Source organism: Sarcophilus harrisii, chromosome 5, assembly GCF_902635505.1.
Source record: "Sarcophilus harrisii chromosome 5, mSarHar1.11, whole genome shotgun sequence".
NCBI lineage: Eukaryota > Metazoa > Chordata > Mammalia > Dasyuromorphia > Dasyuridae > Sarcophilus > Sarcophilus harrisii.
The window spans coordinates 274,717,040-274,846,137 of record NC_045430.1 but is presented as its reverse complement, the minus strand read 5'-3'; the positions used below and the strand labels follow the sequence as shown (position 1 = coordinate 274,846,137).

Here is a 129,098-nt window from a genome sequence, read left to right as displayed (position 1 = left end):
AACAACATTCAACTAATAGTCTAAATATTGATGACATTGAATAGTGATAAATGTCATCAATTCAGGTTAAGTAAATATATCTAAAGTTTTAGTAAATATTGGCTAATACACAACATACTTATGCAGGTCACAGAGACATAGAAATAATGAAAAATAAAAATATAGAAAAGGAATTTAAACATTTCTGGAAGTTCTTCACTTTACCTCCATTTCACACAGGAACAACATGTATTTTTGTCCTCATTTTTTTACCCTCTTGGAATTATAATTTCAATTATTGTTTTCTTTTTAGTCCTGTGCCTAAGTCTACAATTTCCTTCTTAAAATTTTTTTTAATTTTCAAAACATATGCAAGAATAATTTTCACCATTGACCCTTGCAAAATTTGTGTTCCAGTTTTCTCTCCCTTCCACCTATCCCCTTCCCTAGATAGCAAGTGATCCAATATATGTTAGACATGGTAAAATATATGTTAAATCAAATATATGCAGACATATTTATATAATTATCTTCCTGCACAAGAAAAATTAGATCAAAAAGGGGAAAAATGAGAAAGAAAATAAAATGCAAGCAAACAACAACAGAAAGAGTGAGGATGTTACATTGTGATCCACACTCAGTTCCCACAACCCTCCCTCTGGTTGTAGATGGCTCTCTTCATCACAAGATCACTGGAACTGGTCTAAATCATTTCATTATACAACTCCTTTCTTTAAATTTTAGTCACTGAACCTCTAAAATTGCTCCCTTCACTTGTGTCATGATATTAAGTGTGATTCAGAATCACAGAATTTCACATTAGGAAAGGACCTCTGGGCCACCTAGTCTGACCCATTAGGTTCAGATTCCATGGACTTGGGAATTTCAAAGGAAATTCTCTCCACTGATGTAGATCATTAACCATCAGCAACTGATAGTCTTCAAGGAGTGCCTGGATTACTGAGAGGTTAATTGACTCATTCAAGGTCATACAGCCAGTCTTGAAACCTGACTTCTCCTGTCCCTGAAGCCAGTTTTCTATTTAGCTTCCCATGTGATTCTCCTGCCATACTTGAATACAGAAACATCATTTCCCATAGGATAAATCCTTAACCTTTCCGTATGTCATGGATCCCTCTGACAGTCTGATAAAGCCCCTTCTCAGAACAATACAGAGGATTATGGAGACCAATTATATTGAAATACAATGACCAAAATATTTTCCCCATCCTTTGAAATGTAAGGGATCTGTGAACCCCAGATTAAGAAACTCTACAACAAGAATCCTTGATCCTTGACCTTGAGGTTCCATCACTTCATCCATGAAAGCCATGCAACTACTTCACTTAAATAGGGATTATGGGAAACCACAAGGATGGTGCTAGAACTGTGTTAGAACCTCCCAGAAAATACCAGGGCCTGGAGACTAATTATTCAATTACTTCTGTAGTGAGTCCCATGGAGACCTAGCAAGCAGTTTCCCTAAGGGCTGATCCATCTTTCAACTTTTGTATTTCCAGTAGTGGTATTTAGGAGGCACTTGACATCCTCTAGAGCAGGGCTGCTTAAACTTTTGCCATTGGCAACCTTTTTTCGCTTGAGAAATTTTTATGTGACTCTGGGTATATAGGTCTATAAAACTGCTAAATAAATCAAATATTTACTGATAATAAATCAGTTTCCCAACCCCCACATTCAGTTATGTGACCCCATCTGGGATCACAACCCACTGTTTAAAAAGCTTTGATGTAGAGGAGATAGTGAGAATCTATCATGTTAAGATAGGTATTACTCATTGTTTAAAGGTCTGGGAGGGACCAGATAACACTGGAATTAGGGGGTAATCCCTTTACAAGCCATACAGGGTATGGTGGGAAAAAGGGAGGGAAAAGGGAATGTGCCTCATATTGGAGCACCCCCACTTGGGACTATTCTCTTTTTTCCTTTATCTTAAAATGGTGCAAGTTTCTGTAGGGATATTATTTAAACAAGTCAGAGATAAAATAAATTTCTTTATTTTAAAGCCTTATCTAGAATCAACAATCACTTATTAAGCTCCTACTATGTGCCAGGCAAGATGCCGGAAATACAAAGACAGAATTAGAGGAGTTTCTACCCTTGGGAAACAACTTGTAAATGCTTCATCTCTTTGGGATGGCGATGGATATTGAATTTACAATAGTTGCAATTTACTGCCAACTTTGTGGATAACCAGGAGACAGTTACTGGCAGTCACAGATTTTGTTTTTTACCCCATTCCAGTACTGGGAAAGAATTTTTCCCAATACTTCTAGGGCATGCTCTTCCCTTCATTTCGGTGTCTGGGGGAGTTTGTACAAAACTTTAGTTCAGTTCTTGAATAATATCGATCCTATGTAGTTCATAGATGGCGGCCCTGTTCAGTGAGTCCTTATTTCAGCTTTTCTTGGTATGGGGCCAGAGATAGTTCCTGAAGATCACTTCTTGTTCCCTTTGTCAGCAACATAGGACTGACTGCAATATCCAGCCTGGATTCTACTTCCCAGATTCCCATGCCTTGCGTTCCTAAGTTGGAGATTCCATTCCCTACACTTAGAAAGGAAGTTGGACATTGAGGATACATGTGACCTTAATTGCCTCAGTTACCTGGGTGGAAACTAAAGGTTGGGTCTGCAGAGTTTTCAAAAACAAGGCAGTAGCTGCAGGATTCTCAGGTTACCAGTTCTGCTCAGAACCTCAGGCTCATTCTGAATAGCCCGCTCTGCTTCTTTTTGGTAAGATTTTTATACCAGGTAGACACAAGAAGCTGGTTCTTCCACAGGTGCCCCAGGCTAGAGCAAGCAGACCCCTGAATTGACAAAGCAGACTTTTGAATCGACCAATCAGGAATATTCTAAATAAATGGTCAGTAGAATTCTGGGGGTATCAAGAGCTGTACACAGGAACTCATCAATCATTTGAGTTATTTCCATCTCCTCATTAGTCCCCAAGGAAAATTGACCAGGCTGTATCAAATGGGGACCATGGAATGAAACTAAACCTCTCCTGCCCAACTTTGTAATGGTTCAGAAGCTGTTGCTCTATGTCTTTTCACTAATAAGGTTCTCATCAGACTGTCAGAAACATCAGGGTGCAATGAAAGTACATTGGCTTCAAGGCTGAAGGGTTTGCATTCAAATACATCTTTTTACTCATATGACCTAGGAAAGTCATTTAACTTCTTCCTCTGTACAAGCTGAGTTCTCCCCAGATCTGATCCCATGACCTATAGTCATAAAAAAAAGCAGCGGTGTTTTTTTATGCCCTAGTGATGCCCCGCTTCATTCAAAAGTCAGTTATGAGGCATGGACTCTTGTGAAAAACACTTTGTACATACCAGAAGGGGTCTGCCCAACTAATTAAGGCACTTTTGCTGCCCTCATGTGGTTGATGAGCCATTTACAAATATTCCTAATCAAGGACAAAATACAAATATTTTCCTTGTTTAAATTTATTTTGATCACTGCAAAGTCTAATTGATCTGCAAATCTTTTTTTCCTCCAAAATCCAACCCAAGAAGTGTGTATTAAATGTTTACAGACATGGAGAACATGTTTACATAATGATTTGAGAAGGAAGAGAAAATCAGCAGCCTTATGAACTTGAAAGGCTACCCAGAGGAGGCAGTCAACCCATCTCCTCCATGTTGGGGGGAAAGAGAGGAAGTATATGGAGAGGTTAAATTATTACTGTGGATTTCTGTCTGCATAGTCATTTCTTTGGGCTTCTTAAACAAGGTGACCATATTTAATAGCACATGATTTTTATTCTTTACCACAGAGCTCAGCTGTTCTTTGTTCTAAGAGTCAAATCTGAAGTGGGGCATGATGTTGATAATAAAACTTTTTATGATTTAAAATGAGTAATAAGTTCACATTGAAGACAAACCATGAAGACACAGAACAGTCATGATTTGCATCAATGAGGAAAGCATCCATATGGATGACATGACAGATCTTTCAAGTATTGAAGGAATGGGTCCAGATAGGGAATGACAAATATTGTCTGTCTACTAGAATATTTTCCCTTGTTGCTTTCTTTCATACATCAACCAGAGCATCTATTAAGCCCTGGCTAACTTTTGTTAACTTTAAACATTTTTTTTCTCTAGTGTCTATGCTTTAAGAGAGTTTAATTTCTTGACGTGAAAAGACACAAAGACTTTTTAAGAACTTTTAAAAAAGTAAAAATTCCTAGAACCCAATCAGAATTGCTCACTGGGTCTAAGGTCAGGAAGAATGAGGAAAAAAAATTTGCACCTATCCTTCAGCTCTGCAGCTAAATCCCTCTCCATCCAATGGAAGACCAGGTAACTGACTAGACTTGGAGATTGGACTTCCATTTTAAAAGATCCCCAATTAAGTGATAGAAAGCATTTTCAATGCAAAATTAGAATTCACCCAGTACTTCTCATCTCTAATAGATTAAGTGAATCACAGTACATTTACATTGACATGTGATGGTCCCCCGGGTAGAGTGAAGGAATGAGAGAACATACACTTTATTATTTCACTGAATCACGGCAGGAGCTCTATGAGGGGTCCAATCTATCCCCCTCAGTTATTATCAGTTACTCTACGGCATGTAAAGTGTCTAGCAAGAATTGATCAGTGCAACTTTAAATGACTCTAAGTGCCATCAATTTCCACACCAGATTTGCTTCTTTCTGCCATTAAACAAAAGCCTTCAGACACTATTGGTTTTTTTTTTGCATGTTATCTTTAGTTTGTCCTTGGCATTTATGTGTTTGTTCTCTATATCTACAGAAAAGGATGTGTCTGCTTAGCTTTCTCTACCAGGTGGGAGAATAAAAGACGTACATTCTATTTAGTTAAGTCATATATATCACAGTTTTACTTTCTGGGCTGCTTTTCCAGATATATGTGTACAGATGTGATAGAAAGTTTTTTAACGAGCAGGATGCTGAAGGACATTTTGTCTTAGGCAAAAGAGAAAGAGAAAACACGAGCATAATTAAAAATCAATTTTATTAACTAGGGAGAACAAATCAACTGGAGAGAACATTGTTTTCTTCCACTTCCTCTTCTATTGACTTCCTTGTTTTCAGTTTTGGAGAATGAACTGAGCTGTAGCCATATATGTATGTATATGTATATTCAGTCAACTTAATCAACAAACATTTATTAAGGACATAGTGGCCGCTGTGCCAGGGACTGGCGATTTAAAGTCAAAAAATGGTGCTGTTCTTGCTCCCAAAGAGCTTATATTCCACCTGGGGAGATAACATGTGCACATGAAAGCCTATGTAAAATAAGTCCGTTGTAATTGTGAGGTTACAGAGGTACTAATATTGAAAAAGTTCCCATGGAGAAGGCTCTTGAGCTCAACTTTGAAAGAAAAAGAGGCTTATAAAAGGCAAAAGTAAGAAGGGAAGAGCACGGCGGGCATGGGGAGCAGGCAGTCAGTGTGCAGGGAGACACGGTATAGTGTGGAAGGGCAAGCAGGCTAGTTGGGCTAGACTGTGAAGCCTTCAGAGGGAATACTGCCTTATAGGGTTGGGAAAGTAGTCAGAGCTTGGCTGAGAAGGTATTTAAAGCCAAACAGGGTTTTGTTCTTAATTCTATAGGCCTTGGAAAGTTTGTTGTTAATAGAAGTGTAAAGTAAGTCTTAAAAAATCCCAGTTAGAAGATATATTTTAACAGTAATTATTACTGAGCTGAAAAAAGACCTGGATATTGACCCTTCAAAATAAAACAAATGGCATTTCTCTTCTTTTTTTGTATTTTCTGGGAGATGATCGGGTTTAAGTGACTTGCCCAAGGTCACATAGCTAATAAGTGTCTGAAGCTGGATTTAAACTCAGAGCCGCCTTACTTCAGGGACAGGATTCTTTCCACTTGCACCTTGCTGTCCCTCCAACATTTCTTAATGTCTTGGCTTAGACTGAAGCTCTAGTGTAAATACTGCCATACTCTTGGGGAATGGTGACAATGACAGTTTACATATAGATGGAACAGAAAATATGGAGGGCCCATAGTCGCAGTGACCGCCAGATGCCACTGTTGGAGTCCCACCGAAGAGGGGGAGAGATGGTTACAAGTCACCAATGCGTTTCGGAAATTTTCATATAACTTTGGGATTTAGTAATTCCATATTCATAAGGCAGCTGGGTGGTGCAATGGATAGAGCCCCAGCTCTGAAGTCAGGAGGACCTGAATTCTAATCTGGTCTCAGACGCTTAACATTTCCTGGCTGTGTGAGCCTGGGCAAGTCACTTAACCCCAATTGCCTCAGCAAAAACAAAGAAAAAAAAAAGTAATTCTATATTCATTCAGGAGAAAACAAGCGATTTAAATGATATTTAACTTCTTCTGAAGGAATTGTTTTAGATTTTTAAGTTTTTTAATTTCTTAATGTTTTCATGTGTAATTAATCACTTCAACAGAATGTCTAAAAGTTACTGACACAGTAAACTTATGATTTCTTTTGAGGAAAAGAAGGGGATAGATTATAGCCACTTATTGATTTACTCCAGAGCAGTGTGGAGCAGTGGATTTGGAACCAGAAGACTTACAATTGAATCTTTTTTTTCAATCCATTACTTTAAAAAAAAATTTTATTAAAGTTTTTTATTTACAAAATATACACATGGGTAATTTTTTTTTTTTAACACTGACCCTTGCAAAACTTTCTGTTCCAAATTTTTCTCTCCTTCCCTCCACCTCCTCCTCTAGATGGCAGGTAGTCCAATACTTGTTAAATATGTTAAAATGTATGTGAAATCCAATATATGTATACATATTTATATAGTTTATATAATCTTGCTGCACAAGAAAAATCAGATCAAGAAAAAAAAAACCTAAGAAAGAAAACAAAATGCAAGCATTCATGAACAGAAAGAGTGAAAATGCTATGTTGTAGTCCACACTCAGCTCCCACAGTCCTCTCTCTGGTGTAGATAGATGACTCTCTTCATCACTGAACAAATGGAACTGGCCTGGATCATCTCATTGTTGACGAGAGCCCCAGCCATCACAATTGATCATCGTATAATCTTGTTGTTGCCTGTATAATGATCGCTTGGTTCTGCTCATTTCACTCAGCATCAGTTCCTCTAAGTCTCTCCAGGCCTCCCTGACACCATTCTGCTGGTCATTTCTTACAGAACAATAATAGCTCTATAACATTCATATTCCATCACTTATTCAGCCATTCTCCCACTGATGGGCATCCACTCAGTTTCCAGTTTCTAGCCACTACAAAAAGGGCTGCCACAAACATCTTTGCACATTACAATTGAATCTTAATTTGTGACTTTGGGTCATTTAATTTCCTTGGTCCTCAGTTTCCTCTTCAGTAAATTGAAAGGGAAGACTGGATGATTTTTCTGTAGCTGAATCTTTTGATGGAAATAAATAGTCTCCCCTGGGGCAGCTACCATGACCTTTTATAGGATAATTTAAGGGGCATAATAGAAAAGGGGAGGAGGTACTAGTCTTTTCTTTGATGGGTCTCATAGCTTGGCATTCTGCTGTGGGGGATGGACTCCCCTCACCAGAAGCTATGAACTGCCCCTGAATTCACGATTCCTAATTCTGATATTTACTTCTATATCTTGAAAGAAAAATGCCACAAGAAACCAAGGAGTTCAAGAAATGCTTTTTGATGTGAATTTAAAGGAAGACTTCTCACCCGGGTTTGGATCACTGCTTCCCTCAACTTAGGAGATGTAATAAGAGGGCCAGTTAAAGTAGAATGGTGACAGGTTACAGGAAAATCATCTTAACTCCATCTGATATTGGCATCCACAGCTGTGAAATTCTATCGGGAGAGAAAACTGTCAGATGAAAAACAAAATGTAATTTGGTGGTAATTATATAAAATTCCTCATATAATTTTATTTAAAAAAGTGAATGTTTTGTAAAATAGCTGATGCAGAATGACCATGTGAGTCCTTTAATCAGAACTATGTATGGCAGCAGAAATAATCTCTCTGCTTATCATTTTTTTTTGTCTAATGTTTTATTAAGGTCAAAAGAAAACACTAAAGGATGGGAGGATTTGAGAAACATTCATGAAGAACTCATGAGAGACAAATCAAAATCAGAATCGAGTTAATTTTAAACTTCTAAACAACCCTGATAATGATAATAACTTCCAAAGAACTATCCAAATTCCTATGCTATTCCTTACTTTTGTTTTATTAATACTGTTTCAGTAATTCAATTTAATTCGACACATGTGTGTTCATTGTTAATTAGATGCAAAGGGAAGAGACAACCTGAAATAGGAGAGAGGAGGGAAGGGGGGGAAGGGAAGGGAAGGGAAGGGAAGGGAAGAGAGGGGGAGAGAGGGAGAGGAGGCAGCAGGGAGGGAGAGGAGGCAGCAGGGAGGGAGAGATGTTCACCTCTGACACTACTTTGGGGACCACAGACAAGTTCCTTACTCTCTCTGGTCTTAGGCAATTCTCTTCACTATTAAATGAAGAAGGCTTGTGGTTTGAGCTGATCCAGGGAGTATCCATTTCAATGAAGGGACTTCATTTAAATAAAATTATATTCTAGAAACTGTCCAAAGTGCTTCACATACACTGACAAAACCAATGAAAGACAGAATGCAGTTTGACCTCAAGAACATCATGTTTTAATGCAGGTGGGGATGGATATAATAGGTACAAGTGTTCTATGCTTATAATATTAGAGTTAGAAGGGACTTTGGAAGCTATCCAATCCAACTCCTTCATTTTACAGGCCAGGAAATAGAGGCACAGTTTAAATGACTTGAGTAGGGTTATACAGCTAGAAACATTAAATTAATATAGAGTAATTTGAGAAGAGGGAGAACAAGCAATAAATGATCTTTATCTAGAGTTTGGGAATTGTTAGTTACATAATTTTTTTTTGTCATTCTGGTATTTGTAACAGGATTTGACTTATATGTAGAAGAACTTGTCATTGTTGACTGAAACAAAAGTCGTAACATAGGAATAGCTAACAAAAATTCACCTTTAACATATTTTGTTCTACAATATAGAATGACAAATTTTAAAATTAAGCAATTCAAATGCAAAAAAGATTCCCTTAAAGATATACTTTTTTATTATAGCTTTTTATCGACAGAACATATGCATGGGTAATTTTTCAACACTGACCTTTGCAAATACTTCTGTTCCAATTTTTCCCTTCCTCCCCTCCCTTAGATGGCAGGCAATCTTATATATGTTAAATATGTTAAAGTATAAAAGATATACTTTTAAACACATCTTTTCCTTGTCTTAATTTCAATGCCATGAGTGTCAGTATTTCATTTCAGCACAACAGAAATGAAATTATTTGGACAAATTTCATGGTCATGCTTTGGAACTGATCTCTCAGTTGTCAAGATTTATTAAATGACTGATGCAAACGAGATTTGAAATCTTCCCCATAAGGCTTTTTCATCTTAGGAACACAGATCTTTCCAGCGCTACAAGGGATGGTCGAGATTTTCTCGTTAAACCCTCTCATTTTATAGAGGAAGTAATTGAGGCCCAAAGAGGTTCACTGACTTACTTCACATTGTAGTATTGGCCAGTGAGCCAGGATTCGAAGGCCATCCCCTAATTCAGATACTGGTTTTTTGCTATAAGAAGCCATATTCTCCTCTATTCACCAAGACAAGTTTATTATCTAAATACTTGGGTTTAGGGCTACAGAGACTCCTCTCAGCATTAAGGGGCAACATCCTCCTGTGCTGATGCTACTTGGGTCTCTGTTAGGCCTCTCCTACTTGTCTTTCCACATTCCCACACTTTCTTCTTCTCTTTGACAAATAGAGAACTCTTATTCAGTTTACATGTTAGATTTTAAACTCTCATCTTTCACCTGAAAAGCAAAGGAATAATAAATGTGTAGCATTTAAAAAAATAGCTGGGATGATTCTTCACCTGGAGAATTCTCGTCCATCCTTTAGGAGCCAACTCAAAAATGCTGCCCTGTCCATCAAGCCTTGACCGGCTCCATGTCAGTAAAAAGATGAGGCCTTTCTTTGCCTCCTTGACTTGCAGCTCTCTAATGCAAAGGTGTCACATATACAGCCCGTGGCTTCAGGTCTGAACCAGCTGAGAATGTCAATGGGAAATATTTAATAAAATAAATAAAAACACAGTAGAACATATATGTGTTAATAAGTGATTTTCTGAGTCAATTTGTAGTCTTATGTATTTGGGATTGAATGCATTTTTGATACTTTAAAATTCCCACTTAAAAAATTATGATCCTTAACAATTTTCAAGAAAAACTATTCCTGTACATGATATGGAACAAAAAGAGGTTGGATATGATCTATGCTTAGTTATCACCTGCTTTTCTTTCTTTTAAAAAATTTTTAATAATATTTTATTTTTCCAATTACATATGAAGATAGCTTTTGACATTCAATTTTGCAAGACTTTTGAATTCCAAATTTTCTTATCTCCTCTCTCTTACTTCCTTTCTCCCCAAAACAGCAAAAAATCTGATATAGGTTATATATGGACAATCATTTTAAACATTTCCATGTTAATCATGATGTCAAAGAAAAATCAGAATGAGGAAAACCACAAGAAAGAAAAAGCAAACAAAGAAAAAAGGTGAAAATATGCTTCAATTTACCTTCAACCTCCATTGTGCAGGCAGATGGCATTTTTTCATTCCAAATCTATTGGAATTACCTTGAATCACCACATTGTTGAAAAGAGCCAAATCCACCACACTTGATCATCACACAATATTATTGTTACTGTGTACAACATTCTCCTGGTTCTGTTCACTTCACTCAGCATCAGTTCATGTAAATCTTTCCAGGCTTTTCTGAAATCAGCCTGCTCATCATTTCTTATGGAACAATAATATTCCATAACGTTCATACACCATAATTTATTGCCATTCTCCAACTGATGGGCATCTACTCAGTTTCCAGTTCCTTGCCACTACAAAAAGAGCTGCTACAAACATTTTTTGCACATGTGGGTCCTTTCCCCTTTTTTATGATATTTTTTGGAATACAGATCCAGTAGTGAACCTGCTGGATCAAAAGGTATGCACAGTTTTATAGCCTTTTGAACATAGTTCCAAAATGCTCTCCAGACTATTTGGATCATCTACCAACAATAAATTAGTATTCTGGTTTTCTCAGATTTTCTCCAACATTTATTATTATCATTTCCTATCATCTTAAATAATTTGAGAGGTGATTTTCTTTCCATCTGGCTTCCTGTCTTGCTTGAGCAAGTGGCCATAGACTTTTTCCTTTTCTCCTGCTTTACTTCCTGAAATCAGTACCCCAGGAGGGTCCAAAACAGAGAAAAGAGGGAAAATATTTAGACTGGCACAATGTGTGTTTGTATGTATGTACGTACATGACTGTATATACATATAAATGTGTGTGAACATTTTTTAAATTTAAAATTTGAACTTTTTATATTACAGAAAAAAATCTAATGTTAAAGATGACTTTTTGTTAGCCTTTCCTGTATTACAACTTGTGTTTCAGTCAGCAATGACAAATTCTTTCACATACAGGTCATATCCTGTTACAAATATCAGAGTGACCAAAAAAAAATTATGTAGCAGATGATTCCCACGTATCTCAGGTCTTCTTGACTTCAGGTCCAGTAATCTGTGCATTCAGGTTCTAGCTGCCCCTAAAAGCAGATCTTTCCTTTGTTCTGAAAAGTGGTGGACTGCAGTACAGAATAGAGCATATTGTCATATGTGGTCAAGGTGTAGTTTTGTTTTTACTAACTGTATTTCTGTGTTACAAGGAACCTTGAGGGGAAGGGGAACTGCTGTGTATATCAGACAGGTAACACTAGGAAGTAATAGTCAATTTTTTTTAAAGCAACAATAAATTTTTAAAAAATAGAACTTTCTAAAGGGAAATCAATGAATGCCAATGGAATGCCAAGCCTTGATGAAGACATCAAATCTATTCCCTACTTATCATGTGACTGACTGCTAGAGGGTCACCTGATGAGGAGGGAGAAGCACCTTGTATGGGTCCCACTTATCATACCTGGCATTGCAAGTCTTTTCTAACCTGACCCAACATAGACCTTTCCAGCCTTATTTTTATTTCTGCATGTATTTTTTATTTTAAATATTTTCCAATTTTATTTTCATCTTCTTCCTTTGCATTGGGGAGTGTTGCAGGCAACATGGGGTAGGTGATGCTCTATACTTAGATGATCGTTCTTTCTCTCTCTCTCTCTGTGTCTTTGTTTTACTCAATCTGCCTTTGTTTCCCTTTGTGTCTCTGTCTCTTCTCTGTCTCTGTCTCCTTCCTCTTTATTGCAGATTGCAATAAGGAATTATGAAATTTGGAGCTAGCTATGACTTTAGAGTTCAGCACCCATCTTTTTATCACACTCATTTTGTAATATGTAGTTATAATATACATTCTTTGCAAGTTGACAACTAACAAAAATATATCTCTTTACCACTACTTCCCCTGCCCCTGAATTTTCATTTCAAAATCTGAGAGAGAAAAAAAAAGGGAAAAGAATGGGGGGTATTGGCCCATGTCTAAATCTATAAAGCTGCTTCAAATGTGATGGATAATCCACATACCCAATGTGGATGTTAGTCAGTGGAATTCAAAAAGTGATTTTTAAAAACACCAAGAGGTGCTATCAAGAAGATAAGGAATTATGAAGACATGATATCTCAATTTCCGTACAGGCCAGAGAAGACAAAATCTGCTATGGGAGTCCCATAGGTTGAAAACTATAGGAAACTCTATCATGAAAATGCACATCTTTGAAATTATCAATAGTTTCTGCAGATTTGCTGGGACGCCGAAGCTCATGTTCAGTTTTTGTGTGACACAGATGAGATTTGAACCCAGGCCTTCTTGTCTCTAAGCACAGTCTTTTATCTATTATGGCACACTATTTCTTAGTATGAAAAATATTAATAAAATATAATTTCCTAGGAAAGGACCAGAAAAATTTTCTGTCCTTTGATATTTTTTTCTTTCATCTCCTTTCCATTTTCCTCTAAGTCCTGAAGCATTCATTTTCTCTATTTTTTCCCCCTGAGAAGGAGAAAAAAAGAGATGCCTTCTGTATAGGCCAAAACAGATGCCTTCTTCCTTTTTCATTTCCCTATATTGCCTCTCATTTTATGTATCTGTTCTTTCTTTTTAAATGGAGTGTGAGCCTCTTCAGGGTGGAAAGAGGCTGTTTTGCATCTCTTTGTATGCCTAATGATATGTATATCCTGTACATAAATAACATGAACTGAATGAATCTTTGGTGTGGATAATGATGATGATACCTAGAATTTACATGGATCAGTTTTTCTACAAAGGAAATGATTTAGGCGGTTAGTCCTCTGAGAAGGTAGATAATAGTAATAGATGTTATTCTTACTCTACTGTTGGAGAAACTGAGAAACAGAGATAAACTTGTAATTAAATATAAAAATCACTATTCAGGGCAATCCCTAGTCTCTGAAAGAAGAAGTAGGAGATGCACTGTAGAAAGATATGTTTTCTTTGATGTCCAAGACTGAATATTAAAAATATACATTTTTCTCTTTGAAATTCATTATGGTTCAATCATCTATACATTTATCAAAGTCCATGAACTAACACGCAATTATAAAAAACAAAATTATGGACTGACTCTGAGAATGCAAAGCCAAAAATGAAAAGAGATGCTCTGGTACATGGAGGCATATGTAAAATTTATACATTTTTTATAGTGCATAATTTTTGCCTGTGTCACTTTGGGGAGTTTTGTAAGTTTGTTTCCCTATGAAATTGTATTCCTTCTTGTTTGTTTCCGAGGTTTAAGGGGCTTTCTCTCTTTAGTGAATTGACTTGCACCAGTGGAGGACCCCAGGAATCTATCTTAGCCCTGTGACATTTAAAAATGTTTATCAATGACTTTGATGAAAACATAGGAGACAAATGGCATGAAGCTGTGAGAGATGGCTCCCTTTGGATGATGTAATCAGTATTCAAAAAGATCTTAACTGTGTAGAACAATGGATCAAAAGCAATAAGATAGAATTTAATAGGTAAATGTGAAGTCTAATACTTGGAGATACATTTCCTCTGTGTGTGTGTGTGTGTGTGTGTGTGTGTGTGTGTGTATGTATGTGTGTGTAAAACAATGGATTTTAAGTTCAAATGAGGCAGCCAGAAAAACAAATTCTATCTTAGGTTACACTGAGAATTATAGTGTCCAGGATCAGGGAATTAATAGTGCCCTTATATTTTATCCCATCTATGTTAGCACATCTAGAACATGGCAACATATTTCAGGAGTAACCTTGACAGCTTGGAGAGTATCCAGATGAGAATGATGAGGTTGCTAAGGAAACTCAAGATCATGTTATATGATGATTAATTGAAGGAATTGGGACTATTTAGTCTAAAAAACACCATCTTCCCAGCTCCCCAGACTGACAACTTAGACATCATCATCTATTTCTCACTATCTCTCACTCTCCATATAGAATTGTTGCTAAGGCCTGTCCATTTCACCTCTCCAACATCTCTCATCTATTTCACCTCTGCAACATCTCACCTCCATTTCACCTCTGCAACATCTCTCATCCATTTCACATCTACAGCATCTCTCATCTATTTCACCTCTACAACAGATCTCATCTATTTCACCTCTGAAACATCTCACCTCCATTTCACATCTGCAACATCACTCATCTATTTCACCTCTGAAACATCTCACCTCCATTTCACATCTGCAACATCTCTCATCCATTTCACCTCTGCAACATCTCTCATCCATTTCACATCTACAGCATCTCTCATCTATTTCACCTCTACAACAGATCTCATCTATTTCACCTCTGAAACATCTCACCTCCATTTCACCTCTGCAACATCTCTCATCCATTTCACTTTTGCAACATCTCATCCATTTCACCTTTGTAACATCTCTCATCTATTACACCTCTGTAGTATCTTTCATCCATTTCACGTTTGCAGCCTCACCTCCATTTCACCTCTGCAGCATCTCTTGAATATGTCCCCTTCTCCCTCTGATATTGTCTCCATTCTGGTGCAGACCCTCTTTACCTCACATCTGGACCGTAGCTGCTGGTGGATCTGCCTGCTGCGGCAAGCCTCTCCCTTCTACAAACCATTTTCTATTCCTCTACAAATGGGATTTTCCTAAAGTGCCTGTTTGTCCATGTCACCCCCTGTACTCAATAAACTCTAATGACTCCTAACACCCAAGATCAAATATAAAATTCTCTGTTTGGCCTTCAAAGCCAACCTTAATAATTTTCTTGAACTCCCAGCTCTATGCAAAGCTTATTACATCTCACTTTCTGACAAGCCCTCTTCATTCCAGTAGCATCGGGCTCCTTGCAGTTCCATGAACAAGACAGTCAATTCTGGGCATTTTCTCTGGCCATTTCCTATCCCTAGAATGTTCTCCCTCCTCACTTCTGCCTAGTGATTCCTTGACTTTCTTTAAATCCCAGATCAAATCCCGCTTTTTACTTCCCCAAACCCTTTTCATTCTAACGCTTTTCACTTCCCGTTTAGCTTCTTTGTGCACATTTGTTTATTGTCTCATTCCCTGGATCGGGAGCTGCCGGAAGGCAGGGGTTGGCTTTTGCCTCTTGGTATCCCCAGTACTCATGCCTGGCACACAGTAGGGACTTAATGAAGGTTTACTGACTGAGATGACTTAAGACCCGCAGGATCACGAGAGCCGTGTACATCCTTCGGGGCAGATCCCAGCAAGTGCCCTCGGCTCTACAGGCCCCGATGGGGACAGAAGCAAAGAAACCAGAGCCGGGGCAGGTGGGAGTTACTTCCGTTTAGGAAACAAGGATCAGACGCCACGTACGTTCTATACCGGGGAATTCCAGGAAAAGAAACAGTCCCAACGCTCACATTCCACCGGCTGCGGGGTAACCACAAGGAGGCAAAATTGGAAACCAAGTGAACACAAAGTTACCGCGGCTCCTGCTTCCTGGGGTGCCCCGGACCGCGGCCCCGTAGCCACGGGCAGGAGCGAGTTTCCACCGCGCATGGGCCTGGAGGCCGAGCCGGAGACCTGGCGGGGGAGAGTCCACGGGAGCGCGCGCACATGCGCGAGACCCAGGGCCGCGGCCGGCGGCCTAGGGCCGGTGGCCGCGCGAGGCGCCCGCGTCGCCGGGGTAACGGGCAGAAGGAGAGCTCGGTAGAGGCGAGCGGTACGGGGCGGCGGCGCCAAGAGGGCGGAAAGATCTCGGCCGCGGGGGGGGTCGCCATGGATCGGCTGACTGTGTCCCCCGGGGCCGCCGCCACCGTGGACGAGTATCTGGAGTACCAAAAGTGAGGGGCGGCTCGCCCGCTGCGCGGAACGGGAAACTGAGGCAGCGGGAGGCTGTCCGGAGCTGGGGGGGGCGGGGTTCTCAGAGGCCGCTCCTCCCGCTTTACAGCTGGGGAAACTGAGGCAGCGGGAGGCTGTCCGGAGCTGGGGGGGACGGGGTTCTCAGAGGCCGGCCCTCCCGCTTTACAGCTGGGGAAACTGAGGCAGCCAGAGCGTGTCCCGAATAACTCTAGGGAGGGAACTCGGAATCAGACCCCTCAAGCTGAAGCCGTCAATGGCACTTCTCCCCAATTTACAGCTGAGGAAACTGAGGCAGCCTAAGGCTGGGTCACAGCATGGTCCAAGTTACCCAAGGAAGAAGCACTATGTATGACCTGGCGCTCTCAGAGACCACCCACTCCCTATTTTATGATGGGGAAACTGAGGCAGCCTAGAGTAGAACCACAGCATATCCTAAGCTACTCTAGGAAGGAATCCCCAAATCTGACACCCCAAGCTTCTGAAGCCTCAGAGGTAATAGTGCTTCCCCCCTCTCAGTTTCCCAGATCTAGAAACTGAGTCCTAGCAAGAGGAAGCCACTTAGGGACTCCCAGGCTGCCACCTGTATTTTACAGAGAAGTGTAACAGGCTGAGAGAGAAGGGCATGGGGTCATGGAAGCCATTACTTGAATGTCCTCATTTTCCATGTGAGGAAACTGAGTCTTGGAGGGGAGAAATGGTCAATCCAAGGGCACCAAGGTAGTAAGAGAAGAGGTGGAATTGGAATCCACATTTCCTGGCCACAGAACAGTGATTCCTTTTACTGTCCTTTCTTGTGGGCAATTGTTTCACTTTTGCCTTTGTTTTTCCCAGGATAGTAAATGGTGTGTCCCCTCTCACCCCCCAAACTCTCTTCTGTTGGGAATCACAGACTCGGCAAACATTTTACAAAGCACCTACTATGTGTCAGGCTCTCTGCAAAAAACTTGACTGTGCCTGTCCTCAGGAGTTTACAGCATTACAGTGTAATGAGGGAAGATTATACCTTAACATGGCCCTGGAAGAGGGAAGCCACTGTCAGCCATATGTTCAGTACAGTCTCAGTTCTGGAACTGGGGCAGGATCCTCAGGGGCCTTTGACTCCAACATGCCTCAATTTGTAGAGGAAGGCCTGGAACCCTACCAGGGGAAAAGCCCCAGCTGGGATCACAACAGTCTAATAACCCAAAGTGGCACTTGAACTTGGGTCTTGCTTTTTCCAGGGGTAGTTTAGGTGACTGAGTGGTGAGGGCTCTGGGTCCTGGGGTCCCTCCTTCCCTCTTTCCTTTTTTCCTTCCTCTTTTCCTTCCTTCCTCCTTCCTTCCCTCCTTCCCTTCTTTTTTCCTTCCTCCTTTCCTCCCTCCCTTCTTCCTTCCCTCCCTCCCTCCTTCCCTTCCTTCCTCTTTCCCTCCCTCCCTCCCTCCCTTCCTTCCTTCCTTCCTTCCTTCCTTCCTTCCTTCCTTCCTTCCTTCCTTCCTCCCTTCCTCCCTTCCTCCCTTCCTCCCTTCCTCCCTCTCTTCCTCCCTCCTTTCCTTCCTTCCACTCATCTACTAGAGGAACAAATTCTTTGGTATAACAAGATGATTGTGATCACATTCATAACACTGAACTGAGACATTTTTAACAGTACAAAGCTATATCACTTTAAAGATGTTTTATATGTACATTTAAGAGGAGGGGCCTTAAGATGATTAATTGGTCTGTGCCTCTCTTTCACCCCAAAACTATTATCAGTTGATTTCAAAGACTAGAGACCAAAAACATAATACTTTGTAAGAGAGAAAATGGGACATAGAAAATTACGTAGCTGATTGCAAATGTCATTACGGAGGCAAACATTCAAAGGGAGAAGCTTTCATTTTTGACTACTTAAATTTCCTTTCCCTTCCCCTAGTTTTTATATGACAGTTTGGAGGTTTAGCCTACTTTTGGCATTTTTATTGTTGTTAAAATAGAGCTGAATTTCAATCCATAGAGCTGAAAGCTTATGTAAACTAAGTGCAATAACAATTCAACTACACATGATCTCATTTGAGCCTTCTGAGCAACAATCCCGAGAAGTAGATGCTGTCTCACAGATGGAGCAAGTCAAGTGACTTTCCCAGAATCCCCCAACTCATCAGGGTCAGAAGTGGTCTTCCTAAACCTTAGCTTAATGTGCCATTGAATGTCTTTTGATGGCTGAAAGCAGGTACTTTCCAGGGTATTATCCCTAGAGTGCAGCCCTGCCTGGGAGCTAGAGTCACCTGTATGCACTAGTGAGCATTTTCTTGGTTTTTGAATGATAAATGCCTTGGCATTTCAGACCTGCCCTTTTGGCTAGTTCTAGAGAGGGATAAAGGAAGTCAGAGTGTATTTTAGTCTGCCTCAGAAAGAGAAAATCCAGATAAATATATAATAAACTATGTGTAGGGTCTGATATAGTAAGTAGTTTCATAACTGTTCTCTGACTGATTAACATGAAAGGTGAAAGTGAAATCTTTACTTGACTATGCAATCTCATTTTCTATATTTTATATTTTAATTTGCATTTCTCTGAAAACTAACACCCCAAACTTATAAAAAATTTTGTTGTAGAAATGCTGGTGAGGATGATGGAGGTTGTTCACTTTTCACCCCTGAAGAATCTGATGTGTTCAGAAATAAAATTTTACCACTGCGATTACGAAACAGATTATATGTGAGCTGGCGATCACCAACGGGCATGGACTGTAAACTTGTTGGCCCACAAACTCCATGTTTTTGTACACACAGGTAAGATATGATGCCACAGCCAAAATAAAAATTGATGAATAGACTCTATAATCTTTGTTATAAATTGAAAAAAAGTTTTAAAATAATTTTGGACCTCAGGTTTGTTAGTTGAGCATCTTAATGTCTCAACAAGCTTCCCTTATTCATCTTGGTGACTTCAGAAAAGAATACAGTTTTATTTTATCGGGGTGGTGATAAAGGAAGAGAATGAATAGCAAGCTACTGCACAAGATGATGGAAACACAAATATTAGAAAAGGTCCATGGCCCCGACCTCTGAGATGGTTGAGGGTAGGGAAGACTACATTATGGACACAGCGAAGTAAGAAATGAGGTTGGGGGAGATTGAGAGAATGAGGTTTTGTAGGGAAGGATTTTGTTAATAGGAGTGTGAGAGATCCAGAGGTGACAGGGTAATGGAGAGGCCCAGGCAAAGTGCTTTAGGAAAACTTGAGGTGGAAGAAAATCCTTCCCTCTAGGGAGAGTCTAGAGCTGAATCCTGGAAGAAGAGAAAGGTTCTGAACAGGCACACTCTGTGATGTTGAAAGAGGAGGGCCTGTGGGAGAAGGTGCACAGATGCAGGAGATGGCTGTGGAGTTGGCCATGCTTAATGAGGGTCTGTGTGGTAAAATGTAAGGGCACAGAAAGATCCAGAGCTGGCAGTGGGAGGTGGGGGGTGCTTGGACAACATGGGTGGACCGGATGTATGATCTCCAGGCCCTGCTCCACACCTGTAGCACCCTGCCTTCTCTCAGAATGTTTGCTTCCTTTTTGGTTCAATTTTTGTACCATTTCCTACAAGAAGCCTTTCCTGACATCCAGCAGTCTTCTTCAACTGATGAACCTCAGTGAGTGATTGGATATGGAGAATAGTCACAGGCTGACAACTAGTTATGAACCCAGGTGACAGGAAGAATGGTGGCTTCCCCAGAGATGGGGCTACATCTGGAAGAGGAATAGGTTTGGGGGAAATGTTCTGTTTTGTACATGTCGAATTTGAGCTACTTGTAGGGCACTGAGAGGGAGATATCCAGCAGGTGGTAGATGTATAATAATGGAACTCATGAGAGCGATGAAATTGCTAAGGGAGAATGTAGATAGAAAAGAACGTTGGGGGGGTGTCCACATTTATTAGTGATGAGGAGGATGATCCTGGAGCTCAAAAGCTTGGGAAGGGATGAACAGACAGGAAGACAGCTGAGTGAGAGCAGTGTCATAGAAGCCATGGGAGTCTAGAATTCAGGGAGGAGCAAGTGGTGAGTGTGATTGCCACCCTCAGAAGCATCCCATGGCTTCTGATTGCCATTGACAGTCAAGGTGTGATTAGTGACTTTGAAGAGGACAGGTTAGTGGCTGGGTCAGAAGCTGGATTATAAAGGGTGAGGAGAGATTGAGAAGTGGCAGAAGGGACCCAGGGTTCACTGTCTCTTAAGAAGTGGGCTTTGAAAAAGAGTAGAAACAATAGGATGCTAGCCAGAGTGTGCTTTCTGTTCTACCCCCCTCCCCCTAGCTCATTTCCTATTTCCAATGCACAATATTCCATCTTCCACAGCTTACATAGGATGTTCTCCCTGCTCACTTCCACCTCTTGGAATCCCCAGTTTGCTTCAAAGTTCATCCCCTAACGGAAATTACTTGGAAAATTGTATATATTGTGTATTATGTACCTCCTAGTAGAATGGAAGCTTCTTAAGAGCTATTATTTTGTTTTCTTTTTATTTCATTTTTCATAGCTGTATCCCCAACACCTAGCACAATGCCCAGTATATAATAGATGTTTAACAAATTTGCATAAATGCTATATTTTATCTCCTCTCTCTCTATGTATGACCTCCTTTGGATGACTTTGTTAGAACTAAATTTTCATGCAAGGAAGTCATTTAATAACATGTTTGTGTTTGGATTAAAATTTCACTAAAATAATATTTCAACCTTTGGTCCTTGATAAATGCAGAGTGAGAAATATGTTTATGTATGATATAAAGGGCTTAATTTGCTTAGACATGGTACTGTTAAAATCAAAAGGTTCTGATAATGAAATTCTAGTTTTTTTGTAGAAAAATTTCAGTGAGCAGATTTGTCCATCTTATTTTCTTTACTTAATAGAACAATTAAGAAATAGAACAATTAAAGAATTGAGTGCTTGTTATTTGAGCTTTAAAAATGTTTAATGTAATCCCTTTCTTTTGCCTACCATCATGAAAGCTCAACAGTAGTGAGACTTACACAAAATATCTTTATCTTTAATTGGGAATTTTCAATAGGCTTATTCTCACAGAAGTGAGTGCAAGGGATAATGTAAAAAATTACCCATGCATATGTTCTGTCAATAAAAAGTTATAATAATAATAAAAAAAGAAAAAATAATTTCATCCTCACCTGTCTGAACTTGACTTTCTTTTGAAATAATATCTTATGTTATCAGCTTGATTTTTTATGAATTAATTTTGCCTTTCCCAGATCATAGCAATCCAGGAAAAATAGTCATAGATGGAAATTTGTGCCTGAATGTGTAACTTTTTTGGGGAGATAGTATTTCAACACTAAGTCTAACTTATTTGATATCTATTATTTTGTGTGAATTCTAACATTCTGCTGGTGTTTCTGTGTGGCAGCAAAATGTGGAACATAACAGAGAGGGTCTATGGTTGGCATGAGGTGTAAAAGCATGTCACCTGGGAGGAGCTCTGATGGAGAACTCTGAGGAGTAGAACAAAAGGTGTCCTCAAAAAATGGAAGACAGGAAGAGAAGAGGGGCTAGTCATGTGGCAAGGGTGATGAGAACGTCCTGTAGTAGGACTCCGGAGGCCATTTTATCCAGCCCCTCTGGACATGACCAAATGTTTTTTTTCCCCCTCTTTCTCCCAGAGAGCTATCCCACACAATTTTTTTTAAAAGAGGGAAAAAAAATCAGTGCAACTGATCAACATATTGAAAAAGTGGGAAAATCTATGCATTTCACAGTGTTTGTGGCCCTCGCATCTCCACAAAGGGATATCCTCTTGTATCTCTTGACTCCTGCTTTAATCTTGACAATCTTGTGACATTCACTTTTTAAAAATTTGTTTTTTTATTTTCATAACATGCACAGATAATTTTTCAACATTGACCCGTGCATAGCCTTGTGTTTAAGATTTTCCCCTTTCCCCCCCCCAACCCCTCCCCAGATAGCAAGCAATCCAATTATAAAGTTAAAATATATGTTAAATCCAATATGTGTAAACATATTTATACAATTCTCTTTCTGCACAAGAAAGATCAGATCAAAAAGGAAAGTAAATGAGTAAAACAAAGCGCAAACAAATAACAACAAAAAGAGTGAGAATGTTCTGTTGTTATCCACCCTCAGTTCCCACAGTCCTCTCTGGGTGTAAGTAACTCTCTTCATCACAAAGATCATTGGAACTGGCCTCAATGATCTCATTGTCGGAAAGAGTCATGTTTGTCAGAATTGATTCACTTTTGATTAATTATTGTAAACTTTCCATTTACACTGTTGGAGTTATTGTTTCTGCATTGTTTTCTCGGCTCTCCTTTTCTCTGCAGCAGTTCATACAGCTCTTCTATGCTTCTGTGCCTGCCCCGACACAATCATGTACCCCAATGCCTTTAGCTGTGGTTTATGCAAACTTTTTATTTCTGCTGAGGTTCATTTGTTATTTTTGAAGGATTTTAAAAGATGGAAATTCTGGTCAATTTTGGCCGCCCTGTTCTCATTCACTGTCTCCTTTCTTTTGCTTCAATGTTCTTTTCAGGTATAAACAACATAAAACTGAATTCATAGTCCTCCCGGCAGATCGTCCAATTTCTCTGCCTTGTAAAGTGAGCCAGTGCCCGTGCAACTCCTTTCACTACGTGCCTTTAAGTGGAACTCGGCCCATTCGATGCAAGTGTAAGCACTATGCCGACCAACACAGTGCAGACTCAAGTCGGACTTGCCTGGCATGTAAGTGAGGGAAGGGTTCTCTGGCTGCAGGGGCAAACTTGGGGGCCTTTAGCTAGGCAGTTTTCACCATGGACATTTTTTTTCCTTGCATGGATTTGAATCATTTACTGGGTTATTCAAAGAAGAAATGATTATGAGCAATGAATGTTGGTGCCATAAGCTGCAGTCTTAGATGTGCTAAATCAGTAACTTGACTAACAGCCACAGAGTTTGCACTGCAATTGTTCTTTGGGTTTATTGACAAATTTCTAGAATAGAGGGAGTTTAGTCAATTAAATTATGCATCACTAATGCATATTCCTGGGAGGACATGTTTAGACAGTTTTTATGTAAGCACTTTAAAAGCTGGAAGCAATGGTGTCTTAGATTCTACTTATTTATACTCTAGCTACGCCTCCAAAAGATTTCGAGGCAGCTTTATTTGCTGGCAAAATATGGTATGTGACAAATGGTGTATGTTATTCTAAGTTAAATATGTCCTCTTGCAGAAATTATAATTTAGAGAGAATAAATATGAAAATGAAATCAATGTATCTATTTTTCTAGATTACACATATTAAGTTGTTTCAGTCATTTTTGAAATAATTTGAATTGAAATCTGATTGTACAGTAGAGCTGGGGTAAATCTGAGTCCTGCCTGGCATGTTCTGGCCATATCCCCTACTTTTTATGAGTAAGGATGGGTGGCTGAGTTTTCATTAAGTAAACTGTCTCTTGGATCTAATCCTTGAGCTCAACTTGGTAGCTTAAAGCTGCACCGAGACTTTTGGAACAACCTCTCCTTGGCTCTTGAGGGGAAAACGGAAGTCCATTGTTCCTTTTGGCTTCTGTCGTCCGCTGACCATTGCTCTTCCCATCTGTGGCTAACTCCCCAGGGCAAATATGTGTTCATATCAATATTTGACGGTCACAGTTGGCATGTATGGAACTTGAAAGCTGTAAGAGTGCCGGGTCTAGATTCTGTTACAGCAAGTCTGTTGGAAGCATGATTGTCCCCACTGGACAGACAAGGAGCCCGCGGCTGAGAGTGGCCAGAATAGGATTGGAACATGCCTGATTCCAAGCCCGGGACCTTGTCCACTGTGCCTTATTCTCCCCTCTTGCTTTCTAGAGGCTTTTGTTCCACTTGGTGCTCTGTAGTCCTTTTGCCCCAGGAATGGCCGAGGCCCCAAAGGGAACAGTAAGACCCCCCCCCCTCCGCTTTGCCATCTTTGAACTCACAAACTGGTTGACAATGACGAGTGTTGTTTTTTTGGTGATTTTCTGCAGGTTCCAAGTGCCCAGAATTTCGTAGTTACTATACTTGTAGTTGTGGTCATCCCGCTCACGCCCACCAGACAGTGGTGGAAACTAGAGAAGAGAGACTGGCCCTGGGGAAGCCCGTGGGACGCAACGTTCCTTATGCCGCAATGGGAGAATTCGCAGGATTCAGTGCACTCTCTGAAGACTTCACGGATCTAGATGAAAATGAATTAGGTGGGTGACCTCGTGGGGAAGGGCTGACCTCTGGCCGCCCGCAGGCAGACCTGCCTGGCTCTTCCTTGGGCCTCCATCTGTGTTTTTTGTGTCACCGTGATTTCTCGCCTCTTCTAGAGAGCCGGCCCAAAGAGAAACCCTGCCCTTCATCAGGATGGGGGCCGGGTCTCCCCTGCCGCTGGGGAGGGCCGTCGGGGGGACGACACGTCCCTGGGCCTCTCCCACTGCTCTTTCCCACAACATGCAGCCGGCTTCCATTGGCTGCAATAATGAGTCTTCCCTTTGAACATTTGTCTGATTAGTACGGGATTTTTATGATAAAAGACAGGCTCGTGTGGATAGAGTCACTCTTCTGACTGGCTGGTCAGCTACGGCCTCCCTGGATGTGACATGAAATGGGGCTGCCTCCTGGAGGATGGCCTCAGAGAAGGGGAGGCCTGGCCTCCCTCCTGCCCAGGCCCTGGGCCCCCCTGCCCATGTGTGCCCCCGACCTGCTGACCCCTTCCTTCTAAACTCAGCAGGCACTCCCTCACACCTGCTTCACTTGCTACTTGGTACCCGGCTGCCTTTGCTGCCATTTCATTTCCTTTGGTGCGGGTTTATTTTTTGGCTTCTCTCTCGACAGCTCAGGCAGAGCCTTTAACCCCGACCCTGACTCCTCCCCGCCATGGCCAGTCTGTTCCTTCTCCCTTTGCCCTCAGGGAGGTCCCAGAAGCCTCTCCTTGAGGTGCCACGGGCTTATTCTCCCATGGCCCAGTCTGTAGCCCCGATGTCTGATTCCCTCCATCCTTCTCTCAGGCAGGAAGCTCCCAGTCTCTTCTCGGGCCTGGGAAAAACTTGCCTGATCCATTCCCATTTGACACTTAGTGTGAGTTGCTTTGAAACAGCACCGTGTTATTTCCCATATTGTGTCTGCAATGGCTGCTTGGACTCCTTCTGAGAGGAGAAGCCCCAAAAGGCCCTTAGCCCCGGCCCCTCAGTTCTTCTGCCCTGCTGAGGGGCACACATTCTCTTTGAGATGTCTTTGCTTTATCTTCTTCCTGCCTCAGTCTTCATCATCTTTCCCGTATATTTTTAGTGGATCATCCCTTTCTGGGAAGAAAGTCTGTTGTGAGAACCTTTAGCCAGGGCAGAGGGAACAAGAATCTTGAAGGGACCTTCCTCCTCCCCCTCCTCCATGTTGAGCCAGATTTTCAATTTTCTCCCTCCTCCCTGAGGGAACGATAGCGGCCTAGGCCTTTGCTCTTCCTCCTCTTGCCCTCCCTGGTCTCAGGTACAAGGGGACATTGGTTTCCAAGCCTGTCTGCAACACTTCCCCCGTGGGTGGCCATCTTGCTTCTCGGCCAGATGGAGCTGGGATATCTAGGGCATCTACCTTATTGCCAGGGAGGATTAGGAGAGGAGCCAAAGAAGTGAACCATGCAATGTGCTTCCAGACCTTCAGGCACCACCTCTGGATGCCAGCTGCTGGTAGGAGGACCTGCCCCCCCCAGTGCTGAGGTTTCTGCAGGATTTCTCTGGCTTCACTGTATTTCTTGGCCATCCCTGGGGATATTTGAGGGCAACAGGAAATCTTTTCTCCCCTCCTTTTGGCTTGTATCTCCTATGAATCACTAGGCATCTCTGTGACTTATTTTTTTTTCTATTTTATGCTTGTTTGCCCACCATACATTTCACTTGATGAATGCTCCCTGCAAGGAAGTGAATGCTCTTAAATTTTTACATACAGAGATTTATTAGCCATCTTTATTATTTTATTATATCAATAATATATTATTTGATTATATATTTTATCAAGTGCATTTTAACTAAATTGTTTGGGGTGAGAAAGTGCCAAGAATAGTGAGGAGACTGGAGATGTTACTAGGAAGACTGGTTAAGGGAAACGGGTGTGTTTATCTTGGAGAAGACTCAGGGGTAGACATGGCAGCTAGTTTCAAGTCTATGAAGGGTCAACATGTAAAGGAGAGATTAAACTCACTGTCTTTAGCTTCAGGGGCAGCTTTAGGCTTCACAAAAGGAAAATTGATGGTTGATCATCATTCAGTTGTGTGCAACTCTTGGTGACCCCATTTGGGGTTTTCTCAGCCATCTCCTGCTCTGATGGCAAAGAAAAGTGCGTCATAATTAGAGCTGTCCAGAGGGAGAGAGAGAGAGGATGGGCTGCCTGTGTGTGAGAGGGTGAAGGTTTCCCCTTCGAGGATGTGCTTGAGGAGACTCAGACTTTGGCCTTGAATTGGCTGAGATGATCTTCGAGGGGCTGAGATCCTGATCGTGTTGGTTTCCTTAAAAAAAAAAAAGATTTCACTTTTCTTCTCATTGTTTTTTTACCTAGAATTTTTAAAATCTACAATGAATCCTGCAGATCACTCATCAAAAACAGGTCAAGATTCAGCTAGTTCTGTTCAAGGTAGGTCAATGGGAGATAATGCAGTTCACTGGAGAGAATTTTTATTTCAGTTCAGAGCCCAGAGGAGGTGGCCAAGATTCACTTTCCTCAGTGCCTGGCTACTTTTATCTACATGTGTTTGCTCTGCAGTAGAATTTTATTTGTTCTAGTCAGGTCAGCCCCGGGGAACTTGTGAAGCTTCATGAGCTGTTGAAAGGCTAGAACTTAAGATGGCTATCTTTGGGGTGGCTAGTTCTGAAGCTCCCAATTTATATTGGCCTTTATTTCAGCTGAATTGGAAGGCTCATAAGATCAGACCCTGGTTTTCTCTTCAGAGGGAGAACCTGAATCTTTCATGCCCTTCCAAAGGGAATGGAGCACATGATAATATAATTTCCCAGAGATTATATGGAGGGGGTTCATGTTTTAGAAATCAAAGGTAGGCAAGAGAAATCAAACTGATAACCAGTTATCCTCTATAACTATAATCCCCTAGCACATACTGTCAGGCTTGTAGTCTTTGTTTTCTAATCTTTTGCCTAAAATAAGATAAAAGAAATAGATGCCTTCTACAGAATTTTAATCATTAAAAACTATTTTCAACAGTTATAAAATAATGTTTATATGTTTAATCTTTAAAAATACTTTTGTAGGTTTAAGTAATCAAACATCTTCCTCAAGGAGACCAGGTGAAGACGATATGGCTTACTTTGAGAGGCACTACCAGGAAAGGGTAAAGAAACTTTTCTTTCTCTTGGTGCTTTTCTTAAGCGTCCGTTACGGATCATGATGTCACTCAGATTATTCATGCTGCTACCTTTCCGGGGTGATGCTAAGTGGTTCTTGCTTGGAATTTGGTGTTAGTTAACAGAGGCCATAAGGAAGCCTTCATTGAGGGCACGTTGCCCCATTTAACATCTAGATGGTCTGCAGAAACAGGACTGAAGCGTGTGTGGCTTACTTTGTCAGGCTCAGGAAATTGCATCTTGATGACAGAATTTTGATAAAACCTTCAGTTGTGTCACTTTTTACAGATCGAGAACCTTAGGGTTAACCTGGGCATGAGTTAGTAATTGGCTCCTTGTGGATGGATATTTTTACATCCACACTAGAACTGTCCAGAACTCAGGAAGCTTGGCCTTAGGGAAGGGAGGTGCCTGTGATTAGCTCAGAGCGCCTTCCTGGAGAGCGAGTGGGAAGATGAGCCTTGGAGAGTCAGAAGGGAGAAGATGAGCAAAGGGGAAATGGTAGGGGATTGGATGGAGGACACAGTGGAGGGGCAGCCTTGACAAAATAGAATTGCTCCTAGAAGTCTGGGTATTGTTACTGTATGTGCACAGGAGATCTTGAATGTACTTAGCACATAGTAGGCATTGAGTAGCACTGAAGTGAGCATGGGGGTTGAGGATGAGGGCGATGTTTGGGACAGCTTTGGGGTGAAGAAGGAGGTGGATGAAGGACTCCGTTTTCTTGACAAAAGTGGGAATTGAGGTTCTCTCCTGAGAATGGACGGTGACAGAGTCAGGAGCAGAAGAGATTTTTTTAAATCTCTGTGGCAAATGAAGGTCCTAAACTCATATTGAAGATATTTCAGTTTTACTGTGGGCTTAGTTAATAATATGCAGTTGCCTCATATCAGTTCTCCTCAGTTATTTCTGACTTTTGAGGAATTTGGGATTTTTAAGCAGTCAGCTCCAGATCTTATAAAATAATAAGCTAATAAAAGATGCAAGTTGATCTTGAATTGTCTCTCTATAATATTACTCTTTCATTTCAGCTGAACAAAGGATTGGGGTTCGTGCCATACACAGAACGATATTAAAGACGGAAGGTGGAGATTGAACGCCATGATGAATAAATGAACCTGCAGTAGGTATATACATACGCCTTCTGTGGAATGCTTGGACTGCACTAAAATATATCTTTAGCTTTTCTTGGGGCTCATTTGTGGGAATTAAGCCTCCTTTGCCCAAAGTGAACATGATGGGATGTACACCTACCTCTTAGCTCTCACTTTGGGTCATACTCCTCAGAGAAAGGGTCAGGCTTGTTACAAGCGGAACACGAAGTTTCTATTACATCACGTCTTCGGTCTAGTCTTTTTCCCTCTCAGGAGAACAGATGCTGAGGTGGCAATGTGGGCATTTTAGAAGTATGTAAGCACATTTCCCCTCTGCAGTTTCTTAGTTGATTTAGAGCTCTTCATTATTGTATTTCATGTCCCATATATATTATATTTCTTATGCTATTTATTTTAATCCAACACAGATGCTAAATGTAGTGTTCAGGATGTTACAAGTGTTTGAGTCTAAATTCCAAATTTCCCTATGACTGAGAAATGAGGAACGCAAGATGTGTCCTTTATTGTGGCAGAGTTCTGTGCCCTTTAGTGGTCTCTGTCTGGGCCTGGCTGATTTTGAGGCCTGCTTGTATTGGCAGGATCTGGAGTTGCTGACCCCCTTTTGAGAGTAGAGCCCTAGGGCTGGAGATGTATTGTTTGATGGCCAAGATCAAAAGAGAACTAGTGGAAGTCTCTTGCTTCTTCCCTTCTACACTAAGTTGCATCAAATATGAATGGTTTCCAAATCAGAGAAACGGCAAAACTGAAGTAATACCTTCCTAGTTGGGGAAGGAGCAAATTAAAAGTACATTTTGATACAAAGATTTGCCAAGTGGAGTAAAAAGTTGTCTCTAAAATAATCGTGAATAACATTAAGTGTTAGTCCTCCATATTGTGGCCTTCAAACCAAACTTTCCTTCTTCCTGACCACCTTGGCAAGAAAGCCCTTGGGACAGTAAAAATAGCTAAGGAGAATTAATAATGTTTAACATAATTACAGGTTAACATTGATGGTATTCAAGGCTTTGCTACAATGATTTTTATTGTTTTTTTGTTATTTATGGTTTTATTGTATTAGGGTATTATTATTTAGGATTTTATTATGCTTAATTACTATAAAATGGAAGTATTTACTTAAAATGGAAGTATTTTTTAAAACTTTAAAACCTTTTTCAAATAAAAATATTATGATTTGGTTACTAGTTGAAATAGAGAATTATTTAATATGTTAAATTGCTGATTATAATAGAGCCTGATGTATTTTTCCTTCTATTAATTATAACAACTTTCTGTCACAGGGTAATTTCTCAATCAGTGAAACAAGTGAACCATTCGCTGCTGCAGGTACCCAGCCTCCGTAACCCATTTTACCTCCGACATCCGCTTCCAGACCATACCACCAGAATCCCAAGGGTTAGTTTCTTGTCCATTTCTAGTGGTGCCCAGTAGAAATCTGTACTCACCAACCAACCACCCCTCTGTATCTAGCTTATCAACAATAAAGGGCTCTAGAGAAACTGTATTCTCTGGTACTGATTCTTTTCTTATTAAGGGGAAATAGAAAAATCAAGAGATCTGACTATTAAGAAGAAGAATAATAACTAACCGTCATGTAATAATGATGTTCCAGGCACTGTGCTAAGTCCTCTATAAGTAGCATCTCATTGGATCCTCACGGCGCCCCTGGGAAATGGGTGCTATTATTAATCTCATTTTAAAGAGAAGGAAACTGATGCAAGCAGATTTGGTCAGGATCACATAGCTAGGAAGTATACAAGAATTAAGCCCCTTGGTAAGTTCTGGAATGGGCTAAGTAGAAAGAAACTTAGTATTTGATTTTACATAGCTAATTGGTCTCCCCCAATGTTTACCTTTGGTCATAGAAGACTAGACTGTGTCAGGTTCTATCATTCGGGAAAAGCTTTGAGAAGGGGCCCAGCAGATTGTTTTCTAAGGATTCATTGATGGAGTAGGCCATGCCTCCTAAAAAATCAACCGATACTTTTCTATGGCATTCCTCTCTGGGGTACTCCTCTAGCTTATGATAACCCTTGGGGGGTGGGATCCCAGAAAGTTTTTCTTTCATGGTCCATGGAAGCCCTACCATTGTGATTCCCATAAACACTCATGCCCACCAAGAGCAGACTATTCTTCCCTCTCACTCTCCCTACTCCAAATATCAACATGAAGGCCATGGGGGGGAGAGGCTCATATGGAAGAACCAGAAGTGACTGAGACCTCTTACTGTTGCGGAACCCCAGTGTATCTTAAGTAGTTTATCTCAGGAAATCTGGACAGGCTGTTGCTAAGCACAGGGCACAACAGCCTTGGTGGTACTGGGTGGGCCATGGATCTCCTGGACTTGATTCTTTTTTTTTCAATAGCTTTTTATTTTCAAAATAAATGCTAAGATATTTTCAACATTTACTTTTGCAAAATCATGTTCCAAATTTTTCTCCCTCCCTTCCTCTCCCCCTCCCCTAGATAGTAAGTTATCCAATATATGTTAAACAATTCTCTCTATATATATATCCACAGTTATATTGCATAAGAAAAATCAAAAATGAAAAAGTGGGAGGGAAAAAAGCAAGTGAAAAATTCTATGTAGTGATCCATATTCTGTCCCCATGGTCCTCTTTCTGGGTACAGATGTCTCTCTCCATCAAAATGGACTTGATTCTTAATGGGCAGATTTCCATCACTTCCAGCTTTAGATTTTGGTCCTTAGCTGGGGGATGAATAGTTAGGATTGGCATGAGGCTTTCTCTTATTGCCTCATTATCACAGCTCTAAGGCTTCTTTTCAAGCAGGAAATGAAAGCTCTGGATCTTCTCAGGGATGAATAGAACTGGCATGAAGCTTTCTCTTATTGCCTCATTATCACAGCTCTAAGGCTTTTCAAGCAGGAAATGAAAACTCTGGATCTTCTGAGTGAGAGCTCTTGGTCTAACTTCTATTGACCCTATAGAATACTTCCTAGATCTGCCTCTGCAGGCTAGACTTATCTAGGGATGACAATTTGCTCTCATCACATGTGGTCATCAGACTGAAAGGGCTTCAGTGTTTCCCTGTTTTTTTAAAACTATAATAAGATTTTCTTATGGACCTAGGTCCATGCAAAGGAATAGCCAAACACCCAGTGCTCGGCACTTAGTATTTAATGTTTGTTGTTTATTATCTTGCTGGTGGTAGGGGGAAGTGCTCCTAAAAAACCTATGTCTTAAAACTTCATGGACTCTGCTGGCCACCTCTTATGCAGATTAGTGACTCAAACTTTTATTTCTTTTGCTGGGTTTGAATGGGCCTATGACTTCTGTAGTGTCTACTTACATACAAAAAGAGGATCACTTTCTACTGAGTGTCTTCATCTGATGGGGATTGGAGTAGACTTTAACAGTTTTTAAACCTGGATAGGACAAAAAAATTTTACTAATAGAGTGATGCCTTTACCAAATTAAAAAAAAAAACACTGGCTTTCATTCAATAAAATCTGTCTGATGTCACAATTTCACCATCAAATATTAGCTTTAAATCTTGAAATGTGAATTTTTCCTACACAAAATCTTTTTTAAAAATGAAAGTAAATCATCGATAATCAAATTGCTTGTCTTCTTGAGGAAGGAGGGATGGTTGAGAAGGAGAGAGAATTTGGAACTCAGAATTAAAAAAAAAGACTTTTATAATTGAGAAAAATACACAAAATGCATAATAGAAATAATGGACACAAATCGAATAAAATTTACATTAAAACAGAACTCATCTTTCTCCCCCCCCCCAAATGAGTACAATTGTCCAAGGTTGAATGTATGTATGATAGAAAAAATGGGAATTTTTTTTTCTTTGGAGTCTTTTGAGTTCAAATATTATTTAATATTTGTGTGACTTAATGACATTTTTTTTTTTTTTTGCTTTTTCAAGATTTCCACCAAATCTGATAACTGGTTTGTTTGGGAGCCACAATATGGGTTCCTGAAGCATCTAAAGATAACCACAAAGCATTGAATTTGTTTTTATTTTCATTTTATCTATCTGCCCTCCCTTCTTTCCTTCCTCTCACCAAGCAGTAAGAAGTTAAATTAAAAATCAGCCATCTTTATTGTAGGGGCAGCTAGGTGCCATAGAAGATACAGTGATGGCCTGAAGCTAGGAAGACATCTTCCTGAATTGATACTTACTAGCTAAGTGGCCCCTTTGCCTCAGTTCCTCATCTGTAAAGAGCTGGAGAAAGAAATGGCAAACCACACTGGTCCTGTAATGCCTGAGAAACTGGCAAGACAGAGATCAGTTTTTAATATTTTAACAGTGGAGAATTTGGGCTAACTGGTCAGGCAGGACTCTTGTCCAAAAGATGTCCCACCCCCTCGCAGTTAAGACACAGACCTTTTATAAGGCTCCAGTAATAAGGGAAACAAAGGCAAGGGGTGGGGTGGGGTGGGGGAGTGGAGAAGGGGAGAACCCTTAAAAAACCTTTAAAGTAAAGCCATAATTCCCAGAAAGGATCATCACTTTAGTCCTGACAGGATGGGGGTCAAGAGAAGGAGGTCGAAGGCAGGAGACAGGAGTCGGAGGGGCAAACCCCAGCAGGCATTTGAGATAAGCCACCTGGAGTTTTATGACTCTTTGGAATGTAAAGATTTTAATTCTCTCAGCCCTAACGGCCAGGAAGGGGGGGGAGGGGTGGCCATAATAATTTTATTCAGGGCATAGCATAATAATCCAGGGAAACTGAGGCATTACAGTGCCTTTGCTAAGAAAACCCAATAAGGTTAGGAAAAGCTGGACACAACAAATTTTCAGTGCGGCATGTTATTTTCCAGGGAGCATTAAAGAATTTATCGAGCCTAAAACATGTGAATCCACAAGTAATCTAAGTGTTTAATTTTAGTTATGAGCTCATCAAAGGCATTTAACCTTTATCAAATCTTTCAGAAAATGAATTGAATGGAAAGAGCTACCAGCAGGTTCTTAAAAGAACTGGCCAGCTTGACTCCAATAACTGATTGCTTTCCCGTGGGGAAGGCGGAGCTGCCCCCGCTTTTTAACCCCTAACAGAACTTGTCTTTTCACTTAGTAACAACAGAAAACACCAAAGCTTTTCCGAGTCCTGTTAACCAGTAACCGGAAGTCGGCCCGCCACCGTTTGGGATGCTTTAAAGCCCTGCAAACGCAGCTCGTTTAAATGTCTCCATCTGGGGCCCGGGGAAGCCCAGTTTGTGTTTCGTTTCGTTTACTTTTAACGCGAATTCTTCACCCTGAGACGTTTGTAACTGGGGCACCCGGGGCTTGGATCAGGGCCTTTGCCGGGGGCTCAGCACAAGCTTGCTCCGGGCCCCGGTCCCTTCGGTCCCAGGTCTGAGGTCGGGGCACCTCGAACACCTGGGGCTCCGGGTTCGGGCCCCTCGCTGGCGGAGGAAGCTGCGGGCGCCGCCGGGGCCAGGGCCGGGGTCAGGGCTGGCGTCAGCCTCGGGGACGTCCCGGGGAGCGCAGGCGCGGGCCAGCCTAGGCCCCGGGGGAGCCCCGGGGACACGTGGGTGATCTGGGGGCAGCCGCCCCCAGGCCACGGGGAAAGCCCGGACTTGAGGGGGCGAGGGGGGCAGCTCCACGTGGGAGGAAGCGAGCGCAGGATGCGGAGGGGAGGGGCTGGGCCCGCGCGCCGGGAGGGCGGGGGAGGGGCTGGCCTGGGGCCGGGAGAGCGGGGAGGGGCTGGCCTGGGGCCGGGGCAGGGGCCTCGGAGGGCGGGGAGGGCTGGCCTGGGGGCCGGAGGGAGGGGCAGGGGCTGGGAGGGCGGGGAGGGCTGGCCTGGGGACCGGGAGGGCGGGGAAGGGCTGGCCTGGGGCCGGGCAGGGGCCTGGAGGGCGGGGAGGGCTGGCCTGGGGGCCGGGAGGGAGGGCAGGGGCTGGGAGGGCGGGGGAGGGGCTGGCCTGGGGACCGGGAGGGCGGGGGAAGGGCTGGCCTGGGGCCGGGGCAGGGGCCTGGAGGGCGGGGAGGGGCCTGAGGGCAGGGAGGGGCCGGCCTGGGGACCGGGAGGGCGGGAAGGCTGGCCTGGGGCCGGGGCAGGGGCCTGGAGGGCGGGGAGGGCTGGCCTGGGGGCCGGGGCAGGGGCCTGGAGGGCGGGGGAGGGGCCGGGAAGGCGGGGGGGGGCTGGCCTGGGACCGGGAGGGCGGGGGAAGGGCTGGCCTGGGGGCCGGGAGGGCAGGGGAGGGGCTGGCCTGGGGGCCGGGGCAGGGGCCTGGAGGGCGGGGGAGGGGCCTGGAGGGCAGGGGAGGGGCTGGCCTGGTGGCCGGGAGGGCGGGGGAGGGGCTGGCCTGGGGGCCGGGAGGGCGGGGGAGGGGCTGGCCTGGGGGCCGGGGCAGGGGCCTGGAGGGCGGGGGGGGCCGGAAGGCGGGGGAGGGGCTGGCCTGGGGGCCGAGGCCCGCCTCCCGCCCACCCCCGTGCGGGATGTGCGTGGGAGAGGCGCTAGCCCCTCCTATTTTATCTCGGGTATGTGCAGGCGGGGGTGCTGCACGGCCGGGAGGGGCTGGGGAGGTGGGTTATCACTCTGCTCTCCCCCCCGCGCAGGGAGGGGCGCGCTTCTCGGCTCTCCCCGAGGAAAGCGAGCCCCGCGGCGCCGGGCGGGGCTGCAGGCCCCTCCACCCCCCTCACGCGTCCTGGCGCACGCTCAGCCCAAGAGCCCGCTCTCCTCCGGGACCATGCAGCGATGAAAGCCCTTCTTCCCGCCCCCGCGTGCCGCCCCGCCCGGCCCGCGGGGACACCCGAAGCCGCCTCGCGCAGGGCGGGGCGGGCGCCGCGCCACGTGCCCTTCCCGCTCTCGGCCCCCGACGGCCGGACTGCCGCGCGCAGGCGCAGAGGGCGCCGCCTGGAAAACTGGCTGTGCTGGCCGCGCGCGAGGTGCGAGGGGCGGGGGCGGGGCGCGGTCACGTGGGCGGGCGCGAGCGCAGCGCGAGCCGCCTAAGAGCGGGCAGGCGACTGGGACGGCGGGAGCTGGGGGAGGGGGCCGCCTGTGGTGTCGTGTCCGCGGCCGCGGGAGTGAGGGCGGGAGGGCGCGGGTGAGGAGCCGGCACTTGGCCGCGGCCACCCTGGAGAGGCCGATGATGGACCCTGGCTCTGCTGAGCAAGGACCAGCCCAGCTAAGGGCCCAGAGGTTCGTGGCCCGGCGGGTGCCAGGCTCCTCGGGCCCTCCCCGGCCTCGGCGTCCTCGCGTGTCCCGTGGGGGTGGGGGGCGGGGGGCCGGCGGTTCTCCGCGGGCCCTGCTAGCCCCGGCCCGCCTCTGTGACGTGGCCTCCCCCGGCCTCAGTCTCCCCCTTGGTTCAGGGAGCGGGGGATGGGTTGCTCCGGTAAGGCCTCCGGCCTTCAGGCTGACTTGGGGCCTCTCTGGCCTCAGTTTCCCCGTCTGTACAGCGAGGGTCCCCCAGCGACTTAGGTTCCCCGAGCCTCAGTTTCCCCGTCTGTTTGGGGAGGGGGAGAAGTTGCCACTAAGGAGATCCTGCCAGCTTCGCCAGCCTCGGTTTCCTAAGGGGCGGCGGCGGGGGTGGGGGCGGGGGCGTGGACTGGCCACTGGCGAGATTCCTCCAGCTTCCCCAAGCCTCATCTGTTAGGGGAGGAAGGGGACTAACCACCAGTGAGGTCCTGCTAGTCCTTCAGTTTCCCCGAGCCTCAGTGCCCCCAGTGCTTGGGGAGGGGGCCCCATAGCCCGAGGTGAGGTCCCTCCAGTCTCTAGTCCGAGTTCCCTGAGCCTTAGTTTCCCTATTTGTGTGGTGGTGGGGGGTGGACGAGCGGTGTGAGGTCCCTCCAAATCTCAGTCCAGCTTCCCAGAGCTCCGGTCTCCCCGTCTGTACAGGGAGGGGCCGGACTAGCCAATAGTGAGGCCCTTCAGCTCTTAGTGCAGCTTCCCCGAGCCTCCGCTTCCCCATCTGTGGGGGCCTCCCCAGCTCTCAGCCATCATCCCGCGCTTCACCTTTCGGTAGTTTTATAACAAAATCCTCTGTAGAAGCAGCGGGAATCACATTCAGATGCCGCTTGTAGGAGGGCTTCTTGCAGAAGGAAGCTTTCCCACTCAACACTTGGATTTATACTAATGAGGAAACGGAAGCACAAAGGAGTCGATGGCAGGCAGGAATTGTGCTCCTTATTAGACTTCAGATCCATTGTTCTTTCTGCTTACATTGATACGTTATAAAAAAAATGTTAAGCATTGTTCGGGCATTTGATATTAAGATCCTTGCACCTCTAGTTTGATTATCTAATTGGTTGAATTGGACAAGGTCCTATAACATTTTTTCCTGATTTATTTTTTTTTAAGATTTAAACTTTTTCCAAGCTCTATGGGTACAAGTATAGTAACTGGTATCTGGGGGAGATTTCAAAATGAAATAACTGCCTTCAAGCCTCTAAAAATTTTTTTAACTGCCTGTCAAAAGGATAGGGTTTCAAAGTCTGCAGCCTTTTTTTTTCAGTTTGAGGAAAATTAAACTTAAGTTAAATTCTTTCTCCTTAGATAGCATTGAGTGCTTATAGCTTTGTGGGCATTTCTTTGGACATTGTTTTAGACGCTTAATGAGAGAATGCCTCTGAATTTCTAGTTTAAACTGTTTTGTTTTTTGCTTCTTTGTAAGAATTACTCAGACCTTTGTGTCCAAAATAATTGATATTATATTTTAATTTGACAAGGATAAGCTAATAAGAATGTTTTTTTTTTTCTGATGAAATAGTTGGTCAAGCATTAGCTTTGTTTTCAGTATGTGAGAAAAACAATTATATTTAAAGAAAAGTTGGGGATATTTGATCCCTTTTGCGATTGTGTGATTTCAGAGTTTTTTTTAACAATAAAGACCCAAGCCATAGTTCCATTAAAAAAATTTTTTTTTCTATGTTTTCCTTATGGCATTTTTGAAGTTGCCATTTAAGATTTTTATGGATCTGATTTCTTTGTGTACCTCATCACCTGTGTCAGATAGGTGATGTTTCAATAACTCTACAATTTACATAGTAGTTTGCAAAATTTTCTTTACAACACTTAAATTAAATAGTGGAAACATTGTTATCCTCCAATTGAGGTGAGGAAATTGATGCTTACAGAGATTAGGTGGGTTTCTTGGAGATATATATATATATATAATATATTATTACACACACACACTCACACCATATTATATGTATATAGGTATGTGTGTATATCCACCCCCTCCCCACACCTAGTAGCAGAGCTGGAAATTTGCCTGTTCAGACTTTCTGATGATCAAGTCCAAGGTTTTTCCATTTCATCACCATTTTTTTAAAGAAAAAGATGTTAAGTATCCATCTGCTAATGTAATTAGCTAGAATCTAGTGTATTTCTGCTTTCATATTATAAACTTGAGTGGATATTTAGCAAAATGAAATTAACTTTAGTAATAGAAGTTAGTTGTCTTGTAAAGGAGCAGGAAACATTTGCACTACTCATTCTGTGAAATAAGTCTTTGATAAGAGGGGTAAAACTGTCAGTGCAGAAAAAGGTTGACTACATTTTGTGTTCTGGATTTTAAGGGCAGAGACCAGTCTTTGTTTATGTTAGCTTTCCAAAATAACATTAGATAGGACTCTAGAAGAAATAAAATATTCAGTGCCTGAAGTAAAGATGGAAGAATTTCAGTCATCTCAGAAGTCATAGATTTGAATTCTGCCTCTTACTTATTATTTGTGTAATTTTGGGCAAGTCATTTACCTTCTATGAGATTTTTCATCTGTAAAATGAAAGAGTTAGTCTAGATTACTACTGAAGTGTCTTTTTAGGATCTCAATCTATGATCCTATGATTCAAGATATTGAATAATTTTAGTTTTTCAGGGGCTGTCAACATGGATGAAGACGTAACTTATAATAAAGGTACTGATAATACAAATTCTCGTGTTTAAGAGCAAATTAATGTTGAATCAGTTCTAATTTTTTTTTTGTCATTTTGATTTCAGTTGAGGATGTGGTTGGAAGTCATGTAGAAGATGCAGTCACATTTTGGGCACAGGTAAAAGTGACATCTGGATATTGAAGGCTTATTTTGTTTAAACAAAAATATGGGGGTCATGCATTAAATTCAACCACTAATGTTTATTGGATAAAGCAGTGATAAGGCTAGTGTTATATATTGGCCTCTAATTTTAATATCTAAGTGCACTGAATCTAGAGTACATGAAACCCATTACTAGATTCTTAGAAGATGAAATTTAATAGAGAAAACCCACAAAATCATGTGTTTTGGGCTAAAAGAATGGACTTTATAATCACAGATAAAGGTGGAGAAATCATGGCTAGATAAACATTTTGAAAAAGTTTTAGAGGTTTTAGTAAACCTTAAACTCAGTATGAATTAACAATGTGATCTAGCAGCCTAGGAAGTGAATGCATTTTTTGGTTTGATGGGTCTGAGACCATGGAGAAGCTACTTACAATTATATTGTATCCCTTCAGACTACATTGGAAATGTCTGATTTAGTTCTGGATGCCATTTTGAAAGATCTTGAGTTCATGCCATATAATAACTGGTTAAAGAAATTAGATTTGCATAGTATGGAAAAGAGAGAACTTGGGGAAGACAGGGTTAGGATATAGAAGCTGTTTTCAAGTATCTGATGGCATGTTACAAATAAGAGATTAGATTTGTTCATCACTGTGTACTGCCACAGATTACTTCTACAACTTGGTAGAAACCAGGATCACCTCTAGAGTTCTCTAAAGATAACCAGGAGCAATGTATGGTACACAGGCCAATTTATGCCTGAAAATAAGGGAATATTTACTATTAGAGATATTTCAAAGTGCAGTGGAATAGAGTGAGCGTCATCTTATTTTCCATCAAAAACTGAATGGCTGTTTATTGAAGATGTAAAGGAGACTTTTGTTAGAGTGTTAACTGGACAAGAAGAAGCCTTGAGTTCCCTGTCACTTTGTGGAACCCCCCCCCCCCACTTAGATGGGATTTGGAATTTGGAATTACTGAACTTCAAGGAATATACAACTCTAGGTAATGTTTCTTTACCAATAGTACTAGATTCCAACCATTTCCAGGAGACAGAAAAGGGATTTCTTAATCCATAGAGTTTTATTACATTAAAAATTAATGTTTTTATTGGAACAAAAGGTTTTGCACTTGTCAATGCTGAAAAATTACGCATGCATATATCTTGTAAATAAAAAGCTATAATAAAAATTAATGGTTTTGAGGAGCTTAATGAATAAGACATTAATGGCTTTGAATTCCATGGGACTTGAAGAATTTCCAAGAAAAATTTTTTCATCCACATCCATAGAATGTTCTATTGAAGGTAGAGGGTGAGGAAACTTCTGCTAATCACTCTTAAGAAATCTGGTCCATTACTTAAAATCTCTATATCTTCAAAGAACTAGTTGTTTTTATTTTGTCTTGATTTTGTTTAAGGTCTTCTTGCTGTGCCTCACTATGGCAAGGAGATGATCCTGGTTTCTCAGAGTCAAAGTGCAAGGTGTGCGTGGTCTAGCAGGTCTTAATCCAAATCAGAGTCTGGGTGGGTCAGGCAGCCAAGCATTTGTGACCTGAGATAGAGCTAACTCAATTCAGAGGGGCTGGTCACTAGGTTCTCTACACGGGGTATAGAATATTTTTGGCCACAACAAATCACAAAGACCATTTACCAAGTTGTAGAGGCAATCTGTAGTAGTGTGGAGAATACTCATGGCAATGAAATTGTCAATTCTAGAGGGAAAAAATGGTGACAGAAAAAAACTGCCAATTAACATAAACCTGTCGGATCAGAGTTAACACATTTATCTCTTGCTTTTCTTTCTTTCCTTTGATTCCATGGCATTTATCCCTTCATAGAGTATCAATAGAAATCGTGATATTGTGAAGATAGGTTGTGCTTTGGCTGAAGTTTGTCCTCAGTCCAGTTCAGTTTTTGGGAATCCTGACCTAAACAAGGTAAGGCATTTTTGATATAATTATTTCATTCATTCTTTATAAACTTAGTTTTCCTCTCTTTGTCTGAATATGAAGTCATGTTTTCTTAATTTCTAGAGTTGATAGTACGTTTTTGGTATTTGATAATAAATGTTTAGAAACCTGTATGAACTGTAATTCTAAAAGCTCTTAAAAGTCATGTTATAAGTGCTCAAAGGAGAGGCTATGATTTAGAGTGTCATAAAAGTAGGACAAAGTATGATTAGAACCTCTTACCATGTATATATTTTATTGGAGCTGACCTGAATAATATGCATACTTTCTCCCAGCAATGCAAAGAGAAATTCATATGTCTAAGTGAGTGAAAAGGAAGGGAGTTTTAAGTTGACTAAAAATAATCTCATTGCCATGTCCAACAAAAACCAATTAGAAGATAACAGCATCCATTTCTTAGATTTGGATGTCCCTTGCTCTGAAGTTATATAAGGAGAGACCCAATTGTCTTCTCAACCACAACCCTTTTGGGACTTATTTTTCTTTTCTTGTGCTAAGGTTCTCATCACCACAAGATTGGACTGTTCTAATAGCCTCCCAATTAATTATTTGCTCTTCTTTCTGGCTTCCACTTTAGAATTGGGCTGTTGTTAAAAATCTTGCTGAGGCACTCGCTCTCTTGTTGAAAACCCTTCCTGGGATCCTTCCTGCCTTTAGGATAAACTGAAAACACCTCAGTTTAGTTTTTAAGGCTTTTGATTGGCTGGCTCCAAACCAATTCAAATCTCACTTCATCCTCTCCTTCATGTATGTGAACTTCCAATTAAAATAGCCCATGTTTTTGCCTCCAAATTAGGAAGCACTTAATAACTGTTTAAGTTAAATTGGATTTTTTTTTTCTAATTTGGGAGCATCCAAATTAGGTTCAATTCAGGCTGATTAAAAGAAAGCAAACTTAGCCTTTTGTACTTTGGCTTATAAAATATGACTTAGCTGTTAAAGATTTGTATGAATATTTTGTCTTTGTGGATCCCTGATTAACAACTGTCACTATCTCCTTTCTGCGTAATTCAGTTCATAAAACTGGTGTGCACATCAACTTTCTAGGAGAAAGCAGGATTTACAGATTTCAGATAAGACTTGGTCTATGAGTAAGGATTTTGAGAGTGTGGCAGGAGGTGGGTCAGGTGCTAATACAACATGACATTGAGTGACAGAGCAAAGTGCTGGGTATTTTGGATCCCTGACTACTGGGAGAAGGGGGTAAGTCAGGAAACAATTGGAGTGGGACAAGGAATAGATATATTTCTGAATTCATTCCGAAGTATTTTGTCTGCCTTATATGTTTGTGTTGCCAGTGTAATTCCTCCTTTGTTGTGGACTACTTGGGATAATCCTAGCAAATTCAGCCACAGAGCTACTACTTGGTATTTTTACCCACAATAGGGTGCATGTTTTTGACTGAACCAGAAAACCATATAGGGGACAGGAAGTATTATACCCCAGTGGTTTGAGTGATTCATCATTGAGTTTATTAGTACAAAAAAGAGACAGAGATAATTGCTTTATTTCAAGTATTCAAAAGGATAAATTTATCGTAATGTAATTTTTTTTCCTTTTGTAACTTTAATGAAAAAATATTCAAGCGCATGAAAGAACTAGTTGAAAGATATAACCTGCTAAAATTTAAGGACCTTTAACATGATTTACTCTGCACAAATTAGTACATTAGTGAAGTATGTAAATCTTTTTGGGATACAACTCAAGTTTTATAATTAGACTTGATGGCATTTTAAGGGTTTAAGAAAAAAAAAGCTATAAAAGCGATAAGTAATTATGCCTATAGTTTGTTTTATTGAAAGCTGCTTAACCAAAAATGTGTTATATGATGTATCCAAAAAACTTTGTGCTCTTCTAAGCTTAAAACAGCACTGAGACTTTAGAGTTTCCCTATACATGTTCATATTAATTCTGACTCTTGATAGAAAGGGAGCTCCTTAAAAATGGGACTTTAAAAATTTTTAAGCTTTGTCTTCCCAACATCACTTAATGCTTATAGATTGATAATCTTGTTTAACTTTTCTCTCTTGCAGATTTATGCTGGGTTGTTTTCGGAAGATAAGTGCTGGTACAGATGCAAAGTGCAGAAAGTCATCAGCGATGAAAAGGCAGGACAAAAATATTTCATTCTTTGCGTTGATGTATGCACTCTGGGATGCAAAATTGAAGTGGTTTTGGAGGGTCATCAGTAGTTATTAAACTTCAGAATCAGTCAGTAGGGTTTATACTCTTGAGAATGTTTCTGAATTTTTAAAGTTATGCAGTAGAAATAGTTGTATGATATCTCTAGATGTGAATGGTTAATGAAGAGAGACAGAAGAATATGACCTGGCGCCAACCATTTAAAAACACTTCAGACCTTAGTATTCTCATCTTTTCTAAAATGAGAGAATTAAGATTAGAGCCCTTTGAGGTCTTGTCCCTCTTCATTGATAATGGTAGCCAGAAGAAAGAGTAGAAAAAGAGCCTCTGGCTAACAGTAACTAGTTTAGCAAACACTGATGAAATGAATGCCAGGAATATAAAGGCTAGGGCTGCTTTCGAAGAGCTTGCATTTTATTAGAGACATGGAAAGCACATACAGATAAATAATTGCAAGGCAATTTGGGGAGCAAAAGAACATTAACAGTAGCTGGTGGTGGAGGTGGCGGGGTTTGGAGGAGTAGTTTTCTACTTTGGCTTCCATATTACTGGTTCCTCATAGTTTAGTACCTAGATAGTGATAAAGAAAAACGTTGAAAGTCAATTCAATATTCAATAAGTCAATAATAAGTTTATGAAATTGGCTTTCAGATAATTTAAATAAAATGTAGCTTTATTTTCAAATATTAGTGATCTAGCCAAGTTTCTGGAGTCAGGAAGAAGTTGTCCAAAATTACATATGGGAATCCTATGTAGGGCCCAGAGTGTAATTGATCATAATTGGAATTAGGAAGTAAATAATTGCTATTTTTTTGGTTCCCTTTCTCTCCCCCATTCTTTATTCTATGTAATAGTTTTGTAGCATTTGATAATATTGACTTTGTTTGAGCTGCTCTATCTTCCCTTGACTTCTGTGCCACTGCTGTTTTTCTACCTGTAGGCCCATTTTTTTTCTTAATATTTTTTGTTAATTAATAATCCTATATCTTGCCTCATAAATATGTGAGGCCACAGGATTCTGTCTTGGTTCTTCTTTTTTCCTCCTATTCTTCTGTTGGGTACTCATTAGCTCCTTTGAGTTTCAAATATCAGGTCTATGCAGATGATTTTCAAATCTAGAGATTCCTTATTATCTCTCTAGACCTTCATTCCTGCGTTACCAACCATAGCTGGATACAACATATTCCAAAGCAGAATTCCTGTTAACTTTAATAGCCACTACCCTTCCTTTTTCCAGGCTTTTTTTTTCTTTCTTGTTCCTGGAACTAAACTTGGATTTTGACTCTGCTATTTATAGTTTTCTTTATATTTCTGCTACAGTTTTGGGTAAATTACATTGAAGGGTGATCAAATGAGTTAATATATGTAAAGCACTTAGCAGAGGGAATGATTAATAGATATTTAATAAATGCTAGGTGATTCAGTGGATGGGGAATCATTTTCCTGAATTCAAATTTGACTTCAGATGCTTCCTAGCTATGGGACCTTGGACAAATCACTCAACCCTGTTTTCCTTAGTTTTTTCATCTGTAAAAAGAGTTGGAGAAGGAAATGATAAATCACTCCATATCTCTGCCAAGAAACCCCAAATGGGGTTGTGACTGAAATGAATAAACATTAAGTATTTATTTTTTCCTTTTCTTCCATCCCCTCTCAAGTTTCCCTGTTTTTGTCAAGGACACCCTTCTACTTGCAATCTCTGGTGTTTGTGATTTTGATCCGCACCCAGTTCTTTATTCTCCTTTATCCTCTTTATTCTGCCCATTGCAAGTCTGGTCAGTCTCCCTTCCCAACAGCCTTTATACTTATTTTTCTTTACATTATTCCTTCATCTCCCATCTAGCTTCCTCATTTTTCTACCTCCATCCAGTCTGCCACAGATATCTTCTACCTAGCTGCCCAATAAATATTCCTCAGGTATAAATTTGACTATGTCACAATCTTCATTGACTTGCACTAACCCCTAGCACAAAATTTTAGACTCCTCTGTTTGTAGTATGACTCCCAGCCATCTTTCCAATTTAATTTCAGATTATTCCTCCTTTTTGTTCTGCTCAAATTAGCTTTCTGGTTTTCCCCATGCAACTTCTGTGTCTTTGGCATAAGGACGCTTCCTTCCTTCTCCCATCTTTCAGACTCATGAGCTTCTTTGAAAGTGTCCCTCAGATGCTATCTTCTGAGGCCTACAAAATCTTTCTCCTCTTTCCCCGTGCATTCTTATTCTTGGGATTATTTTGTCTGTGTCTCATTTTGTTTTGTAACTTTGAGCATCTTGAGGGCAGGATGTTCCATTTTCTTTTGATATTCCTCGCATATCTAGTTCAATGTTTTGTACAATGTAGGTATTTAATAGAAATTGGTTGCATTTCCTTTCCTCTTTCATTCTTCCTTTAGAGTGACATATTTACTTCCATGCTGAAATAAAGAAAGCAGAATAATTACAGCTATGTGACATTTGGAGTAGGAGGTAGAAGTGAAATCCTTGGGCCTATGTTTGTTGTTGCAATGTAATCCTGCATTATCTCTTTTTAAAAGATGCCAAATTTTTAAAAATTGCATTTAAAAGTAGAACAAATATTGTCTGAAGTATCACTTATTTCTTGGGCCTTAGATTTCATTTCTTTTGAAGTTATAGCATACCTTGATTTCTAAAATCATTTGGTGCCTGGCTTATAATAAATGCTTAGTAAAGGATGTGCCAGGTTTGAGGGAACATGGCCCATGTGGTTTAGTATGAAGCTTACAGATAATTGATCTGTACATAAATATGTACAGATAACATAAATATGTTGTTTTTTCTCTCGGGACTAGAATAAACTACTTGAATTTTGACTCTCCTTTGTGTTTCTCTCATAGTGTCTGGTAAGGTACATTGACTATGGAAATACGGAGATTCTAAATCGCTCCGAAATTGTTGAGATTCCTTTGAATCTACAGTTTCCTGATGTAGCAAAAAAATATAGACTCTGGGGACTACAGATTCCTTCTGGACAAGAAGTTACTCAGTTTGACCAGGCAAGTCAACTTCCTATATGTAAGTGAGGGAATAAACTTTAATGTTGAAGCTTTTTCCTTGGAAACAGGGTATGTGGGGTATTGGGTAAAATCTCAATGAAATAAAAGTATATTAAAACCTCATTACTTTAAACCAGAAGGAAGATTAGTCTGAATGTTTGAAATTTGTGAATTATGAATAATGTAAAATAAGTAGGATATTAAAGTATAGAGACCTTAATTTCAGTTTGCCCATCAGATAGCAATAGTTTGTGATGTTCAGAAAGTCTTCAGAAGCAAAGTTCTATCTTGTCATGATAATCACTCTTAAATCCCAATTCAAGTTGAATAAAAACATAGAAGGATGAAGGTACAATATGAAGGATGGTGTAGTGGATAGTGATGGTTTTGAGATGGAAGACTTGGGTCTGGTTTCTCCTCTTTATTCTTTCTAGTTTTGTGACTGAGCAAACCATTTGGCCACTCCCTAAAGTTTATTTGTTGAGTCAGTTATTTTTAAAATTTTATTTTATTTTACTTTAGGGTTCGCATTCTTTCTACCCTGTCATTTGAGAATGCAAGAAAAATAAAGCTCGTTAGAAACATAGTGGAACAATATACATTCCTCCATTAGCCATATCAAAATAAAGGGGAGGAGGAATGTTTCAGTCTGTGCTTTGAGTCTATCCCTTATCTATTTTGAAGTGAAGTTAGGATTGATCTCACTGAATTTCGGAAATGTCATGAATATATTATAAGGTTTTGAAATAAAGGTAACTTCTTGTGAAAAGATCCGAGTATAGTTGTTTAAATATAGAAGTGATTTTTTTGCAATTTGAAAATATAAATATACAAATATATATATATATATTTATATATCAGTTCTTCTGATTTGCAAAAGCACGAAAAATATATTCTCTGAAGTATTTCAAGCATTGTCTCCATAAATTTTTCTTTCTTATGTCTTTGAACAAAGATAATCTTGCAACTCCTCTTTAGTATCTTAAATTCAAAGTTAGTAACACCTGAATTAGTGAGATTTGGGTTTGGGAGACTGATGTTTTCAAGCAAATGTAATGTGTCTTAATTACATTCTAGTTTATTCGTTTCTTTAGGATTTTGTTGTGATGACATATAAACCCAAGAAAGGAGATTGCAATTTCAGACCTCTGTTCTCATACCAATTTCCCCCCCAATTTTCTGTTTTGCAATGATTGTTGGGATTGTTTCAGTATAAAATTACCTGCTTATTTGCTTTGGGATTCCATTTTAGCAAAGTGGTGGGGTTTTTTGGGTGAAAAGTAATTTAATTGAGATTATAATACACAAAATTAAAATGCCTTCTGGTACCTGTAATTACCTGTGTTTTTTTTCCCTGAGAATTTTGCAGGTGTTTTATGTAAAGTAGCCTTGTGACACTTGTCATCATTAGAGGAAACATTTCTCTATGCTGAAGTGAATCAAATCTAAATGAAAATAGTTGTTCTTGTGTGATTGAATGTAAGCTTAAGCAACAATTGAGAATCTTCATTATTTTGTCATTGAGAGGTTTAAGAGCAGTCTTAAGTACTTTAAAAATTTGAATTTCCTGAGTATAAATTTGTTTATGCTTGCCATATATTTAAAACCATATATTTTTGGAGCTGGAGGAAACTTCATAGATGATCTACCTTCATTTTATTGGTTTTATATGAGGAAATGAGTTTAGGCAATAGCTTTTTGTTTTTACACAACGAGACATTTTTGAACTTGAGTGTCATGGAAAAATGTTATTTAGCAGTTTTTCCCCTTAAATAGGTGATGCCAGCTTACAGGTCTTCTTTGTGGATCTTTGTGATTTCTGCTTAGCCTTGTAGCAGTTATGCAGAATGTAAAGGCCCCGATCTTTAAAAGAGCTTCCCTTCTAAATTAGGATAGTACAGGGGCATTGGTGTGAAGGGGTTCAGCAGTGGCAACCACTTAAAGACTTGATGTAAGGAAGCAAATTTTCTCCTGTTAAGATTTGAGAGCTTAAATAAACTCTAATAAATATAGCCAGTGGAAACAAAATGGGGGTAAAAGCAGTAGTTGGTATAAGGGGAAAAGAAAGCAGAGGAAAGGTGGGGAGGAAGTAGAAGTTGACTGGGAGAGTCTTTGTGTAGAATCAGTCATTCTGGCTGCCTTTGCAGGAGAAGTTAGGATTGAAAGCTCAGCATCCTTTTTGAACTGCTCTAGGTTTGACTTTGGAGGAAGGGATGAACTTGTCACAGAATCTCTGAATTGGAAGGAATTTCATGCCATCTAACTAACTCTTGCCTTAATTGTAATCTGTGACAAGCCTTGGAATGTGATCATCTAGGTTTTAAAAGGCCTCTTGTAAGGGAAGAAACTATTTCCTGAGACAGTTTGTTTCATTTTTGGACAAACCTTATGTTATGGTGTAGGTATTAACATCTTATCTTCTTTCCTAGATCCTAAGAAACTTTTGCTTCTCGAATTTAACTTCTGGAATTATTTTAGTATTAAGGGAAAAACTCTTTATTAGATTAGACAGAAATGAGGCATTTAAAATGTATCTCTAAGCTGAGGGGTCTAATAAAATAATATTTTTTCTTTATTTTATAGAAATTGGGATAATTCAATAGTTGTTTGTGTGAAAAAGAAAAATTAATCCCTAAATAGATATCATGTACATTCTTACACCAGCATCCTATGGTGGAACTATTGAAATTCTTTTAGTGGGTGATGGAGAAGTAGATGTGCTTGTCTTTCTGTGGTGAGAGGAATATTGGACTGAAAGTCAGAGAACCTGGGAGTAAATTAATTTACCGATAGCTATGTGACTTGGGATGGGCAATTTAACCCGTGCAAACTATTATTAGCTAAGGAGTTAGGGTTTCCAGAACATTAAAAGGAATTAAAACAAATTCCTTAGGAGCAAAGCTTCTTTGTTAGAAAAGTCAACTGTCCTGCCCTTGTTCTGGGGTTAGGTGGAGGGAACTGAAGGATCTCTCCCCATTTTGAAGGGATTGATAAGAACTCTAGACATCTTTAGAGTGGCTGATGAGGAGGAAATGGTACAGTTTCTTCACACTCTCAAAGAGGTTATACCCTGCAGTGTTTGTGTGTAGAGTCCGAGTGTAAGTTTATATGGAAAATGAGAGAGTGTGAAACCTGGGAGATAAGGAGAGGATGATAGGAACTGGCAAGTGAGCCTGATCTTGCACAGAATAATAGAGAGTTATTGACTCTTCTTAAGGAAAGTCGTAAAATGTTTAGTCTTGGGCTTGAAGAGGTGACTGGCTGCCTCAGTAGGTGGTGCACCATGCTGAACTATGTGAGAGTACATCCTCTTCTCCACGCCGGTTATTTAGTTCTTTCTGGCATAGCAGAAATAGTTCTCACTGGGGATGACTTCTGAATCCCAGGCCTGGACTGTAATCCTGAGTCTCCTGTATTAGTGGTTCCCTGGCAGCAAATTTGCTGTTTTTTTGAAGCCATTTTGGTTAAGAATTATTATTATTATTATTATTATTATTATAGTGTTATAGATGTAATGGTATTCATATATATATATATATACATATACATGTATATAAACAGTAAGGAGAAGTGATTATTTAAAAATAAATTTTTCAGAATAGAAAAATCATGATCTTTGATTAGCATCATATGGTGAAGGGGCAACTAGTGCCCAGAGTGCTGGCCCCAGAGTTGGGAAGATTGCAGAAGTGGCTTAGAACCTGACTATATATGTGAACTCATAACTGTTTGCCCCGATTTCCTGTATCTGTCAAATGAGTTGGAGAAGAATATGGTAAACTCTACCAGTATGTCTGCCATGTTGTTGTTTAGTTGTGTCCAACTCTTTAGATCCTTTTAGAGCTATCTGTGAAGAACCTGAGTTTGAATCCTGCTTCTGCCCTGTACTTTCTGGATTTGCTGAGGCATCTCAACTTGCCTTAGTTTGTCCATGTGTAAAATGAACAGTTAGCAGTAGATGAGCTAATCAGTTTGCTTCTGGCTCCAAGCTCTATGAGACTCTGATGACCTTGGGAAGATGGGCATAACATAGAATTTAATAACCCTCTTCTTTCCTGTCTTTCCTAGGGCAGATCATTTTTGGGGAGCTTGATTTTTGAAAAGGAAATAAAAATGCGACATAAAGCTACATACCAAGATGGTACAATTGTCGCTCAGGCTGAGTATGGTAACGTGGATATTGGGGAAGAAGTGGCCAAGAAAGGGTATGCAGAGAAATGCAAACTCCCTTCCAGCAATAACGTCCCTGAGGAGAAGAAAACTGACCCTGGTCAGCTTGGCCTTGGGAACCTCAAAAGTCCTATTCCCCTCTGGGGACATAGGCCCAATCCGTCAGCATTCACTAGGCCAAAGGGCCGCTTCAATGGGCGAATGGTCCCAGACCTAAAGACAAAAACTCTTGTCACATTCCCAAAGTAAGTTTTTGGTGGGAAGGAATTGCTTTTTCTATAAGGGGATGTTACTGTGCTGAGCCAGAGCATACAGGTTCTGGTCTTGTAGTTCTATAACCTGATGCTATAGCCTTGATTTCTATTTCTTATCCTATAAATATCTTACAATATATAAAAATATGTAATATGTATTAAATAAATGCATAACATATAAATATCCTATAAATGGGTGATAGAAATAGGCGATAAATAAATCTATAAGGCCCCATCAGAGAGGCAATGAGTAATGTGGGAGGCTTCTGGAATGAAGACACTTTTATTGGTACTGGTTATTCTACAATTCTCTAATATTTTAAAAGATCACCAAATCTTTAATTGCAAAGGCAGATGTAGAAAAGAAGGCCTTGTTGAAGTGTTTCTTTTTTTATTTCCTTAAGTATAGGTATGTTTTATCCTCATTTGTCCATTTTTATTCAGAAAAAAATAAACAATTTTTTGAAGTTTTAATGTATCCTTTAAGGAAATGAAATATTATTGAAAAATGCTTCCACTTATGAAATTGGAACTCACTGAAGCTGAAAGCCTGGTTTGGGTTGACGGCTCATTGTAGGATGTTCTCCTTGAGACTCAGGCTATAATTTGCCACCTTTAAAAGACAGAGGCAGATATTAGTGAGGGTCTTCAGTTCTCAATTCCATTGGTGGAAGAGTCCATGGCAGAACTACTTTCTATCATGTTACTGTGAGGTTCCTGTATATACTTCTTGGATAGGAGTTAGAGGAGGCAGGTACTGCTGCTTTATGGTTTTTTTTTTAAGTATTATTTTTAGTTCTAGAATTTAGTCAGTTTTTTCTCCCCAGATGTCTGTATGTTGTAGACTAGTTAATATTCAGGATGGGTCAATCACCAAGCTCACCTTGACATAGTCACAAATGTCATTGTGAACAATGTTGAAAGGGTTTGGGGCTTCTTATTTCAGGTCTCTGGGTTTGAAAACTGAGATAAATTTCTTTTTATTCTTTATTTTTTCTTACTCATTTTTAACAGGGAAAGGTTAGCTGTTGGCGACTTTAATTTAGGATCAAATGTCAGCCTGGAAAAAATCAAGCAGGACCAGAAGCTAATTGAAGAGAATGAAAAGCTTAAAGCAGAGAAGGAGGCCTTGCTTGAAAGTTACAGAGAGCTAGAGCTAAAGGTTGAGCAGACTTCCCTGGAGCTACAGGTGCGACTTGGGCCCCTCTGCCCTATTGGTCCCATCCTGTTCTTCATCTGTGTTCCTCTTATAGTCTGTGACTGAGAAAAGTCTTGACTCTCAGGTTGGATCATTTTCTTAGGAGTATGTGGACAATATGCTCTTCTTTTTCCATTTTCATTCTTCTTCTCACATTAAAAGGAAGCAGTTGACTGAAGACTAGAGTTAAAAGTCATATTTAATGGGGGGGAAAAAGTCTCTCATTCTCACCCAAGAAAGTATATGCTCCACATGCGACACAGGTGATTTAAGACTCAAGTTAGAAAACTTCTACGCCGATGATTCTTTTATTTCTTCAATGAAAACATTCTATATGGGAATTGGACTTTTTGAGGAGGAAAGTCCACTTTGGAGAAACAAAGGGAGAGCTGACTACTTCTTCTTCTTCTTCTTTTTATTTTTTTTAAATTTTGAACTTAATAAAACAAATATTTCCATGCCAAAGTAGAATAGAAAAAAAGAGGCTTATCTTAAACTACATCCCTGTTATGTACAACTTGTTATTATTTTAAAATATAGAACAAAATTATCAAGTAATTTTCTTTCATTTTAAAAAAATCTTTTCCCCTGGCCTAAGATGGCCATCATTAGACACAAACGTGTGTGTGTGTGTGTGTGTGTGTGTGTGTGTGTACACGTGAGTTCTTTCTCTGGATGCAGATAGCATCTTTTTTCATATGTCCTTTGCAGTTAATTTGGATATTTATAATAGAATAGACAGTTCAAGGCTGTTCTTAAAACAATATTGCTGTTACAGTATACAAAATTCTCTTGATTCAACTCATTTTGCTCTTCTTCATTTTGTATGTCTTAACATTTTTTTTTCTAAAATCGTTGAGCTTGTCATTTCACACAGCACAGTAGTATAACATCACAACTTTTCCAGCTATTCCCTAATTGACATGCATCTCTGCAGTTTCCAGTTCTTTGCTATCACAAAGAGAGCCATTATAAATTTTTTTTGGAAGATAGGTTCTTTTCCTTTTTCTGTAATCGTCTTGGAGGACTTAATTATGGTATTTCTAGGTCAAAATAGGAAGCTTAATAATATAATATTCTTTATTTTTTTGGTAATATTTCCCTTTATTTCTAGGTCTTTTATCTATTTAGACCTTATCTTGGTAAATGATATAAGATATTGGTCTATGCCCAGTTTCTGCCAGACTTTTCCAGCTTTGCTAACAATTTTTACCAAATAATGAATTTTTGTCTCTTAACATTTGTCTTTTTTTGAAAAGAATAGCTTTTTATTTTTCTAAATACTTGCAAAAATAGTTTTCAATATTCACCTTTGTAAAATTTTGTGTTCCAAAGAACATTTTAATGTATCTGTGATATATCATCTCTAGATGCTAAAGTTGAAATTATAAGGCAAGCACTGAAATTTTGAAATGTGCCACTTTGTAAAAAATAATAGTACAAGTTATTATCTGAGACAAATGTTAACTCTTTTATAAGCTACTCAGACCTCCTTCTGGGCCACCTTCTGTTTGTTGGTAAATGGAACTGCAAACTTTATTTTAACATTAAGGTAAAGCTTCTGGGAAAAATCATATAACAACATTCAGAACTAAATATAAATAATTTAATATTACTAACACCTTTGCTTTTTTGTGGAGAATCAAGTGTAGACAATAATATGGAATAACACAGGCAGGGAAGTTGTACCTGCTCTATATCAGAGAAATGTTTCACTTCTATTGATTGTATAAACTGGCATAGATCTCATAGGGAAAATGAAACTTTAGAGTTATGTCTCAGGGCATATATTTTTTTCTTTTTTTTTAATTGAAGATTTTTATTTTGAAAACATATGCAAGGATAATTTTCTAACATTGACCTCTGAAAAACCTTGTGGTCCAATTTCCCCCCTTCCCCCCACTCCCTATTCCCTTCCCTGGATGGTATGTAATCCAATATATGGGAAACAGGGTAAAAATATATGTTAAATCCAATAATAGGCATACATATTTATACAATTATCTTGCTGCACAAGAAAAATCAGATCAAAAATTTAAAAAATGAGAAAGAAAATAAAATTCAAGCAAATCACAACAAAAAGAGTGAAAATGCTTTGTTGTAATCCACCTCCAGTTTCCACAATCCTCTCTTGTAGATGGCTCTCATCATCACAAAATCACTGGAACAGGCCAGGGCATATTTTTATATCAAGAGGAAAATGATTTGACTTCTCCCTGCAAGCTGCCATGAATTTGAAATGAAGATGATTCTGTTTTTCGGATGCAGTTATTTATTTTTCCCTATGCCCTTGGGGTTCTACATAGTATCTAATCCAACTCTATGCTTTTTTTTTTTTAATAAAAAGAATCCAGGCAATTTCAGTTTTAGAATTGTGTTGTCCTGTAACCAAACATGTACATTTTTCCTATTTTCAGCGAGCAAAAGTGACTTCCATGGAACTGACTAAACATTTGGAAAACACTCTGCATACCCATGTAGGGACAAGAATGAAGAGTCTTGCTGCTAAAGTTGAAATATTGAAAGAAGTCAGGTAGGTGAAGTCATCTTAAAGTAGAGGAAAATCCTCATTATATTTTGATATGTGATTTTTGATATGTGATTCCTGCTTTCTCCTGCTGATTTAAAAGCAAAAACCACCACCAACAAAAAAGTAAATACTTTCCTGAAGCTTTAAAAGAGAATTTGTCTCTCTTGTTGGTGATTGATCTTATGACAGAGGAGCATGTTTAGTTGGAGTTGGCAGCATTGAATCTATTTGTCTTCTCTTTATGTCCCCCGTATTCCTTTAGCACATTGCCTTGCAGGAAGTGGGCTCTGAGGTTCTTATTTGAATGGATTGTTTTTAAGTGATTTAAAAAATTTTAAAAATGTCAAAGAGGTTGTGGATGGTAAGAAATTAGGTTTATCGACCTGAAAAACCTGGATTTTAATGCCACTTCTGCATAATCTGGGGAAGTAACCTAACTGTATGGTTTAAGCAGCTATAGCAATCCAGCTGTAATGTCCCAGGTGGTGGGATGTTATCTTTGTTTAGGGCTTTCCTTATGAAGATGAAGTTATGACTTGTTCTCTTCCAGCTATCAAAATTACAGATTTCTTTTTAGATTCAGTATTAAAAAGTGAGAGGACTTATAGATTCGAGGGGTTATCAGTGCTTTATTTAATGAACCTTGTACTCTATAATAAGTTGCAGTTTTAAAAATTCAAAATGCTTCCCCCAAACTGTTGCTTTTCTTTCATCCTCTCTGTCCTTTGAAAACTGAATTAGGCCAGGGGACATTAGGACAGATCTTCCCTAGAAGAGCAAGTATAGATTGGTAGAGGGGACCCTGGATTTCATAGCTGAGTTTTGAGTTTTTATTGTTCTGAGGAAGCAATAACTGTTTTAAGAGTGAGAAAATGTTGTGTCCTGCTTTCTAGTGTACCCAAGTTGGGGTGACAAAACATACTATTGCTTTCTAGAGTCCCCACACTTAGGGTGATTAAAATATCCTGTTTTCTAGTGGAGAAGTGATGAGGCAGGAATCCTGAGGATGGTGGAAAAATGGAGTCTGTTTATTTCAAGAGCTTTCCCCTTTTTATAATGTAACAAAAACAACACTGAACATGTGGGACCACATGAACAACTTGCTGTTATAAGTAGTTTGCCTCCTGGTATCACTCTTCCACTGGTATCACTCTGCCTCAATCTCAATACAGGTGGTCACTGCCCCCTGACTTCTCAGGAAGGCCAAGAGCCCTTAGGGGAGATGAGGAACTGAACCAGATATTATTAGCAGGTTCCCTCTGGGCTGAAGGGTCTTATACCTTACCCAGAGTTTCCCCACTGACTGTGCCTTCTACAGGAAAAGACCCTTCTCCCTCTACATGGAGAGAAAATTCAGCAAACTGTGGTGACATGTCAATAAGAATGTGGAGAACTTAACAAGTGAATTTTTAGTATAATTTAGCTTCTCAAAATACTCTTTGGAAGAATTTAATTTTTGTTTGGATTAATGGTCTTGACCTGGTCTTGACAGGTTAAAATATTATTTAAAACTCATTGATATTAATGGTAGTTATCTTTTCAATAATGATACTTTTGTTTTCTAAAAATTTGATTTTTTGTTTTGCCCTCTCTGTCCCCTTCTCAACAGGAGAGCAAATATCAATGTTCGTTGTGGAGATGACCTCTCTGATGCTGTCAAAGTGGTGGCCGAAGGTCACTTGGTCACTCCATCTTCTTTAGATGACCTGGAGAAGATCTGGGAGGAATACAACTTGGCTCAAGAGAAGATTCAGATTTGTCAGAATGTGGTAAAGTTCTTTTTTCGTTTCTAGGTGTGGGACTATTATAGAACAATGTAAGGAAAAGCAATGTAGACTGAGGCTGTGGAGAGAGGGAGTTTTGTATTTGATGCCCATGTCATTTGGGGCTAGGGATGCTTCTTGAACAAGGAAGTGAGTGTTCTGGTCAGAGATGAACTTAGGAAAATTATCCTAATAACCATGCTATGGAGAGGGGATTTAGTGTTCCAAGCAAGTGGGTTACGGCCTACTCCTAGGTGTAGCTACAAGATCCTGGAGAAGAAGATAGATTGGAGAGAGAGCTTGGATCCACAGGATTTGGTAAATGGTAATCTCTGTGAGATGAGATAGAGTGAAGATCTGACCCTGGGACTGACTGGCTCACACAGATTCCAGGACATCCAGGACATTCACCTGAAGATGGCCCTTTGTCACCAAGGTAGAGGGATGGTAGTACCCTCAACAGAAGAAATTTGGAAACTGGGAAGAGGAAAAGGCATGTTTGGGCAAGTTTGAGTTTTCAGTGTCTCTGGGAGATATAGTTTGAAATGTTTGTGAAGCAGCTGCTGATGGGGGGAAGTAAGCCCTATGTGTGTGGACCAGCTCAGGAGAGCTGAAGAACCCACATGGTCTGGCACAGGGCCTGCAGTAGCAGCAGCTGTGTCCATGCAGGGATTGCCAGATGCCTGCAAGTTGTTGGGCTTTTCTCTTTTTCCTTTCATCCTATCTTGTGGCCTAGAGGAAAAGGGGGCAATGGAACGGCTAGGAACCCAGAAAGCTGGTACATGGTTGTTGTAGGGATTAAATCGGGGAGTGTTTGGAAAGTGCTTTGGAAACCTTGAAGCATTCTATAGATGTTATCTAGGATCGTTTTAGTCTATGTTTGTGATTTTGTTCCCTTTTCCCAAAACTCATCTGTGCCTCCAGAGCCTGGTGATTTCAGAGCCTCAGTTCTCAGATGATGAAAGCCTTTTCTGATTGTACTAATTAAGTGAGGAGGTCTTTGTGCTAGAGAGCTTGAACATGCTCTACATTTCCACTCTCTTAATTAAGTAAAAAGTATAGAATTGGACCGTATGTTAAGTCTGTTAGAATGGGAAGCAGGTGACTGAGAATACCAATTACTGAAAAGTGGGTAATTTGAATAAGTCTCTTGAATTGATCTGTTGGGAAGGCCGGCCCCTTTTCCATCTTCTCTTCCTTTTTCAGGAAAAATTCCCTTGGTTCCTTTCTTCCTCCTTTTGAGGTTCTAAAAGACGGGGAGACCCTGACTGGAGAGGACTTTCACAGGCAGGTGTCCAGTGGTCGTTAAAGAAGCAGGAACTAGCTCATTCTCAGGAGCATGAAGTGAGCTTGAGTTCTCTATCTTGAACTTTCTTTTTTTTTTCTCCCAAGATCATCTCTTGACTGTCTATGGGCAAAAATGGGGAAAGTTTTGCCTTTTGCTCCTAGTTCTGCTTTCAGCCCCCCTCTCTCTCTCTGTCCTCTGCTTTTGGACATTGGGGGTAGTCTCTCATGAGAGGGGATCACCAGGGGAGCTCAGGGCTTGGAGGCTGTGCTTGTTGTTGTCTTGTAGGGGCTGCAGAAGGCATGTACATCCTTGGAACTCCATCAGTTTGTGTGTTGCTGTTACCTCTCTCAGTGGCATATATTCTCACTTATTTCTTAAGGAAAAGATGTATTATATCATTACTATTCAGGAGAACATTAAAGAGTGAACTCAATTACTTTTGACTTTTTGGAAAACTCAGTTGTGAAATGAGAGCTGTGAGAGGGTTGAAATTTCTGGAAGACCTGAAAGGAAGTAGCTACTGTGTGAGGAAAATTGGAGAAATGCTTGGAGCCGTGTAGTACTATGAATCATTGGAGTTAATCTTCATGGTTGTAGAAGGGATCCATAACCCTGGGTGGATTGGGTCTTTTGAATTTCACAGCCATCAAGGTTATTTGCTTCTCTTGCTTCAGAGGCTGTCGCCTTCATTCTGGGCACAAGGCCATTCTGGAGCACAAGCATGGAGGTGGTAGGGAGGGATGCTGGGTATTTCCTGCTCCACTTGGAACACAAGAAGACTTAAAAAAAAAAGATGGATTGGTTGGCTAGCTTAAGGGTAAGAATGTTCCTGTTTTCTTGTTCTCAAATGCTTATTAAGTCACTGATTCCACATTAGCTCTCTGTGAAAAGGGAATTAGATTTACATTGGAACTTCACAATTTATCCTGAAATAATTCCAGTTACTCTTAGGAATAGGTCTTTACTGGACTTGGCAAAGGAACAAAGCTTTCCTTTGTCTGATGGATATGCTCAAAGAAAGCAGTTATATAAAAGTTTTGAAATTTTATGACCTTTTACATTTTATCTATCATAGCTTATTTTAATTCAGAACTTAATGAATGTAGTTTGACTTTAAATGGGGTCTAGTTTGACAGGTTTTTATTTGTTTTCACAAACACATGTGCACTTATGTATAGATAATACTAAATGTAACACTTTGTAAAACGTTCCCATGTATTTCAGTCTTTTTAGCTTATCAGTCTTTTAAATTAGGAAACAGATTTTTCAAATCTGGGAATAGTTTTTTAATTTTATAATGTCATTTCCCTCTCATTTATGATGCATCTTTGCTTGACAAAGACATATTTTTGTTGCTATAAATTCTTTTTTTTCCCCTAGGGCAATTGGGGTTAAGTGACTTGGTCACATAGGTAGGAAGTGTTAAGTATCTGAAGCCAAATTTGAACTTGGGTCCTCCTGACTTCAGGGCTGATGCTCTATCCACTGCGTCACCTAGCTGCCCATATAAATTTTTTTGTTGTAAATTCTTTTGTTGCTATTAACTGCAAAGGCCTTCACCATTCTTGTATGAGTTTGCACATTTTGACATTGAATTCATTTCATTAAATAGTTAGAGAACAACCAGAGGGCAGAAAGAGGACCAATGATGGAGTGTTTCATCCTGATGCTCTTTTGTTTAACAGCCCTATTTATTCTTCCTTTCTTCTTTCTCTGAAACTTTTCCTTGTCTTTCCTTTGTGCTAAACAAAGCTGAAGCCTCTTCAAGGGGCCAGGCTGTGGGCAAAAGTAGCTTCTAGAGGAGAGTGAAAAGGGGCCGGAAACAAGCCATCAAGCCATTTCTCTCTCCTGTCTCTTCTCGTGGTGGGGATAGAGGGCAGGCTTTAAAGCAGCCCCACACCCAGCTTTACTGGCCATTTAAGTCCAACACTTGCTTGTAGTTGACTTGGGCCTTTTTTTTTGTGGTAGATTGGCAGAGATAGAACTCTGACAAGAATTCTGGATGTCCTGGAATCTGTGTGGGTCAGAAAGTCCCAGGGTCAGAGCATCAGTTCCTTGGGGGACCCTGGAGGTTATCCAGTAAATTCCCTCATTTTCGATTCGGTGGGGCCAAAAAAATGTCAATTTATTGGCTCCTCTTTCCAGAGTGCGTTCCCCCCCAGTGTCTTAAGATACACAGCAGTATGGTTTGTGCCTATTGACTTATTTGATCTTTACAACAACCTTGGGAGGTAGAGTGCATAAGATCATAATTTTTTTTTATTTAAGCTTTTTATTTTCAAAAAATATGCATGGATAATTTTTCAGCATTAACCCTTGCAAAACCTTGTGTTCCAGTTTTTCCTCCCCTTGTACCCATCCCCTCCCTTAGATGACAAGTTATCTAATATATGTTAGACATGGTAAAATATATATTAAATCCAATATATGCATACATATATATATAAATATATAAATTATCTTGCTACACAAAAAATTAAATCAAAAATGAAAAAATGAGAAAGAAAATAAGATGCAAGCAAACAACAACAAAAAGAGTGAGAATGCTAAGTTATGATCCACATTCAGTTCCCACAGTCCTCTCTTTGGGTGCAGATGGCTCTGTTCCTCACAAGAGCATTGGAACTGACTTGAATCATCTCATTGTTGGAAAGAGCCACGTCCATCAGAATTGATCATCGCCTAATCTTGTTGTTCTGTGTACAATGAAGATCATAATTCTTTTTGAAAATAAGATATCCTTTCCCAACTGGTAAATGGTCAAAGGATATGAACAGACAGTTTTCAGATCAAGAAATCAAAGCTATCTAAAGTCATATGAAAAAATGCTCTAAATCACTTTGATTAGAGAAATGTAAGTTGAAACAATTCTGAGGTACCATCTCAGACCTATCAGATTGGATAATATGACAGGAAAGGAAAATAATAAATGTTTGAAGGGGATGTGGGAAAATTGGGACACTGATGCACTGTTGAAGTTGTGAACTGATCCAAACATTCTGGAGAGCAATTTGGAATTATGTCCAAAGGATTATCAAATTGTGCATACTTTTTGATTCAGCCAATACCACTGCTAAATTAGTATCCCAAAGAAATCATAAAACAAGGAAAAGGATATATATGGAAAAAGCACTTTTTGTGGTGGCAAAAAATTGGAAATTGAGGGGATGCCCATCAATTGGGCAATAATTGAATAATGGTATGTGAATTTACATTACATTACATGTAATATTCTTGTGCTATAAGAAATGACAAACTGGCAAATTTCAGAAAAACCTGTAAAGACTTACATGAATTGATGCCATGTGAATTGAGCCAAAGCAGAACAACATTGTACATGACCAACCATGGCTGACTTGTGACAATTCCAAAAGACTTATGATAGAAAATGCTATCTAAATCTAGATATGTGATGGAGTCTAGTGGAGTCTGAATGAAGATCAGAGCATGCTATTTTTACTTTACTTATTCATAGTTTTTTTTTCTTTTGTTCTGGTTCTTCTTATCCAACATGTCTAATATGGTAATATGTTTTACATGATTGCACTTATGTAACCTATATCAAATTGCTTACTGTCTGAGGAAGGAAGAAAATTTGGAACCAAAAATTTTACTTAAAAAAAGAATGTTAAAAATCGTCTTTATATATAATTGGGAAAATACTATTTAAAAGGGAAAAAAGAAAATAAGATTCCCAAATGTTCTAATGGTGCACAATAAAAGCTTCCTAACTTATTTTTATATAAACAAAATAGCAGGTCAATTTCATTTGTTTATGTTCAACATAAAACGAACTAGGATGTTCTTATTTCCTTAGGTACTTTGGGATCCATCTGTGTGCTATAAAAGTCATAGATGTTCTCAGGACACTCTCTTTTGTGAAGTCCATTCACCCATTTGGTGAACATTTTGTTAGGGTGGATTTATAAGGTTATAGGTTTGGGAGCTGGAGAAGGGATCTTAGAGATCCACCTAGGTTAGCTCCTTTTTTTGGAAGATGAGAAAACTAAGGCCTTTCCCTTCTCATCTTTAGACTTATAAGCCTTGTATACTGTTCTTTTGATAGTTTTAAAAACTTTTTTTCTTCATCAGGAAAACAATTCTGACTTTATCTTAGATTTTGAAGGTGTCTATAAGTATCGACTAGATTGAATTTGGTTAAGAAATATGGGTTAAAGGTAAAGTTTCTTAGTACCAGATTGATGAATGTAAAATGAAGGCAATTACTCACCATTAATGTTTTTGATCAGAGAACATAATATTGAAATATGCAATATTGAAGAAGATTTTTTTTTCTTTTATATAGCTTGAATATATGGAGTTCATATGGTCCATTGATGATGGTGGTGGTGGTGGTGCTTTGTTTTTGTTTTTCCACAGAATGAAGGTGATATCTTGATAGCTAAGAGAAATGAGGTTCGACAGAAACTATATACAGCTGTTGAAGTTTTCATTGTGGAAGTGGATGAATTATCCCTTAATAAGCGCCTGAAAACTTTGCAGGTTAGAAATGAATAATTTGTTTCCTACAAACAAAAACATAAATTGAACAATGAAGGTAAGATTATTATTATTTTATAGAAATCCCAAATGATACTTTTCCTTTTTAAATTAATAGAATTTTTATTCTGTTATTGTTACTATTTTATTTTATAATTTTTAACAATGGTCTTATAAATTTAAATTAAAAATGACTGCGATATTGTGTGGGACAAAGACCACTGGTTCAAATAAATCAAGGAGATTTCTCAAAGTAAAAGCAGAAAGAAATTTTATTTCAATCTTGCAAGAAAGAATGTCTCCGACCTCCCAGCAAGCAGTCAAAGAGCTAAGGCACAGTTAACAGACAAGGATTATATGAGGTCTGGGGTAACATTCCCTATAGGCTGGACTTTTGCCCTTATTAATCAGGACAAATGATCTCATATTCTAAGTCATAAATGAAGAAAAACATTTAACTCCAACCACATTTTTAGGATTACTAAATTATCTTATATGGGAATTTTAATGCCAAGGTGTCCCTAATTTATTCTCACAAGAAAAGGGCTATATGGTCCTATTCTTTGTAAATAAACCATGTGAACTCTAGGGAAAGAAACTTGGGCTTGGGGCATAGCTGACCTTCACTTGATTTTTAGAACACTGTCTCCATCTTGTGAGATAACTTTTACAGTTCACTACATTCAATATGGAAAAATTTCAGGCTAATAATAGTTGTGGAAATGTTAATTAAAGCAGTTCTATGGTTCCATCTTATATACCTTTCAGATTCATAAAGTTGATTAAAAAGGAAAAATGATAAAAGCTGGAGGGGTTGTGGGAAAACAAGTATATTAATGCATTCTTGGTGGAGTTGTGAACTGGTCCAGCCATTCTGGAAAGCAGTTTGGATTTATGCCTCAATAATTATTAAAGTACACATACTCTTGATTCAGTAATACTGCTTTGAGGATTATTATTACCCAGAGACATTCAAGAAAGAAGAAATGTAATGAAATGATTCCTATCTTGGTATAAAATGTGATGAAGGAGACAGTCAGTGAGAATTTATTAAATGACTTCTATGTGTGTGCCAGGTATTGTGCTAAGTGAGCCTTAACGTTTTAGGGAAACTTGGAAGAAATTTTAATGAACTAATGGAAAGTGAGGTCAGCATAACCAGGAAAACAACTTCTATAACAACATTGTAAAGAGAGATATTTTTGAAGATTTAAGAATTTTGATCAACATAATGGCCAAAATGATTCCTGAGAGCTTATGATGAAACACGTTATCTTCTTACAGAGAAGTGATAGTTTTTGGTGAAGATTGATACCTGTTTTTTGGGCATTGCCAGTGTGTGAATTTGCTTTTCTTGATTATGCCTATTTATTCCAAGAGTTTTGTTTTTGTTTTATTTTTTCCATTTTAGGGAGTAGGATTAGGGTGATCTGTGTGATCCAGGGCACTTCCCTTCAGTTCCTTACCTTCATATCCTCATTTGTGAAATGGGGGTTAGTTATAACACTTTCCTCCCAGGGCTAGGGTGAGGCTCAAATAAGGTAATGGATGTAAGGCAATTTTAAACTTGTTTGAAAGTTATCTAGTTATTTACATATTGTGTCTTCTATTAATAACTAAGTTCCTTAAGGGAAGGAACTCATTTTGCATTAAAAAACAAAACAAAACCTCAAAAACATGAATGGATTTTATGTTTATATTTATAATTCATATAATGTCATACAAAACATATTTCCATATTAACCAAGGTAAAAAAAAAATAAAAAGGGAAGAAACATAAAGAGAGTGAAAAAAAGGATTTTTCACAGATTATACTGTTATGACCCAAAACTAAGAATTATAATTTAGGAAGATGGGTTTTTGTGTCAGAAAGTAACTTGGTATTATTAGAGAGGTACTAAGATTTTCGATGTGTGAGCCACCCTATTTTGTTTGCTATATTCAGTAAGTAAGGACCATGTTGTATTTTCTGTTAATGCAAACCAGTTCGTCATCTAGTGCTGATGGGGGTAAGCCACTCTTTCTTTAAGCTGGGCTGGTAAATTCAATTCAGCCAAAGATGATTAGTTATTCACTAAGCATAAGTTACTGTACTGGGCACTGGTGAGTGGTACTTGGACTGCATTGGAATCCCTGTATAGCATGGAAGACACTGATTTTGGGAAAAATAAAAGGGAAAGACATTAGCTTGATGTTTATGGAAAGGGATGACATTTTTTCCTACATGTAGAAGTCATCTAGGACTTACATAGAATGAAAGAACTGTAACAAAATATAGAGCAGATTGAGGCACGGCTGTGGTGGGTGGGAAGGAGCTACTGGTAGTCCAGCTTGTAGCCAGAAATGGAAAGGGGAGGTACAAAGGAGTTAAACTGGTAAAATCTGGGTTGTCATTTTTATGAAAAAGGAAGGTTTTTTTAGGATTAGCAAAAAGGAGAGGTCAAAGTCAGCTTTTACAAGTTGGAAATGAATGTCCTTTGGCACACTTGGAATTAATGTCTATGTTTGTCATATACTATAGGAATTTTAAATCATGCCTTTGGAAATGTACAATGTTTTTGTGGAGATGCAAATTTAGATTGAGAAGAATGGGAATTTCCAATTTAAAAACATGACTTTGTTTTTCAATTTGGAGTTGAGTTCTGTTATTCAGAAATAAAAAGTGATATAATAAAGACAAAAGCTTTCTTGCTTTTAAAGTCCATTTATAGCAGAAGTTCCTTATCTTTTCTGGGTCATGGACCCCTTTGGCAATCTGGTAAGCTTCAGGAGTCTTTTTCAGAATAATATTTAAAATATAAAACTTAAGATGTAAAATTATAACAGAAGCAATTTTTAAAATGTGTAAAAAAGAAATCACAACTCAAAATTCATGAACCAGAGGTTAAGAATTCTTGATTTATAGCATTGTGGGTACCCACTAAATTCTTGTTGAAAAATTGTATTTAATACTTTATTTTTAAGGAATTGTCTGCTTCCTTGGAGGCTGTGTATGGGCAGACCAGAGAAGTGACAAATGCTGAAGAAATCCTGCACAAGTTTTATGAGTGGAAACATGGCAAGCGAGAGGAATTTAACCGAGTTAGAACGGAGACAGATACTTCCCTCCAACTTCTTGCTGAGTGGTTCAGTTCCACTATAAAGGTAGAGCAGCTCTTGTCCTCTGGAGTCTATAGGAGACTCCTACCCTTCCCTTAAAAAAACTTCATGTATGTGGGTTCATCATTTTCTTGGCTCTTGAGGGGTTCTAGAATAACCTGGTGAGGGGGAAGGGAAAGGAAATAAGCATCCATATGGTGTCTAATATGTACCTAACTCTATACCAATATGGTGCTTAGCTGTTGGAAGCCTCAGTTTTCAGTTTTTTGGCATCACAAAAAGAATTGTACAAATTTTTGTAATGTGACTCATTTTTCTTTTTCTTCACTCTCCTTTGGACCCAGTAGCAGTATTGATGGGTTATAAGGCCTGTTTAATAACCTTTTGGGCATAATTAGGTGCCAGGTATTTGGAATTTTCTTCATCTAGTACTCATGTATATATACATACTTTAGGGCTTATTTATTCTTTTAATTCCTGGGTTTTTCAGCATAAATTAATATATTTTGTTGATTAGCTATTGCTTAAAGTAATATGTAGTATTATTATCCTTAATTAATTGGAAGACCTTTTTCTTTGATAATTATTAATAATTTTGACCCCCACACTGTTTATAAACATATCTTCATAAAGGCAATTGATGAAAATATTGAAAAATTTGTTGGATTTGCTGGACTCTTTTCCTTAATCTTTGTCACAAGGAGAAGTCCCATGGAGAGAAGAAGGAAGGGAGATATTTCTTTATTCAAAAATGAAGATTATGTTTAAAAATGTAAAGAAACATCTCTTTTTAAATTGAAGAACAAAGCTTTGGTCAAGGACTAATCTCTAGGACATTCTGGGAAGATTTTTGTCAAGCTCACAGCAGTTCATTAATGACTATTCTTAAGTTCTGAACATTTAACTGATTCTAAATTTAACTAGGTATCTAGCCTATATCTTTCTATCTCTTGTTCAGGGGGGATAGTACCAGAGTTTCTGTCAAAAGCTTCCAGAAATTGAGGTAAACTAAATGTAAAAGATTTCTTTCTAATCTACCATCTGTCTTGTAACTCAGTTGAAAGAAAAAAAATTGTCATGACCTGGACTCATTTAAACTTTTAAAGATGTTTTATTGATGGCTTTTGTCTTCATATAATGGGCATTTCACCCTTTTTCCAGATGGAACTCTTCTCTGTGATAAAGGAAAACATTAAGCCAAACATTTGATCAAGAAAGAGAGCCTCTTTGGCAGTGTAGATAATAACCTGTCCTTGAAAGAGACAGAATGTCCTTTGAGAGACATTTCATTTCATTATCTGTTCTCTGGGACCATTTTTGGGTTTCCATTTAGTCAAGTTTGACTTGCTTTTAGTGACCTTTTGATTTATGTGGTTGTAGTCATTGTGTTGTTCTCCTTGGGGAAGGAGGCAAAGGCATGACCAAAAATGTCAGTCAATGGATCAGTAAGCATTTATTAAGCACTTATTATATGCCAACCATTTTATTAAGCCCTCAGTCCGACTATTGTATTGAGCCCCCTAAGTCTAGAGGAGGATATAATCCTTTCTCTCAAGAAGCTCTTAGTCTAATGGGAATGTAGCATATGAACAATAATATACAAACAAAATATATACAGAATAATTGTAGATAATCCTTCCCTCACTAGCTTTAAGAGGGATTAGGTAATAGTTTTTTTGGAAGGAAGGATTTTAGCTAAGACTTGAAAGAAGCCAGGGAGACCAGGAGACAGAGATGAGGAAGGGAGAGAATTCTAGGAACAGCAGAGAAAATGCTTGGAGTTGAGAAGATATGGTCCATATTGTTCAAGGAACAGCAAGGACATTAGGTCAGTTTTGGATGAGTAATGTGTAAGAAGATAGAACAGGTAGGAAGGGACTAGGTTTTAAAAGGCAAAGCATTTTATTTTTTTTAATTTAAATTTTTTTTTAAAATTCAAAATTTTTTTTATTTTTAGTTTTAAATTCTCACTTTTCTACCTTCTCCCTCATCTGTTGAAAAATCAAGAAAAATACCTGCTGCAAATATATATACATATACAGGTGTGCATGTACACAAAGAAAACACATTTTTATATTCATGCATAAAAATATATATGTGCACACATATATACATGTGTATGCACATACGTATAAGCATCTACGTATGTTTCAGTCTGCATTCTTGAGTCTATCATTTCCCTATATAGATATGGATAGATTATTTCATCACGAGTCTTGGATGAGTGGTCATTGTATCAGAGTTCCTAAGTCTTTGAGAACTGTTTAATTTTATGGTATTGTTAATGTAAAAAAATTTCTCCTCGTTCTGCTCACTTCACTTTGTATCAGTTTATACAAGTCTTCCCAGGTTTTTCTGGAACCATCCTCTTCATTTCTTATAACACAAGCATATTCCATTGCATTCAGATACTACAGCTTGTTCAGCCATTCCCCAGGTGATGGGCATCCTGATGTATGTAAAACCAGGAGTATGGACTAGCAAGTGGCAGTAGGTGAGTTAGGAACAGAGAAGGCTTTTTGGGAAAAAATAACGGAAAGATAATGACTTAACTTTTAGACATGTTAAGTGTGAAGGGAAATTCATCCAGTTCAAGATGTTCATTAGACAACTGGAGATTGGCTGTTGGAGGTCAGGAGAAAAGCTAGGATTATATAAATACATTTGAGAATGATCAGCACAGAGACACGCCGGGCTCAATAAAAGGAGCACTGGGAGCACTAACACGGGGGCCTCTGGGGTCTGGGGGGGCTGGGTTAGCAATGTTCAGTGAGATTTAAAAGGCCATGGAGGAATGTATATGTTATCCTAGAGGCAATATGAATCTTTGGAATTGATTGCTTGGAAGGCTTGGGTCCCATGGTCAGATCTGTGTTTAAAGAAAATGATTTTCACATTTGTGTAGGATGAACTGGAGTGATAAGGGATTTAAGGCAGGGAGACCATGATGTGTGAGTGGACAGAGGGCTTGGATTATTTAGCCACTGATTGGATTGGTGGAGTTAGGGAGAATGAGGAGTGGAGGTGGTATGGAAGGTAGTGAACCTGGGAGGGACATTTGGAGGAAAGATGTTGGCAAGAAAAGTCTGTTTCTGACATTTCAAGTTTGATATCTCTGGGACATTATACTTGAATTGTCCAATAGGCAATTCTTAATTCTTATGCCTTAAGACACCGTACCCTGTCTGTTGGATCGTCCATAATTGTTTGCATATCATCTCTCCCCTTAGAATGTGAGCTCCTTGACAGTAGGGAGTGTCTTTTGTCTTCCTTTGTATCCCCAGTGTTTAGGATAGTGCCTGGCACAAACACATTAGTGTTTGTGAAGTGGAACATGAAGCTCAAGGAAACTCTGGGGCTGGAAATCTCAATCTCTTTCTCCCCCTCCTTCTGGAGTCCCCTTCCCCTACTTCCTCCTCCATTCCCCTCCCCTCCATTGTGTCTGTCTCTCTTTGTCACTTTCTCCTCTCTTTGTCTCTTCCTGTCTTTTTCTCATCTGTTGTTTTGTCTGTATACGTATATTAGTCATCTATACAGAGATGATCGGCCATATTTGATGACTTAGGTACATTCACATACATTCTACCTGAATTTTTCAGCCATTTTGTTTCTAGTTATTGGCTGTATATTTAGAGTGGGTAATGGTAGGAATATTTTTTCTATACACCACACCTTTGTATTTCTCTCTCTTTGACTTTCTTAGGGCATACTCCTATAGTGAGTTTATATTAGGTTTAAGGATGTGAATGTTTTAGTTATTTTTTCAGTACAATTCCAAAGTTCTGAAATCCCAAATCGTTGAACCACTTCCCAAAAGGAACAGTAATATGTCGACTTGTTTTCTTTCTGTGAACAATAATCTCAACTTCTGCAATTTCTTGTTTTGTATTGTGGGAGGTAAAGTTCAGCTTTTAATTTGTATTTATCTTATTGGTGATTTGGAATCTACTTTTATATGGCTTGTGAATTAATTTTTTTTATATAAGCCTTTTTCTTTAAATCTTCTATTTTCCTTTACCTTCGCTCACACTTTCTCTCCTCCATTACACTCTGAGAACCATCCCTTTTAACAAAGGAGAAAAAATTGCAAAACTGACCAACACATCAGTTGAATCTTTCAGTGTTGCAAGCTTGTAATCTCCTCACCTCTGCAAAGAAGGGGAGATATATCTTTGTGATCACTTCTTTATTTTCTAGACATTCACAATCTTTTAAAAATAATGTTTTAAAATTTTTGCAAGGTTTGAAGTGCACTGAAGTGAACCCTGGACTTTATAAAATTTGCAGATTTAATTCTCTTTCCTTTATTGTGAATCTGGACCATACTTGTTCCTTTTTGTTTCTATAGTTTCTTTCTCATTCTTTATGATTTTGTTCCCCAAAGATTCAGATGACTTAGCCATCACATTTGAGACTTTTTTCTGTCCTAGGGTATGGTTTGTATAGCCTCATGATCTGAATATTGCCTTACCTGCTCCCTACTTATCTTGGGCTTTACTTGTTAACTCTTTTTTCAAAAATTAATTGCTAACTTTAGAAAAACTTAAAATATAAGGCAATTCAATTAATAAAATCTTGTTTTATGCATAATTATTGTTCCATTTTTTTCAACTTAAGTTTTTTGATCTAAATGATGAAGAATCTCTGAGTTCTGAAGAAGTAATTGGCAACGTTGATGAAATACTGGAGAAGATTGAGTCTGATGTTTGCAAAGAGCTGGAGATCTCTCTCGTTGTGAGTTATTGCCCTTAAAACATGTACAGATTATGTATACAGCGGAAAGGAAGCAAAATGACTTATGATTTAAAAAATAATTTTACCTGATCTGTCTGATCATGAAACAGTTTCTTCAGGTGCTTTGCAAAGTTTGTTAAAATTTTAATTTCAAAGCTGAATTTGAGATTTCTTCTTAGTAGACGAAAACCAACCCTGCTCTTTTAAATGGGTGAGTTTTCTATACTAATTAATGACTCACCCACTCTCCCCCCAACCTTTTGGTTTGAAGGAACTCCTTTTGGAGGAAGTGAAAGCTTGACATGAAACGACATCTGAGAGACAGCTGAAATGAACTTGCCAAGGTTCATTAGTATCCTTTCCCCTCAGGATCTCTTTTGGGATTGCCATGGAATTCTAGCTCTAAAGTCAGGAAGTACCTCTGTGGTGATCTAGTCAAAATTCAGAAAAGCAGCTCCAGCTCAGGTGATTAAGGTCTCACAGGAAGCTCAGAGAGGTGGCCTTTGGATTCGGTTGCAGTGAATGTAGAACAAAGTGATCATTCTACTCTGCTGCCTTCTTGCCTTTCCTATGTTAAAATTTGGTGTCATTTCTTCAAGTTTCTCAGGAGGCTCTTTCTATTATCTCATCCCCAGAGTTGAAATATTTTTTTTGGTACCTAGAGATGGTGTTTACAAGGTCTTGGGTGATAGTCATTGGTAATTGTGTTGTTCTTAGTAGTTTGAAATTTTCGAAGCTTTTTTTCGTTTTCAGCATTTGTCCCTTTAAGTTCTTGTAACATTTTACAGGTTGGGCTTATACAACTGTTGTACAGATTACTGATTTAGCACACAGTTCTCTTAAAATGAGCTGCCCTCATTAGAATACCTTGCCTGACATGTTTTCTCTTAGAACCAGTTAATGACATGTCAGGTTATTTGTGTTCTCATTTGACACATAGTCCTGATTTCTCTGTTTTAGGTTTTGTCCTGGAGGAGTTTGTGATTACATTGACCAATTCAGTTTGTTGTACGCAAATAGTGTCTGTAAAGTCTGTAAAGATACATAGAGGAAAACTGAGCAGACCCTTTCTTAGAGGAGCTTACATTGGACTGTACCTATCAAGTTGTTCTGAGCCTTCAGATTGTTTTTGCTGTCTTAATTTGCATTTCCATCAGATTTTTTTAAACTTATACTTCTTACCTATCTTAGCTTTAGATCATTAAATAATAGAAGCAAAATTAATTTATAAGACTTTAGAAAAGGTTTTTAAGTTAAAAGTTAGTTTTCTATCTTATTTGGGGAAAAAAGGGTATTTACTTAAAACATTTATTTTGAAGGGAAGTAAAAAACTTGTCTTTCCTTAGTGGCAGTTTGGTATATAGGAGGTAGGGCATAGAACATGGAGTCCATAGACCTGGATTCAAATCCTGCCTGAAACACTTTCTGGCTGTGTGATTTTGGGGAGTTACCACTTTTCTGTAAAATAGGGAGTTAGGCTTGATGGTGTCTGAAGTTCCTTCCCTCCAACTTTATAGCTATGAGTTTATGGTGTTACCACTGACATCTTCTCTTTTCTCTTCTTTCTCTTCTTCTTTCTCTTCTTCTTTCTCCTCTTCTTTCTCCTCTTCTTTCTCCTCTTCTTTCTCCTCTTCTTTCTCCTCTTCTTTCTCCTCTTCTTTCTCCTCTTCTTTCTCCTCTTCTTTCTCCTCTTCTTTCTCTTCTTTTTTTTTTTTTTTTGCTGAGGCAATTGGGGTTAAGTGATTTGCCCAGGGTCACACAGCCTGAAAGTGTTAAGTGCCTGAGGACATCTCTTTTCACTCAAGACTTTTGGTGCTCTGTGTACTGTTGTGAAGACCGAGTTAGCCCCCTGGATACCTTAGAATCAGCCAGAATCAGGATAAGCAAAAGTCCTTGGTCTTTATTCTTGGTCTTTAGAAGTAGGAGTGAATTGGATGGACGCAGGATCTCCACCACCTCTCCTCTTCGTCTACCACCCAAATGATGATTCTGGCTAGTCTTACTCCACCCCCTAGTCCCTCCTATAGTTCTCTGTATATACCAATTATCGAGCCTTCACAGAATAGTGGGAAGGGTCATTTTCTAAGCATATGATTACAGAGTATTGTCCAATCCTTAGTTAGCCTTAAGTGCTCAGTTGTCCAACCTCAGTGCATCAACTCGAGTTTGAACCTTTTATATACCATTATGTGTATTTTCATTTAGGAGCAAGGTGATACAGACAAGGAGATCATCTTGAATACATATAATGAAGTCCTACAAAAGATTCGTTCAGAGGAGAGGCTCATCACTATAGTACAAGCTAAATACAAGGCCAGTATTGAGGTGAGTTTGCTTATACGTAAATATTTGGATTCTGGTATTTAGTTTTCTCAAGTATACTTTTTTTTTTCAAAAAATGTTTTATTATTGCTCTTTTAAAAATCAAGTATTGCTTGTGCTCTACTGAATTTTGATGTAAATCTTCTATGGAAATGACCCCCTGTATCTAAATTAAATATATAATTAAAAAAATACTTTGAAAAGAAACCTTTATCAAACCAGGTTCTTCTTAATAATCAGATTTACTACTATTAGGGTCTATTGAAAAAACAAAAAAAAACATCACAACAGTCTATCCTTTAACAGGTTATATGATAGGTACTATAGAAAAACAAATTTGTAAACCTTGGTAGTATATCCATGATTTGAGAGATTTCTCATTTGTTCACTGTTTTATACATGTATGATGGTGATGGTGGATGTTTGAAAATTTTAGTTTACTCAATCTTTGGTTCCAATAAAATCTAGGAGTTGTCTTTTACAAAGCCCAGTACTGTTTTTAACCAGTAGATACTCAAGTATTGTTGATGGAGTGAATTAATCAGTGGATTATATAACTATTTTTTATTCATAGTTTAAGAAGCAGATCATGGAATGGTTAAATAAAAGCCCCAATGTGGACCATTTGCTGTCTATTAAGAAGACTCTCAAAGGGTTAAAAGCTCAACTGAGATGGAAACTGGTCGAAAAGAACAATTTGGAGGAGGTATGGATCCCCTTATTTGTGCCTGGAATCTGCTTTAGTACTAAGCAAGGGTTTTTATGGCAGTTTTAGGCAAATTGGCTTCCATTGGGATAGCTTGTTTTTTTAAGGGAATCTGAGGATGAATATTTAATAATACAGATAAAGTTACAATTGAAAATGGTTATTACTTTAAATTTTTCTTTTATTTGGTTTGCAAAAGAAGTAGAGTTAAAATTGGAGTATTTGAAAGTTTGTTTTTTGGGTTTTCAAGTCACAAATACCTTTTATTACAGTTTTCCCTGAATATCTTTATAAATTTGAAAACTTTGGGGAAAAAGTTTTCTTATAGCTTGTGCTTTAAATGATACTTTCATTAGTTTTAAATAGGTTTGATCATAAATAATAACATTTTATTATGTTTCCAAAAGACTAAATAGTCCTGGAAAAAATCATGTTTCTTCCAAAAGCCTGAAGTAAGGAAAAAAGTGGTTTTTATATTAAATGGGACATCTCCCTTGTAATCTGATGTTGAAAAGCCCTTACTTACAACTTTGCTAATTCATAATGTAACACCCATTTTTCAAATCTTTATTGTATAAGGTCTTCTTCCATTTCCTTTGTGTTTTCCCCTTGAGTTAATTTACCTTGTTTGTTTGTGGAAAATGAAAGGCTTAAACCAGAACTTAATTTTTTTTCTTGTTACGATTGTTATTGCCAGATATGAGTTGCACATGACTTTAGAATATAATGAGACCGTGGAGAAGGCAAAGGGTGGGAAGAAGCATTTCTTTAGTGCCTACTCTGTGTAAGGTGCTTTACAAACATGATCTCATTGGATCCTCACAGCCTCCCTCAGTTGAGGCAACTGAGGGGCACAATAAATGTCTAAGTCTGGGTTTGAACTTGGGTCTTTCTAACTCTAGTGCTTGGGTTTTGGGCACTGTGATATCACTTCTCCCTGTTTAAGCATGGAAGCTTTATTTGCCATCTCTTTTGGCTCAAGGCAGGGAGAGGGGAACATTTCTAAATAATTTGTGTGGAATAATAGAGCTTAAAGCAGCCTCATTGTGATATTCCTGGTATAGACTTTTCTTTTTAAGTTTTATGTTCTTCGAAATCTGTCCCTATATACTCTTGAAGGTTTTCTTTTTTTTAATATTTTATTTCCCCAGTTACATGTAAAATAATTTTTAAAAATTTGTTTTCAAAACTTTGAGTTTCAGATTCTCTCCCTTCCTCTCTTCCTTCCCAATTAAGAAGACACATGTAAAGTTAAACAAAACATTTTGTAAAAGTTATGTTGTGAAAGAAAACATAGATTTCTCCTTCCCCCAAAAAACCCCTCAAAAAAAGTGTACTTCAATCTGTATTCAGACACAATCAGTTCTTTCTATGGGTATGGATAACATTTTTTTTTAATCTTAATCTGATTAAAAAGAACTGAATGATAATAATAATTATGCTTGTTTTGTGTTACCATTTTAGGAAAATTACCTCAATTATCTCCAAGAAACATGTATAATAGTTTTGATTCCTCTTATTATAGGCTGATGACTGTAATGAACCTGAAATTGAAAAAATAAAAGAAGAAATCACTCAGTTACGTCATCGTGTCTTTGAGAAAATTTACCATGAGCAGGAGGAATATGTAAGTTCTTGGCTAGGTCTGAATTGAGAATTAGCTTCTAAGAACTGGCTTCCAGGCTAGGCTGCTGGGCATTGGGGTGCCACAGAGAGTCCCATGGGTTCAGTTTCCAGAACTCAACTACCTTCTTGTCACCTGGAATGTCTTTCCTATCTAAAATGGGCATGGTTAAACCTCTTCTTGTGTCTCTTGGATTCTGGGAAGACAAAGGAGGTCAAAGGAAAAGTATCATGGCTTTTACATCATGTATTGTAAATGCAGGATTTACTTGTATCATTAAGGAATTCATTTATTTATTTATTTTTATTATTTTTAATTATAACTTTTTATTGACAGAACCCGTGCCTGAGTAATTTTTTACAACATTATCCCTTGCACTCAATTCTGTTCCGACTTTTCCCCTCCCTCCCTCCACCCCCTCCCCAAGATGGCAAGCAGTCCTATACATGTTAAATATGTTATAGTATATCCTAGATACAATATATGTGTGCAGAACTGAACAGTTTTCTTGTTGCACAGGAAGAATTGGATTCAGAAGGTAAAAATAACCAGGAAGAAAAACCAAAATACAAACAGTTTACACTCATTCCCCAGTGTTCCTTCTCTGGATGTAGCTGATTCTGTCCATCATTGATCAATTGGAACTGAGTTAAATTCCTCAATGTATTCTGATGGAAGTGGATTTCTTCAACAAAGAGACAATTTATTTTTAACTCAATTAACAGTGTTGGCCCTTCCAGGGACTGAACAAAGATTCAGAACATTTCAGAAAAATGAGAGGAGTTTTGGTTAGAATTTCCTTAGTTTACATATTGATTTCAGTAGCTTTGTCATAATTTACACGTAGGTTATGATGTTTCTGTCATGTGGAACAATCTGTGCCAATAAGCAATTTTAAAACAGCTCAATACAGAATAAATAATGAAGTTTTTATTTCTATTTTGGGTTTTGGATTGGGGCTTTTAATAACGGGGCTTTTCCTGTACATCTACATATAAAGGCTTCCCCAAGAAAGCAGAGGAGGGTTTTTTCACTTGTAAAAGTTGGATCTAGAAAAAGAATATTCATTGAGTCAAGGCCGATGGACATTCATTTTAAATTTCTATTCTAATATTTCTTTAAATAAAAGTCTGAAATGAGTTACTGAAAAATTTTTGGTCATATATATGATTAAAATCAAACCTTTGAAATGGAGGTAGACAGTAGAATTGGTATCTCTGAAAAGAAATACTGAATAAATTAAATATGTATTTTCTCAAATAATGACTAGTTGTTTTAATTTCAGGAGAAACTAACTAGTTTAGTGCAGAAGTGGTTCCCTGAGCTACCTCTTCTTCACCCGGAAGCAGGAATACTTAAATACATGGTAAGTTTTGGTGACTGTAAAATATGAAGAAAATGTCCAGAAAAACGAAAGTTCTTGGTACCTTAAATTTTCACCGCAAAAAAAGAAAAGTTTCACTTAGTAGTTGTTGAGTTCCCTATAATCAAGCTTCTTAAATAAAGTAGCAGCATGATAGTAGTTTCCCTGCCTTTGTTCCTTGCCTGACCCAGCCTGGGGTGGGGGGAGGCTCTGCTGCCAGGCTCATCAGAATGTAGCAGTGCCAGCCCAAGTGCCCCCTGTCCAGGGAGTTAAGGGAGACCTTGGTCCCTTGGTTAAAGTAGGGGAGGAGCAGGATGACATGGGGAGCAGGTTCCCCAGCAAAAGCAGTTTCCTTTTTTGCTTTCTTTGTAGCCAGGCAGGTAGATGGAGTAGATATCTCTGAGGGAGTTAGAGGTTGACGGGTGACTGAGGGAGTGGCGAGCTTTAGGGTTGCTGTTTGGCCTTGTTCATCCCCTTGGTGCACTGGTGTCTATATGGTGGACATTTAGTTTTAGTTATTTATTCAACAACTGCTTACCAGGCACCTAATAATGTATTAGGTTATGTTAGGTAATAGAGAGAGAAAGCCATCCTTTGGATAAAGGGACTTATCCTTTTACTAGGAAGAAAGCAAAATATACAAAGAGCAGTTAATAAGCTATACATGGTAAATGGCCATAGTAAATGTCAGTTCAGGGCAGGCTTCCTTTGGGAAGTGGCATTTGAGCTGAGCTTTGGAGGAAAAGTAGGATTCTTCAAGGTGAAAACATGGCAGAGGAAGGAGTATTCCAGGCATGGAATGGCATGAAGCAGTGGAAGAGCAGTATGACTAGTCTGGCTGAACTGAAGAGTGCCAGCAAGAGCGTGAACTGTACTAAGCCTGGAAAGGCAAGTGAGAGCCAGATTTTAAAAGATTTGTGGCGATTTTAGGAACAAGGGGCTATCACTGACACTTCTGGAAAAGGGGAGGAAGATGGCCTTTTCCCTCCAGCTTTAGGCGAGGCACTTAGGCAGCTCAAGGGAGAAGGGAGTAGAGAGGCAAGCTGAAGAAGCGACCCATGCCTCAGTGCAGCCATTCTGGGGCATGAGACAGCAAAGCTTTGGAGAACATGGTCTTAACCAACCCTGCAGCTGGGGTCATTTGCTACAAAAGAACATTTCTGCACCAACCAATAAGAGATAACAAAAGACCCTTTAGAGGTGCAGGAAAGGGCAGGAAATCTTGATTTTTTTTTTAATAGTGCTTTGTCTGTGTAACTTTGGTTAATGATAAGAAATCCACATGTGTTACTCAGAACTCGGGAGGAATTTTGACTGTTAGCCTGGAACGGGACCTTTTGGATGCTGAGCCCATGAAAGAGCTTAGCAGCAAGCGTCCTTTGGTGTGTTCTGAAGTGGATGGGCAGAAAGTTCTTCTGAAGGTCAGTCTTGGTTCTTGTGGTGAATAGAGGCTTGCAGGATTAAATTGGGGTGGGGGCTCCTTTTAAACAACCTAAAAATAATAGAGGTTCTCCTTGGGAGAATATTTTTATTATTAACTAATAATAATCCTTTCCTGCTACATTCTCTTAAGGGACAGCCACTGATATGGAATGATTGTTTTTTCCTTAGCCAACCAATCTTTTTTTTTTTTCTTTTTTTCCTTCATATTATAATCTGGCGACTCCTGTGAATCAAAGTTCCTGCTTTTCTTACTGTTAGGCTTAACTAAGATTATTGTTAAAACATTGTACTGCTGGACTTTCTCTTTTGTTCCTGGAAGTACATGATACAGTATCAGATAAAACTAAACATTTTAAAGAAATTATAATTAAGTATTTGTATATTTGAAAATAAGATGTTTTGCAATGTAACTTCCTTTACTCAAAGAGGAGCACTGCCGTCTTTAGTATGCCATTTAGTATTGTAATTTTTAGAACGATAATAGTAATTTAATGTTTTACATGTCAGTCAACAAGCATTTATTAAGTGCCTACTATGTGCCATTGTCATCCCATTTGATTCTCACAACAGTCAGGTGAGGTAGGTGATTCTAATTTCTTTTTTTCTTTGTTGTTTTTAAGAAAATCATTATTGATGTCCTTTGGTTTTTTCCTCCTCCTCATCTCATGTTAGTGTGAATATTTTTCAAAGCAAAAAAGGAGGAAAAAAATTTGAAAATATGTGCCACGTGGACTTCTCACCTCTGCAAAGGATGGGAGGGACTACCATGTTATTATATCTCTTCTTTTGACCTATGCTTGTTCTCTACCAAGTTTGCCAATATTTACTTTTGAATTTTTTGTCATTCTTTCCATCTGCTTTGTTGTGGTCATTTGTGTCTGTGGTTTTCTTGGCCCTGTCAAATTCACTGTGCATCTGTTTATGTAGATGTTTCCATGCTTTTATGTCTTTATCATCACACATACTATTATTACATTCAGGGAGCACAGTATGTTTAACTATTCCCAAGCTGATGGGTATCTACTTGGTTTCCAGTTCCTTGCTCTCATAAAAAGTGCTGTTCTCAATGTTTTGTTGTGTTGTGTCTGTGGACTTTCTTTTTGTCATTGACCTCTTTGGGGAATAAGCCTAGTAATGGAATCTTTAGTTCATAGGATATGGTTTAATTACTTTATAATTCCAAATTGCTTTCCAGAATGGTTGTACCACTTCACAGCTCTGCTGACTGCCTTAGGGCTTATCTTCCCACAACTCCTCCAGCGGTTGACCTTGCTAACCTTTGGCATCTTGACTCATTTTTAGGGTGTGAGGTGAAGCCTTGGGTCATTTTGGTTTGTGTTTCTCTTATTAGTGATGTGGAACATTCTTTCAGCTGTTCATAATTTAAAATTCTTTTGAGAACTGTTTGTTAATATCCTTTGACTACTTACCTGTTGGGAATGAAAGGCTTTTGATCTTAGATATTTTTTGTTAATCGTTCATATATCTTGGATTTGAAATCTGTGTCAAAACATCGTGATACAAAGTGTTTTTAAAAAAAAACCTTTGTGATGCTAATAATATTATCCAGATTTTATAGCTAAGGAAACTGAAGCGTGGGCCAGTGAAATGACCTGACCATGGTGACCCCTGGTCCTTCCCCTCACCGTTAGCACTTCTTAGTAGTAAGTAGCAGAATGGCGTGGATGGTGGCTTTGTGGTGCCCAGGCTGGCCACTTCCCTGCCAGGCCACAGGAGCCTTGTCTCTTGGCTCTAGGGCTATTCTGTGGATATGGATACGGAGGCCACAGTGATCCAGAGAGCAGCCCGCTACCACAAGGCTTGGCGAGAATCCAAGGAAGAGTCGGGATTGTTGCCCTTGATGTTCCTCTTTCTGTGTAAGGTAAAGTGCGGCTTTTTCAAGTTCGATTCTTGAAACTGAGGAAAGATTTTTCTGTAGCATAAATGGACTGTTTCAGATTTCAGCGGAAACAATTACTCCTTTTAACATGCTAGAAAGTCAATTATTTACTGTAAAAATTGTGTTAGTCTCGTTGTCACTCTTGAGTCATGTTGTCTCTCCTTCTTTTTGCTCTTAGTCTGACCCTCTGGCATATCTGATGGTCCCCTATTACCCTAGGGCAAGTCTGAGTGCTGTCCAGGCCAGCACACCTTTGTCCGCAGAAGTAAGTAGTGGAGCTGTGGGCTTTGACGCCTTAACTGTGAAGCTTACAAAACCTTTCTCAAAATTCCCAGTTTTCAACAAAGGTCTTATAAGGAACGTGAGAGAGGATCTCCAGGAACATGCATTTCTTAAATCCCTTTGCTTGCTTCCATGGATATTACACTGAGCCTTGTGTATGTGATACCAGGCATATGGGTCTATGCTATCAGGCAGTGCTACATGATTTGTTGATACTATATATCCTGTTCTGATTTTTTTTTATCCTGTTTATTTACTTAGAATGTGGAGAGGCTATTTTTCTACAGTTGTAGGTAATTTGTATATTCTGATTCTAGTATTTATACTGTGCATCACTTTGTATGCCTTTTCATATTTCATACTTTAGTGATGCAATAGTATTTGATTATACTAGTATGCCACCATTTATTCAGCTGTATCTAATGTTCATTATAGAGGGAGTTTCCACCTATATGGAATATTTCTGAGCAGAAGTCTTTTACTTATTTGGTGTTATTGTTCAGTTGTTTTGGTCATGTCTAACTCTTCATTACCCCATTTGGGATTTTCTTGGCAAAGTGTTTGCCAAGTTTGGTTGGCCATTTCCTTCTCCAGCTCATTTTACAGATGTGAAAACTGAGGCAAACAGAGTGAAGTGACTTGCCCAGAATCACACAGCTAGTAAGTATCTGAAGTGAGATTTGAACTCCGGGCTTCCTGGTTCTAGGCCCAGCGCTCTATCCACTGAGTCACCTAGCTGTCTCCTTTTACATATAAGTCTATAGATTAATTTTTAATAATATCCTTGAGCTAGAGTCCTAGTAGTCAAATACAAGTATACAGGTATTATTGTTTTTTATTTTTTTTTATTAACTGTATTGCTATCTTCCTCCCTCCAAATCCAAATTTACCAGTAGTGGAATAGAGCGCCTTTTTCCTCTTAGTCTCTATACATATTGAATATCATTGCTTTTTAGAGCTTGGAGGCCAATTTGCTAGGTGTTTGGTGTTTTTAATTTGCATTTTCTATTTATTAGAGTTTGAATAGCATTTCAAATAGTTATTAATAATTTGTGCATTTTCCTTTGAAAATTACTTGCTTTGTCTATTTTAATCATTTTTCTATTTGGGGAATGATTATTATTCTTTTGATCCTGGATGTCAGATATTTAACACACAGATATATGTGTGTGTGTGTGTGTGTGTGTGTATAAAATCTCAGGTATTTATTTCAAGGTTTTTCCCCTAACCTGTATTTTTTTTCTTTAAACATTACCTTTTATCTTAGAAATGTTTTTTTTTCTTTTGGTAGTTATAGCCACTCATTTTTTTTCCTATAATTTCTTCCATTTTATAATTTTTTTCTCTATCATAGAGAATACATTTTTCCACTTTTTTTCCTACTTTAAAACATTGTGTTAATGGATCCAATTGAATTTTAATTTAGAGCATGAAATATGACTTCAGTTTTTCTATTATTTAGTATTTTCCACTCTTTTCTCATAATATCAATTTATGTTTGAGCTTTTAAAATAATTATCATTAAAATGATAACTAAATGGAATGTCTATAAAGGAACTTTGGGTGGTTTGTGATTTTAGAAAATTAGGAAAATGTTAAAATCTTTAATTTTAAACCTAGAACTTCATCTGGTCTTGATTCTTTTTCTTCTGATTAGTTGCTATTTGAGAACATCATGAAGTTTTTTGGGGGGAGGGAGGGAATTTCTTTATGGGAAATTGAGTCACTGATATAATGAGAGAAGGACCAGGAGCAGAATAAGTTGACCATTTTAAAATTTTTCTTTGTGTGTTGTTAAACTTTAGGAAGCTTTAAAGGTCATGAAGGGTGTTGCACATGGCCTTCATACATTGCATAAAGCTAATATCATCCATGGATCGCTGCATCACAACAACATTTTTGTCTTGAACCGAGAACGAGGAATTGTGGGAGATTTTGACTTCACCAAATCTGTGGTAAAAAGTCTAGTGTCGGGGTTGGTTCTTTGAATTACTTTAAATGTGAGTACTCTTTTATCAGCAGATAGTCCTGAACTTAGAGGTACATTTAAAACACAGGCTCATGTACTTTGGGCTAAGGTATGTGTCACGCTTTGTTTGGTTTGCTGTTTCCCTATTATGAGTTAACCTGCTTCTGAGTTAGGAGTGGGTAGAATGGAAGGGTAAGTAGTATTTGTAGACAGATCTATAAATGATTGATTGCTTTATAACTAGTAATTATGCTTGTGTAGCCTTGATATCATTCAGTCATCAAGCATTTATTTGGGTCTGCTATGTGTGTTCCAGGAGTACCAATACAGAGAAGGAAACTAGACCTTATAGTCAAATATGTTAGCTGAGTATCATTGTAATTAAGAACTTTTTATTGAAAAACTACTCATGTGCTGTGCTGTGCTAGTTTTTTGTAAGATTTCCTAGCACTATGGAAGTCAAGGACATGATGAATAAAGTCAGTTTTTCAGGTGATGCTTGTATGCAAAGTACTCTGCTGGATGTCAGGCGTACCACAGAAGAAATTAGACCATTCCTGTCCTCCAGAAGCTTAGGTCCTCTTTGAGGGCTCCAACCACATGGACTCAGTAGAATACAGTGAAGGGGACAAGGGGAAGATTGAGCCCAAGGCACTTTGGATTTTAGGGAGAGCAGTAGACTATCTGCCTTGTCTCCAGGAAAGCCTCACAGAAGTGGGACATGGCTTGTAGGAATGTACAGAAGTAGAAGCCTGACATTGTTTGACTGCCTTAACAGCTCTTGGTGATTGTCCCGAAGTTACCCATTCCCAATAAGTCCCGAGTTAATGATGATGATTTTTCAGTTGGAGAAATTTATGGCTTCACTTGGTTGTCTGTTTAACAGAGCAAACCATCTATAGAAACATAACTAATAATAATCAGCTGAGAGTGTGGAGGTGCTTCTCTAGTGTTGTCATATAAGTGTTTGGTTGAAGTGTTCATTTGCAAAAAGTACAAGCAAAAATATTTCCTCTTGTGCACATGGATTGTAGTGGCAGCTAGTTTTCATGTAGTTACTCTCAAATCATAAAGTAATGCCTGTTACAAAGCCAGAGAGATATTTTTATACTGTATTCCACAAAATGAATAAATCAAAATCTATCTGGTTTTCTGATCAAATGCCAGATTATGCAAAAGGCTAACATAAAACAGATTTGTTCATCTGTTCAATTTAGCAGGTTAACATTACATGGAAATCAAGGGTACCTCACAATTTGAGTTATGAATTTTAAATAAAAATGTATGGGCTCAGTTTGGGCTAGTTATGGACAGTAAATGCTAAATACTTAAAAAAAATTGTACTCTAATGACAGACCCACCTAAAAAGCTCTTCCTTATGGTCCCTTTCACAGGGATGCCTGAAATGATTCAAAGGAAAATGATCTAAAGCACTTTTTCCTTGTATGCTTAGAGCCATTTCACTGTATGTTAGTGCATCTACCCACAGAGGCTGACTGGGCTGGGAGTGTAAGTTAGGTTGTCCATCCAGCCATATTGAAAAGGATGAAAGAAAAAGATTGTGGTCAGAGAGAGTCATTTTGGTTGGGAAGGAGAGGGTAGTCTGTGTTGTTTCTATGATTAGCTAGATAAGGTCCCCATCCCCAATTTTTTTTTAAACAAATGAGTTGTCTTTATGATAGTTGCATTTTTCCTTTCAATCTCATGAGGTGTAGGCAGCCAAGGCATTGTCAGGTACATTTTACATGAGAATACCAGAGGGGTTACACAGCTGATCCCTTTCAGATCCCTCCAGCATTTCAGAGAATTCTACAAGTGCAGCATTGGAAAGAACCTTAACTTCCAAATCTTACTTCCAGTTCTTCCTCCTCCCCCCTCCATACTGTGCCAAGAAAGTGGCCATGAAGTTCTCGGAGGAGGGGCAAGGCACCTCTGCTGGAAGGCCTGTGCCATTTGGAGCAGCTCTACCTTGTAGCCACATCCTCCTGATATGAAGCCTCAGCTGGCCTCTGGTGGGCCAAGGGAATGGGCTAGCAGCTCTTCAGCATGGGGGGCAGCCTTTTTATACTGGAACATTCCCCCACAGTCTAATTTTTTTTTTAAGGCTGATAAACATTTTCGTTTTCTTTCCCTAACCCTAATAGTCACAACCCTTCGCCAGTCTGGTTGCCCTCTTTTGGACATTCTGGTCAGCCTTCTAATAAGCTGTGCTTCCTAAGACTTAATGCAGTTCTTCAAATGAGGGCTGATGAGGGCAATGATTCCTTCTCTACTTCTGAAAACTATTTGCTTCTTAAGTCCTGTCTCCTGACTTCATTGTGCTTTTCACTCCGTTATCCATCTGCCTTTCTAATGGAGTAATTTTTACTTCTGTTTTCAGTGCTGTGTATTTAGTAAGTACTGAGGAAATAACTTTTTTAAATGATCGGCTTTTTAACTTGAAGTTAACTTGATAGTGGGCGGGATATTCTGCCTTCATTTTGATTTTTCATTGAAAACCTCAGATTTTTGAAAGAAAAATAACTTTCTTTGCTCTAACCTTTCCAGAGGCTAGAAGTGATTTTTAACAGTTGATAGTAGAATGTGGATTCATGGAAACTTGGAAGAAGAACCTCCACCTTGAGTCCAAGTTATACACATGTGTCGCTGTAGCGTGTCTGAAGTAATGACTAGATAAACTACAGAGAGTCAGACCAGTCACTCTTAGGGGCACAAGAAGTCTGAGTTATGTTCATTTATTTGACAAAGATGACATTTCATTTTCTAAGTATACATGATAGTAAATTAATATTTTTTTTACTTCATTGATCAAGTGAGATCACACATCACATGGTTGCAAATCTTATAGCACTGTATAAAAGCAGGTTATTATTATTAATAGTAGTTCTATGAAATTGGGTTGCTCAGTATGTTTAAAAAAGCTTCTCTAGGTCATGTCAAATATACCTTCCATGATACTGTTTCTATTTGGATTTCCTTATCAGCTCCTTAGATCATAGCACCAAAAACTTCAATCTAATTATGTTGTTCAAATTATCAAAAATTTCAAAATTAGATTAATGATTTGGATTAAAAATAATAGATACTTTTAGTAGAGGTAGAACTTGGGGTGGTGTCAGTATTTATTATTAATGTTTGTGCTAGGTACTGTGATGATGTCGTAGAGAGAGTATCCCCTTGACCCTCTGCTTTCAAATTCTGATCCTGATACAGGTCATGGTGTTTTACAAAGAAATACATTCATTATTTCCTCTAGCAGAGAAGCTCACATGTATAACGACTATTCTGTATTTGTGTTTTTAGAGATTAATAAGAGGAGTGACTTTCTTTTAGTATATAGAAGCCCTCTTTGACCCTTGTGGGATTATTGGCTTGCTTGTTTTGGGTTTGTACTTATTCCATCAGGGTAAGGGAGCTTCCTCCTTCCCTCCATTTCTTCAGTATCTGGTCTCGGCCCTGAGAAGGGAACGCATTTGGGCTGGGGTGGGGGAATGGTCCTGTTCTATCCCTTTATACCAAAGGCCTCTCTTAAGTTTGATAGAAGATAAAATTTCAACTTAACATTATTTGTTGACTCACTCAAATATTTAACAGTGAATATATATCTGAAACTTAGTTTGAACTTAGGCATCATTGATGAGTTCTTAATTTTATGGGGCTGATTTAAAGATTAAGTAATCAAAAGGGTTTTTTAAGAGAAAAAAATTAAAATGTCATTTCTGAGTACAAGAAGAAGGAACGCAGAAAGTCTGAAGGGAGCTTGAAAAATACATGCTAGATGAGGGGAAAGTGTTGAGTGAAAAGGAACTTTAAATTTATATGGCTTTAAAAATGTGTGCCTTGTCTTCTGTGCAGAGCCAGCGTACTGCTATGAATTCCATGGTGCTTGGTGGCTTGAACCTAATGTCGCCAGAATTGAAAGTGGGACAGCCAGCTTCTCCATCTTCAGACTTGTATGCTTATGGCTGTCTTTTGTTGTGGGTATGTTGTTTCTTATTGAAATCTTGACTGATGCCAGTTTTTCATATGTAAATATTTAGTGGCAATCTGCAAGGTGCTTTATTTTTGCTAGTTGGTTTTTCTTCCAAGATTGTTCTGCCATAAACTCTCTTCTTGAACCTGAGGGAGAAAATTCTGGAGTTTCTGCTGGAATATGAGTTTTTATAAGTGACCTTGTTGCTTTCTATCTCTTTTTCTTGCCCCATCCCTCTTTCCTCCTGTCTCCTTCAGTACAGTACATGGTATCACTTGACCTTTCTTTTCACAGAGTAGTCACTACAACAAGGGGGTTCCTCTGGTTGTGTTCACCTGTGACCAGAATTGGCCAAGTCCCTCCTCCCATGGAGCCACTGATGGGGCCCTTCTAGTAGGGCTTTCTGAAATCAGATTTTCAATTCCACTCCCTTGTCTTAAATCCGCTCTCCTTGTTAAGTGGAAGGAATGTCAGAAAAAAATGCTCAGCTTTTTACATCTTTCAAAGGCAAGCACTACTGGAGCTGCTTGGTTTGAGGTGCTTCTTCTCTAAAAGAAATTTCACCAGTGTTTAGATGGCCTTCCTGCTTTATTCAATAATTTGGAATAATGTCCCTTCTGACTCCTTCCACGATCTGAACAGCTGCTGCCCAGATCAGCCAGAGGCAAATGTTGGCATGTGTCTGAGAGTTGGCATAAAATGACTTGAGATCCCCTTCTGGGAGCTCTGGTGAGAGAGCATCAGCTTTGTGAAGCTGACCCCAAGAAGGGCTCTGGGCCTAAAGGAAGGGGACATGCCTCCAGGAGTGGCCTGGCTCCTTCAGGAGCAGGGCTAAAAAGACTTGGTTGGTGGTTGTTTTTATGATCGTTTTAGTATTAGAAAAGTTGGTTGTTAAAATGTTTTTTCCACATTTTCTCCTTATAATGATTATGAAGAATTTCATTCTGGTGCTTTTCAGTGTTTTGTTTTGTTTTTTAAAGGTAACATTGAAAATTCTAAAACAATTGAAAATTCAGAAATGAATCAAAATTACATATATTACAGCATTGCAGTTAAAATTGCTTTTATTGATTTTTATGCTTAATTTCCTTTTATTTCTCTCGTCTCTCCTCTTATGACACTTTTTTTTAAAAAGAAAAAAGTGAAAAAATTCAGGAAAATTGGGCAAGTCATTAGAAAGGGCAACATTGCAATCGTGAAGAAAGAGAAGCGTCATACATGTAGAAGGGAGGAACCAGAAAAATGTTAAAATAAAGACCAATGTGTTTATTATTTAAACATGGGTGTACTGAATTTTATATGCAATTCAGAATGAAGGATAAAAGTATGATTCTTCACTCTGGAAGTATAACATAATGTAAACTGAGAATTGGAAATGAACTTTCATTCTAATCTTTCTTAGTTGTTTGTGCCACTTCCTTAAGAGTTCTGTAAATTCACCTAACATTTTCTCAGTTGATATTTGATTATTTAAAATGTAAATTATTATTTATTTGTTTCTGTTTTGGTTTTTTTGTTTTCCTTTCAGTGGAATTTGTTTTTTGTTAAATCTCAACTGCATTTTAGCCTTAGAAATTGCTGCAACTCAGTAATAGTTTGATTCTGGAGATGTATGTGTATTTGTTATAATAGTTTTGTTTTGTTAAGGATATGAAGTGCTTTGTTTGGGGTGAAAAGAAGAGGGAGAGGGACATTTAAAAATATTGACTTAATATTCTCTAATATAATGTCAGCCATCACCAACTGAAGTATTTATTCCCCCCTTCCCTTCTTCTTTTTTTTTGATTTAAGACAGCTAATCTTCTTAAAGAACATGCTAGATTGTTCCATATTTAGACATCTTTAACTCAACATGTCCAAATCTTATTAGCTTTCTTATTACTGTTGACAGTCCACCATCTTCTCAGTTAAGCTGAGTGTTATCCTTGATTCTTCACTCTTACCTCCCGTGCAATCTGTTGGCAAGTCCCACCATTTCAATGTTATAATAATAGCTAATATTTATACTGCGTTTAAGAGCTTCATAGCTAATATTATTTAGTACTTAGCGTGTCAGGCACAGAGCTAAGCCACTTTACAATTCTCATCTCATTTGATCCTCACAACACTCCTGGGAGGTCGGTGCTATGCTCATTCCCATTTTATAGATGCGGACACTGAGGCGAACAGATTAAGTGGCTTACCCAGGGTCACATAGCTAGCAAATGTCTGAGCCTGGATTTCCATTCAGGCCTTCCTGACTCCCTCCACTATACCAGCTGGCTGCCCTTCTTGCACTGGCTTTCTTCTTTGCTCTCTTGTTACCTTATGCCTGCTGGGCTGTGCCTGCATCAGGCCCATCCTCTCCCCAGCTGCCAAACTAATCTTCCTAATGTGCAGGTGTGACCATGTCACCACCCCCTAACATTTCTGCATTTTCTAGCCTAATTTTCTAGTTGATGGTGGGTTTCTAAAAGGAGAGTCCACTGGAGGATGTTAGGATGTTAACACAGAGCATTTCTCCCAAAAGTTGCAGACATCTGCCCGCTAGAGAAATGACTGCTTTCTTTTTGCCTTCCACTTTTTCTTTTACCATCATGTAATTTGACAATTGTTCTGTGTAGTGTAAAGATTGCACCATTGTTAGTAACTTATCTTAAGAGAGGGGGAAAAGAGTAGGGGCCATCTGAGTGCATGCAAGGCCTCCTGCAGTCACAGTGAGTGGGGTGCTGGAGTGCACATCTGACCTCAGAGAACATCTATTGCTCAAACAGAAGCCATTCTTTTACACCCTGATGTGGGAGGGTGCACCCAAACACTTAAAAAGTGCTTGTTAAAGACAGTATTCTGAGAGCTGATTCAGCATTCATTCTTTGAGCCTCTGGGTCTGATTAATGTGTATATCATAGATTTTCCCCTTGGGTCCATGTTCTAATCAGTGTCTGAGACTCAGAGATGGTAGTTCTTGTTTATCAATTTAGTTCTTTTCCTCTTGGCTTCTGTCTCTCAGCTTACTGGCTGCTTTTCCCCAAAAAAGGAATTGCTTTTAGATTTGATGTAAGTGTAATAGTAATGTTCTGGGTAAGCTGTTCTTTAGTTGGCATTCCCTAAGTTTGGAGAGTTCACTGAACTAATACTTCCAGAAGAAGAGATTAGAAAACACCATTTACCTTGAAAGAAATTCACTTTGTTAGGAAATCTGACATCATAAACTCGCCACTTTTCCTTTTGATATTCTTAAATGAATAAAGACATAATTCCTTTAAAAAAGAATATTACAAAAACACATCAGCAAACTTAGTTAACCCATGTTAGCCAAGAGACTCCCAAAAGAATCTCTTCCATTCCCTGCAGACAATGCACATAAGCAAGCACTCACTCTGCTTAAAAGGCGTAATTCCTCCTTTCATTTGTTTAGAAAATGTCACACCTAGATGTTGATGGGTTTCCTGAGCCCTATAAATTAAACCCAAACCTTCTCAGTTTGTGGGTTAGCTAGTGAAGTTCTCATCACTCCTGTTTCTTTGAATTCATTTCAGAAAACTGAATTCTGGCATGTTTTATATACTTTTTCTGCCAGAGTTCTGTCTGTAGAGAAGGAAATAAAGACTGAATAATGTGAGCCATTATTTAATCTTAAATGTAGGATATTGTGTAGGAGAATTTTGAAAGAAATATTTACTCACTTAAGGATCTGTGACTTATTAGTATGAGTCCTCCCTACATGGATAAAGACTGTAACTTATATATGTCTTACTAAATACTGTCTTTGAGGTGGTGTGATCACAAGGTTCACTCTGCAGGGAACTTAGGTATGAACTTTTCCAAATGTAGGCGAGGTCTTGAATGACTGACCTAGTCCAGCAAATAGCCCAGGAGCAGCCTGTTAACAAAGCCTTTTTGGATTTATGAAGTCTTTCCAAGCTCACACTTAAATATTAGAGACAGCCCAGGACCACCTGCAGGCCGTGATGAGGCATTGGAATAGGAATACTTAAGATGAATATCTTAAATGTTGAGAGGCAGGAGAGCTTTCAAGTTGGACATAAGATATCACACACAGGTAAAGGTTATTGCTAAAAATATAGATGCACATTTAATTAGTCTCAGGACCTAATGCTGGTTTTCATTACTATGAATGACTGAACTTTGTTGATGTACCATCGCAGTTTTTCTATTTACCTTGTATGTAGACACAAAAAAATGGGGTACTTATTGATACATAAAAGAATTGGAAGAAAAATTGATCCTTTTTATCACCTCTTTATTTCAATGTAACAGTGTTGCCTCATCATAGTGGAGTCACCCCCATGTTATTCAAATATGGAGTTCAAACTGCAGTAGGTTCTACTAGCATGATGAAAAGTCTTTGAATTGGATCCTGGGAACAGAGTTTGCTGCTCATTAGCAACAGAATGGGCTAATTCTTTACCCCTGGCAGCCTCTGAAATCATGAAAAATGCCAGATGTTCCTCATTTCTTTGTGATATCTTGGGGTTATCAGATGATAAGAGGAGGCTGCTCACTTAGTATATCCCTTGGCTCATGATCAGACCATTTCCTTTTCCCTCATGTGTGTCCCTATACAGCCTTTATCCCATTCCTTCTAAGTTCCATTATGTATTAAACCAAAAAGACTTTTCACACTGATTTTTTTTCTTTTAAAAAAGTTTTTATTGCTATTTTTGGTTTTTTATATCATCATAGGATCTTGAGGATCTCTTTCCTGCTTCCCCTCCCCTTTCATGCTCTGTGCCCCTAGTTAAAAGTTAAGACCATTCCTGCTTGTGAGGCTTTTACAGTGTAAAGCAGGTCTTCTTAAACTTTTTTTCACTCATGGACCCCTTTTCGCCTGAGAAATTTTTATGTGACCCTGGGTATGTAGGTATATAAAATAGGTATACAAATCAAATATTCACTGATATTAGACCATAAATTTATTTTAAAATAATTCTTTGTTATACATAATTTTATTATTAAAGACAAAAGCAAATTGTATACTAATGAAATGAATGTGCTTGTTTTTACATAAAGAATCAAATTTTGGTGGAATATTAATAGTACAGGATGTAGATCATTTTCCAACGTTTTTCAGAGTTGATCAATATTTTGATATTTTGTGATCCCACATTCAATCATGCAACCCCAGTTTAAGAAGCTTTTGTCCAATGGACACTGAGCAGAGTATTATTGTGTAGATCATTCTTTAAATTTTGTTCTTTTATTCTACATCAATTCGTATAATTTTTTACACGTTTTAAATTGTCCTCTTTGAAATTTCTTACAATGCAATAATATCCATTACATTTTTGTTCAGACAATTCCCTAATTGATGAGTATTTCCTTAGTTTCTAGGGGTCCTCAAACTACGGCCCGTGGGCCAGATGCGGCAGCTGAGGATGATTATCCCCCTCACCCAAGGCTATGAAGTTTCTTTATTTAAAGAGCCCACAAAACTAAGTTTTTGTTTTTACTATAGTCCAGCCCTCCCCACAGTCTGAGGGACAGTGAATTGGCCCCCTATTTAAAAAGTTTGAGGACCCCTTAAATAAGTCCTTTACTAAATAAAAGGAACTTCTGTAGTATTTTTGTGCATGTGGATCCTTTTTCTCTTTTTCAGATCTCTTTGGGGGGGGGTATAGGCTTAGTTAGGGTATTGCTAGGTCACAAGGCACTAGTATTGAGTAACTTTTTGGAGCAGAGGTCCAGAAAGCTTTCCAGAAGGGCTGGACTAGTTCACAGCTCTACTGACTGTGGGAGGAGGGGGGAATGTACCTGTTTGCTCACAACTTCCCTCTGCTCCTCATTATTTGTCATCTACCTTTTTTATCATCTTTGACTGTTTGAGGAGATGGAACCTCAGAGTTGTTGTTATGTATATTTCTCTATTAATGACTTGGAAAACTCTTATAGGATTGCTAGCATCTTGGGTTTTTTCCTTTAAGAACTGTCTTTATAGCTTTTAGCCATTTATTATTTCAGAAATAGACTCCTGTTCATAAATATTTGTATCAGTTCCTTGTATAAGTTGGATATTGGGTTTTCATTTAAGAAACTTACTGCGAAGATTTTTTTTGGGGGGAGACCAAAAGATTTTAAAGTTCTTTTTATGTATTTTTCGAAAATAGAAAGTGTTCCGAGTACAGATGATATTCATCTATTTATTTTGTTGGACTAATAAATGTTTGTGGTCCATAGATAAAAAGTTTATGAAGGTGTGTTAGATGGTGGGAAGAGGCTAAGCTGAGAGAATTAAGTAGGGATTACAGTTTTGTAGAAATAGTGGGATTAAGTGTTTATGGCAGGCAATGAAACCAACTTGGTAAAGCTGATCATTTTTAGTACAGATCTGGGGTTTTAGCATAGGGCTGGGAAGGGGGGGAGTATAATTTAAAAAATATATATCTATCTCTTGCATTGTGAACTTATGATGCACCTATTATCCAAGAGTCATTATATTTATTTCTCTAAGTGATCTCTGTTCCCTTGATATCTGGAAGTGAAGGTAATTAAAGCTTATTCCTGCCTTTCATGTTTTTTTTTAACTCCTAAAGTTATAATGAATATTTATTTTACAGCTTTGTGTTCAGAATCAAGAATTTGAAATAAATGAGGATGGAATTCCTGAAGTAGATGGACTTCATCTGGTATGTAAATTTCTCGTATTTGACTGATTGGGAGCATGTGGAATAATTATTATGCCATTGCTCATATTTAAAATGGGTTAAATGTTTGACCAAAACAGACTTCTCATTTTAAAGTAAATGTTTTTCTAAATTTGGGAAGGGAGATGAAGAAGTTATTATACATTCAATATTATTAAATTTGTATGTAAGTAGAAATTGAGTACCAGTTCTGCATTTTACAGGTAGAAGTTAGATTTTCATTATATTGATCTGTAATCAAATATTGTTTGGTGAGTTTATGGATGGAAAAATTTCTGAAAGGTTTTGTTAGACCCTTGCAAAGCAATGACCTTTACTGTAAACTTTTCATTTTCTCACTAGTATATACACTGACACTAGAGTTGTTTAGTTTGTATTATTGTCTTACTGTAGGGGTTTTGCTTACTATCTCAAATGAGAGTTTACCAATTTGGTATATTTATTATAAGACAAGAAGCTATTACTAATAGATAAATGATCAAAGGATATGAACAAAATAATTCTCAAAAGAATTATAATTATTAAGCTTAAGAAAGAATGCTTCAAACCACCAATAAGGGAAATGCAAATCAAAATCTCTACTGTTTTACCCCACACCCAGAGAACTGGCAGTGATGACACTGGTAGTTTGGTGATGTAATTTACCCTTTGAGAGTTATTTGCTTCCATTCTGAATATTGAACATGTTTGACAATTTTTAGGGGATTTAGATTGAATTTGAGAAATTTGACATAGAACATGATAGTTTCTTAGCTACTTAATGGGAGAGGGAAAATCTTGCTTCCTCTACATAAATTATTATCTCCTGTTTTTTGACTTTTGACCCCATTGGATTTGTTCAGTTTAGTACAAGTAGTAAGTTCTGCTTGTACAGATGAGTTGAAATTACATATTAGCACAGAAATATGGAAACATTTTCTATATTGGGGAGGAGAAAAATCAAAATCAAGAGAGGGAGGAGGATGTCTTTGATAGGGGGTTGTCTTAAAGTGATGATGGCACAAAGCTAATAAATATAACTTTTGTCATCTGGCATTTGAAGGTTTTAAGGAATAATACACTTACCCCTGTGTATGGTAGGGCTGTTTCTCCTTTTCTTGGCAAGAGAGGAATGGAATTGAGTTGACTTAACTGAAGAATGAAGTTGAGAGATTTAGTTTGTGATTGGAATTAGGTCTAATTTAATAAGACTGAATCCTGGCAATACAAATTTCACAGTTTTTGGGAAATTCAAATTTGGAAGTTTAAAACTGTATTAATACTGAATATTTTCTAATCAATGAATTTGTATTGTTATCTGGTTTTTTAAATTTGTTCTTTGCTGCTTCTCCCAGAAAAATCATCCCTTATAATAGAATTTTAAAAAGAGGGGGAAAAGAGATGTTTGTCAAAACTAACCAGCACATGGAAAAAAATCTGATGTTTGCAGTGTTCTATATCACTACATCTCCCTCCTACACCTGCAAAAAAGAGAAAGGGAGAAATATGCCTTTTAATAATTTTTCTTTGAGATCTAGTTTGGTCATTATAATTTTTAAAATTTGTTTTTAAAAATAATTTTTTATTTTTCACAATTACATATGTAAAAACAATTTTTAAAAGCATTTACGTTTTAAAAAATTTTAAATTCTTTCTGTCTTTCTACTCCCTCCTTGAGATGGTAAGCAAGCTAATATTGGTTATATATGTGCAATCATATAAAACATATTTTCAAGTTGACAATTTTGTAGAAGAAAACTTGAAGCAAAAGAAAATGGAAAAACAGTATGCTTTGATCTGTATTCAGTTGGTCATAATTGTACAGCATTTATTTTTAGGCTTTCTCCCCATTTACATTGTTCTAGTCCTGCTTCTGCTTACTTTACTTTGTATTAATTCCTTAAAATCTTTTAATGCATCTCTGTATTTATCATATTCATTGTTTCTTATATCATGGGAATATTACATTGCATTCATGTACCAAGCTTGTTTGGTCAGTCCTCAGTCTGAGAATCTCTTGTTTCAGATCACATCCATGTTCATTGTGGTACATGTTGTAAGATATTTCTCTAGATCAAATTTCTGCCCCACTGATTTTCAGTTTTCTCATCAAATTCTGTCAATTAAAAACTAATTTCTTGGGAAATATTTTGGTGTTTATAATACACCAGGTTGCTGAATTGAATTCTAATCTTTATTCTGTTTTCCTACTTAAAAAAAAAAAACTAATACTGCTTTAATGGGGTTTTTTTGAGATTAGAGGTGTTAATTTTACCTCCTCCCCATTTCTACTTTTAAAATAATTTCTACTGAAATTCTAGATTTTATTGTTCTAACATATTTTGCTAATATTCTGTCTAGTTTTGTCAAAATACATTCTTGGTTTGTTTAGTATGGCAGTAATTCTATAAAGTTGTTTAGGTAGTATTTAATTTTGACTTAATATTGGCCTGGCCAATTCATGAGCATTGAACTTCAATTATTTATATTCTGAATTCTTTAAGGATCACTTTATAATTGTATCCATATAGCTATTGAGTATGCTCTAGTAGATTGACTGCTGACTACTTTTTGCCTTTTTTATAGTGACTTTGTTTAATTTCCCTCTGATTTTAATTTTTTTAAAATATAAGGAAATGTAAAGAAAAAAAATCAATGTTTAATTAAAGGATATCTTAAGAACTTTATTATTCAAACTTTTTTTTAAACCTTCCATCAGGTTCCCTATCTTGTGAATCATGTGTGGAGGTACAAAGGTTTTGAAGTTTTGGAATAGATTGACATAAAGAAAAAAAAATTGACAGGCATTAGAAGAATGCTACTACATCTTTAGCAAGGCTTTTTGATTCTGTGTATGCAACATGAATTTAGCATCTGTACCTTCTTCTCTGTTCTTATCATAATCATCCCCTAACAGATTCATATCACCATTCTCTGCACTAGCATTCTTAGCCCAAGTTCCCTTTCCCCTCTTTGTCTAGAGCTTTTTTCCTGCTACAAAAACTTCTCCTTAAAAAACTATCCACATAGTTTTATTATTGATATAATCAATTATCAGAAATCATGGTTTTCTCAATAGATACAGAAAAAGCATTTGACAAAATACAACACCCACTCCTAATAAAAACATTAGAGAGCATAGGAATAAATGGAATTTTCCTTAAAATGATAACTAGCATCTGTCTAAAAATGCCCATTAGCAAGCATTACATATAATGAGGATAAGCTAGAAACATTCTCAGTAAGATCGGGGTGAAACAAGGTTGTCCATTATCACCACTATTATTCAGTATTGTAAGCTTTGGCAATAAGAAGAAAAGGAAATTAAAGGAATTAGAGTAGGTAATGAGGAAATGAAACTATCACTCTTTGTGATATTATGGTATATTTAAAGAATCAACTAAAAAACTACCACAAACAACTTTAGCAAAATTGCAGGATATAAAATAAGCCTCTGTAAACATCAACATTTTTATATGTTACCACCAAAGCCCAGCAGCAAGAGATAGAAAGAGAAACCCATTTAAAATAATTGTACACAATATAAAATATTTGGGAGTCTATCTCCCAAGAAAGCCTGGAACTATATGAACACAATTATAAAACACTTTGCACACAAATAAAGTTAGATCTAAACAACTGGAATAATATCAGTTACTCAGGGGTAGGTCTAGTTAATATAAGAAAAATGACAATTCTACTTAAATTTATTTATTCAGTGCCATGTCAAATTGCCAAAAAACTATAAAGCTAGATAACAACAGAATCCATCTGGAAGAATAAAAGGTCAGAAATATAAAAAATTAATGGGAAAAATGCCTACCATCTAAAAACTATACTATAAAGTAGTAATCATCAAAACCATTTGGTACTGGCTAAAAAATAGAGTGGCTTATCAGTGGAATAGATTGGGTATACAAGACAGTATTCACTGACTGTAATAATGTACTGTTTGATAAAACCCCAAACTCCACTTTTGGGATAAGAACTCACTTGTTTGACAAGAGTTGCTAAGAATACTTGGAAATGCAATGGTATGGGAGATTCTAATATCTAACATCCTATACCAAGAGAAGTTTGAAATGAGTTCATGATTTAGACATAATAGATGATGTTGTTATAAGTAAATTAAGAGAGCAAGGGATAGATCCATATTTTTTTGCTCAGCATTCATGTGTCCTCACATTCTGACACTATTTTTCCCTTTCAGCCAAAAAAATACATTAAACCAGATCTTTGGAGAAAGAAGGAATTTATGTCCAAAAAACTAGAGAACATTATGAAATGCAAAATGGATAATTTTGATTATATTAAATTAAAAAATTTTTGCAAAACAAAACCAGTTAAGCCAAGATTACAAGGGAAACAGAAAATTGAATAACAATTTTTATAACCAATGTTTCTGACAAAGGCCTCATTTCTAAAATATGTAGAGAATTGACTTGGTCTTCTTATAAATTCAAGTCATTCCTCAATTGATAGTCAAAGGATATGAACAGACAATTTTCATATGAAGAAATGAAAGTCATTTCTAGTCGTATGAAAAAACGCACTAAATCATTATTGCTTAGTAGAATGCAAAATAAGACAGCTCTTGAGATACCGTTTCACACCTCTCAGATTGGCTAAAATGAGAGGAAAAGCTAATGATAAATGTTGGACGGGCTGTGGGAAACTGGGACACTAATGCATTGTTGTAGGTGGTGTGAAATGATCCAACCTTTCTGGAGAGCCATTTGGAACTATGGCCAAAGGGCTATAAAACTGCATACTTTTTTTGATCCAACGGTGTCTCTACTGGGCTTATATCCCAATGAGATCATAAAAGAGGGAAAAAGACCCACAAGTGCAAAAATATTTGTAACAGCCCTTTTTGTAGTGGCAAGAAACTGGAAACTGAGTAGATGTCTATATCATTTGGGGGAATGGCTGAATAATTATGGTATGTGAATATTACTGTTCTATAAGAAATGATGAGCAGGCTGATTTCAGAAAAGCCTGGAAAGACTTACATGAACTGATGCTGAGTGAAGTGAGTAGAACCAAGAGAACATTATACACAGCAACAAGATTTTATTATGGTAAACTGTGAATGGACTTGGTGCTTCTCGACAATGTGGTATTTCAAGACAATTCAAATAGACTTGTGATGGAAAATGCTATCCACAATTAGAGAGAGAATTATCGAAGTTGAATGTGGATCAAAACATAGAAACAAAATTTTAAAAGGTGAAAATACTTTCTTGTGTTTTTTTCCATTTTGGTATGTTTTTTCTTACACAACATGATAAGTATGAAAATATATTTAACCTACATACTATCGATTGCTGTCTTGGGGAGGGGGACATACAGTCTTAAAAAATGAATGTTGAAAATCATCTTTATATGTATTTGGAAAATAAAATGCTATTGAACATTTAAAAAAAATTAAAAAAAGAACCCCTCCTCAACCAGAATTGTTTTCTGCAGGAGGCCTTTATTAATCTCCCCACCTCTTGCTATTCCCTTTCAGTCTGTTGGGCACGTAGTTGCCTCTCTGCCTGGCTTTTTCCATTTCTGTTGGGCAAAGACTGTTACTTACCAACAAGTTCTGGTGCTGGGACTGGGGTTCAAATCTTGTACTTCCTTTGGACTCTGTTTTCTCATCAGTGAAATGAAGATGTTGGTCTCTGAGGTAGATTGAGCTATTTAAATCAACAATTCTTTACTTAGCTTTCATGTCTTCTCACATTCTGACACTACTTTTCCCTTTCAGCCAATTCTATTAAAAAAAACATACATAAAGTAACTACTGGGTGTCAGTCACTGCATTAACTCTGGACTATAAGACAGAAAGCAATCAAGTCCTGCCTCCAAGGAGTCCATATGCTATTGAAGGAAAGCAATATATGCACAGATAATAAATACAAATTATAAATAAAATATATGAAGTAATTTAGAGGAGTGAGTGTTAACTGGGAAAATAGAAAAGGGCCTGGGTTGGAGCCGAGCATAATTTGAAAAGGTAATGGGAGTGTAGGGGAGCCTTATACAAGGGAAGGAATTCCACATCTCCAAGCCTAAGGCAGTTCCGGGCCTAAAGTCCAAATGTTTGGCTGCCATCATCCAAGGGCCGGAGAACAGAGGCCCTGGAGTCACAGCCATTTGCTTACACTCTGAGAGTGGGGTGGACCCAGCAGAGCAGGTTTGATAACGTGAGTTTAGTGAGAGTCTTTACATTTCTAAAGAAAGGATCCACAAAGGACTGTATAATCAGGAAGAGGTGGAACAGACAAGTCTGAAAGGGAAGGATGATGGGACAACAGTCTCTGGGATCCCCTTGGACATCCATGCAGTCTTGAAGTCTGGAGGCAGGAGCTTGACAGATTGGGTGGGAGCCCCTGTGTGTTTGCAGGAAGGATGAGAGCACTGATAAAGCTTTTCCATGGAGGTGTTAAAACACACACACACACACACACACACACACACACAGCTAATTAGCAGTGAGAGTCCCAGGAGTTTGTGTCCTGAATTTTATAATGGACTCCATCCTTGAGTTTCTTTAATTTTAGCAACACTACACAGTCCTGGAGTACAAGGGAAGAAAGCAAGTGGGAGGCAGTTGTTTAGTAATTATCATGATGGCAACAGGAAAATACCAAGTATTTGAAGCATTTTGTGATGGTGGAGAGAACTTTATTGAATTTTTTAAAGCTTCAGGTAACATTTTACTAGGGAAGGTAGGGCATTGACCCAGCATTCAGGAAGTCTGATATTTGCTAGTTCTGTGACCCTGGGCAAGTAACTTAATTCTAACCTACTGGAGAAGGAAATGGCAAACCACTCTAGTGTCTTTGCTAAGAAAACTCCATATGGAGGTCAAGAAAGAGGACACAACCGAACAACATTTTGCTGACATTATATAGAATAGGTGTGCTTATCCTTAGATGTACACAGTCAGGCCTACATCCAGAGAATCATAGCATTTTAGAGCTGGAAGGAGCCTTAGGTGTAAAGTTCCTATCAAGTTTCCATTTTATTTTTTTTTCAGTTGCTTAGAACATAATGAGGGAGTCATTAATTTGATCAAAAATTTATTTTTTAATCAACTTTTAATTTTTTTATTTTTCTCAGCTACAGCTAAATTTTTAAAATATTCATTTTTAAAACTTTGAGTTCCAGATTCTCTCCCTTCCTTTCTCCCTCCACATTGAGAAAGCACATATGAAGTTATATAAAACATTTCCATAAAAGTCATGGTGTAAAAGAAAACAGATCTCCCCTCTCCCCAAAAAATCCTTAAAAAAAATAAAGTAAAAAAAAAAAAACATGCTTCAATCTATATTCAGACGCAATTAATTCTCTGGGTATGGATGGCATTTTAAATCATGAGTCTTTTAGAGTAGTCTTGGATTGAGTAGTATTGCTGAGAATAGCAAAGTCATTCACAATTTGAACAGCAATTTCTGATTTTAAATCCCCAAATAAAAGGCTGTTGATTTTTTCCCCCCTTCCTATTATCAATCTGGAGAAAAACACTTTTTTTAAGAATTTTTTTTCTCCTTGGCAATTTTTTCTCAAAATTTAATTTTATTATTATTTTTTTCACTTAACAAGAATAACATCATTTATTTTCTCTCCCTTTCCTTTTTCCTCCCAGTTCTTCCTTTCCATTAAAATAAAAACAATCCCCTTGTAATAAATATGCACAGTTAAATGATGGGAGATTCCTTTATTGGCCATGGGGCCTGGAATCATGTTCTTGCAGTAACCAGAGCTTAAAGTCTTTAAAATTGTTATTATTTATAATATTATTATATAAATTGTTGTCTTGGTCCTTATTTCATTTAGTGTCATTTCATATGAATCTAATTTCCTTTGAAACTATCATTTTTATCATGTAATAATATTCCAAAAAGTTTACATAATTTGGCCATTTCCTGACAGGTTTGTATTCTCTTCATTTCCATATATTGTAGAGAGTTCATTGAGTACCTTGTTGAAAGGGATTGTCACCATCAGCTCCCAGGTTGGTAGTAAGATGAATGAAACCAGAATCAGGGATGGATTTAGGAGAATAGGGAGATATTCAGGGCCAGAGATCTTAGGAGAAGAGATTGATTTTGATTTTTTAAAGTAATGATGTAGTCTGTGCTATATGGAGAACGGGTGACTGAAGTAGATCAGAGCTAAATATTCAAGGAACTGAGTAAATAACAATTATTAATTGTTAATTAATCAACAATCAGATTTCTATGCATTGGGAGATGGGATAGAAAAGGAAAATCCTTGAAGAAGGCAAGTAATACTAATTTTATAGTGCTTTAAATAATCAGAATAAACTGGATGAAATCTAGTGTCAGATTTCTAGATATGATTCTTTTATATTTCTTTCACTTCACCAAATGTAGAAATGATTGTTCCAGGCTCTGAGGTTATAGAGATACAAAGAGACTGAAAGGAAGAGAGCAAAGGTGAAAAGGGGAAGAAATCTGTTAACATTCATTTCTAGGACCACTTTTTTCATTAGCGGAACCACCAAATTTGAACTCTTGGAAAGAAGATACACAGAGATGAAATCTGTCTTGGAGGAAACACGATTGGGAAAACATTGAGGGATTAATTTTCAAGATAGCTTTCCTTCTTTTAGATACCCAATGATTAGAAAGGAAACACCAGATATTTTTCTAATAAGAGTAGAGAGGACATCAGTAGCTATTGATCAATATGCTTATGTCTCTAAAATTGTGAAGGATTATCTCTCTCTGCATTTGAAGTAGGCTTGATAAAAACATGAGAAAGGGAAAGTCAGAATCGTGCAGAATTTTATACTGCATTAACCTACGTACTTGACTAAAAGATACAAAGAACACAAGATTCTGCTGCTTATTTTTTTTTTTAAAGCATCTTCAAAGATTTCCCCTTTCTATCGAACCATTTTCCAATTCATGGCCCCTTACTTTTCATCTGTGTTAAACCTGACCTCATTGTCTGTACTTACTCAACTCCTTGAATATTATGTAGCTCTGTTCTACTTTAGCTATCCATTCTATCCATTCTGGTTTTAGTGTGGACCTTACCATTACTTTGCTCTTCTAACATCATTATCATTATTGTTATTATTATTCTAACATCAAAAAAAATTTGTGAAATGGAGCCTTAGAAAGATTACTTGATAGATGCAAATACAGAGGTAGGCTTATTCAGGCTGCTTTTCAGTGTCAGAATAAAGCATGGCATGGAGATTCTTCTGTTCTCCTTTGTGGAAAATGTGCTGATTGCATCAAGCTCAACATCCCCAGAGAGATACAGGACCACAAGAGAGATTGGCATCATAATTGACCCAGGAAGAACAAGAATCAGAAAATGCCTGTTTGTAGTTGGATGGACAGTTATTCCATTGTGTTGATCCAGTTGTTCCAACTTGAACAGATACTGATAATGAGATGGGTCCTGAATTGAAGAGGTGGGAGAGAATAGGCTGGGTGACAGTTGGTAAAATACACGGGATTATCTTGAGAAACTCCCTTAGTAGGAAGAAGAAAGTGGTGAATAATTGATTTGAAATGAAAGACATTGAAAAGGAAATGTTTGGCTGTTGTTTGAAAGAGGGGAAAAAGAGGTGTGTGTGTATGTATGTAGGATGTGTGAAGGACTGGGCATGAAAGGAGCATTTTGTTTTCTTCTGATCTGAAATTTTGTTTTCTTCAGGTAGTTTAGCAGTGATCTTTATTCCTTATAAAATGTTCATCTTTATTTTGGACCATGAATGTACTTGATGAATGTATCAGTGGGTTTAGTGTAAATTATACCTTGAGTATTGTGTTTCATTAAAATACTTAGGGAGAAAGAAGGTTATCATTCAGTGTCACCGATTAAAGTGTTTCAGGGCTCTTTGCTTTGAGTCAGTCCTCCTTTATTTATTATTCTGTTTTGTTTCCAGGATGATGATGTCAAGACCCTGCTGTCCAGTTTAATCTACTGTAGAAATTCAATGACCGCTGAACAGGTCTTGAATGCTGAGTGTTTCTTACTGCCTAAGATAACATTAATTACATACCCTGAAAAAGATTCTGAATGTGAAGAGAAGGAAGAGCTTGAGGAGGAGAACTTGGATATGTATGATGAAAAGGCCAGAAATAGCGAAGACAATTTTGACCAGTAAAACAGTTTTTCCTTTTGCTTCTCAGATTTTAGTTTTTCCATTTTGTTTAGTTTGAATTAAAGCAACTAAAAAGTTAACAATTACATTTCTATAATTCTGGAAGAGTCCAGATTGTTTTCCTATTTTTCATGTATTCAAAAATAAAAATAAAAGATGTTTGGATAAACAGAACACTGCTTTGTGTGATTTGTATGGAATTTTATTGAATTTAGAATTATTAGAGAAATTTTAAATTATATTACTACTTTGGAGACTTGAATAACCAAATTAGGAACTTTGCAGTATTGGAAAGGGGTTGAATTTATTTCTTGTTATCAGTATGCATATTTTTAAATTTTGCCAAAGTTGTTAGCGTATTTTTTTTAGATTTGAAATAGTTTCTTTTTCTATTTATGCATTTTTAAGATATATTTATTTTTTAAAATAAATTTTGATGGTCAAAGGATATGAACAGTTTTCAGATGAAGAAATTGAAACCATTTCTAGTCATCTGGAAAGGTGCTCCAAATCACTATTGATTAGAGAAATGCAAATTAAGACAATTCTGAGGTATCACTATATACATATCAGATTGGCTAAGGTGACAGGAAAAGATGACAAATGTTGAAGGAGATATGGGAAACTGGGACACTAATGCATTGTAGCTGGAGTTGTGAATTGATCCAACCATTCTGAAGAGTAATCTGGAACCATTCCCAAAGGGCTATCAAATTGCATACCCTTTGCTCCAGCAGTGTTTCTACTGGGCCTGTATCTCAAAGAGATCTTAAAGGAGGGGAAGGGACCCACATGAGCAAAAATGTTTGTGGCAGCCCTTTTTGTAGTGGCAAGAAACTAGAAACTGAATGGCTGTCCATCAGTTGGAGAATGGCTGAATAAGTTATTGTATATGAATGTTATGGAATATTATTGATATGTAAGAAAAGGATCAACAGGATGATTTCAGAGACTTACATGGACTGATGTTGAGTGAAATGAGCAGAACCAGGACATCACTGTACACAGCATCAATAAGATTATGTGATCAACTCTGGTGGACGTGACTCTTTGCAACAGCGAGGTGATTCAGGCCAGTTCCATTGATCTTGATGAAGAGAGCCATCAGCACCCAGAGAGAAGACTGGGGATTGAATGTGGATCACAATATAGTATTTTCATTCTTTTATTTACTTGCATTTTGTTTTCTCATTTTTGTCTTTTTTGATCTGATTTTTCTTGTACAGCACGATAATTGTATAAATATATATACCTATATTAGATTCAACATATAACTTTTTAAAACATGTTTAACATTGGATTACTTGCCATCTAGGGGAGAGAGAGGGTGAAAGGAGGAGAAAATTTGGAACACAAGGTTTTGCCAGGATCAATGTTAAAAAATCATCCATGCATATGTTTTGAAAATAAAAAAGCTTTAATTAAAAAAATAAAAATTTTGAGTTCCAAATTTTTTCCTACCTCCTGTCCTCTGAGATAGAAAGCAATTTGATATAGGTTATATATGTGCAATTATATAAAATGTTTCCATATTAGTCATGTGAAACAACCCCCCCCCCCCAAAAAAAAAACCTCACCACAAAAAAATAAAATGAAAAATGGTATATACTTTGATCTGCATTCAGACTCCAGTAGTTCTTTTTGTAGATGTGTTTGGGTAGCATTTTTCATCATAAGTTCTTTAAAATTGTCTTGGATCATTGCTGAATCATTCAGTGGATCACCATACTCCATTGCTATTATTGTGCATGATATTCTAGTTCTGCTCACTTCACATTGCATCAGTTTATGTAAATCTTTTCAGGTTTTTCTGAATCCTGTTTGTCATTTCTTCCAACACAGTAGTATTGCATTACAACCATATACCATAATTTGTTCAGCCAGTTCTCCAACTGATGGACCTCCAAAAGGGGCTGAATTTCCAGGGTAAACCTAGCCTATCTCACAGTTTTTTAAATTTAAAATCTCAAGTAGTATGCTTTTCTTCTGGGTCAGGGCTAATGATGGATCACATAATTTTCTTTTTCTCCCCTCCTTTTTTAAATTAAAGCTTTTTATTTACAAAACATATACATGAGTAATTTTTTCAACATTGACCCTTGCAAAACATTATGTTCCAAAATTTCCCCTCCTTACCCCTCTCCCTGCCCCAGATGGCCGGTAATCTAATACATATTAAATATGTTAAAATATATGTTAAATCCAATATATGTATACAGATTTATACAATTATCTTGCTGCACAAGAAAAATCAGATCAAGAAGGAAAAAAAGACTGAGAAAGAAAACAAAAATGCAAGCAAACAACAACAGAAAGTGAAAATACTATGTTGTGATCCACCCTCAGTTCCTTCTCTCTGGGGGCAGATGGCTCCCTTCATCCCAAGATCATTGAAACTGGCCTGAATCATCTCATTGTTGGAAAGAGCCACATCCTTCAGAACTGATCATCGTATAATCTTGTTGCAGGTCACATAATTTTCTTTTTTTTTTTTTTAAGTTTTGTTTTATATGAAGTTTTTTTTTTATTTAATAGCCTTTTATTTACAGGATATATGCATGGGTAACTTTACAGCGTTAACAATTGCCAAACCTCTTGTTCCAATTTTTCACCTCTTCCCCCCCCCCCCCCACCCCTCCCCTAGATGGCAGGATGACCAGTAGATGTTAAATACATTAAAATATAAATTAGATACACAATAAGTATACATGACCAAAATGTTATTTTGCTGTACAAAAAGAATCAGACTCTGAAATATTGTACAATTAGACTCTGAAATATTGTACAATTAGCTTGAGGTCACATAATTTTCGAGGATTACCATGGGCGCTAGGTAAGGGAATGACTTTATTTATGGCTTATGTCTAAAGCTTCCCTCAAAAACAGGAAATAAAAAGGTACTTAATGTACAGTTAGGAATCAAGGTTGAGAGATAATTTATTCCTATACAAGGAGGGCTAAACTTAAAAGACTCACATGTTTGCACTAAGAAAATAGGATTCAGTAAAATCATAAGGGGTAATTAAACCTCATCAACAGCCAAAAGAACAATGTACATTTGTGCATTCAAGAGTTGCTAGCTCCCCTGCTCTAGGCTGCCAGTAAGGAAAGAGGGCTCTTCATTCTTACAAGTGTAAACTCTTCAGGGACGAGTCAGGGAGGAGCCCCCCAAAACCTCCACAAGGATGCCTTGTGGGAATGGTGACCATGCTGTGACATTTATGGTCATCTTGACACTCATCACACCCCTGTGAGGTAAGCAGGAAGCCCTGAATGAGCTGCTCTGTGCTGGCCTGGCAATGCCAATCCAGCAGTGTGCCAGTCACAGCCTCTAGAAGCTACAGGAGCTAGATCCCAGTTGGTGCAAGTAATGACTCCCCTGAAACATTCAGGTGCACTCAACGTTTATAAAATGGGGCAGCCAGCTCCAGATCAGTGGAAAGGTTCAGTCTTTTCAGTTGTCATCCCACTTGGGGTTTCCTTGGTGGAGACGGCAGTGGTTGGCCATCTCCTTCTCCAGCTCATTTTACAGATGAGGAAACTGAGGCAAACAGTTAAATGACTTGCTTAGGGTCACAAGCTCTTTAGTTCTGGGCCAGATTTGAACTGAGGGGGTTTTCCAGGCCCAGCATTCTATGTCCTGTGGCATTTCCTTGATGTCCTCTGAAGGGAGAGAAGAGGTCCCTAAAGGTGCAGGTGAGGAGGAGGAGGAGGAGGGGAGCCGGCATGCTAAGTCTCCTTTGCAGACAGCTAAGTGGGACCTAGAATGTGTGGTGCAGGGAGTATCGATGGGCTGATATAGATATGAGGAAAGGGAAAGTCTGGACTTTAAACGTTAGAGGCCTTTGTGTTTTAGCCTAAATGCAATGGGAAACCACAGGAGCTTCTTGGGCAGAGGGAAAACGATAAGATTTGGGCCCCGGAGCAGGGCTCCTTTTTCTACTTTTCTACCCTTTCCTCCAAGAAATCTTTGCATGGCATATAGAGGTATATAAAATTGTGGCCGGCTTTTAAGAGCTCATGGCATATGAGCCCTTTGATCTCAGAGGCGAGATGAATGGGGCAGGAGACCCATAGGGTGTGAAAAGAGCTCCAGTTTATTAGGCCGGACACCTTGTTGATATGCATTTCTGCAAGCTGGGTCACAGTAGGCAATCCCCAGTCCCCATTCAGAGAAGCAGCTTGTGGGCTTTGTGTAAGCAAGGTATCTGCCAGTGGGAGGAGAGCCCATCCAGCCATTCAGCAGCTCGCTCACAGGCCAGAGGCCTTGTCAAGGCATCCCTGCTCATGAGCCACTGGTTGTAACCTCCGGCTCAAACCCGTTCCCATGGTCACAAATCACTGCTCTTTGCTCAACAAGGGTGTTTCTGCAATGGGGCGGAAAACTTATTGTGCACCAAAGGTCGAGGTGGCCCCGGTACTCCCTCTCGGCAGGGTCCCATAACTTAGCACAAAATGGGCACACAAAGCAAGCATTTACTGATAATCATAATTTTGTGACCCCACATTCGTGTGGGAAGCCCCATGTGGGCTTGCAAGCCTCAGGCAGCCCTTTGGAAGGTGTGTGTGTGTGTGGGGGGGGGACAAGATAGCAGGGCTCAGGATGCTGTTGGAGATGTCTAAGCTAAAGGGACAAAGGTATGGGTGAGGGCGAGCGTGTCTGAGTGAAAAATGATGGAGGGACAGAGTGGAGAAGGAATTGACAAGGTAGGTGATTGAACATAGGGGATATGTGGGTGGAGGGTTCAAAAAGACTTCCAGATCGAAATCCTTTGTGATGGAACGGAGCGGTATCCTTGGCAGAAAAAGGAAATTCAGGAAGTTTACAGAGCTTTTTTTTGGACTTGTTTAATCTTAGACTAGGACCGAGTACAGGACTAGGCAAAAGATGGATGTTTGGGGATCAAAAAAAGAAAGAAGGATTGGAACAACAGATCTGTGGGTCCTCTGCCTAGAGATAACGGTCGTATCCAGTCTTAGACCTGATAGTGCTAATGAGAAAGAAAAGATCTCAAGTCCAACCCCTGAGGGACCCATACTCAGAGGCTGGGACACGGATGATTTTGGAGCAAGAACCATCTCAGATTAAGGTCATGAAATTTCAAGTAAGAGAGTAAGGGGTAGTCTACCACATATGAACAAATGTATATGTATAATGTATGCATATGTATAAATAAATATGACTTGAAGTCAGTAATTCCTGAGTTCAAATCTTGTCCCAGATACCAGCTATGTGACTGTAGACAGGGTACTTAACTTTTTTTGTGCCTCAGTTTCCCCATTTGTAAAATATAAGTACCCACTTCACAGGACAGTTGTAAGGATCAAATAAGTATACATATCTATATATCTTTGTAAACTTTAAAGCACTATATAAATGGTAGAATAGCTATTTATTACTGCTTTTGTGATTATCATTATTATTGTATATATTGCCCATCTGTCTGACCATCGTGGTCTTGCACAAGAGGCATTCTCCTTTCACTTAGTTTTTCTTATGTGATTTGTTACACTGAATTCCTTTGGTCTCCTTTAGGAGCCTTTGCAGTGTTACAGGAATTGCTGTAATCAGCACAAAGTCATCCACAAATAAGTACCAGGTGCTCTCACAATTTGGTGGTGTGCTTATATAGACAATTTGGTAGTGACTCCCATGTCAGGGGCAAGTTGTTTTCAATTCCTGTTCCCTATTTTATATTCACTGTGCTCAGTGCTTCCCAATTTTTATCAAATTGAAGATTTATGATGCATAGACATGAGGTTTCTGAGTGTTCTATGAGTCTTTGGCTTCTTATTGATTCCCTATTTTTGAAATATATTTTCTAATATTTTCCCTCTATTCTTACATGGACCTACCTTTGCAGGGAAATCTCTAGGCATAAAGACTATATGTTGATTTAAGTTTAGAGGGTTTCATTGAGCTTGTAAAAGAACTTCTTTACCTTTTCTTCCTGTGCAACAGATGTAGGTGTATAAGTCACAATTATTTTTATATGGTTAGAAAAATACTTTTATTATGAATGCTGTGATGCAAGATTACCGAGTATCCCGTAAAGAGATATTTCTTGCTGCCTCATAAAAACAAAGTCATCTTTGCCAACAAAAAGCTTACATTCTATTGGGGGGATGACATCTCTGTGTATAAGGTTAATAGGAGGCTGATGGAATTCTCAATCCCCAGCATAAAAGAGGATGATGAGACTGCCTCTGGAAGGACTTTTGGACTTAAGGGTCCCACTCCCTGCTCTCATTCTGAGAACCCCATGATGAGGAGATGGATTGTGGATGTCTGTGTAGCCAGAACTGAGTTGCATTCAAAAGTTACCGAGGGAGAAGATTCTAGGAATATGGTGGAGTAGGTCAGAAAATTCCAAGCTCTCCAGATCTCCCCACAAACAAGACAAAAGAGCACCTCAAACATAAAAATAGCCATAAAAATAAATAAGAGTTGCAACAGAGCAGTCTTCCTCCTGGGACAACAGAAAATCTGAAGAAAGACTCCAGGAAGTACGTTTGGTCTATGTAAAGTGTAAACACTTTCAGGCTAGTTGTGCTGAAACAGCAGGGCAGTGGGCTGCTGGGTTGGAAGGTAGCTTTGGCCCTGACCACAGGAATTTTCACCTCTGGGCTAGTGTGAGGAGTTGGACATCTGAATGAGGGAAGACTGAGGAAATCCCAGCTGATAAGGACGCCAGACCCAGAGGTGCTGCTGAGTTGCAGGCCATTGGTGTGAAGGGACCATAACATTCCTGGCTAGAAGGGAGAACTGAAGGAGGACCTGAGACCAGAGGTACCATTTCCCATAAGTCAGTGCTACAGGTGATTACATTAACAAGCTACTAATATTAGAAAACAAACAAACAAATGAACTGGCAAAGGAGAAAGAACTCAACCATAGAAAGTTACCATGAGAATAGGGAAGCTGGAGCTCATCTTCAGAGGAGGATGCTGAAGCAAAAAAAAAGTCTCTCCTATTCCAAGGAATAATGTCAAATGGTAAAGTTACTTGCCTAAAAAGAATTTAGAGAAGAACTCAAAAAAGACCTTAAAAATCAAATGCGAGAGACTGAGGGGAAAAATAAGAACAATACAAGAAAAGAAGATGATTATGAGAAGAAAGTTAGCCAACTAGAAAAGAAGATCCAGAAGCTTAAGGAAGAAAATGATTCCTTGAAAACTAGAATTGGAAGTCAGCAAAGTTATAAGACCAAGAGATAATGAAACAAAATATAAGGAATGAAAAAATAGAAGAGAAAGTGAAACATCTCATAAGAAAAACAACTGGTCTAGAAACTAGACCAAGAATAGGATGCATAGCAATAATTGGATTACTTAAAAGCTATAATTGGACAAATAATCTCGATGCAATAATACAAAAATAATTTGAGAAAATTGTCCTTAAATGTTAGAACAAAAGGAAAAAAGTAGAAATAGAGAGCCACAATTAGAATCACATGAGACCAACCAGCAGCTATACTAAAAGACCACTATATATCAAAAAGCAAAAGAATTGTGGTTGTGACCAAAAATATCATTCCCAGCAAATTTAAGCATAATCCTGAAAAAAATTTAATGAATTGCCAGAGTTTCAGGATTTTGTTGCAAAAACTTAATGGGGAATTTGATATGCAGGGCAGCTAGGTGGCAAAGTAGATACAGCACCAGCCTTGAAATCAGGAGGATCTGAGTTCAAATCTGACCTCAGACACTTAACACTTACTAGCTGTGTGATCCTGAGCAAGTCACTTAACTCCAACTGCCTCCCAAAACAAAACAAGAGAAAATCTGACATATAAGATCCAAGAAAAATATAGTGATAAATATCAAAGATTAATTACAATGGACAAAATATAAATTGCATATGTTTTATATGTAGTAATATAAACTGTATGTCTTAAGATTCTCATTAGTAATGCGGTAGTTCAAAGGAAAGATTGGGATAGGGCTGAATAGGATGTGACTCCTAAAAGCAAAACTATTTAGGAAAAGATAAAAAGAATAGTTATCTTGCATAAATGAGGTATGAGAAGAAGAACTGAGACAGAGGAATTAAATGGAGGAGGAGGGCTGGTAGTTTTAGAACCTCACTGTCATCAGGAATGGCTTGAAGAGAGAACAACACACACACATACACAAAGAGATACATGTATATATAAATACATATCTATCTACCTATCCATCTATGTAGAAAGATATACCAGCCTTCTAAATTAAGAAAAAAATAAGAGAGTAAGGGGATGATGGGAAGAGGTGAAGGGAGAAATTTTTGGAGAGATCCCTACTCATCTCAGATCAAGGTTAAAGAGAGAATAATATATATTTAGAAGACAATAAAAGTCTTCTAAAATTGTAAATAAATAGGAGGGCCAGGGAACAGGAGAAGGAGAAGGAATAATATATAAATTAGCAGGAGTGGGATTAAGAAGGATGGTAGAGAGAAAATAAAGGAGGAATCCTTGGAGGACTGGGTAGATTAAAGAGAATAAGAAAGGGACCCTGGGGTAGGTTGTAGGTTAAATTATAGGTGGACAAAGTAGCAGGTAGAAATAAAGTAGGGGAGTCAGGAGGGTTAGGAAGTAAAGAGACTTATAAACATTCAATAAAGATCAGGAGTAGAATTTATTATGTAACAAAAGTAGGGCTAATAATCATAATCTCAGACAAAGTTAAAACGAAACTAGATTTAATTTAAAATTAAAATAGATTTAATCAAAAAAGAAAAACAGGAAGACTATACTATATGTCAGCTATATGAATCCATATTGTTTTAGACTAAAATAACTAGGCAGTATAAAGTTGGAATATTACTGTGGTGTAGAGAATGATGGGTTAATATGTTTGAAAAATATGGAAAGATTTGAACTTATGAAGGAAGATGTCATCCACTCTCAGAGAAAGAACAAATAGATATGAATGTGTTTGTGTATATATGATTATAGATATCTATGAATATATATGTTTATATGTATGTATCTATGTGGGCGGGGATGAAAGGGAAAAAAAGGAAAGGATTTATATTGAAGCCCACCCATGCCTGGCTACCCTGCCTATGTCACTGTGGTCTGTCCACCACAGGGCATCTGTTTTCTTGCTTTCTTTGATATTGTGAAGGTACCAATAGAACCCTCAAGGAAAGAAGGACACATTTATTAAGCTCCTGCAATAGTCCAGACACTGTGCACTTTATAAAGATTTTCTCATTTAATCCTGGGAGGTAGGTGCTATTATTGCCCCAGTTTGAGGAAACTGAGGCAGACAGGAGTTAAGTGACTTTGGCCAGGGTCTGCATCTGTATTAGAACTTAGGTTTTCCTGACTCTAGGCCCAGCACTGTGGGTCTCAGAGTCCAGCACCCACCCAGTGTGCCATCTAGCTGCCTAATTGTTCACCTGTCCTACGTCAATCATGCCATGTGACCAGCCTGTCTTCCCACATACATTTCCTTTACCCCGGTTTTTAACGATTTCTTGGTGGTTATTTGTGGTGACCTACTTCCTCTCGCCATGAACTTCTCCATTATTCATTTTCAGAACCAGTGGTGTCTGTATAACAACATTGGTAAAATGCTGGTGTTGAAAAGACGGGCCTTTGTATAGTAAGATGGAAATCAGTCAAAGAGCTTTGCCATTTCCCCAAAGCGAGCTTCCATCCTTTCCTCCTCCTGTTTAATTCTGGTCTCAGTGAATCATCTCTGTATTCTCTGATTCCGACATGCACACTGTTGTCTGCTCCTCAAAATGCATGAGGAAACCTGACAATAAACTTTATTCATCCACTTGGTCTTCACTGTGTAAATGGGTGAGCCAAACCCCTTTGAGTGATTACAGATTTCTTGTAGCAGACTTAATTCAGTCATTCAGCAAGAGTTTTATGCTGTCATCACATCTGAAACAGGAACATCTGAAGGACCTCACCTTAGGGAATCTTTCCTTGTTCTAGACTGCTGGATATCCTTCACCTCAGTGGGGAGTATCTCTGGAAAGAGTACATCTCACTGTTCTATATTTGCCTGATGTTTATGAGAAGAGGTCATTGAAAAGAGATAGTTCTGTTGCATCTTTCAAGAAATCCTGGATTATTTTAATGCATACGTCGGGAGGTAACTTGTGGTAAAAGAGACTCTATGTTGATGTTTTGTCCTATCGAATCGAATGCTTTTTCATAATCAATAAATTATAGACACAGAGGGAATTTATGTTCTCTTCATCTTTCAGTCAGTTGTGAGATGGTAAAGATAGGATTCATTTTTTAACTGTCTCTTATGAAAGTCTGCTTATGGCATAATAATATCCTCATTGAAGATACCCTTAATTCAAGTTTCTATGACTTTCTTAAAAATATTGTGTAAATGAAGAAGATCCATAAGTTAATATTCTCTCAGTCATCTTTTTTGTATTAATAAGATCTGATATCCCCCCATACTTTTATTATCTTTCTCTCCTTTAGAGTTCTTATATCTTGATTTATCAATGCCATCACAATTATATCTAGTACAAATCTCTTCCCTACATAATTGATTCAAACAAAGTTTTTTTCCACACCATTATTCTCTTTTTTGCCATTTCTGTTTCCTTTGTAAGCACCTCAAGTACTGTGAAATGTTAGAATCCAAAAATGACACTTCCACAATCCTTGGTGCAGAAAATATCTAGTTGAAATGATTTTTGCAAAACTTTTCCATTTCTTCCTGCCTTTGTTTGTAGTTCCCTTCCATTTTTATGCTTGAAAGCTCCTGGGTTTCCAAAGCAATCCCAATAGATTTTGGACAGAAAATGCATCCATAAAAAGAACTAAGGAGACTTAATGTAAATCAACAGATGCTATGGTCACTTTTTAAAAATCTCTCCTGTAATGGGCCAGAACTCTGGAGAAATATACTTAAGGCAAGGATTCTTACAATAAGGTGTTAACTCAGTGGAATTGATAAGACAATGTTATCCAGTTTACATATGCTTAGTACTTTAGCATGGTGATGGAATGGTTCTCTAAGTTCACACATAATCAGTATGCTGTAATGATGTAATTGTAATAAAATATATAAGGATATAAGTCTTTATATATTCTATTATATAAGGACCAATAAGGACTGGAAGAGAGACATTCCATCTCCCACCATCCTGGTGGCTCACCTGCCTCCTGCTTCCTCCACTGAGAACAAGGCCTGTCTGAAGGTCCCCCAGAAAGATAGCCGGGCCCCAGGAGAAGGAGACAGATTGTGAAGGAGATAATAAAGACTTTGGACTTTATCCCTGACAATTCTCATGATGATCACTCTGCTGAAACCAAGGCCCATTCGGAGGACCTCCAGAGAGCTAAACCAGAACATTACACTCTTCTATGTTTTTCCCCTTTTGCTCTGATTTTTCTCTCTCAACATGATTCATAAAGCAATGTGTGTTAAAAAATAAATTAAAAAAAGAAAGCTCCTGGGTTAACTTTGCTTAGTTAGCTATCTTGACACATTTTCTTTATAATGGTTTTGCCATTCATTGTTTCTCTTTGCTTTATGATAAATCACCATTCATAATGATCCGTCTTCTTCCTTCATAAAATTGTACAGATGAGTTAATAGTCTAATGATGTTATCTTTGGAAGTTGTCTCTCCTTTGTTTAACAAGTAAAGCAGATATTTAATGACAACGGTACTTTCTGGACTCTTTCATTATCCTTAGTTATAGCGACTCATTAGCATTGGTTTAATTTCCAGATGAAATTATCTATTTAATCTATGAAATAAAGGGAAATATTAATAGTTAATATTTAATGTCATGCTGTCAACCAGTCAGAATCAGGGGAGATGGGACTAAGAAAGAAAGCACTGAGCCAGACATCCAATTGGTGGGAAGAAACCATCAGGTTGGAGGGATGATGATGTAAGCGTCAAGAATCTTGGAACTCAGAATAATGTATCAGCCCCGAGGATCACAGTGTAGGGCTGAGACTAATCCACTGAAAAGGGGACTTGGTCTGGCCACTCTTATATTTGATCCTAACTCCAAGTGACCTTTGATCTGTGGGGCTGTGCAATGTGGGAGCCAAATGGCTGTAGAAGTACTGAAGCTGCCATTATTCTCATATTAGATCCAGGATTAAGCAAGTGGGAATGAGGATAATGACACAAAAAGAATACTAATAGCTAACATTTATGTAGCACTTATTATGTGCCAATCATTGGGCTCAGCATTTTAAAATTGTTATCTTATTTGATCTTCCCAACAACCCTTAGAAGTAGATGTTACATGCGCACGAATGTTTGTGGCAGCCCTCTTTGTAGTGGCTAGAAACTGGAAACTGAATGGATGTCCATCAATTGGAGAATGGCTGAATAAATTGTGGTATATGAATATTATGGAATGTTATTGTTCGGTAAGAAATGACCAACAGGAGGATTTCAGAAAGGCCTGGAGAGACTCACACGAACTGATGCTGAGTGAAGCAAGCAGGGCCAAGAGATCCTTATATACTTCAACAACAATACTATATGATGACCAGTTCTGATGGATCAGGCCATCCTCAGCAACGAGATCAACCAAATCATTTCTAATGGAGCAGTAATGAACTGAACCAGCTACGCCCAGAAAAAGAACTCTGGGAGATGACTAAAAACCATTACATTGAATTCCCAATCCCTATATTTATGCACACCTGCATTTTTGATTTCCTTCACAAGCTAATTGTACAATATTTCAGAGTCTGATTCTTTTTGTACAGCAAAATAACGTTTTGGTCATGTATACTTATTGTGTATCTAAATTTATATTTTAATATATTTAACATCTACTGGTCATCCTGCCATCTAGGGGAGGGGGTGGGGGGGTAAGAGGTGAAAAATTGGAACAAGAGGTTTGGCAATTGTCAATGCTGTAAAGTTACCCAAGCATATAACCTGTAAATAAAAGGCTATTAAATAAAAAAAAAAATAGAAAATAAAGATATATTGATAAAAAAGTAGATGTTACATCTATTTTACAGATGAAGAAACTGAGGCAAGTGACTTCCCAGGATCACACAGTAAATGTCTGAGGCTGCATTTGAACTCAGATCTTTCTGATTTGAGGCCTGGTGCCCATCCACTGAACAACCTGAACTGTCCACATACAATTCAGAAGCAGCTAAGTGACATGGCGAATAGCACTGGAAATGAAGAAGACTTGAGTTCAAATCCAATCCTCAAACTCTCTCTGGCTTGGTAAGTCACTTAACCTCAACTTCAGCTTTCTCATCTGTAAACTGGGGATGACAATAGCACTTACCTCACCTGCATTGCTGTGAGGATAAAAGTAAGATAATAATTGTAAAACTTAAATGTACAAATGCCAGCTTTTATTTTCATAAAGAATTAAGAAAAAATCTCTAATGCAAAAAAAAAAAAAAAAGAAAAATAAGTGGGGGGAAAGAAATTTCTAATGAGTAAGAAACAATCTGTTTTAGGTCTGGGGATCTTGAGTTGAGTTTTAGACAGCAAGGGCAGCACTGCCATCTGGTGGCATCAAGCTGTGATGGTACATTAAATTTTGAGAGATGAATAAACTCACGCAAGGTGATTGTGCAAAACTACCCCAATGTGAATTGACAGGAAAGATCAATAGTGAATAATTACTCTACTAATTGTGATACTTAATGGGACAGAGATATTGATTGGCTTAGCCCAAAGTCACCTAAGACTGGCTTTCTGGCTGTTTTAAAGCATCGATTCTCTGCCCAGATGGTAAATTATTCTACGCCCATTCGGATGTGCTAATCTCTGTGTATTTGGATAGTTTCTTGGGTATTTTCTATCAATTATATTTTTAGCAAATTAAAAACGGATTGTGTGTATGTTCTATATTGGGCCTTAATTGGAAAGGACCTAGATTTATGAAAAAGGTGTGAAATCAGGACAGCTGTTAGCTGGCTTTGCAATATGTTTTTTCTGTGTTTATGTCACTACCTTTTGAGAGAGATAACTGGGTACTTCCCTTTTCTAGGACAGATACGCTAAATCTTTCCAACCTCACCCTTACTTTAATCCATGAAGAACTGTAATTGTTCAACTCTGAAAAACTGGGGGATGGAGAGATGCAGGTAGCTGTGAAAGGACTTCTACACATTTTAAAGTAAGGTCTATATAGGAGAAGCAGGATTAAGAACACCTTTAAAGAAACTAGTAATTTTAAAAGAAGAGGGGCTGGTCACAGAAATGAAGGATAATGATTGGGCAGCTCATGGGCTTCTGTGACGTCAAGAGACTTTGGAGAATTTTAGCTTCTTGGGTGTTGATCCCTGAGGTGATCAGGGAGAAGAAGACATGGACAAGTTCCCACAGGATGGGCAAGTAGGAGAGGGCAGTCATTTGCATTACTGGAGGATGTCCCTACATCTGGGAGATCCAAGATATATTGTAGTGTGGTCATACTTGCTATGGTTGCTAGCTCTCCTGACTCCTCTCAAAATATTTCACTAAGCCAGGAATTGCCAAGACAGGGTTCTTTGGATGGGGCACTAGAGAAAGCCCAAGTTGCGTCTTGGACAGCCTCTGAGGTAGTAGCAGTGATGGAAGGCTCACCTTGTCCTTTCTTGAGAGGCAACATGGGTGATTGATAACTTTGTAAGCCTTTAAATGTAATTTTATTATTAATGAAGCCCCCCTCCTCCCCCGAGCTTGGTGTATATGTATGAAGACTCCCATTATATTATTATTAGAATAAGGACAAGAACATGTAGGGGAGTATGTTGGTGAGGTTTAGGTAGAGTAGCATAAAGCACATGGGGGCTATATGTGAGTATCGTTTCCCTTTCACCACTGCTTCTTTCTCCTGTCTCCATCTCCCCGCATCTTCTGTGGCCATCCTTACCATCTCCCTTGCACTTATCTTTGTAATGGATGGCCAAACTGCCATTTTGTTTTGGTGGGACAGAACAGGGTTGAGTTAGAGGAGGAAGGCTAAAGGGAATGGAAGAGGCAATACTGCTTCAGACTGACATTTCACTTCTGAAGAAATTACAAGGCTTCCAATTCCTTGATCTTTTATTTAGCATTCTATTCCAGTTCTCAGTATGCCTCATTATTTTTTATAATTAAAAGATGGTACCACCGGTGGTAGTTACTGATAGCATTGATGAATATAGCTAGAGACGCATATCTTACCACATGTATGTTCTTTAATTAGTTATGAGATTCAAATGAAATAATGTGCATCATATACTTGCAAACTTTAAAGCTTTCTGTGTCAGCTATTATTATGTAGCCTGAGCTATTAGCCAAGCCTAGAGAATTTTGCATGAGGCTCTCCTGAATGGTGAAAGAATGCTGATGGGACCTTACGTGGCTGCCCAAGAAGTGAAGGTGGAATCAGAGCTTTGGAAAGGAAAGACATTCATTATTTCTTCTTGGGAAAATACAGACACACGTGGTTCCAGGCTTTCTTCAGGGCTTGACTCTAGGGCAGGGAAAGGGAAAGATTTTCTTGTAGAAGGTGAGTTCATAATCAACAGCTTCAAAATTGTAGAATTTAGCCCTGGAAGAGACCTTAGATATCATCTAGTGCAATCCTTTCACTTTACAGATGGAGTGAATGACTAGGTCAAGGTCATAAAAAAAGTAAGTGTCAGAGCCAGGATTTAAATACAAGTTTATTCATTTCAATGTTCTTTCTGTGAGGTCTTATATCATGAGGGGAAAAATTTAGATGGAAAAGGAAAATGCTACCTTGTCATGTATCCATTTGGTTCATATGTTGCTTGTAAATCTTTATAAAGTGCTTCATTAATGGATGAATCATTTGGACATTTATTTCTCAGAGTTACTGACCATCAAAGGGAAGATTTGTTGAGTTTCATAAGAACTATTTTTCTGAGAGTAGTGGCTAGTCATTCATTCTAAGATTATAGATTGGAAATCAGATCCCCAGTCTCTAAATCAAGAGTTTTTCCTAACTAGGATGCTTCCCCTATGGAATCAGGTACCCTCATTTAGAATCAGATACTTTTTGACAAAATAAATTTATGATTTAATCAGAAAATACACTCTAAAATTTTGAATACAAGGTAAGAACATTTATGCAAAATGTGTCCTGGCATGGTACCATGGACAGCCGCTGCCATTGTTGGGTTCAACCATCCATCAAAGTTAATTTTGTGAGTCAGATATTTCTCTCTTGGGGACTGACCATCTAAGGGATGTTAGCAGGTCTCTTGGATACAGGATTAAAAGGGAGCATGGAGACGGCTAGTTTAATCCTTAGTCTGGAGTCTACAAATTTATTTTCCAAAAGTGTTTTGATAGTTATATTTCAATATAATTGGTTTTCTTTATAATATTATTTGTTTTATTTCACACAATGGAAAAACATAATTCTGGGAAGGTTTTACCAAGTTTTTCCAGACTTCTTCAGATACAAAAAAGGCAGAACCCCTCTTTAAATCTCATTTTAGGGGTGAAGAAATGGGCCTGGAATGAAGATGATCCAGAGCCGGGGGATTGTACTCTACTCCATTTGTATTCACTGAGCTCCCGTTCTCTGCAGAGACGTGCTAAGCACCAGTGGCTCCATTAGAGAGCAGCACAGGACTGGATAAAATGAGGAGCAGCTCACATGGTGTCAAGCATGTCCAGGGCCATTGATCTCTTCCTGAAAATGGAATGAGGTGCACTGAACGTATGTCCTCTGGCCGAATTCACAAGGCTTTTAAAATCAGAGCCCCTGTGATTAACCACCTGACATGTCCCAGGTGTACATGGGCCTAGGGAGACTTGACATTTCCCTTCTCAAGGCCTCCCAGTGGGGCAATGGAAGGAACACGGGGTTTGGAGTTAGAAATCTGGCGTCCAGTCTTGGTTCTGGGATTCCCCACTAGAGTGATTTCATTCAAGGTGGTCAGCCTCTCTGAGCCTCAGTTTGCTCCTTTGTAAAATGAAGGTTCTGGATGGCTGGCTTCAAAAGGTGTTTCTGGCTCTAATGAAAGGATCGGAGTTGTCTGGGGATGAGGTCATACTGTGGTGACTCCAAGCATGTTCTTATTTTTGGAAATGCCAGCATTTTTTGTCCTGAGCTGAGGTAACAGGGTCTTGTGTGATCCTCTCATTCATCCATTTAATGGGCTGATTTTATTGCCAAGGCATGTCCTTCCTCCCAGACAGCCATAGGAAAATGCATTCTGCGTAGGAAGCAGAGCAGTGCCTTCACCTCAATCTTGGAAATTTCTTTCAAAGAGTTTTATTGATACCCTTAAAAACAAAAGCTCCTGAGTCATTTCTCCAGGCCCCCATGCACCAAGAACCTTCTCCTGTATAAAAAAGAACTGGCCAATGAAATGCTCTGCCTGGTACCATCCCCTCTCCTCCACCCCTGCCGATTCAGTGCAGCTTCTCCTCTCTGCTTGATGGCAAGAAGGGCTGCTGCTGCTGCATTGGCTGCTAAGCCAGAGCTGGCGACGCATACCAAAGGCACAAACTGGCCAGATTGTCCCCCCCCCCAACATTTCCTGGCTGCATTTCAGGAAGGAACACAAAATGCTGCAATCTCCGGGGAAGGACTCCCTCAACAGCCTGCTGGCAAGGTGGTTTCAAAGTCGGATGCTACCTAAGTTGGGCCTGTCCCTCTGGTGTCTGCTCTTCCCTGGGGTACAGGTTCTGGGGTACAGGAATATTAAAGATGAAATGACCTTGTAAGATTCCCAAGATCGGAAGAGCAGAGGTACAGTGATGATAGTTAGAACATGAGTAATAATAGTTAAGGTTCTCATTTTATCCTGGGAGGTAGATGTCATCATCATACTCATTTTACAGATAAGAAAACTGCGGATGAAAGGGGTTGACTGACTTGTACAGATTCACACAATTAGTGAGTGTCCGAGATAGATTAGAACTCCGCTCTCTCTGATTTGAGGTCCTGTGCTCTATCTTCTCCCATATTTAGAGCCTCTATTTATCCCACCATTAGCCTAGGAAGTAGGTGCCCAATTTTACAGATGAGGAAACTGGAAGAGCTATTGGATTTCCCAAGGGAAGCCACTAAGTGTCTGAGGCTGGATTTGAACTTGAGTCTTCTTAACTCCAGGGTCAGTTTGCTATCCAAGCTGATGGGAGTCCATTTCTGACTTTGTTACCAGCTGGGCCTGCGGAGCCAATATAGCCCCAAAGAATGTTATTTGGCATCTGAGCTAATAGCGAATTGAGATGGCAGCGAGATACCACATCCAAGTAATTGACCCATCAGCGAGGTGCCATTTAGCAGTGAACTTGGGGAGGCAAATGCTTTTTAGTTACTACTTTTAGCTTAAGCTCAGCCTCCTGAGGGACTAAGGTAGTTTAAGGGGGAGAGAGCACTACTGATTTGGGGGAATGTGTTTATTTTTCTGTTCTTCCTGACTTCTCAGTAACTTTTTATAAAAGCTAATTGATGTTTATTGCTTAAATGTTATTGAGGCACTAATTGCTGGATCAATCAATGATATAAGGGAAATACGAGTTACAATAAATGACTGAAATTGGAAAGAACAGAGCAAGATAGGGACTCAGATCAATAGAATTAAGGAAAATCCCACAATCCTTTAGGGCTGTCCATAGGACCCTGAAGGGAAGGTAGCCATATTGAGAACCTGAATCAACAGAGTAGGGTTTCACTTTTCATAGAGCTACATTAGTAATAAGGAAAAATAGTTAAGCAAAAGATATTGACAAAGACTTGTACGTGTTAGCAATATTGTAGACTTACAACTCTACCTCTCTACAAGAAAGGGGAAAATAGGTTTCACATTTTATTCTGTGGAACCAAGATCTTTAGTTCTTTTTTGTTTTTAATCGGTTGATTTATGACTATTTTTTGACCATTCTTAAATGCAACAATAAGGATCTTGGGAAATCAAAATGACACCCTCTGTATGTTAGGAAAGAAAGAGAATGATTTTGCAAAGCTCTAGCTTCGCTCTCTGTCTCTCTGTCTGTCTCTGTCTGTCTGTCTCTCTGTCTGTCTCTGTCTCTGTCTCTCTGTCTGTCTCTGTCTCTGTCTCTGTCTCAAAAATAAATAATTTTTCAATCTAATTTCTAATTTTGTTATGGATAGAAGCAGGTAAAAGCCCTGGCATCTATGGTATAACACTGAATAGTCTCTTCAGGGAATTTGTCATCAACATGGAATGAAACCTCTTCAACATCTCTTCCTTCAAGTTCCTTCCTTTTGTTAATCATTTCCAGTTTATTCTGTATGGGGTTTGCTTTGTATTTATTTGCAAGTTGTCTCCACAATTAGATTGTAAGCTCCTTGAGGGTGGGGAAGTCTTTTGCTTCTTTTTTATCCTCAGGATTTAGTATAGTGGCTAGTTCATAGTACAAACTGAATATTTATTGATTTATTGAAACATTCAAGTCTGCTTCCTTAAAAGGATGCTATTGTCCTAAATAAAAACAACCTGGACATTTTTATAGGAATGGTTGATTTGACACCTGGCCTAAGGTGTCTCCATGGCTTGGTGGAGAAAGGAGAAAACAGAGATTTGAAGAGGTTTAACAAATTTACATATATATATATATATATATATATATATATATTTACTGATAAAGCATAATTGTTACTAGAATCATAGCGCCATACAACCAGATCAAGGTGGTACTTCAAAAGTCATCTGCTCCAATGCCCTCATTGTACAGTTGAGGAACCTAGGATTCCTGAAAAAAAGCCACCCAGATCATTAAGTAGCAGAGCTCCTCTGCCTTTGAATCCAGAACTCTTTCTAATTGTTCTTAATGGAGTTACTTTTTTTCCCCTTAAAAGACAACATATAAAATGTTTTTGTTTCCTAAGGCTTTTGTATGTGTCTTCCAGATCATCATAGCACTTTATGTTCATGAGACATTTTTCATTTCTTTGTTCACTAGCTCCTCACAATGTCCCTGGGAGGCAGAGATGTTCAGTTTTATGATCCCTGTGGCGGCCATATTGGCCCCTGCTATCTGCCCAGATTTCATTTTGTGATTCATTGCTCTTAGAGGGATGACCAGTGAAAGAAAGAGGCCTGGGTGATAGTTCATGTTCTATGACCCTCAGTCATCATGATCCTCCCATTTGAACTGTCGCATTTAAGTAGAGTGAAATTCAACAGGGAAAGTCAGTCCCAGACACCATCATTTTGAGAATGAAATGGAGGAAAGTCAAAAGTTATCCAAAGATGGACCCAAACATGGAGGCAGAGAGATCTCTTCACTCAACTTAGATTTTAAAAAGATAGGTACAGCAAATAGACTCAAGAGAATAGAGGGTAAATATAAAAGCTTCATGGGTCTGTACAAATAGTATCAGGAGTGCTAAAGTTCAGAGCTAGGGCAGGCTAGAGAGTTAAGGACAAACCAAAGGGGGCTTAAGCTGTCCTGAAAAAGAAGAGAATGAAAAGAGAAGTGCTTGGGAATAGATGAGGCAGAGATAACTGAAGAGTGGAGGAAGGAGGGCAGCGCTCCCCTTGTCTTGTTTTGCTGCTGCTGCTCTGCCAAGCAATAGGGCGATCTTTTGGATTTCCAGTCTTTGGACTGGGAAGAGTGAAGTGGAACAAGGAATGGGTACCAAAGGTAAGTTCAGGATGTAGTAAGATAATACTAGTCTGCTCTTGATGAGGGCATTGGAGAGAACTGGCAAATGTACTGGCTGAGCCTCCATTAGGGAGAATGAAGAGAAAGAGAAGTATTTTAGTCTTGGAGATGATTTACACCTTCCCAAATTTTTTTCTTTAGCAATCTAGATCTTTACATATGGCATTTCACTAGATTCTGATAGCCATTCCGGGAGTAGATGCCATTATGATCCCCAGTTAACAGAGGAGATGACCAAGGTCTAGAGACCTTATGTGTCACCTAGCTGATAACTGTCAGAGGCAGATTTCACATTCACATCTTTCTGATTCCTTGCCCAGTATTCTGTCAACTGCTCCACCTAGCAGAAAAGAGATGGGGGCTTGTGAATGAATTATAAGCCATTGAAAGGAGTGGGATTCATGGCACAATTGTCATTCCCTCATGTTGAAGATGTTCATTCCCTCCTCTTTTCTTTCTGAGACTTTCCCTCTTCTCCTTCATGAATAAAAGAAGGGATGACTTTTTATTTATGCTTCTGTGGGGAATTATTTCATGTGGGGATTGGACTAGATGGCTAGTGAGGTTCTTTAAGAACCTCCCGTTCTGCAATCTGTGGCTTACCCGAGGTGCTGCTGCTAGGAAAAAGAGGCAGGAGGTACAGCTTACTTTCTAACTCCCAGCTACCTTTCTTACCTCTGTCTCCCGCTAGTTTCTGTCTGTCAGTAGCTCGAGAGCCTGCCCTTGGGGCAGGATCATCATTCTCTCTGTTGGGGGAGCTTTCCTAATCATTGCAAAAAGAGAGAAGCTGGAGATGAAGAGCGAATCCCATCGCTCTGGAGAAAATCACTCCCTGGAGAAGCCTTTTTGGGGGGTTTGGAATTGGCAGAAACGTTTTCCAGCTAAGGACTTTTTTTTTCTTTAAGTGCCTTTGTTATCACAACATACAGCCTGCATACACTGGCAGGCTCCTAGAAACAAAGGATAAGTTTATCATTGTTGTCTCATGGAGGAGTGGCCATTTCCCTGTGCAGAGGTCTTTCTGTCTGAGTCATGAATTTTCAGCTTTACTTTATTAATGTAATATTTACTTTATTAACATAATTCCTCCCCCACCCCCAATTTCATTTCTAAGGAGTCTTCCATGTGTTTGAACCACAAAACATTTTTTTTCCTGTGCAGCTGACAATATATGAGTAGAAATCAATTCTATTGCATGGCTCTATCATGCTTTTTTTTCCCCCCTGAGGCAATTGGAAGTTAAGTGACTTGCCCAGGTTCACACAGCCAGGAAGTGTTAAGTGTCCGAGGGTAGATTTGAACTCAGGTCCTTCTAATTTTAGGGCTGGTGCTCTATCTACTGCCCCACCTAGCTGGCCCTATCATGTTTTCTTACAAGTAACACAAGTCTTAGCCTTCTTGAAGTCAGGAAGAGTTGGGGTCAAGCCCTGCCTTTGACATGCATGGGCTTTGTGGTTAGGACAAACTTCTCAATTTCTTGCTCCTCTCTTGTTTCCAGTCCATCAGCAAATGTTTATGAAGCCCATAATCTGTAAGAGTCACTTTGCTAAATATTGAGAATATAAATACAAAGAACAAAATGGTCTTTACCTTCAAGGAGCTTACATTCAATTGGGAACCACCTAAGACTAACAGAAACAAGTGCTGAGCTTAAAACTGGTAGAGGGAATCTCCATGTCTGTGGTTCCTTGCAGGAATGAAATCCCAAATCAGGAGATATGCCCCCATTCCCACCTCACTTAAAAAGAAGGATATTCAGTTAATTCATTTTTAGGTACCAAAAATTCTTCTCATTTTGTAGTTCTTTTTTGGGGTTAATTTTGTCTCTCCTCCAGACAGGCCCGGGCTGAAGTCTTGTTTGGATGCAAAATATCAGGAGCCATGAAGAAGGCTGAGATGACTCACTTCCTTTTGCCTTTGCTTTCAGATAATCATAGCTGCGTGTTCAACCATAGGCATTCACTGCTTCTCCTAGGAATGAAATGAGCTCTATTCACACTCAAGCTCTTCTTCTTCTTAATAAGAGCTTTTTTCTATGTGAGTCTCACTCCCTGAGAAAGGGGCATCTTTCTACAAGCCCTGGGATGTTGCTACTCCTGAAATAAGGAGTGAGGCGGCTTCATTTGGATTCCAGATTTTTTCCCCCTTTTTAACTTGTAATAGATCTGGGGTGGGATGCAGAGAACTAAAGAGTTATGAAAAAGGCCTTGTGGAAATGGTAAATTTTGTTTCCTGTATAACAGGAAGGGAGCCAACCCTGCTTTGGAATAGAAAGTGAGAGCTGCTTAGAGAGCTGGGACCAAAGTTCTGGGAAATGACTCAGGTTGGAGTTGGGGAAGGGGGTTAAAAAAACCCTAGACTTGACATTGGAATTGGAGTCCTATCCTTTGTCCCTCAGCAGCTATGTGACCTTAGGCAGATTATAATTACTCTGATTTTTTTTTTTTGACTGAGGCAATTGGGGTTAAGTGACTTGCTCAGGGTCTCACCTCTAGGAAGTGTTAAGTGTCTGAGATCAGATTTGACTTCAGGACTGGTACTCTATCCACTGTACCACCAGCTGCCCCTGATGTTGAATTTCCTTATGTGTAAAATAAGAGATGGCCACGAAGGTTCCCTTTGACATGGGACTAGGACCTCAGAGGGTCTAGGATAGTAAAACCTTTTGGATGCACAGTCTTGGTGCTTTGAGCTCCCGGTCTCTCTTTCCCTCTTGCCTTTTTGGACCAGTTATTTTTCTGGGTAGAGTTTGAATTTTCTTTGTACACTTTCTGAAGCCTTTTCTGGGCACTGTGAGCTGCGCCTTTTCCATTATATTCTTTCTTCTTCTCTTCCCGAGTCCTTCTTCCTTCTTCTCATCTGAGAAAGGAAGAGGTGGCACATTGACCAAACTTGCCCATAATATAGGGATAGCCAATGAACTGGAGGAGAGGCAGGAGCCAGAAAGTTCTTGAAAGGAGACCAGACTCCAACAACTTTCAGTTAATAGTGATCAATGCACAGTCTTTCATTTCCCAAATAAGCTTAGATAATTACGAAAAAGATCTACAGCTTGAAGGGCCTGGATGCTCAATTCAGCTGAGTCTATTTTGCACATAAATTGTCTGTTTACTTATCTGTGTTCACCTTGTTTCTCTCTGAAAGCTTCTTGAGGACATTTTTATATTCCAACTGTTAGCACAGGAGCTGACACATGGCAGGTGTTTGATAAATGCTCATGGGAAGAATACAGTCGTTTCATACAGAAACCTTACATTCATCCCGGACTTCACTGAAGAAGAGCGTGGTGTCTAGTGCCCGGGAGGTAGAAGTTCCATCACCCCCGTTTCCTACCCTGGCCAGACCACCTTGTGTTTATGGTGCATTATGTATATTTCTGTGCATCGTATTTTAGGAATGACATCGATAAGCTAGAAAATGCCCAGAGGAGATCATCTAGAATAGTGAATATGAAGATTGGGGGGAAAAAGTTCAGCCTGGGGAAAAGGAAACTTGGAAGCTGTTTTTATATTTGAAAGGATTTCAAAAGCTGTCCTGTGGGAGAGGGCTTAAACTGGCTTGACTGCAGGGACAGAAGGAGGAGCAATGGGTTGATGCAATGGAGCAAATTCAGGAAAAACTTCTAGAAGTTAAGGTATTTCTATGTGGAACTATTGAAGGTGTGGGATTCTCTCTGTTGAGTTATTTTGAGCAAAAACTGATAAGAATTTATTGGCTCTGGTATACTGGAGATTTGGACTTAGGTACTCGGAGGACTAGATTGTGGTGGAGACGCCTTCAAAATCTTCAGAGTCTGAGAGAGACTTTAAGTGCAGAGCCGAGGAGTTTGTATTCTGTTGTTGTCTATCTAAAGAAAAAGATCTCATTGCCCCTGAGAAGAGGTATGTCTTGACTTTGACCTTGGAGCCAGAGTGAATTTGGGGGAAGTGTTATCTATCAGTCAGTCAACAGGCATTAATTAAGAGCTTACTGTGTGGGATGAGAGTAAGAAGAGAGATCTTACTGCTTCCTCTCCCAGCTGAACTTGCTAGGAGTCTGGGGTGATGTTCTCAAACTGGGAATTTTGGTTGACTCTGAGTAGTTCTTTTATTTTAATCAAATCTTTGTTTCAGGTACTAAAAACCGACCCAACAAGCACAGCTAGAGCTGTGATGGGAACGGGGCAGGAGGCAGATTGGGTGATAGGGAGGGAGGCTAACAACTGCACATCCACCCCAGGGATCCTGTCACTCCCCTGGAGTTGCCTTCTCTCCTGCTCTAGTTTACTCTCTTTCTCTTTCAAGTTCTTGGGAGAAATGATCGCATTATGGGCTTCAGAGATTTTCTGACATGCTGATTACCCTGTTCTCTGACATGGTTTTATCAGGTATAGAAAGTAGCAATCTCTGCTGTCTTAGATGTTAGCTGAAAGATGCATGGGCAACTGGTGATGAAAGAACTCTTCATCCGGGGATGGGTGAAGTAGCGGCTGCCCCTAGGCCTTTATGGACAGAGAGAATGTCGATTATAACAACAGTCACTCCCATGTCCCTCGCCGTCCCCCTCTGCTCTAAGGAGAAGTAGAGGATACTTCCCTCTCTAGCTGTGCTACCCAAGGAGAGCCAAATGAAGCCGCCTCATTCCTTATTTCAGGAGTAGCAACATCCCAGGGCTTGTAGATGGGGAACAAGATTGGATTGTACAGGAATCTCAGGATAGGGGCTGGGACTTCATCTTATGGATATGGGGATGATGATGTGTGACCCCACCAGGGAAGGTTTTCTCCGAGGAAAAAGCATCGTGGGGGCCCTTCCGGACCAGACAGATGCTTGTTCCTGTGTGGTTGTCACAGTGGGAGCCTAAAAGATGTCTTTGGGGACTGCGGGTGCTCATTTCACATTGTGGAAATTGCCCTTTTTTGCTTTCCCACTCCCACTTTTAAATTCTCACTAGTCAACACCTCTTTTCTCATTTCCCCCATTTTTGAGCTTAAGTAGGAAGGTCTGAGGAGTAGAGAAGGTGTGACAGAAATGATCCCAGAGATGCACTGCTGACAGTGGAGCTCAAACAGCCTTGAATTTATGGGTTGTCAGAAGATCTGGATTCAAATCCCACCTTTTGAGAGACTTAATTCAAAAGTAATTTGAGCTTGATTCTTACCATAGTGTTTCCTGTGAATCCTGTGGTATAATAGCTGGAATCTATAGGAGTACCTTAAGGTTTGCACCATGTTTGACATCTGTTCTGTCAGTAATCCTCAGGACAGGTGCTGTTATCATCCCCTTGCTCCAGTTTTTGCTCTCTGGGTGTCCCAGTCTGGGCTAGTTAGGGCTTAACAAGGCTAAGATTGGTTTATTCCAGTATATAAATTTCAGACAAATGAAAGTAATTTTAAAGTTGTGTAGCTTCTTCTGGGCAAGTTTTTTTGGGGGGTGCTCTTTGAGCAGTTTAAAGCCCATGGCAAATGATAGGATTTGAGATGAAGTAGAGGAAGAACAGCATTTTAGTGCCTTTTCTGGAGACCTTTGTTCTTCAAGTTGTACTTTCTAGCCCCAGTCACAACTGGCTAGGACTGGAGGGAAAAATAACAGGAAGGTCAATGTGGGAGGAGGACATACATGGTCAGAGAGAATGTATGGCATTGTACAGAGAGAACTGGGTCCAGATCCTGGCTTTGCTATTTCTGGCTTGGGTGATCTTTTCTGAGCTTCAGTTCCCCATTTATAAAATAATGGGATTGGACCGATGATGTCTAAAGTGTTGGTCCTATGAAATTAGGTATGTATTTAATCATATGTTAATATACAGTCAATCCGACAAACATTTATTAAGTGCCTACTTGTGTGCCAGGAAGTGTGTTACTTTATTTTAAAACCAGGAGGCAGAAGAAATGGAGTATAAAATACTCCTTTAGCCTTAAAAATCTTAGCTGGATTGTTGGTGGAGTTGTGAACTGATCCAGCCATTCTGGAGAGCAATTAAGAACTGATCCAAAGAGCTATAGAACCATACATATCCTTTGATAGCACTGCTAGGTCTATATCCCAAAGACATCCATGAAAAAGGACTATTTGTACAAAAATTATCTGTAGCAGCTCTTTTTGTGGTAGCTAAGAATTGGAAATCAAAGGGCCGCCCATCAATTGGGGAACGGCTAAAGGAGCCATGGCATACGGTTGTAATGGAATATTATTGTGTTGTAAGAAATGACGAGAAGGTTGAATGAACTGATGCATAATAAAGCGAACAGAACTAGGAGAATGTTGTATAGGTAACAACAGTGTTGTTCGATGGAAGAACTGTGAATGACTTGGCTATTCTTAGCAACACAATGATCCAAGACAATCCCAAAGGACTAATGATGAAGCGTATTATCTTCCTCTGCAGAAAGTACTGATGTTGTTAAATGACTGAAACAAGCTATTTTTTTTTACTTTATTTTATTTTTTATTCAACTTTTCTTATATAAAATGACTAATGAATGACAATGAAAATGTTTGACATAATTGCACCATGTACAAATTGTATTCGATTGCTTACCATTTGTCAGCTAATGGTTTGTATTATGATTATGAGCAGCCTCAGTTTCCCCCAATGTTAAATAAAATTTGTGGTGCTTGCTTCACAGAGTTTTTATGAAGCTCCAGGGGGATAATATTTGTAAAATGGTTTAAGCATTCCCTCCAAGAGGCACCAATAGAAATGGTGAGGAGTTGCTGCTTTTGTTTAATGGATTGGTGACTGCCATGATGTGGGACTCCCTGCATTAAGCACATGGGAATCTCTCATTACAATACAGATTGAGAGTTGGGAGGGATCTTGGAGCCTTCTCTCCATTTTACAGATGAGGAAGCAAAAGTGTGA

The 129,098-nt window shown here is 38.7% G+C and overlaps 2 protein-coding genes across 12 annotated transcripts; both read left to right on the top strand.

The window, feature by feature from the left end:
* Positions 1-16,005: 16,005 nt before the first annotated feature.
* FAM221A (family with sequence similarity 221 member A) lies at positions 16,006-30,220 on the top strand. Of its 2 annotated transcripts, none has more exons than XR_004229863.1 (8): positions 16,006-16,278; positions 18,872-19,048; positions 22,803-22,993; positions 24,263-24,469; positions 26,805-26,879; positions 27,512-27,591; positions 28,636-28,731; positions 29,997-30,220. XR_004229863.1 is itself a non-coding variant. In XM_031940604.1 (8 exons), the coding sequence occupies exons 1-7, from the start codon at positions 16,052-16,054 to the stop codon at positions 28,678-28,680; spliced, it is 1,002 nt and encodes a 333-aa protein (XP_031796464.1). In that variant the 5' UTR covers positions 16,006-16,051; the 3' UTR covers positions 28,681-28,727; positions 29,997-30,220. The 2 variants fall into 2 exon arrangements, 1 of the variants encoding a protein (XP_031796464.1); XM_031940604.1 differs by having other exon boundaries at positions 28,636-28,727.
* A 4,997-nt stretch (positions 30,221-35,217) lies between these two features.
* On the top strand, positions 35,218-101,723 carry STK31 (serine/threonine kinase 31). Of its 10 annotated transcripts, none has more exons than XM_031940593.1 (24): positions 35,219-35,586; positions 38,513-38,559; positions 38,643-38,695; positions 40,526-40,624; positions 42,691-42,765; positions 45,656-45,814; positions 49,883-50,229; positions 51,253-51,427; positions 53,854-53,969; positions 55,576-55,735; positions 61,398-61,520; positions 64,482-64,661; positions 69,234-69,350; positions 71,556-71,675; positions 72,247-72,378; positions 73,904-74,005; positions 75,288-75,368; positions 76,661-76,786; positions 78,565-78,690; positions 78,887-78,973; positions 80,796-80,945; positions 84,815-84,940; positions 91,490-91,558; positions 101,478-101,723. In XM_031940593.1, exons 1-24 carry the CDS (start codon positions 35,396-35,398, stop codon positions 101,697-101,699), a joined length of 3,183 nt encoding a protein of 1,060 aa, XP_031796453.1. In that variant the 5' UTR covers positions 35,219-35,395; the 3' UTR covers positions 101,700-101,723. The 10 variants fall into 10 exon arrangements, with proteins under 10 accessions (XP_031796456.1, XP_031796453.1, XP_031796455.1 ...); XM_031940597.1 differs by lacking the exon at positions 35,219-35,586 and adding an exon at positions 35,693-35,839; XM_031940598.1 differs by lacking the exon at positions 35,219-35,586 and adding an exon at positions 35,951-36,032.
* The last annotated feature ends 27,375 nt before the right edge of the window (positions 101,724-129,098 follow it).

Coding starts and splice junctions, on each gene's coding strand:
- FAM221A (XM_031940604.1), top strand. CDS start 16,052: ATGCGCGAGACCCAGGGCCGCGGCCGGCGGCCTAGGGCCGGTGGCCGC. Junction 16,279..18,871: donor GAGTATCTGGAGTACCAAAA/GTGAGGGGCGGC, acceptor ATTTTGTTGTAG/AAATGCTGGTGAGGATGATG. Junction 24,470..26,804: donor TCTAGATGAAAATGAATTAG/GTGGGTGACCTC, acceptor TTTTTTACCTAG/AATTTTTAAAATCTACAATG.
- STK31 (XM_031940593.1), top strand. CDS start 35,396: ATGAAAGCCCTTCTTCCCGCCCCCGCGTGCCGCCCCGCCCGGCCCGCG. Junction 38,560..38,642: donor AGACGTAACTTATAATAAAG/GTACTGATAATA, acceptor TTTTGATTTCAG/TTGAGGATGTGGTTGGAAGT. Junction 45,815..49,882: donor AAGTTACTCAGTTTGACCAG/GCAAGTCAACTT, acceptor TGTCTTTCCTAG/GGCAGATCATTTTTGGGGAG.